The 121,173-nt window shown below is 38.0% G+C and overlaps 4 protein-coding genes and 2 long non-coding RNA genes across 9 annotated transcripts; 3 read left to right on the top strand and 3 right to left on the bottom strand.

Annotated features, from left to right (window-relative positions):
* The first annotated feature begins 18,962 nt into the window (after positions 1-18,962).
* On the top strand, positions 18,963-19,850 carry LOC126911450 (uncharacterized). Its single transcript, XR_007705991.1, has 2 exons — positions 18,963-19,263; positions 19,547-19,850. It is a non-coding gene; the product is annotated as an uncharacterized LOC126911450 (long non-coding RNA).
* Positions 19,851-29,212: 9,362 nt separating this feature from the next.
* LOC126911454 (uncharacterized) lies at positions 29,213-29,610 on the bottom strand. Its single transcript, XR_007705994.1, has 2 exons — positions 29,459-29,610; positions 29,213-29,381 (listed from the first exon to the last, which is right to left on the bottom strand). It is a non-coding gene; the product is annotated as an uncharacterized LOC126911454 (long non-coding RNA).
* A 188-nt stretch (positions 29,611-29,798) lies between these two features.
* Positions 29,799-53,208, top strand: LOC118276856 (protein patched). Its single transcript, XM_035595439.2, has 16 exons — positions 29,799-30,175; positions 35,774-35,966; positions 45,311-45,456; positions 45,812-46,023; positions 46,113-46,320; positions 47,386-47,655; positions 47,814-47,954; positions 48,069-48,198; positions 48,327-48,574; positions 48,703-48,894; positions 49,009-49,152; positions 49,240-50,121; positions 50,205-50,387; positions 50,472-50,714; positions 50,832-51,167; positions 51,277-53,208. The coding sequence occupies exons 1-16, from the start codon at positions 30,023-30,025 to the stop codon at positions 51,589-51,591; spliced, it is 3,996 nt and encodes a 1,331-aa protein (XP_035451332.1). The 5' UTR covers positions 29,799-30,022; the 3' UTR covers positions 51,592-53,208.
* A 431-nt stretch (positions 53,209-53,639) lies between these two features.
* On the top strand, positions 53,640-110,799 carry LOC118276863 (voltage-dependent calcium channel subunit alpha-2/delta-3). 4 transcript variants are annotated; one of them, XM_035595461.2, is made up of 26 exons: positions 53,640-54,618; positions 72,323-72,404; positions 80,021-80,131; positions 91,618-91,846; positions 93,501-93,632; positions 93,999-94,276; positions 101,265-101,378; positions 101,505-101,700; positions 102,002-102,138; positions 102,327-102,407; positions 102,497-102,577; positions 102,670-102,744; positions 102,861-102,875; positions 102,985-103,095; positions 103,466-103,679; positions 103,814-103,859; positions 103,944-104,116; positions 104,426-104,516; positions 105,039-105,071; positions 105,717-105,830; positions 105,933-106,200; positions 106,274-106,525; positions 106,625-106,739; positions 106,836-107,142; positions 107,374-107,557; positions 107,647-110,799. In XM_035595461.2, exons 1-26 carry the CDS (start codon positions 54,512-54,514, stop codon positions 107,743-107,745), a joined length of 3,645 nt encoding a protein of 1,214 aa, XP_035451354.2. In that variant the 5' UTR covers positions 53,640-54,511; the 3' UTR covers positions 107,746-110,799. The 4 variants fall into 4 exon arrangements, with proteins under 4 accessions (XP_035451354.2, XP_035451346.2, XP_035451363.2 ...); XM_035595453.2 differs by having other exon boundaries at positions 53,643-54,618; positions 105,933-106,203; XM_035595470.2 differs by lacking the exon at positions 105,039-105,071 and having other exon boundaries at positions 53,644-54,618; positions 105,933-106,203.
* On the bottom strand, positions 61,282-66,507 carry LOC126911518 (uncharacterized). Its single transcript, XM_050699046.1, has 2 exons — positions 65,304-66,507; positions 61,282-62,589 (listed from the first exon to the last, which is right to left on the bottom strand). Exons 1-2 carry the CDS (start codon positions 65,641-65,643, stop codon positions 62,582-62,584), a joined length of 348 nt encoding a protein of 115 aa, XP_050555003.1. The 5' UTR covers positions 65,644-66,507; the 3' UTR covers positions 61,282-62,581.
* Positions 110,800-111,120: 321 nt separating the features above from the next.
* LOC126911517 (exosome RNA helicase MTR4) lies at positions 111,121-120,373 on the bottom strand. The gene is made up of 18 exons (XM_050699044.1): positions 120,167-120,373; positions 119,954-120,079; positions 119,604-119,846; positions 119,124-119,298; positions 118,881-118,992; positions 118,400-118,602; positions 117,828-118,068; positions 117,559-117,749; positions 117,327-117,428; positions 117,064-117,237; positions 116,705-116,807; positions 116,262-116,434; positions 113,598-113,786; positions 113,246-113,487; positions 112,814-113,050; positions 112,287-112,449; positions 111,883-112,045; positions 111,121-111,335 (listed from the first exon to the last, which is right to left on the bottom strand). The coding sequence occupies exons 1-18, from the start codon at positions 120,262-120,264 to the stop codon at positions 111,178-111,180; spliced, it is 3,093 nt and encodes a 1,030-aa protein (XP_050555001.1). The 5' UTR covers positions 120,265-120,373; the 3' UTR covers positions 111,121-111,177.
* Positions 120,374-121,173: the final 800 nt, after the last annotated feature.

Genomic DNA, 121,173 nt, shown 5'->3' with positions numbered 1-121,173 from the left:
CACAGAATGTTTAATAAATTACACATCTAATAAGTAACCGTGAACTTGGCGTCGGCCCATCAATAACGCGCATTAATATTGGCTTAGGTGCATTCATCGGGACCAATATGGCCGTACTCGCCGCCATTACCGTTTTGACAGTTGCAATCAATCAGAGCTGATGAATGAGGTTCGCGAGAGCCGTGTGCGGTAGCCGAACACACAAAAACTATAAACTACATTCATGTTTTGATTTCGAAACTGTATTTAGACATGCTATTTGGCCGTATAAGTCCCGAGTATTTCCCCTTATAAGCGTTAACAATCTCGATCGAAAGCGTGGGTTGAGAGATAATCAGATAATAGACGGGAAGTTGATATGTCTGCATACTTATTTTTCAATTTGCCACAAAAGCTGCTTAAGGGTCTTTGATTTTTATTGTAATGAGGAGCAACAGTTTCTATATTGGCTATGTATGGTGCTTAAAGTCAAGATAGTCAGAGTATTGTGTTGTGTTATATTGTATATTAATCCTCACACAATATTTCCTGATGAGTACCAGGAATGTATACTTCGTAGAATTCAGCCCTAATGTGTCTATGTCTGCATCAGTCTTTGTCATGCAGTTGTTGAAGATGAAGGATTGAGCTGACAGTCGGTGGCGTGAGTCACCTCGGGCCACCGCGCTCGGTTCATTCTCTGCCAATGAAAAGATTAAACGACTGTCCGTATCATATCTTTGGGCTCGCTGTCATTGCAGCGGTAAGTCCCCTCTTTGAGGAGTGGCTAGAGAGGCGCCACGGCGTCCTCACCTACCGCCTGACGCAGGTGCTTACCGGACATGGAAGCTTCGGTAGGTTCCTGTTTCTGATTGGGCGGGAGGAAACGCCCGGGTGTCATCACTGCGAAGACCGCCCGGAGGACACGGTGGAACATACGCTTGCGGTCTGCCCTGCGTGGGCTGAGCACCGCCGTATCCTCAGGGATGTGGTCGGCGACGGCGCCCTCTCGCGTCCGGCACTGATACAAGCCATGGTGCGGAGCGAGGGGGACTGGGATGCCGTCTCCTCCTTCTGCGAAGCAGTCATGCTAGCTAAGGAGGAGGCGGGGCGCGTGAGAGAAAGAACCTCTTCACGCCATATATTACTCAATAGTCTGAATACTTTGTGCAATCACTTATGTAATCACGTACCTATGTATCATATCTTAATTATATCTCTGTTTAACTGACTACTTTGTTAATGATGCAAGTAATTAGGCTGAGAAGGCTGACGTTAACATACATCAATTTAGCAGAGTGCCAACACAAGAAAGCCTCCAATAAGCATGAGGCCGCAACCAAAGCTCTTCAACACAATGTGACACTCGGCAGGCAGGTCACGCGTCTCAGTCCGTGCCGATTGTCGCACGAATTCGACGGCCGCCCATTTAATTTGCAACATTGTTCACCAAACTGCAGCCATGGAAAGTTACGAAGTGTTTCGGTAGCTGAATAAAAATCAAAACATTTTTGACTTGCAAATTAATACACTTTTAGTGTAAATGGTGTCGCTTTTGTTCCTTTGTTTGGCTTTGTAGGAATGATGTTTTGTTTCTTAGCTGTGTATAGGTTGCAAGTATTTACTAATATACTTCTCACTTAGGTAGTTATCCAATAGCATTTGAAATACGTAATTTCATACACATTTTCACCTCGAGCTTTGTAAATTAACAGATGAAAAAAGTTTGCTTCATCACTTATCTACCGACAGTCAAGGAGTCAAGGACTTAATTAGCCTATATTTATAAACTTATTACGTAACTTAGTAAAGATAAGTAATTTATTAATAAACAATAATTTAAAAGTAGTTAGGAATATTGCAAGGTCCATACCTAAATACATATTTTAAGCTATTAGCTTATTTTAAAATTATCATTTTAAGCTTGAGCTAGTAATTGATCCGGTGCCCCTGTTTATCCGTGACCGGTACAGGAGTCGTAAAAGCTGGTACACCGGTGCCCTCTATAAATGAGACAAAATGCAAGTGTGTAACTTTGTAAAAATATAATATTATTTACCTTTGCGATACACTTAATCGTTTTGTTTGTTAAAAGTGACCTATCAACCTATTGTATGTGTCACTTAGATTGGTACATTGTTAACAAACATTGGGAAATCCAAATGGATAAAAGAAACATTCGCAATTATTATTAGTACGATGATTTTAACCTAATCGTGCACAAATCTTTATTTTTATACATCCATACAATAGCTACGGCACGTTTGGTAACTGTGCCGACCTAGGTCTTAGTAATCTCTTTATATATCTATCTACCTAGTAACTACTATTATTGTAATAAATAGGTAATTAAAGTGTGTCGTGAACAAAAATTACTCAAAATTGGGAAGAAAACAGCAATTTTTTAACGAAAAATATTTGTTAGTTTGTTTGTTACACACGCTAATCTCTGGGACCATTGGAGGGATTTGATTGAAATCTTTGTTTATTGTAGGTATAGGTAATAAACCTGGACAACATGTAAAATATAATTTGTTTGGAAACAAAGAAATATCTGCCTAAAGTCGCAATTCCACGCAGACGTAGTAGCGGGCAGAAGCTATAGTAAATGATAAAAGTGTTTGTTTCTTTTGTCAATTTATGTTTTTCCACTTTTGCTAAAGATATATAAGTGAGTAACGCACTGCAAATCCAGACCATTTCAGTTTTTTTTTTAAGAAGAAGTATTAATCTGTATGAATCTTGAAGTTTAAGATGGATCGCGATGAAGGACCTCTGTGGACGCCCTCTGCCCTATTTGGGGGACATGGGACTTTAAGTCAAGTAAGTCATTAAAGTTTTTATATAAAAAAACAAATAGTAACCAAGAATTGTATTGTGAATCTGATTGAAAAAGCGTAACCTATGGAGTTTCTTGCTTGTTCTTCTCCATAGGAATCTACACTTTGGAACGAGCTTCACTAGAAGACTGACCGACAGACATTTCTAATATTATTATATTTGCTTTGACGTTCAAAAGTGCCTTCGTGGTCTATTTGAAATTAATAATTTTGACTTTGACTAAGTGACGTCACAATTCCACAAAGTATTTCAAGCAAATCCTGTAACAATCAAAAATATGAGACGACTTAATGCCATTGTGAATGTTGTTCAGTGAAATAATAGCGTCAAGTGTCGTACAAAAGGTGACAGAAGCACAATACAACTTGGGTGGTCGCGACTCTGTGCCAACTGATACACTTCTCGGAAGGTCAGGCTGAGTACCCCTCGGTACCCCGAAGCCTCAGTTGAAACCTCATAAACCTCTAGACTAGAGCCTATAATTACATATGCGGAACTGGACTACAGACGAGAAAACCTTCGCAAGCAACCCTAATGATTGTTGGGTTCATTCGAGGAAATATTTATTGATCTCTATTATAACTACTAATTCGTTTAGTGAGATTTAATGCCATTATAACAAATTACTAGTCAGATTGGTTTTGCTTGCTTGACCTTAACGCTGTACCTACATGATGTTCCTATAATAAATAAATAAATACTTAATAATAAAATCCTATGTATATCCTCCATGAATTTGTTTTCTATTTCATATCACTTTGACATACGGCCGAAACTAATAACCGTGCTCAATCCAAAATCTTTGGATTGTAATCGAATTGTGACATTATTTTTATGAATTTTCTTTCAAAACTTAGATCGATCCATAGATATAGATTGAAATCGGTTGTTAAATTCAGCCGTAAATTGAATGTTCGGTTAGAAAGTTATTCTTATCTATGAAAAGAATTGTTTTTCTTCATTAAGTATTGCAGTAGATACAGGTTTATAGCTGGGGAACTGTCCAAAGATAACAATATCTCATTCAAGTTAATATGCAGGTATTTGAATGTAAGCACCGCCTACATATATGTAACATATCGTAAAACAAAACGTTAATTTTATTATCACCTGGGCGTTTCTGTTTATGGAAAATAATTAAAAGCTTCAAAGGCGGCTTTTGTTTACTACGAACTAATTTTATAAATAAGCAATTTGTGTGGGCAAGGTTCATAAAATGTAAAGCAGTGTCAATTGATTTCATATCTTTACGTACATTTTGCAATACCTACTGCTTCAAATAGGTCTAAATGCCGTTTATTGGGAAATTATCCAACGCTTGACAAACATTAAATTTATTTTAATGGCAATTCTGCCGGTAATAAAGTAGCTGGTAGACATAAAATTAAATCTAAATTGTAATCTTATACGATTTCGTCACGGCTTGTTGGTTGTTCGCACCGGTCCGTAATGGCGGCGGAGATATGGCTTGGTAAATGTTCCGAGGTGACATATTATCTAGGCGCACCGGTGCACTAGATTCGATGTGACGCGAGATAAATCCCAACTCGCTATCTATTTCAATTTCATTGGAGCGCGCGATATCGTACAAATCTCGGCCTTATTCTGTCCGCCTGCCAGTGCTCGCGGCCCGCCGCGCGCCAACGCGGACCACCCAAGACGATTCACAACCACTCCTAAACATAGCGTCTGTCTATCTATCTGTTTATACTAACCGATACCAACAGATACAAGAATAACGAAATCCGAGATGAATGTCAGCTCATTCGTTTTATTATCGCCCTATGCATACAGTCATATCTTCAGCTCGCGAAGCGTTCCAAATGAGGTTCAGGCGTTGTGGTCTCTGCACATTGCTACGAATCAAACGATTATAAAACCTGATAATCACATCATTATATCCATTTCTGAGATCGATAAAAATAACGTGTCACCATAAATAAGACCTGTATAAATCTAAAGACAATTAATTATTATGAGGTCGTAAGAACTTAATTTACCCGAATAATAAAATGAGGTATGTTCTTCGAGTCGTGCTTTAGCGGCAGATAATTTAAGTATAGGTTATATGCATATAAAACGAGCTTTTGTACATTTGAGTGTGGTTGTTATACGTAAACTGTTTTATTTTTTGCGGGGTGTATAGCGACCGTCATATTTCACGATGTCTGGTCAAAGGGGATCGCGGTCGCGTTCTCGTGTTATACGGTCAAACCTGTGGAATTTTTGATTGAGAGCACAGTCGAATGAAAATGTTGAAATAAATTGTTTTATTAATTTCTTAGCGTCCATAATAAATTGGAATGAATGTTGAATTATTGTTTGAAAACTCCCTGCATCAGGGTATACTATGTGTGCAGTTGAATTATAATTTTGCTGTTGTAGTAATAGTATTTATTTCTGATTCATTAGTAAGTAAAGAGTCCTACGTAGCGAATTTTATTAAAATATACCTCCACAATGCCCTGCCGAGGTACCAGTGTCTCTCGTTAAATACCTTGGGGCACATTTCTCTTATCGCAAGCACAATGTCAGGTGACACGTCGTACCGTCAACAAAAACCCTCTTTGCTATGTAGTGGGGACATTTTAGTTTTTTGTATTTGTAATATTTTAGTTCAACTTAGATTTCTTAAAACTTTTACCTATAGCCAATATGGAAGTTTACCTTAATATGATTAAATTAATTCCCATGTGTATCAATATGTGTAGTTTTCGATTCGTGTAGATTTTTTATTAAATTTAACAATCTCTTCCTATATCCGTAAGTTGCAGTTTACATACCCCACCTACTGCTTCCCAAGTTTGACTGGCAGTATGTGTACTAAACGTAGACTCGCTATTCAGAGTTGTCGCACCTGTCTGTACTCTCTTGCTCAACACTACTCGTAATATCCGTCTTACTCAGGCTCGTTCATAAACAACAGTGTTAACATTAATGCTTTTATTTGACTATATCACTCACATTCATGCGAAGCCTTCGTAAATCGTCGTGGGTGGTATCTCGCTCTTGTTTTCTCACAAAAACAAAAGAAAAAAATATGAAATCCCCAAAGGAAATTAGTCCCTCTAAAACATGGTTTGGACATGTGTTACTTTTTTCGCTTTAAACACGTCTCTTGGTAAGATTTATGTTTGGTTCTTCTCCGACATAAAGTTGTGGTCAAGTAAACGTAAAACCTTAGAAGGATTAATTTAAAATAGAATGGAACTAAGTCTACCCACTCGATCTCTCCGTGATCTTCACTATTGTGTTTTTATTGCATTCGGTTTGTTTGATTTCAAAATCCTCGCTGGAGTATTTGCTGTTGGATTTTGTTGTATTTTATATAATGATAAGGATTGTGAGCGTTGTGTAGGTTGCGCAGGTAGAGCGTAGTACAGGTAGCACAAACAGCTACTGTGCTCCGTCCTGAGTACACAGACACGGCTTACTCACACAATACCGCGGGGTAGGTTAACAACGAGATGGGGAAAAAATAAACGTGCTTACTGCTCAGTGCTCACCCACCCTTAACGTAATACGAAGTTGCGTGTCGCACTCTCACTAATTATAATGCAGATGTTAGTACACGGTGCAGGTTGTTAACACGCTGTTTGTACTTAATGATATCGTTCGTAATTAAACAGATTGTTTACTTATTTAAAGGGCGACGACAGTGCGACACTGACATGCGACCACTATAATGAGGTAACCGTTTAATTAAAACGTTTATGTCCGCAGGTGTCCAGCGACTAAGTGTAACGATTACACAAAAGCTTTATTATATTTTTTTATCTTTCGCCAACAAAGCCGCTTATTGCTCGTAGTTTTTTTAAGAAGTACTCAAGTCAGCTCAAGTATCCTATTGTGGTCGTTATCTATGGGCACATCATCGCGTAACAATGCTAAAGTGTTGGCCAATTGGTGTGACACCGTCGCCGTGTTGTTGTTTATCCGGTGGCAGTGGAGGTAACAAGCGGCCGCTAACCGGGCCTGCAAACACGCCGGTCACCCGGCCGGCGGCTCTGTGCTAATAGTTCCTTAGCCCTTGTTGACACAGGAGCAGACTTCTCACAACTAACGATTACTGCTTACCGAACTACGCGACACAAAAAATGATGCGAAATATTTGTGTCGCCCCAATGCTAAATAGAAGTGTAGAATAATACCAAAAGTTACGGGTGAGAAGCTAAACTATGGGGTTTTCATTTTTCAATTAAATAAGCAGCAACGGAAATCGCATACGGAATTGTGCTTCAGATTTCCATTTTTTTAGACTCTTGTAGATTCGTGAACGCAATTTACATAAAATAATTAAATTACGGTACGAAAAGAGCAAATTCTGCTTGTCATCTGCCCCGGTGCCGGGCGAAGACAGCGCGACGGATTAATGTAAATAATCGCGTTGTGATCGCTCGCCACCGGCGCGTCGCGTCGCTGACTGGACTTGCACAGGAAGCACGGTTATCCTCGAGACCTGCTGTAAAATGTGCGTTTCCATTACAACCATATTTTCCATTAAATTTATTGTATGGTTGATATCTGCCTAAAGAAGCTTTACCTGTAGGGGATTTTCAGGCAGCATTCATACCTACTATTTTTTCATTGCTGTATGGATTTTTATGTCATACATGTATAAATACATGTACATAACGTTCGTAGTTTTTCAAGCAATGAAAACAGATCGACTGTTTTGAAAACATCGCTAGATATTTTCTAGTAACAGTATACATATTTTTATTTCAGTTAAACTTACAGTTTCAATATAAAGTTGTACATTTGTATCAATGAAGCATCGTGACTCGAGGCAGTGGACACAGTGACGAGATGTAGCGTAGATTGAGGAGTGAATTATCGATGTTGCGCTCCAAGCTAAGTTTGTTCAGCATCCGAATGCCACCTTGACTAAAGCAAAGAAAAAATATGAAAAAAGTCATCTGGGAACGGACGACATCCTGCCCTTTCATTAACTTTCAGTTTTTCTCAGAGCTGACCTGCGCCGCCACAATTATCCATTAATGATTGATTATGCTGTTTACTTTCCATTTTTGTGATGTCACTGTTTGGTTTATCGTGGGATAGTTTGTACAAAGTTTCAAGTTTTTGTCACTATTTAAACATCTTTTTCCTTTTAGGATCATAATCGAGTGAGCTGTACGTCGCCCTACCCACGGCAATTTACAGCCCATTGTATCTTTGCCTTCTGCTAATTGAGTCATTCTACACTAGGAATGGCATTGTTTGCAAAACTTGACCATAAGTTAGCCGCAAACTATTCGACGTGGGTGGTCTTCTTTAAATATGATCTGGCCGTTGCGCTTACTTCATGATTATGTTCTTGTATTTATTAATGGTCGGGTAACTTTCAGACTATTGTAGATATGTTATTGTAGGTGACAGACCGTAACAAATTAAAAAATGAAGTTTAGTAATTAAGTTTAGCATAAAGAAATATTTAAATACATTTTGTGGTTGCGTGAATTTCCAGTTAGTATGAAATTAGAATCTGAAGCTCTTCGAGACGTATTATAATAAGCCTATTATAGTAGGCGAAGCTTAATTATGTGGCAACTTTTTGTCCTGCCATTCTCTCACGGCTCAGAGACGTATTAATAGACAAACGCTTACAGGATGCGTGACGAAAACTGCATGTATGATGCACGTCGCTAGTGTTGAGGGCTGAAGGGTATGCCGCGCCGAACAAATTGATTACAGCGCGCTGAGTGACAGCCGACCACCCACGATGCTGATGCAACTACATTGTGTGCTGCGACCAGCTACAGCTATTGTGAACACCGCTAGCAACAATTTGCGACTATTCAAATGTCAGCCATTGAGCATATTAACGATAATTTGGTTTACAATCTTATTAAGTATAGCCCGATCAAAAAAGACATTAGCCCTTGCATATTTTCGCATGAGGCTGAAAAGTGACATAAACGTTAGGGATGTATCATGATAATGATCACTGAAAAGTCGCCATCTATCTAAACAGGGCAAAAAATATGCATAGTTAAAGTTTGAAAAAATAAATCATTTAGATGTTTTATAGTATTTATTTTATCTAAATCTAGACTAGGTGTATACTAGGTGTATAAATTGTAGATTTGTATAGAGAGCATTCAACACAAGAATAGTTCAATAGTTACTCTCCAATTCCATGTGTTTATCGTGAATACTACGTTTTAACAGCTTTTCGTAATTGAACTGATACAATTTCATAATTCCTACTACGAAATTGTTCGCACCTCTCTGCATGAAAATCTAGTGCACTCTCGTGACGGTGACGATACACCATCCAATAATGTTCACGGAACAGCGCGTAGCATTTTGTAGCTGTCCCTCTTAATAAATATGGATAGCTCCAATTTTTGGTGTTTCTAGGACTATTCTATCCTATGTACTATGAATTTTTCAAAAAATCACGCAGTTATTGTCCGACTCTAGAATCTACGTTGGGATCCCTCGCTCGGATTTCACTTGCAGTTTTAAGTAGCGAAGCAGATTATCTATGCCTATATCTATTTCAATCAGTAAAAAAACAAAACGTCTCGGTTAGGTACTTCAGTATAAATATTGATTCTGTACCATTATTCTGTTTAACCTCAAGATCAAAGACACCCAGACTATTGACCTGATACTGCTGCTAGTAATTGTCTAGGCCCCCTAAGGAAACCTAATAGCAATAGTTAACCTATATTCAAAAATGGAAAGTTTATGTAAATATTTATTATCTCTAGGATCATAGAATAAACATGAAGGCTAAGCAGAGGTGGGCGGACGCTCACGTACCCCACTATCCTTTCCTGCTATTAGACTCCTTAATTGCTCTCAAATTGGTCATGTTACTCTCTTTTATGGCAATGCGGTCAAACATAATTGTTTTTACGTGTGCCTGTTTTTTAACTCGGTATTAGTTTTGTAATCTGACGTAGGTGGTCTGTCATTAGCGCGGCACGATTCGTCTACGGCATTTTAATAGTCAAATCGCTAATTAATTGTTTAGAAACGATTTCAATGTTCTTTCCGCGGCAACTCTGTTGACATACAATAAACATAGATATTTATGAAGTATTTATATTTTACTGTTAATTTATTCAAGACTCGCGTATTACAATGTTCGCAGTGTTGCCATAATAGTATATTCTTATCGGAATGTATCCGCTGTATTCATGGGAGTTCCTCGCATAAGCTAGATCTGTATCGGGAGCATGCCAATATGTTATATGTAATAATGTTGATTATTTATTAGCATACAGATGATAAATTTTGATAATTAATTCTACAGAAAGCTTTAGATTTATGTGCAGATTCTTAGCTGTAAATGGACATAATATTTTGCTAATGTTTGTTTTGACTTATGAATGTGTTAAACTAATTTTGTGTTACGGCTATGTTTTATGATGCTGTGAAAAGGCAATGTACCCTATTCAAATTTAATGAAATCGGGTATACCAACTGCAGAACTGTACGTATGTATGGCGTGCCCCGCTTATTACCTTTAATGAAGCTTGACGAAAGAACCAATATGAGTGAAGGCACGGAGCTCACACAGCGGCTGGACGACATTTAGCCCGCGATTTGGTACGAGTTTAAACTCACACGTAGCGGTATTTCCTTTGTTCCGCTGTCGTGCTGGGAGGCTACTGGCCAATAAAACAGACCGTTGCGAACAATGGCCACATAAAAATTGGGAGTACCGAACAAATGACGTACGAGTATGACGAAGTGATTCGTAGGTGAAGACTTTTACACGTCGAGCGTTGAGCTGTAACACTTGACTCGTACTTATCACTGATTTAACGTGAACTTCGGAGAATTGTTTCTAAGGTGAGGCTTTTGTATCAGAGGCAGTTCGTTTTAGACCTAATTTTGGTCACCTTCAAAAGGTGCCTAGATTTTTAGGGAGAAAGACTAGCGCCTGTGGGATTTTTACTTCAATAACACCACTTATCCTCATCCATATATGTACTTAAAATGATAATTGGCGCAGGGTCCTATTATGGACCTATTTCAAAACCCTCACGGTGCAACGCCAGTTACGCCACAACCCTAACAACAACAACGATACGATTGTTTGATTGATTTTCGTTTGTTTATCGTTAGCCCTAATTCTGATTTACCGCTATCTTGTGGTCTATAATGTAATATACTCGTACAATTGTAAGTCAGCTGGAATTTTAGTGGGATCTGGAGAATCTACTGCATGTGAATTATAGGTAATCCTAGAAACTTATCCTTCTCTAGTAGTTTTATGTCTAGCAATGTTAACTGAAGAGTTAAGAAAGGTACTGATATGATCATAAAAGGCTCCATCACCGAGATCTCTTCCCATCGTCTTTCCTTGCACAGTGGTTTAAGGGGTATTTTATTCTGTCGGTCGGGACTCTAAGTTATAGGGAATACGGAAAAAAGGCCTTTACTTAGCAGTTGGCACTTATAGGCTGATGATGTGATGTGAAGCGAAGCACGGTTGCTAGTAGGTATTGTTCTGAAATCTTAGGAATGAAATAAAGTTGTAATGTAGTGTAATGCTCTAAGTCAAGTTTTGATTCATCGTGAGCAAGTGTAAGAAGCTTCTTTGGTGAAATAGCAAAAATCATTCTATGCAGTTTTGTGATAAAAACTCGATCTTTCTCGGTGTATCGAGTTTCCAATATATTTCAATGATTGACCGATATTACCGTTTACATTTTAAATTGAACCCTTTTACGGGCAGTTGTATCATTAGAGCAAACGAGTTCTAGTTACAACTAGGCGCTGGTACTCACAATTTACGCAGAGGCCGCCACCGGCCTGTTTAACTGCCTATTCTAGGGCTCGATTACGTTTACGATTGAATATTAAGTTATAAATCAAGGCGCTCGCGCATGCGCCAACAGCCGTCAACTTTTTGCACCGATTGCCTTTAATTTAGCGGTATGATAAGATAGTGTAAGGTTACCATCTTTGTAATATTTTGGTTTTAATTTTTGTCTACATTTACTAACTATAATTATGCCTATACATGGATATAAATAACTCAGCAAGTTTAGTACGTCTACAACATTGATACTGATAATCCAGTAGATGTCGGTGGTCTACTGAGTTTTATTGTTAGTTTACACACAAATCCGACAAATCTTCGATTTGAAATGCGATACGAAACTTGAATGTTTGTGTGATTTGGAGATGGCTTACGGTCCTTAAACGGGTTCAGACTCTTCAATGTCTCTGAATAGAAAATGTATTCGTAGAATGTAAACGGATTAGAAAATTAGCGTGTTTGGATCAGCTCGGAGCGTCGTAAAGTGGGTAGTTTGCGTCCTCCTACGCGGGCGATGCAGCGGGACGCGCGGCCGTGGGCTCGGCGGCGCGGGCGCGTGTCACTCGCCGCGATTCCTGCAATAATCTCCCCGAGCGATTGCTCTATCCGGTGACGGAGTAAAGTATCGCTAGTTGATTATTGTGTTTATTTGCGCGTCAGGAGCGTGTGTTGGTGCGGCGCGCGTGTGTGTGATGCGTGCGCGCGGTAGTGGCCCACCCAGCGCGCGGCCACACAGCGAGCCCACCCACGTGGCAGGGGCGCCGCACTCGCGGCCCGCGCCCCGCATGCTCGCCATCTACTACCACACTCCCCTTACGGCATGCTGGCTACCGAACCACGACCATCGATCTGAATCTTTGATTGACATGTGACTGTCTCCGAAGGATCGCCCCGACAGAACGATCGGTAGCAGCTACTGTTACACTAGTCGATACGCATCGGGAACATACAGCTTTTAAATAGAAAAAAGGTTTATTATGCGTGATTCTTCACGACACTGTATTATTAATTGTCATTTTTCTCCATCAATTTTATTCTCATACCTTAAACGTATCGATCAAAAGCACATGATCCAAGTTCAAAGCAAAGGTCAAAACAAAAAGTCAAGTGGCGTACGTAGGTACACGATTGTTGTTAATGTCAAATACATAATATTAACAGATAACAACAGCACGACGGCTTTTAACATGGAGTTAATATTAATGTGTAAAATAAATAAAGAAGTTAGTATAAGATTTGTTGTGGTATTGCTCTTGAATTTTAAAATCATTATAATTAAAAGAATTATACAATTAGTCAAAAATTGTCATGGAAAAATATATTAAAACAAATGTACAATTTGCTGTTATGAATGCGACCACGGTTGTGTAACACCTGACGCGCCGCGAGTCGCGCGTGCTCAGGCCGCTGCCGAATTTCGCGATCATTTCGTCGCCTGCGCAGTCCAAGTACATGTTCTAACTCTAATTCAGAAACCGTTAGCGATTTATAAACTGATACACGTCTCTGATAATTCTCACAGAACATGAAACTGTTACATAATTTAATGAGAAATATTCGTCGCGCTAGTTTCCATTAAATTACTGTGAATAAATATTATTCGCAGTAATTTAGTTCGTTTTATGAGATTTTTTATTGATATTATATTTTTACACTATCTGAATTTATTAGGTGCAATTAATTTGCTATAATAATAAAATGTGGCTGTACCGTAATATCTCAGAAATATTATTTTGATTAAGTGAAATATTTTATAGTTTACATTATTTAATCACAGCTTTCGCACTCGCCTAAGTAACGAGCAAAGGCAACGATCCCGATTATGTCGGGTCAATGTTACTTGGAGTACCTAAGTACCTAATCGATTGACAATTACTTATCCCAAAAAGTAATGTTTATTGCAAATCAATATGAGGCATATCTTTACCATAAGAAGTACGCATTACCAAACAAATGTTATCATCAAAGGAGGAAACTAACGAGATAAAATCAGATAAAAAAGACAATTCCATTATGGAGCACACAATAAAGGCGAATTACAAGCTGACAAATTGCAGGAATCGTCCGTAAACGTGCGATTCTTTGGCGGCGTGCGGTCAAACAGTCAATATTTATTGTTACCATTACGTGGGCTGCGGCAGCGCCGGTTTCTGCTTCACACCTTCCTAGAACTTGCTCATTAACTACTGAAGTCTTCATGTATTGAAGACTCGCGATTGAGAGACCACCACCATGTCGTGAGTCACGGACTTACAATTTATTTCTAACCTTAAATCTTTAATTGGTTTGACCGTAGTACGTCTGTAGCCGCGTAGCACTATCCCGTAGAACAGATATTGATGTTGGAAAGTGAACCTTGTGACTCACACTCTCATATATTACGGTAATGATGTTGTGTTAGCTTTATACGTAGGCAGGTATGTACTTATAGTCAGCTAGTACAGTGATCACTATGGCTGGTAGACTTTAAATGTTACTGACTTACCAACGATTGTTCGTTGATGTCTTTTTGTTCACAGTTTTTGTTAGGGCTATAAAATCGCAATTAAGTGTACCTTCTACGGTTTTCTGTTACTAATAGTAGTAATCTAGTCCTTACATTATTCAATTTTGTTTATCCTGTCGATGTAGTCATCATGACAAATGGATACAATACACACGCTAGTCACGCTACCAAGCGAAATTTCTACTTCGCAAGCGAACGTTTTCCTCGTATTCCCAGAACGGTTCGCGCATTAATAACTGGCTAAATATCGCAGAAACAAACATCCTTAACCATTCTAGGAAGTGATCATTGCTGATGATGATGTCTCTTCCTTAATGACAGGTTGCATATGGCCCGGCGATAATAACATTGTTATTGGGCGATATTTTAGTAAGCTCATCAGTTCAGGTAGATCGGCTGTACGCCGGTAATAGGGTCTGTCGCCAAGTAATCGCCGTGTCCGTAGATAAACAGTATTTTGTTGTTGCGGACACTTACGTCAAAGAGTAAGCTGTAGAAAAGACAACTAGACAAGGAGTTTTACGTTTTTATGTTAGTTATTCTCAAAACTAATAACTTTTTTTTACTTATTATTGATTCAGATTTTACACGTAAAAAGTTAAAACTGAAAATAATATTTTTAATTATCTAGTACAACAAACACTATAAAGTTGGGAGCAAATATGGAGAGTTAGTAAGTATTTTAAATGATAGATCAATTAAATCACCTCTCTTCAGCTTGACGAATGTGTGCGTAAAATGGGCCGAGCGATAAAATGTTGCAGAGACCCTTCAAAATGAGCGTATTAGACAAGTTAATAGCAGGAAAGTGGCCCTCACATCTGTGATGAGTTTATAGCTAAATCTATGTAACGTATCGAAGGCTGTGTGTCGTTTAATGTAGCCGCCAGCTACCGAGAAGCGATCGTCCTAGCGGCGAGCGGGCCGGGGCGTGCCCAATCGCTGAGCCATCAATCTGCGCCACCCTGTAGAGACATTAGCTCGACAGACATTTTCGTTGTGCGATTAGTCAGGAATCCGTTTCCGCTCGTTTTTTACCTATCTTCCTTCACATTTTTCACCTTCCCGTTGTCGCTTTGTTCTTTGTATAATTTTTGTCATTTTTTTTTCAGTCTATAAATAATATAGGGCTCTATCATGCTCCAGGATCTTGCAAATTGGTAGGGATTTAAATGTTCATATTTATCTGATTTCATCGTGTTATAAATGTAGTCAGTGGCACAGTGATGTAATGTTTATATTAAAGTTTTCACTGGAATAACAAAATTAAAGTTATTGTCAAAATCGCAATGCAATTCCTCGCGTAATAAAATCACACTACAAGGAAAGCTTATAATTACGAAACCTGCGGCTCCAGGCTCTATAATTATTGGCAATAGAAACTTTTACTAGTAATAAACTTTTATGTAGTTATGCATTTATGCTCAGAAAGATGGAGGTTTGACATACAAGTTACAGTATTTTTATAGCTGTTGTAACAAAATATTGCTTGTAAAGTTATAAGACATAATGCTGAAAACTTTAAGAGCGTCCGCTCGTGCGCATTTAAATTTCCAAGCACAAAGTGAGTTAATAAACTCAGTTGTTGTTCCGTCGAAGTACAAAATTAAGTCATTATACGGAACGACAAGTATTATTTAATTAATGCGTGGTTGGTACAAAACAATGGCTCGATTGTTCCACTGAGCGCTCTGTCAGAGAGACACGTCGCCGCGCGCCGCGCGCCCACTGCGCCAGTGCGCCCACCGCCGCTCCGCACGACAAAATTGTGCATTAGACACGGATGAACTCGAACGATTACATAATAACATTCAACTCTAATGTTTATTTTTATTTTTAATCCGTAATCATTGAAATCAAATTAATTATAATTACATAGGAAGATAAGTTTTATTTAAGAGTCTTGTGTTTACAAAACTTGTGTGTATTGATCTCATAAAGTTTGAATGGTAAAAGATGAGATAACGTTCAAAATGAGATAAGTTTGAGTACGTCTGCCAGTCTGTGGCAGTACTTTGTGTTAGTCAACAGCGACATGGTGATGTGGTAAATTGATTGAAGTTGAACATTAATATAATTTAGAAGAGATGGGTGCTGGAGCACTGTGTAGCGTTACAGGCGGGGACGCGTCGCGTCTCTATGGCAACGGGTTGTTCCGCCATCTTGCCCGGCTTTTTGTGCCGACGACCACCCAACACGAAGTCGCTACATTATTTTATTGTACAATAAACAAATTTATTGCTCCACATGGCTATTTATGTTTTTATTTATAAGGGTTTTTGTTAACAGCCGAAAGAGATGTTAGTAATCTTTCGTGGGTAATTGCGTTTTCAAGTTGTAAAGGTTACGGTTGTATGTTTACTACCTGCCCAACAAACATTATGGCTGCAAATAGAGCTTACTTTAGAACCTAAAGTGTTATGAAGGTAGAATAGTAGCTGCAATTATAGATTCAGGCGCCAAAAGAGTGTTAGTAATAAAATATAACGCTTATAGTAACAAAGCAGGTTTATAAGAGCAATATATGGAGGTTAAACGCGTAGAGCAGCGATTATTATCCCTACAATACAGACCAAAGCTTCTGTGTTATAGCTTTGAGCGAATTTTACGACTATAAGATCTATATAAGAAATTAACATTTACTATTAACTTCTAAAGTTCTAAGCAAGCTACCACAAACTCTTTCGGAGCGCTGATAGTTGCACAAAAGGAGCATTTAACGCTACTAGCTCTACAATGGTGTTCATTAAATCTTTTACAACACCAAACTCCTAAAGTGATACAAAACTCCCTTGTATGATTTAGGGCTGAATAGTAGCGATATTTCTCCCTATTATAGAACTTGTAGTGTCAAATATAGCTTCTATATTACTTAAGGTTGAATTATTGAGTTCGTTACCACTTTAGTACCTCTAATTGGTCACGTGACGAACGTAAAATGGCGTCGCAACATAGTTCCTCTCAAAAGCGTTTTAAAACTTGGAAAATTCAAAGTAGAACCGGTGGAAATAGACGGAAAATTTTGAAAGATTATCGTAATATTTTAAACTACAACGTTGCAAATGCAAACTTATCGCCAGATAACCTGAATGAGAATGGAAGTGTCACTACACGCGGTCAAGTGGGGAACTTACTTGAAGATGAAGGTTCCGCATGTAATGGAAGTGATATCGCAACTGCAAGTTTTGATGTTTCTGAAGAGGACCGATGTTATTACTCATTGAGTAGTGATGATGAGGATGATCCGAGTGAATATATTAAGAATCTTCATTTTAGTGAAAAATTGAGGGCATGGTCCATTGAGAAAAATATTACACAAACTGCTATGAAAGATTTGCTGTTAATCTTAAATGACAGATTTGGCATGATTCTACCAAAAGATCCTCGAACTCTTTTACAAACACCAAAAAATATTTTAATAAAATATTTTATGGTATATATGTATTCAAATCACAAATCTTTTTAATTTGGCAAATCAAACGATAAAAAACAATTTAGCACTCGTTCAGCTATGAGATACGTGTACTAGTCATCCGTAGGCTAGGTAGGGTTTTTGGAAAATAACTACGGATCCCCAAATTCATGCGGCCACCATTTTTAGATACCTAATGAAGTTAAGTAAAAACCGTAAAACGTACGAAACGAAAACTTAATACAATGAAGATATTTATTTTTCTAGCGTTCTAATACCAGGGTCCCGACACAAGTCAATAGGCAAAGTTTTGTTACATATTTAGTAAAAAAATGTTTTTCTCCATGTGAAGCAAAACATTTTATTAGATAAATACACAACAAAGAGTGGGCGCTTCAATTATTTGCCAATAATATATACACATATTCACAGTAAACTTACCTTCGCAATGAAAATTCCGCTTCAGCTTCCACTAACAACGATTTAAAATAATACACCCAACTCCGCCATTTATTTTCGTAAACACAAAATGTGTTATGGTTGTTTGATAAATCTTCATTCATTTAACATATTGCAACGTTATAAAATAAAACATACCGCATTAGCCGGCTATGAAAAAAAGTAAATTAGACGCTAAAATTTCTTATTGTAGATCTATACTGCAACTCAAGGTGTTACAATTTACCTTATTGCCACCCTCTAACCGCTCAAACAGTAAGTAAGGTACATCATAGATCTACTATGCCACTTACGGAGTTTATATTCATACATTTGCTCCCTTTATAGCGCTCAAAGCAGCATGTAGCTCTACCATACCGCTTGAGGAGTCACTAGTCACTTAAATACTACTCTTACAGCGCTTTAAGTCTCAGTTAGCGCTACTGAACCTCCACAATTGCTCTACTATAGCTCTTAAATTCATTCTGTAACTCTACTATATCGCCACTGTGGAACCTAAGGCTATAAGAACTTGTGCCCAATCCAGGGGTATAATAGAGTTATAGCTCGCTATAACTCCTATGTGATAGCACTTATTGATGACCTTAGGATCTGTTTAGCTCCTTTATATAGCTGTTATAACTCTTATATTAGCGCTTAATGTTAGTTGGGTGTGACCCTAGACAGCAGTAATGACATATCTTTCGCTTTAAATGTAAGGTAGACTAAGTAATACAATGTAAAAAGTACTTACTTTTATGATTACTGTAATAGAACCTGAATTTTTTTAATCCAGCTCTTCGTCTAGTTAGTCGCTTTCGTACTTCAAAACTAAGAAAATCGAATTAAAATAAAATACGAAAATTAACGTGAAGAAAACAAAATTAAATTAATTCCTAAATAGATTAAGTAATATTACCATCGGAGGCTATAAAAGAATAAATAGTAATCTATAAAAGAAATGCTTACGATTGTATAATTAGATTACAAAAAAATAAACCGACTTCACTAAAAAAGTTAAAAATAACTTTAATTTCGGAAGTCGGTGTTTCTCGGTATTATTTGTTTGTTACACCGACTTCCGAAATTAAAGTTATTTTTAACTTTTTTAGTGAAGTCGGTTTATTTTTTTGTAAAAAGTATTTTATTTCACACTTTTTAGTCGGTTAAAATTCTCCGTCTCAATAACTACTTTATTTATTTGTATTGTCACTTAATTAACTTTATTGTGATTTCTATGTGAGTATGAAGTTCCATTGGCCATTTCTGGTCTTCTTCATCAGTTCCACCTCTTCAAAGGTTAATTTTTGACTGTAAATGCTTCAATTCTAGATAAATATACCAAAATCACTATATAGTTCCCTATAATATTTGAGGAGTTCCCTCGATTTCTCTAAGATTCCATCATCAGATCCTAACTTGGTGACAATGGGACCACCTCAGAACTATCTACTTTCGAACAAAAAAAGAATTTTGAAAATCCGTCGACAATTGACGGAGTATAACTTTATTGTGATTTCTTGTGAGTATGAAGTTCCATTGGCCATTTCTGGTCTTCTTCATCAGTTCCACCTCTTCAAAGGTTACTTTTTGACTGTAAATGCTTCAATTCTAGATGAATATACCAAAATCACTATATAGTTCCCTATAATATTTGAGGAGTTCCCTCGATTTCTCTAAGATCCCATCATCAGATCCTAACTTGGTGACAATGGGACCACCTCAGAACTATCTACTTTCGAACAAAAAAAGAATTTTGAAAATCCGTCGACAATTGACGGAGTATTCGATGAACAAACATACAAAAAAAAAAAAAAAAAAAAAAAAAACATACAAACAGCCGAACATAGTACCTCCTCCTTTTTGTGAAGTCGGTAAAAAACAAAGCGCATCTTTTAATTCCAAGGCAAAAAGTCTTATTCCCCTTTTGGTATTTGCCGCAATTGAGTATCTTATATAAAAACTATCTTCGGCGTACAAAACCTGCGCATGAGTGACGGTTGTCAGTCGGCGGAGAATGAGTGACAGCTATCTGGAAACCGTCCAGCATTATCAAACTGTTAAAGTGGATGCCCTTTCATGCCTCGTGTTTATGAATACTAACTTAGTCAGGTATTGTTTTGGACTCACATACGTGCCGACTCTTGCGCATTGATGACTTATGAATTATTTTATGAGAAGTTTACTGTAAATGTCTTCTATATTATAAAACTGACATGACAACCAAGACGTAGCGACAAATTCAATTGAGGGAATTAGTACATCCCAAAAATAAGAATAATTATTGGTAGACAATTTTAGTTTTTAAAGCAGTAATAACTAATAATTGATAATGTTGAAAATATACTCTGTCCAAATATCCCAATTATGGAGAAAAAATAATAGTGCTTCCAGTAAGTATAGTGCAAGACTTCTTTTATATTTAAGGGGTCGACGTTAAGACTGTGCAAAAGAAGACATAGAAAAAATGTTCACTAGTTGTACCTGGCACTTCACATTCACAAAAAGCATTGAGAATAAATAAATTCATTAATCCGAGAAATAATATCATCAACAGCCTATTCATGGACACTGCTGACCAAAGCATCTTCTCGCATGGGGAAAGTTTTGAGCATTAATCACCACGTTTGCTCAATGCGGGTTGGCGATAACAGCCCAGGTTTCCTCACGATGTTTTTCTTCACAGTTTGTCAGTGGTGTTTAAATAATCTTAAAATGTACAGATAACTCGGAAAAAGTCACATGAGTACCTACTTGCCGTGTTGGTAGGTTTCGAACCCGCGCTCTCATGCATGAGGAGCGGGCGTCTTAACCTCCAGGCCACCATGACGTCTCCACCGAGGAGGAGTTTGTGAAATAATATAGTCAAAAATAATTCAATAAAGTCCCTTCCAGTTTAGAATTCTCCTATAACTTGATAATATTGGCAACACATAGCAAACTTGAAGAAACATAAAAAAATAATAAAACGAAGACGCCAGTAACCTTTTAATTGTCATTTTAATTAACTGGCGCGTAAACAATAATGGCTAGAACTGGATCGCAGCCTGTATTATTTTATTTGTTTATACTTCACTTCATTTCTTGATAGTACCGCCGTAAGCTGTGCACGGGTATTGATTAAAATAATTTAACTATCAGCGAGTACACGTTAAGGCATTACAAACATGTATTAAGTATTAATTAAGTTGGTAACAAAAAATAGATTCTGTATCATTAATGGAAAATATCAGTCGCGCTTGCATTATGGATGCCTGCGCCACTGTGCCTACGCTACCGGTGGTTATTGCCAGGACACGTTTAGTAAGAATTTATACGATGAACTTTGTTAAAATAAATATCTAGAACAGTTACCTTTTTCTTAAAGTTATTGAATCTATATATTTAATAAATAAGGAATAAAAATATTGGTTGCCAGTGACTGTGGATATTAACAATACTGCATAAATTCCGACACTAGTTTATATCTACTTTATAGGCAAAATAAATAAGTAATATAACCTTCAATACATTCATTTGTCGTAGATACTTCGTAATTATCATGTCCTGGTCCAGACCAAATACAATAAATCGGTCATGAATGAATGTACTATAACTCAATTGAGTATCACGTGTGTGACAGATGAATAGATAACTACGCCAAGTATAGTAAACAATAAAGTATCGTCGTAGGACAATCCTCGGCTATAAATTTACCACAAACGCTACAATGAGATCGCAATATCAGATAAGCGGTGGTCGGTTGTCAAGCGAGTGCTTACGGATCATATGGTGGCCCGTTTTCCTTTTACTTACGCGGAATATTAATTGGCTGATTCACATTTCAGGTGACGATAGAATCAGAATCGAATGAGTCTGCATGTCCTGAATAAATGTAGAATGTTGGTGCCCCTACATTGGAGCAAAGTGGCAGATGTAGTGAATTATAAGGACATTTAGATGCATGTCCATAGGCCGGCCAGCATAGAGACGTCAGGGGACCACCCACGGTGCACCTCGCTACTCGCTACTCCGTGATACTTGGAGGGACTTATCGTACCATACTAAAGAGATATTATTAAAATAACACTTTGAAGCGCTTTGTTATGATTTGTTTGGATTGTAGCACTGATACGATGTTCTCGGTGATGAAACGACAGATATTTTACTTCGTAATCAGTAATTTCAATGAAAGGAATAAAATGAACAAGCATACTGTCCGTGTAATGTATACGACGAGGTTCCTCGGAACATTAAAAACTTGCACAGGAATTGCAAGTCAATAATGTGAAAAGAATTCCTGGATTCTCAACAATACAACGTACTCATATTAAATGCAATTTTATTTATTTCTTGTAATAAATGAAATACGAGCTTAAAACGTATTGGTAAACGCATTGGTTGTACCTAATTAATCAAACAGTGAGAGAGATATCACATTGACTTATTATGCGAAGGAAACAAATTATGATCGCGCAACTGTTATAATTTATTTGGAGTTCAATTAACTGACTTTGTTATTTATTTAAAGTGAGTAAGTAAGTATAAACTCGAAATATTTCATTGAGTAAATTAATAGTCTTACTTTAAAGTACATCACCTAGGTGTTCCATTTTTTATGACGAGTAAGTGACGGAACATTGCCGTTTCGTGCACAGTTGTCTTTGTTTCTAACCAAGATGCAAGCAATTGTCACTTGTAGACCGACACTTGATTTTGTTCTTAGGTTTCATACATTCGTCAATTGAACCGTCTCGTGGATATTAGGCTTTAGGAGTATTAATAAACTGTACCTAAGTTAAAGGCACATCTTTGTATATCTGTTTGGGGAATATAAACGTGATGTTTATGTCATTTGCATATATTATTATGTGATCAAGGTTTGATTGAATGACGTGACGTAAGTCGCAACGCTACCTGGAACTGAATTTTATGTATTGTTTATGAGCTGATAACATCAAAGTGATGCGTTGTGACTGTTGACTGTTGACACCACTATCTGCTAGTACTTCCCTTTCCTTTGTCGACTTTTACGACTTGTCCGGCATGATAAGCAGGTGACTCTGTTTTTAATGTTCTCCACAGAATTTAAGTACTTATAACTGTTGTTTGTTTATCTAAAGGTTTCGATTTAATTATCATATATTACACGTATCTTCCTACTTTAAAATATGTATAGACATGTCGTGTAATTTTTGTCCACATTATACGATATACTGATATGTAAAGTTAGATTCAAAAGTTATCTATGAACGTGTCATTGTGATATCTCGCTGATTTTGTTTTGTCTACGGGGTAATCGCAGACATAATATGCATAATTCGTGTTGTACAATTCTGCGTTATGTCTATGTGTGAAAAACTTATACCATATATTGTTAACATGAGATCTCGTATAATGTTTGCGAAAAACATTTTTCTTTTTTGTAAATGTCAGTAGTTTGTCGCGATGCGAATGTGACATGTTAATTGATTTTATTTTTAATCGAATAGCGACTTACTACGTCGTCTACGACACGCGACCCACTTTACGTAGCTACTACTCGCTACGTAGTGAATTAGAAAATATGCATGTTTGTCTAATTGCAGGCTACGGCCGCCGTAGCACTGCGTAGCATGGCGCGTCCGTTATGCGGCGCGCGGCGTCTGTGGCGATAGTAAGTCAAAGCAACGTGCAGGTAAAACAACAAATTGTTTAATTCAGTGTATCGTGCGTCTAAGTCGGCAATTTATCCAATTAGGCGTCCGCTGGACCACCCACCGCGCTCCACTATTAAACATAAATTATAAATAATTTGGTAAAGTTTATTTTGGCTCCAGTCCTCACTGATTGCTGCGGTTAGGAAGCTAGTGGATGAAATGTGTTCCACTCCGCAGGATATATTTGTGTTTGGTTTATCTTAAGTTGGGTTTTATGGCTTTGGAGCGCTGCAGTCGTATTCCAAAGAGAAGTTACATAATTATACTGCGTGTCTATTAAAAACTAAGTTTACACACACTTTGCGTGCGCAGTCGTTGTACATAATTATGGCGTTATTATAGAATTAAATTAGTTCAATTCATTTAAACTAGTAATTACCATAGTAAGCATCATAATCACAATAAGCCCAAAGAAATGACGTGTTTATTGTGCGAAGTAACATTATAGTTAAGAACAAAACGTTTATTAATTTGTTGCCTGAAATCAAATACTTTAACCCGTAAACGTTAATTTAGTTAATGATAGAGAAAACGATACTGTGTGGCGCCGCGCTACAGTCGCAAGCAAGGAGCTTTATAGTAGGCACGTAAATTAACTGGCACTCGGTTCTAAATCAAACAATTTATAGCAGCAACTACTACATTATTTAACGAGGGGCCGGCGTGACATGTTTTTATCAAGATGTCGGTGCGAAGCGCGAGGTGCGAAACCGAAGAGCGTGCAATTAAAATACTCCAAGTGGTTGATTTACGTCGGACGCGCACGCGCATACTCCAACCGTCTCCGTCTCCCGAGAACTAATGTACGTATCAACTGCAAACATACACGTTTTATTGTTCACCCATTCATAATGGCGTAAACACATTTTACGATTCACCCGGACGTGAGTTTGTAAACGGCAACAATGTATCACGGACTGATTCATTATTGGATTCCTCTCGTATGTTATTGTTTCTATGGGCTGTGGCAGAACAAACCCATCGAGCTTGATTTACTAAAGTTTACAATTAAATAGCTGTAACTGTGTACAAAAATTGTAGGCAAATTCTACTAAAACCAAAACCTTCTGAGCTGGGTTACTGGCGAAAGTTACTTTAACTAGTACTACAAATGACGTATTGTACGTACCCGCAATACCTATAACAAAGAGAGCCAACTGTTCTTTGAAATGAAACCCCGCATTTTAAATCCAAGTGTAAATTCATCAAACGAAAGTTGCATGAATAAACGTGATTACAATTTTTAAAGTGATGCTATTTTAAATGCCGTTCGCTGTCAAATAACTCAGGCTATGTGTCATTCTGTCCTTGATCTGTCTAATAGAGAGTGCGTGCAGAATTACTGTATTTCTGAATCTAAATTCATCTTGTGACACGTTTCTCAGTTTACGAGGACTATAAAATGGTATGGCGACATGGGCGTCAGGCGTGCACACTCACAACATGTCAATGAGTCGCCGGTAATCCCACTTGGCACAGTCAAAAACTATCTGGAAGCGCCCAGCCAACGATAATCATTTAACCACAGCCTGCCTTACACGGTCCTTCAAATAAATAAAGGTAATGCGTATTTAATTGGCCCAAGGATGTCCGACGCCATATCTAGTCGTGTTTAACTCTGTGTATGCAACGATTGGCTAAAATTCAGGCATTGGACGTTGCAGCGCGAGGCCATAAATTTGTCAATGTCACGCCTGTCGGCAGCACGACTACTACTAATTTTTATTAAACAACGTGATCACTGACTGGAATGCCAAAAGGTAATCACGAATGCGAGTTAGATGCATATCGCCTACGCCATTTTAAAGGAATAAGTACATGGTACATCCTTTGCTGTAATGATTATTATCTACGTATTGTATTGTATTATGTATTTGGAACTTGGACTGTCACAGTGTCAATAGTCTTTGATTTTGATTCCAAAAGCCAATACCTATTTATTAATTATGTAAATATAGTTTTAGTACCCAGAACGTTTAGTCAGAAACTTGTAAAGCTCTAGTGTTCTTCCATACTCGGGATATTAGTATAGATATAATATTATTGAAAAGTAAATGGTATTTCTATTATCTAACAATATTCCCAAGGTCTGATCTCATAATTGAAACGTTTTGCAGGATGGTCTCAATCCCGTACCTCACGCGAGATTCTTAGAAGATGTATAAGAGAGACACCCCGCTGTGTCTTCGCCCGAAGTGTCAAAATGTCCAACTATAGCCACCCTTAAGAGACCAAATAACAAGAATGCTTTCAAACTGTAAGCTTTTGTAAAGTAACCTTTAAGGGCGAGGAAATAAGACATATTCTATTATAGTTTAGTGATATTCGTGAAATGGTGTAGTATATTTGCGGTCCCTAATATCGCGAGATCGATCTATCAGTTGCATTCACATTATGGGTGGAATGGATTCAATAGGAACGTTTACACCTCCACGGTTTCTGGGAAGGCTGTACACTCCGTGAAATCGAGTTGTCGTCAGGTGTGGCTTGAGATGTTAATCCGATCGACTTTATATTACCTGTATAGTGCACTAAAGTTTTATTGTTGTTACTAGCTTTTGCCCGCGACTTCGTTCGCGTGGAATAGTGACTTCCGGAAAATTTTTGGTTTTAACCACATAGTTCCCGATCTCGCGGGATCTCTTCAAAAATGAGATGTGGAAGATATTCCAGGGAACTCTTCAAAAATCAACATAATGAGCTCTGCGTTTGAATTTAATAGATGTATACTCACTTAGGGCATTGAAAAAATATTTTAAAAACGGACTTAAACTAACTTAAAACTAAAGAAAGCTACGAATTACGAATTTATAACAATTAATAAAGAAACTATATTACAACCTATCCTCTATGCTATAATAACCAAGCTTAAACTAAATAATTTAAAAGAAACGACTTAAATCTAATCTAATTAAAAAAAAAATTAGACTTACAATTTTATTAAAAAAACTAACTACAGTAGTTAACTACTAATAATCGATATCAAACTAAACCTACGTTAAATAGTTTAACCAAAAAACCAGGAAAACCCAACAAATAAACTTATTAATTGACAAATACAACGAAACCAATTTAGAATATACGAAACAGCAGGACCACTACAGACAAATAATCATACGACTGATAATACACTTTTTCTACGATAGTACCGAAGCGCTCGGCCGATACCCAACCAAATGAATGTAACGAAACCATAGCGCGATCTATTTCGATCCCAACGCCATCTATCGAGGATGTCCATCTAGAAAGAGACTAGATATTATTTTTTTCATACCTTTTTACTATTTATTTACTTTTTTTCGATGAATTAAAACAATAACATGAACCGAAGTCGTGTAACGATCGACATAGAATTATCTATACTCCGTTAGAGCATTTTCTTTGTACTAAATGTTTTATTATATTGATATTATTTTTTTCATACCTTTTTACTATTTATTTACTTTTTTAATAAATTAAAACAATAACATGAACCGAAGTCGTGTAACGATCGACATAGAATTATTTATAAATAATTTATTTCTTATTTTTATTTTTTGATTTTTGAAATAAAAATATATCTATGTCCTTTCTAAGGTTCTAAACTATATCTGTACCAAATTTCAACTTCAAATCCGTCAAATAGTTGCGGAGATTAATGGTATAAGCATAGAATGTTCGACGTGATTCTTTAATTTGACATAACTTTTTTATTTATGAACCGATTGACATGAAACAAACACTAAATGTAAATTTAAGCATCCCACAATATATTCGTGAAAACCGCATCCAACTCGGATCAGCCGTTTCTGAGATTAGCGCGCACAGACGAACAGACAAACAGACAAACAGACAAACAGACAAACAGACAAACAGACAAACAGACAAACAGACAAAAAAAAGTTAATTACATTTTTGGGTTCGACATCGACATAACAATAACCCCTGCTATTTTTTTTATTTTTATTTTCAATGTACAGACAGAGTTTTCTACGATTTTATTATATGTATAGATAGATTAGATCTTATCTATCAGTGAGATATCTTTTATCCAAGCTCGTTAAAACCCTCTTGATACGCCTACATAGATGTGGTTGACATTAATATTTTAAGGTATTTTCATAATTGTGAAATACTGTGGAACCGTAACTAAATATCTGGCAACTGTAACTATTTCGTATGCTATTTATAGATGTTTATGGTTAATTGAGTTCATTAAAATCTTAGATAATGTCAATAATAAAGAATGGAATACACGAAGGCGCTCCCTGACCGGGAATTTTTTACTTGTAATGTCACTTAGATTTGGGTATTACCTAGCTCATATCATTAGTGATATAATTTAACTAATATCATACCGCAATATTCAAAATGAAATTAAATTTACAGCGCTAGAACGAGTATTCTTTCTATGGAAGCTCCCTGATGCTCCCTCACTCTCCGTGACAGGATAAGAAATACATTTATTAAAAATCCCTTTTTTGAGATCAAGCTCGCAACTATTGATAAAGATGACCAAATTCAGTCCGTTGCAATTTTTATGATTGTTTGGTTAATTAAGTAAAGATGAGTTACCAGCCAAATCTGGTTTCAGGCCTAGTTTGACGTTTGGCTTAGGCTAAACTAGTCCAAGTTGACGGAGCCTCGCTGAACTGGGCCCTATACCCCTAGGGTTTAAAGTAACCTAAAAAATGGCATGATGGTGAAACCATTCTAACCTATACTCCTATCATGTCGCGATCTATCGTCTAAAATGGACTAGAAAATGGGTTTGGTCGGTAACAAATGCACCAAAAAAGCTTTTTATTGACATCATAATCTGACTGGTTCTGCTTTCAGACGCACTTAACTTTGTCATAACGATAACCATTTTTTATTATAAGTATTATTTTATTATACCGATTGTTCAATCTTGATCATTATAGCTTAATATGCAACTGTAATGCTCACTAATGAAATGCTTGAGGTTTAGCTCGCTTACGTATATCTTTTTTTAAGATTTCAAGCACACGATATGGGTAATGTCGTAGCATACTAATACAGCCTTTATTTGGCAATGCCCCGATGTGGATTATATTCATGTCGCGTTTTCCAAAAACATGGTAGTTGAGGAGCCAGTAGCCAGCCTGCTCAATAGGCTCGGAGCACCGGCAACCTGTCACATCTGTCATTCCAACAGACTGAACTGACACCACTGGTTATGGATTATCGTGCCGATTATGACTGATGTACGATGTTATCTTTGATGGTCGAGATTGTATGCAAAATACTTTGTAGTTATGTATGAAATAAGCACTGTTGTTACCTTTTTTTCAGAATGTATCTGAAATGTAGTTGTGAATGTTAACATTCGTGGTGATTGCGCAACGATGTGACAATCAGTGATCAGTTACAACAGTGTCTAGTGTCGAGTGCATGGGGACAGGGCGGCAATCAGTCAGTGCGGCCGCTAAATAAATTCATTAGTTAAATCACCGCCGGCGGCGTTTTGTGTCGGTAACATCAAAGGGCCAGCCCGCCGCCCTGCCGGGGGCGCGCTCGTCCAACTTTTTACTCAGAAAACTCTGTAAACAAAATGATATGGTGCGTCCGAATGTTTGATCCGCCTTTATTATCTGTGTACAGAGAGAATGTTTAGCTAGCAAACGTACTCTCTTTGTGGTCATTGTGGGGATGTAATAACTTTTGTGAGTGCGGGTAAACAACGCTTTGAAGTGGCCCTAAGTTCCTGGATCCCTCCTGATCTCGATATCTCAGCGTCTGTAAATAAAACATTGGTCAAATTTGGTCAACTCAATTCGTAGTCCGTACCAACTTATTAATTGCGCTTTACAAACCTTAATTAGTTGGTTATTTCATTAAGAGATTTTCATTTCCACCAGCGTGGTATTAAATTATTATAGTACCGCCGATATCAGTAATGATAGTGTATTCGTTGTGATCCGGTGGCATTCGTAGCAGCTTCATTCAATGCTTTTATTTTGCCGCTCAGCTTCCCTCTTCCTCTCAATTGTGTGAGCAAGACAAAAATAACATGTGTGTGGTCCTCCGGCGAGGGGGCTCGGCCGTTTCCGCCGGGCTTCGGGCGCCTTCGGTCCCAAGACGGCAACTTAATGGCTCGAATCATAATGGCGGCTCCACAAACATGCAGTGTACGCACACGAAGTTCGAATCAGTATTGCCCGAGTCGCGCTGCCGTCGACACGCAAACGCGCTGTAACTTTTGTAATGAAACTCGGTCTCGTTCCGTGTTTCGTACGTTAAAGTGATTGATAGAAGTGACGAATTACTGGTGTAAAAGTGTGTGGTTATGTGGCGGCGAGTGATATGACAGCGTGCGCCGCCAGACGGACCCCGGCCGTCTTCATGAGGATACTGGTGACAAGCCTGGCCCCGAGATCATGGTGGCTCCCGATTCCGAGGCTCCTGCGAATCCTCGGATAGCGGCCGCCGCGCACGAGAGCCCCTCCGCAGCCGAGGCGCGCCACAGCGCCGACCTGTACATTCGCACCAGCTGGGTGGACGCAGCCTTAGCACTCTCCGAACTTGAAAAGGTGCAGTGTTCACTAGATACACAACAGTTCACTGTTAAGTTTCAATTGTCATATTGCACGTGTGATTGTTTTTCTGCGAATGCCAATCGCGGTTGAGGAACGCGGCAGCGCAAAGCGGTGGCGCCGACTAGTGGTAACTGTGCGTACTATCAAGGCCGCGCGTATTTCATAATGAAAAACATCTAGGCTACCTACTTGTTGATACGACAACATTACTGAACTTTGATGGAATACGACAGAAATCACATAATACAACGGGCTAATTAATACGTACGACGCTCATTGTACTCAATTTTGTTTTGGACAAACCTGTTGCTGAAAAAGGAGTTTTTTTAACGAAAAAAGTTATTAATTTTTTTTTAAGTCTATTCAAATGAAAGCTTTTATGACAATCGGTTTAAGTTGTAGAAATTACAATAGTAGAGTCCCGCAGGCTCGACTTGTACGTATAATATAGTACAGTGGCGGACGGGTTCGAGGAAGGTAGCGCTTTCCTAGAAGGCCGCACGCACGGTGGTCCGCACCCCTACCAGAGCCATTCGCGAAACTTCCACCTCGAAATGTCCCATAATACCGTTGCTAAAAGTACAAGCTTATTAAAACGTCACAGTATTTATTTACATAACAGTTTTTTATAGTTAGTTCATAAATCACCATTACTTTCATACCGTATTGACAACAGTCGACCATAATATCATAAAACAGTAACCTTACTATGGTCTACAATAGCTATGGTAAGCATCTACAAAATCCATAAAAACAACTGTAATCTGTAAGGTTAATGTAACATACCTTCACAGAATGTGTAGTTACTTATAATGTAGGAACTTGGTCGGTCGTATGCAAGATGAAGCAATTAAGGCACAGTGGGAGCGAGGCGTGCGGGGGCCTGCGCACGCGCAGCGCATCGGCGCCGATAGAGACATCAACGCGGCCCGCACGCCTCGACCCGCGCGCACACTAACAAAACATATACAGCCTTTTTATCAATATCATTATATCTTTTGTAGAATGAATCATGCAAGTGGCCGGAAACTTTACTAATTCGTAATAGACATAAATGGTTCTGCAAATTATCGAATTTCAGATATATAATTACCATAAATAAATTGATGCGATTAATAATTACAAAATGATAAAATTACAATTTAAAATGTTTAAAATATTAGGTTCTAAACAGTCACTAAAACTTCTCTCAAATTATGAACAAACGTTTAAATTACATAACTGCTTCCTCAATATAAAAATAAAAGAATGCTATTCTACGAAGTTTTATGTCTGACAAGACCGCACAGAGCTCGCCTCGTGGAATTGAGACATCTTGTGGTTTCCGATCTTACATCTCTTTCCGTCCCAGCAAAAGGGCAGTTTCTTTCCTTTTCGTTAAGGTTTATATTCCATCTCTTTTCCACTAGTTTTTCCCACATATCGTCTGTCTTCGTCCAAACATTGCGTTCGCCGTCGGCCGGCAGCTGCGTTGGAGACCTATAAATGATTGTATATCCACAATTTTTAAAGGTGTGTTTTTGGGTGGACTGCTTATTATATGTATTGAGATAAAACATGACTTTAAGTTTTCTTAAGGCCCTAAAGGCTTGCAAATTTTTCCTGGGACATCATAAAACACAAACTTACGTCTAGCCATGAAAATCAGAGAAATTATTGTCTGCTAGACTGTGAAATGCATCTGGTGGCGGCAATTTTGGTATCAGATTACGGTATGCACTGGCTGGGCGCCGCAACACGTGGCCTGTACACATCGTTGAACATTCAGCAATTTTCCTCATCACTGACCCTTGCCTCCGTCTCAGTAGCTACACAACACCAGCTGTTTTTTCCCCGTGCTTAGTATCCACCCAAAGAACAATTGAAAATCTCATAAAATTAGCACTAATTAAACAACCATATGTAGAAAGTAATATTGAGATAATATACCCATGTCAAAACCTGTAATTTACCTAAATGCATTTTCTTAACAAATGTGATCGTATAAACATCAATTAAATTAAGTCCGATCCATGTTATTATTTCATGTTATTTTTCTGCAAATAAATAAATAACTATCTTTACTTGAAACACAATACCAGAATTGACGAGATCAGTCTTAGATTTGGAAAACATAGTAAAAAAGTCAATCACGGATTTCTATCATTCCATCCGTCCTATGGCCCTTGTTTATTACAATGTGGTCAGTCGAAGTCTGCTCATTATTTTTAGAATGAACTCAGAAATTCGTCGGCTGCATCCAGATGTCGTGTATCTCCCGATCTCAACTATTAACCTAGTGCTTTATTGATAATATCGGTATCACATGGCGGTAGGAACCGGTTACGTTGTCCACCTAACTTGGCAACTTTCTCGATGTTATTGAATGCTTTCCGCTCCGGTTTGACATTGACTAAACAAATCTCTCTACTATTGGTTTGCAAATAGACCGCAAAGTGTCAGTTGCTTGTCAAAAAAATATTTTACCACATCACTTACTTTAACTTTACTAGGATAACCCTCTTCCAATCGAAATAAAAGAGTTATCCGTTACTTTGAAATGTATGATTTTATCGATCAAAAATCGTCGTACAATTCTATATTTTTCGGCATTTCACCAGAAATACTTGTGCATTACATACAACCATTCCGACCATTGCAACTGTATTCCTGGAGCCGGTCTCTGCATGCAGGTGATCGTTACTGTGGAACAGGAAATGAGTTTCAACGTTGTCTCCGAAGAATTGCCACACTCACAGCTGGTGCTCAGATTATGTATGTTCGATACTTTTCCGTTAACGACTCGAATATCTCATGAGATTTATACGAGCAGATGATAAATCTTATTAATTTGAACTTTGTTTATCGTTTGTAGAAAAAATGCTGCCAATACAGAACATTAAATGCTGTTTTGCAGTTTACCTCAAAATACTTGATCAGGTGGCGTTTTTATTTGCATAATATGTCTGTGTTCGGTTTACTGATGTATTATTCAGATCGTTATGTGAACTAAAACAAAATCTATTTCCTAGTATAGCAAAAGGCGTCTTTGATGTCCTAGTGTCATATATGTGTGTAGAATTACGTAAAGAATTTAAAATGTCATTGACATTCAATGGCATTGGCAAGTGGCGCGCCGCCGCCGGTGGCCGACTGGCCAATTGGCCAAACGTGATGTCCTTGGCGAGGGCCATTCGTATCTTTAATCATACATACATGCATGCTACAAAGTAGGCTGGAAGCGATAAAACATGTCATTAAATTTCTTTGTATGCCATAAACTGCCTGTTTTTGTGCAAGTCATTTTTATAAAGCGCAGATCCATCTTGTCTCTGATACTCACTTATGGTCAGATCAGATTGGTACTTACTTGCTTGAATTATTATTTAGTATTCGAAATTGATAAATACTAACTTAGAAAACTTGCTTAACAAATCATTTATTTTGATTGCAAATTATTATTACCTATTTATTTTTCCACCAATTACCGTAGTAAATTATACAATGTAAATAAGCGTAGTTCTAATTATGTTGATCAATAGTTTGAAACACAAGATGCATGTATTGTATGGAATGATGTTGGAGGTACACCCACGTCCCATTATATGCAGATATAGGGAGCAGCCTGATCACTGCATGTCGATGGTGCAGTCGTACAGCTCACAGGATGTCACGGACCGCGCCAATCATACCACTCACTTCTCTCTTGTTGCTACGTTCAACTGATAAACTCCGACATGACAGATTTGAGTGATGCATCGCCCTCGTCCTCGCAACTGAGAAATATTGCCCATTCCATTTCTATACTTTTTGTATACATTTTAAGAGAATCGTTACTTTATAATGAAATTCATAATCTAGAATCGACATTAATTTATTTACGTTGACTGTTTGTGTGTGGCCTATATGGTAAACATGACAATAACAAAAAATACTATAGAGACTCACATAATGCAGTAATTAAATTGAGACAATAATTACACCGCGTTTGATCTTTGATAATAAATAAAGTCTGGCGGCGTACTTAGTTACCAGCGTGTTATCTATCGTTCGGTATTCATAACTAAAATTATCTCCGAACGTATACCTACAAGATGATAAAGAGAACAGTTGTTTATGAAGTGGATTTATTAATAGCTGCGCAAGTAGTATAAAGAGATCATGTTTGAGCTGATCATTACCAGGCTCGATCGTGAGAACATGTGGATCTCCACTGGGTCAATGTCTTATCTGCAGGAAGCTCGTTCGCCGGCGCCAGCGTCGCGGATTATACGTATACTAGATAATCCCGTAACACTTGCGTCAGCAGTTTACGTACAGAGCGATGACGTACCGTAGCGTTCTGTAGGTCTGATACTGGAGCAATTATCCCTACACCGGTGTCCTACGAGTTAATCACGATAGTCGTTATGCACATGTGTGCCAAATTTGGTGCATGAATGAAGCTGAGTACTGAGTGGTGGTGGTGTTGCGGCGTGGTGGCGTGTTGCGTACGCTCCACGTGGGTCGCGCGGCGCGGCCGGGGCGCTCGGGGCAGGCGGGCGGCGCGGGCGCATTCCGACTGTGACGTCACGCCCACCCAGAGCGCCCGACATTCACCTCGTCCGTTCGCCCGCACCGTACCCGGACCGTTCTACGACTCTCCACTGTATCTGCCATTATTGCTGCTACGATTTATTTATTTACGCTCGGAACTTAAACAACACAATTTCGTAGGATAATATCGAACAGTTGAGTGAACTCGGCCCACCAACTGTATTAAATCATGATGACTGCCCATAAGCGCCCAAACAGATGTTGAAAGCACTAATATAATATTTTGTTGGTAAAGTTTATACTATTTTTGAGGTGTATTTTGCTCTCTTTTGTTTTTGTCGATACAATATGCTTTCACCTTGCTCACTCACCTGCTTTTGAAAAACACGTTTTGTGTACAAAACAATAAGGAACAAACAAATAGAAAACAATTCTATACATTTGGTTTAATAGTTTTGTTTATGTCCAAAATGCCTGTAGGTAAATATGTTATATTGAACAATTTATTCGGGCGTGCAATTTTTGCCCTATAAAGCAGGAAATTAAAATCATACAAAAGTAGGTTAAATTAAACACAAACCAGCTAATTATTTTCACATTACTGTTCTTCGACTTATCGAAATGACCATTACTAAAGGGCAAACGTACCCTTGATCGCTTAATCGCTTCGTTCAACACGAGACGTCGATTGAGTTATTATTATGCAATTAGTAAGCGCTTCATAAGATTCGGAGTGTGTCGGCTGTTCTCGAGGTGGCTCCGACTGCGGCCGAGTGCGGCGCCACCGCTGCGGGCCCCGGCTCCGGCCGACCAGCCCGCTCTCATTAATCACAATCAACTAAGAAATTATTTCGACGTTCAAAAACTTCCAAGTTATTATGTGTACCGCCAAAGCGATCTCATAATCTGTGTTTATTGATATAAGATCGAAAGTATAATAAACAGACTCGTCAATGGTGACAGCGTGCATGGTGACTACTGTTCGTTCTATACTGATCGTTATTTGGCATTTTTGGTTCAGAAAAACAACACGATGAACAATTAGAAGGTTATGTAACGTATTTGTTTATGTTGCAGGGTAACATCGAGGGTGGGCGCACGTCGCTGTGGATCCGAGCGTGGCTCCAGGAACAGCTGTTCATATTAGGCTGTTTTCTGCAAGGTGACGCGGGCAAAGTTCTATTTGTCGCGATACTCGTGCTCTCCACGTTCTGCGTCGGTTTGAAATCTGCGCAGATACACTCGAGAGTCGACCAACTCTGGGTTCAAGGTACGTTAAATTGTACTTCACTGTGTATCTTTCATCTTTATTAGCCGTGTACGTTGGAAGGGTGAATGCATCACGATAGAGACTTTGTAGCACATTGTGCATCTTGTGGAATACCAAAGCAGGGTGACAGCCGCGTCTGTGGAGCCGCTTCCGTCTGTCGGGACGTGCGCAGCATGCCGGCCGCGACTACACAGCGCGCCGCTGTCTGTAAGCGCCCTTATAAGTATTGTAAACTTGAATATAAATTCGTCAATCAACAATCTGAATGGGCATTTGCGTCCGGTACGCCACTCAATTTAGTCTAATTGTATTTCAATGTCTTCGTACTGTATGTAATAATATTATTTACATACAGATTTGAATGGTAAACGTTTCGAATAAACTCATTAAAGAACCAAACCACCATATTGTTCAATTGACTTTGTCACAAACAATACTAATGACGTAACATGAATGAATGCGACATTAACGGAATTAACTTAAAATATTATTGCTACGACGGTCGTAGCAAACTGATCTCTGTTGAGTTGAGAGCAATCATAGTACTGAACAGTATATGCAGGTAAACAAAGATTATAGCCTTAATAAAAATTATAATGAAGTGAAGTTAACTTAAGTTTTAAATTAAGTACATTAAACATTTACGTAAAATGATAATTCGTAGCAACTGTAGCAAATCTCGTAGCAAATAGCACTCACTCTCAACTCAATTAATAAGCACATAGATGTTATGTTTTTTCAATATTACATCTTAAAGTAGATATTTTTCAACTAGCAACAGATATGAGCTGCTAGATAAACTATGAGTTTACATTAACTAGAAACTCGTAACGCGTAGCGGCGTAGCAGTTCAGTTTGACAAATATTTTTAATGGAATTGTAAAATTAACAACAGAATATACTTAAGTATTTGACTCTTCAGACAGAAATTGGTAATGAATATGAGTGCTATTACTTTAAGGCAACATTAGTACGCGGCCGGCGTGCGGTCATTGCACGTACACCGTCTGATTTATATTCATTGATGTGAATTATTAATTTACTTCAAAATGTTTTATTGATGTGAGCAACGCCGGGTTGAAAGTAGTTTATCATTTTCCGGGTCTCATTGAGGATCTAACTAAACACTATCACTAAAATTAGAACTTAAGACGCGATATTTGCCATGTTTATTAATGTCTATGAAACTCATACATGGTTTTTTCATAATTAACATAATTTCATAGTTCTATTGTTAGTGTTAGTCACCAGTTTATAAACTTACTATCACTAAAATGTAATACATACTGTATTTGCTCATCTATCTAGGACTATTATCGTAGACTCTGTCACGCATGGGATAAGTCAGTATTTAAATAAAAACATATAAAAGTCACTGTCCCTCGTCGTCTATGAATGAAGACAACATAAATGCACTTAGCAAGTTAATAAGAAATCAACCTGTAAAGTAAATTGTTATCAAGGCGCGTATAATCTTCACAAATAAGGTTGTTTTATCGTTCCTTATCAGCAGTTAAAAGTTTTCAAAAGCGTTCGATATAATTATACGTAAAAATAAACGGAATCAAGTCTTATAGTTGAAATCGATACCAATTAATTGGTAATTTTATGGTTTTATCATGTCGCTGTAAAATATCGCGTCGCGTTTATATTGCTGCTCATATCGAAATTTATTTTTTAATTTGTTTTGCTTTATTATAGGTATTAAATCTGTTTATCTTTTAATAAAGCCTTTCTTAAGTTGATACTAACTATTTGGTTATTTACGATTAGATGTTTATTTAATGTATGCAACGAAATTTCAATTTTCTATTTACTTCCTAGTAAATGAGTATACGTTTATGTAATCTTTGTGAAAGCATTGTCCAGAAATACACAATACAGGTCGGGACATAAAAGCGAGCCATAAAAATGCTATGTTTAAAGATGCACGTACATTTACTTGTGATCCCGGAACAGCCGCAAGACGTGAGCTCCGCGCATGCGCCGGCGAACACCAAGTATCTCTTACGGACACATCCCACCATTAAACTTTACTATTTATTATCGACCAGCATTTGCTTTTAACTTCTTTGATGTAACGTCAAGCTCGTTAATCCATTTAATTGATATAGCGCAGGACACCAGTCATGCACTGTCGCCGGTTCAAGCTTAATGCATGTACCCGTGGTATTTACTTTGATTTATTTCACACAAAACGACTACAAGCGTCTTACAAATTAAATAACGTATACATAATTAAGGAAACGACTTTAACATTAATGGATATTGCTTAATTCCAGGTTATATTTATTTTACCGGTTAATTTATTAAATCACTACCGATTTTATGTACACAAAAATATTTTATGAATGCAACGCGAATAAATTAAAAGTTTATGATAACACTCGTAAATATTTCCCTCTTTATTAAGAAACATAAATTGCCGACATTTATGTATCAGAAGGGGTGTAAGAACCATTATATTAATAATACTTGGTAACAGTAACACCAGAATAAAAGAAGTTTTATCAGCGAACGTTACGAAAAGAAGGTTTTTAAAACAAACAAAAGTCTAGGAAACGTTCTTCAAACGAAAAAGGATACAAAGCACTGAATAACCGAACCTTTTTTGTTATTTCGACCCTTACAGCGTTGGGTGGTCCTGGGCTTATGAATGTAAGAAATGGTACAAGTTAATCGATATCTTTTTCTCGCTCTAAACGTTTGTTTTAATTGGCTTATGATGTAATTCACGAGGATGGAAGGAAGCGCATGAGTGCAACTTCCGCGCTTGCAACATCCCGGGATAGGTGTAGCCACTTAATCACGAAGATAAATACAAGTAGGTACTCTGCGGGGACGTTCACAAATCCGGCAATTTTTTAATCCTGCAGACTGCAGATCTAAAGAGGTTTAAATAAGTACAAAAAGTCTTATAATCTCGCACCCTTCCTACATCAGAACGTTATCTAGAAAATGTTGCAAAAGGACGCATGAAACAAAAAAGAAACGAAAGATTTTATTAAAGCACCTGCTCCAACACCGGCTCGACAGCAGAACACAGATAAGAAAACTTTATTCGCGATAATGGTGTCCCCAAAGGTTTTCAGGGCAGACTACAAATCACAACAGCAATATGTATATAAGACGTTTTTGGAATAAAACGATTGAAATGTCAGTTGATATAAAGTCGTCAGCTACTGTCTAAACAATACAAACACATTGAAAGGTAACAGCCAGACGTTATCGCGGAACAAAGCCGGCACAGTTAAACAATGCCGAAGGTCCCGAGTCGCCTAACAACTTAATTAGGTGGCCCGCGGCCGCCCGTAAATATCCCTACGTAAAATTACGACCAATAAAACTAAAAAAATATATAACATTTCTATTGACTCACAAAAAACGAGGGATCTGATTGTCCGACTCGCTTTTGTGTGAAGACGCCTTGCTGCGCGCCATACTCGCCCACTGAGCCTCGGCCCCTCATAGCCAGAAATTTTCCCTGATTTCTATTGAAGATGGGATGTGGTCGAGTTCTATGTAAACTGGTGTTTATTTGTGCAGCGAAGAGAACCATTATAGTACCTATTATTTGCGGAACTTGAAAGGACTTACGGTACCCATTCTCTATGTTAGACAATTGGAGACCGGGTTACCTGCACGGTAATTAAATTTTCAAGTGCACGTACATATCTCAACAATATGATTACTTTTGATGAGGATAAAAATAAATTGAAGCGACAAACCTTCCTGTTTAACTTTATTATAATGTAAAGTATACAATGTTGTACAATGCTGACGCCGTAATGTTTATCCACGCGCCTTGGAACATGTAGTAACGTACAACAACATTACTCTCGACCTACTTACTTAAGCTTGAGTAAACTCACAAGTGTATGCCAATATACAGAGATATAATAAGGTTGTACAGTCGGCCTTAGCTAAAGTAGGCTGCAAATCCGTTCGGTGTGAGCTCGTAGATGCAGTTAGGTAGTTAAGTATCTAAGTCTGGTTCGAATGTCAAATGAGATGTGCCACACGTGTTATTTGTAAGTGATACATAGTACAGGCCGGTATAATCTGTCAGTTGATTACACACCGCTCCGCCCGCCCGCCGCCGCCGTGGTCGCGCTCAAATCTCGCTTGGTACTCGCACTCACTATGGACTTCTAAATGCGACTAGTTTTTGTCCAAAAACCGGCCTCAAGCTCGATCGTTTTAGCGACCATGACCGAAATGTTACAGATTTCTCTTATTCGAACTTTCCGTTTAATACATACAACTTTAAGAAATGCTAAACTACGTATTCGTCTATTCGCGTATAGAAAACAATTTAGGAGAGCCTGGTATGTAAATATTTTTATATGACACTTGATGTGTCAATTAGAGGTTGGGAGAGCGTGCGCTAACAAAGTCGCGTCATGGCTGTACGATCGCTCGCGCCGCGCCGGCCGCAAAGGACGCGGTTTGTTTATTCCGCCATCCATCTGTTGTCTACGCTATGGCTAATTTGCATAGAGGGGGTGGTGGGGGTGCGCGGGCGCGGGCCGGACCACACGGGCTCGCACGGCGGCGCGCGGGTGGCCACAACCACATGCGCGAGCGCACGTACCGCCGCACTCCCCTCGGCCTCGGATCCTCCGCGACGTCATTCATTGCGATTGTCCGCGCTGATCGTCCGCTACCACATCGAGTAGAAATGTTGTCATTATCGACGCACACGCATTGCGAATGCAATAAAAGGTTTGAATTTCGCATTGATTATTGTAAGCGTACATTGACAGATTTAGGTACCATTCAAGCGGTCATTACGCATTGTGTTGTCAGAAGCGCTGATTATTACATTGACTTATGCAACGACTATGTGTCGATAAGCGCAAGTGTAGCTAAACTATATAAAAGAGACCGCCCTGCTGGGCGCTGGCCGCGATAACTCGCGATACGGTACGGTGAGTGTGAGAGCGGTGCTCTGGCAGACACGCGTGATAACCTCGCGTGACCTTGCGATGTTTCCGTACTTACAACCCGCCCGCCCTTATGGCGTAGTACATTTCTCTTGGAAGACAAAATTCTCTAAAATCAAAGTAACCAAGTCATTAAATTAAAGTAAAAATCTTTAAGTTTTAAATCCGAGATGTCAACTCTTACTAATTTTTATTTGGTCAGTTTAGTTTTGCCACAATACCTTATGGCTACGAATCTCGACACTGATACTTAATCCACACTGACGCGATCCAACACAAGCTTGGCTTGGTGCAGCGTCGTAAATCGCGCCCACGGCCTGGTAGGTGTTAAAATAGAGGCGCCCTGTGCGGCCGGCGGCCCAATGATCCACCGGCCCAGCCCGTGCGGCCCGCCGCGCCAGTACGCCACCACGCTCGATTCCATTCCACTTGCTTTATGATAATCCCTAATATCCGGCACGAGTGGGGCTATGTTTAGCCTGAATGATTACGAAACGAACGCCCGCGCCCTTCACTTGGAGCGACACTTCCAATGTTGATTTTTCTACGTCGCGTCGATAGTTTTAACTGACGCTTACATTTTATGTGGGTTTGTTGGCTAACTTGAGCTCGCAGGAGCTTTATGATAACTTAAGTCTTGAAATATCATACAATATGGCTTTGCGTGAAACAACATTCCAAGTTATTGTTCTTAAGGAACGCTAAAATGTTCAATGTGGAAGAAATAATGCGACATACTACATAAATAGATGTTTGAATGATGTGTTGTCGCTGTGGAATTAAGTGATTCGTTGAATTTGTACAAATAAATATGAACTAGCACAATATTGTGTACATTAACACGCAACCATTAGCGTTGTGTCACGAACTTTAAACATTTCTCAAATTCCTTTTACCTGGGACTTCATTTCACGCAGTTTATTTTGGAACCAAAAAAGTTTATTCTTTGCCTTCCCTCTTGAAACCCGAAAAGATACTTCTTATTGAAATGTTAAAATTTAAAGTGTGTTTGTACATAGCTTTTTAGGTTAAACGCTACTTAATCTTGTAAATACAAAAATATTGTATTTGTATTGATTTGTGTAAATCGAAGTGGAAATTATTAAAATCAATCAAGAGCAAAACTTTGTACATCCTACTTACTCTTCCTTGGACGTATTGACAATAAACCGTCACAATTTTATATTCATAAAGTAAAGTTTATACAAAAGTATTTTGTATCGTAAGGATTAATAGTGGCCCACGTGCAACATGACTGAATATTATTTTCTAATACGATTCTCAATTTTAATATTATTGGGGAATGCAATCTCTCCCTAAATATAACAAAATACCATAAATGAATACATATCAGTAGTGTAGTTGGTCCGTACGAGTGTAGCACCACTTACATTTGATACACACAGTTATAAGCAACGGTGCGAAGTGCACAAAAAGTCTCGGCACGTCTCGTCAGATTTTTTGTTCCTACTCGTTTTGTAATTTTTAATGCTTATTACTTAATCTCATTTACATACAAAGTGTTCTGCGAAATGTTGATGACATTAGCATTAGCACAATATCTGGTGGTGAACAAATGAGTGGCGACTGGCAGCTGTGAGGTGGTCGCGGGACGTTCACATTACTGGCATTGTTTCACTTGCCGAGAATACCCAGTACTTCAATATCTTTATGGAGCATCAGCATAAAGTCGGTTATTTGAGATCTTGACTTGATAACATACACGAAGTACTTAGGTACGTAGTGATTCAGAAATCAAGAATCGAATAATAATCGTATTTCTGGCTTGTTATGTACAAGTTATGTTAAAGAACCGCTGGCTGCTAGGTACCTAGTATAGGTATGTAGTATTGTCATGAATAGGTAAACAGCTGTACGTCAGGTATGGTATGTGGCCACGCAACCTGGCAAGTGTTAATCGTTCGATTTTCTGCTCATTAAAGCTAACAACCGTGTAATTGGTACAGCGCCCCTACTACTAGCGACCACTAGAAATAAATCATTAGTTGGTATTATGCAAATACCAGTATTGTTTATTTGTATAGCGCTCGGTCATTGTTGTGCGCGCGCTTTCTGTGCACTACATTGACCGGTCACGCTATAAATTAGCGACGAAAATAAAATAGCATTCCGAACGCGGAGTGAGGCGAGGGCGTTAACTGCCACTGTTTCACTGTTTCACTGCTCCGCGGAACACATGTGTGAGAATAGTTTCCAATGTGGAACCGACGGGTTTCAAGTGTCTAAAGTCACGAAGCGGCAACTGGCCACTTTGAAAGAAAGTTTTTTCTTTGAACATTCGAAAACTTTCAAGTTACGTATAATACTTTTCGAAGTGATTTAAAAACTTCAACTACACTTATATTTTCACCAAACCTACAACGATTATATTTTTGGCTTTAATAACAATGTTTTGAGCCAAGCCTTGTGTTGTGTAATCTCTAAATGCAGACAGAGTGTGTGTGCGCAAATACGCATGAGTATCCTGCTGTTTTCATTATAATTTTATCTGAATTCATCGTGGAACCGACGGGTTTCAAGTGTCTAAAGTCACGAATCTTCAGCGGCAACTGGCCACTTTGAAAGAAAGTTTTTATTTGGAATACATATAGAGTTTAGTGTCTTTGAACATTCGAAAACTTTCAAGTTACGTATAATACTTTTCGAAGTGATTTAAAAACTTCAACTACACTTAATACTTTTCACCAAACCTACAAGTGGGCGATTATATTACCGGAAAAGAAAAAGAGGAAGACTTTGGCTTTAATAACAATGTTTTGAGCCAAGCCTTGTGTTGTGTAATCTCTAAATGCAGACAGAGTGTGTGTGCGCAAATACGCATGAGTATCCTGCTGTTTTCATTATAATTTTATCTGAATTCATCGCCAAATTTAATCTGAGTAGTATATAAATACACTTTACTTGTATCTACATAATGTATATGTCTTCACAAGATAATTTAAGGCTAAGCGAACCTGTCAAACCTTTTTTTATTCTAACACGTCGTGCACCTAATTCGGCACAAAAAATGTTACAAACCGGCTTATAAATCAGCGGGACGGGTGTTAATTGGAACGAATTCTCTCGCCGATCCGCTGACAACATGCGAAATGACTCCGGCTTTAGATCGGACAATCACGAATCTATTTAAATTTACATTGAATAAGCCATAACGAACACCTTTGTTTTAATTTATTGGACAACTGCAATTAGTATTTATATGATTATCATAAATACCATTAACTTCGGCCATACTTCATATCACTTGTTAACTTGTTATATTAAATTAAATTTCGTTACAGTCAATGTGCTAGATAACATGACATGAAGCAAATACAAAGGTAGACAGGAGACGGCCATTGCTCCTTTTCTTAAAATAAAAACCAATTCGAAAAGTAATATCAACACGTCAAAACCACAATTAACTAGTTGTTGAAGTGTTCAACATCTGCTTTAATTAAAAAAAAATGTTCACTATTTCTAATTAAAAGGTGTCAGGCGACGATGGTGACAGTTGGAATAAGGGGTGTCGGATAGGAACGCGGTAAATCACTGGTTGTGTGTGTTAAGTATCGCCTCGACGCCTGGCTCCGTCTGTTGCACAAATGTGTTGACTACAAGCTATGAAGCCGCCTAGATGGGGCGCCCAGGCTATATTTGGATGTTTTGACACACGGTTTCGTCTATCCCCCATTAAATAAAAAGACGCTGCTATCGTTTCCAGGTCCAATAAATCTAATTAAATTGTGTAATTGCTACTGTCCCGTTTGATTATTGACATTGTCTTGCATATTTGCAGTACAGAACTCGTAATAAATCTCGGTTGAAGGCATAACTGGGGATTTTAGCATCACCCTTTGTTCAGCTTTACAGAAACACCAATACAATTTTTATCACAAACGTATTAAAATAGAAATTTCAACAATATTTGTTTTTTGCTACGTAAACACCCGTCAAGTGTTTGGCAAATACCTAATATTGTGATATAACATGTAAATGACCTTGAAGTACTTCGTTATCTTGACTAGTTACCAAGGCGGGGTACGACTAAATTAAGTGATTGCAATAAGTGCTGCATTAATCATAAGATTTATTTTAATTATCGTAAATGAGAGCAGCACGCGATAAACAAACATACTCTACAAGTCAATGTAAACTTAATTGCTTCTTCATCGATACATAAAACGTTTTTGCTGGACTCACAAATTGCACGTTAATTTGACATTGATGTTAATATTGGCCACCACAGAAGAACGCTGTAGTTTTAATTGGATGTCGATAAAACATGCACTACTAGCTACTTCATTATATTATTATAAGACAAAGTATCAAAGAATTGATATCTAATATTATTTCATTTGTTCATTTGCTTATAAGTTTTGTTTGTTTTGTTCACAGAGGGTGGTCGGTTAGAAGCCGAATTAAAATATACCGCAAAGGCACTTGGAGAAGCTGACTCCTCAACACACCAGCTCATCATTCAAACTGCTAAAGATCCTGACGTATCGTTATTGCACGCAGGCGCGTTGCTCGAACACCTAAAGGTAACTGGCAACATATTAATATGAACTAGAAAGCTACAAACCACACTACCAACTATAGATATTGTATAACAGTTATGCCACAAAACTTTCGAAGCAAAGGCTACAGGTCTCTTTAAGCTTCGATTCGTGCTAACACACGTTTCACATAAATTATGGTGGATGAAAATTGCTTGACGTATGAGCAGACGTAAGTTTTACGACAGATAGATGATAATTAGTGTATAAAAACACTACAGGAACGGCCAAGTGTCGCCGAGTCAAGACCCTAAGAGCGATACGTCTCCTAATTTTAATTCAGAAATATTTGTTACAAATTTAGGGTCAATTATTTATTGAGGTCCTTGTATTTCTTCAGGTGGTCCAGGCAGCAACTCGCGTCAAGGTGCATATGTACGATATAGAGTGGAGGCTAAAGGACCTGTGCTATAGCCCCAGCATACCAGACTTCGAAGCTTACCACATAGAGAAGATCATCGACAATATCATTCCATGCGCGATCATTACGCCGCTCGACTGTTTCTGGGAGGGATCCAAGTTATTAGGACCTGATTATCCCATTTTTGTACCGTAAGTAATCTCTTTCTTCATTTTAATAAAACTGGCATATTCATGCACACCATCTTTGGAGGTAAATTAATAATTAATTTTGCCCGCAGTGGACTACAAAACAAATTACAATGGACTCAATTACATCCACAAGAGGTTCTAGAAGAAGTAAGGAAGCTGAGGTTCCAGTTTCCGTTCAGCACGATGGAAGCTTACATGAAGAGGGCAGGTATCACCTCCGCCTACATGAAGAAGCCGTGCCTCGACCCCACCGATGCCCACTGTCCAGACACGGCACCCAACAAGAAGTCAGGCAATGTGAGTATTCGCTAACGTTTATAATTTATGATGGCCACAGCTTCAGGTAGTATTAATCCCCTTTGTGTGCACGTTAGTTGTTGTGTATGAATCATTAGTTACGGCTCCGTGAGAGACGCATTAGGGGCCATTACGACAACTCCCGGACCTTTTATGAAGACTTCAATTTACGACAGTTTTACTGGCACATAAATAAAGCATGTAGGATCATGACAAATAAAATATCTTTATCGAGACGCACACGTAAACTTTAAATACTTTCCATAATAATAAAATATTTTTGGAAACGGTAATAAGGCAGGATGAAAGCGGTCGCCGCCGGGCAGATGGTGCGACTACCTGCCGCCGCAGCTCCGCCCTGCGTGAAAGTTACGTTACCTACTATGTGATAACATCATCACCAAATATACGTTTTGCAACTTAACATTTACAAACTACTCATCAATTTTGTTTTGACACTTTGTATTTTTTCATATTTTTCCACGAAACATAAATCAAAAGGAACGTTTCAATCGTGGCTGGTTATTTAAGTGAACAAATTGTTTTCAACCAACATTACATTCGTGGCGGGTACTCAATTGCATTGGTTTAGTTTTTGTGAGTTCGCTGAGTGTCTGTCGCCACCCACGTTCGGCGAAGGGTCGGACGCAGATCGGGCGCGCATTGTTTGGTGCGCCCGCGCAGCCGGACCGCCGCATTATACGGGCGCATTGTATGCGCTTCAATGGGCTTCGTTTGCCGCAGCTATCGCGCGTCACAATGACACTATTATATCAATAATGCTCACCATCCGATGGAGGCAAGCACTTCCACGGAAAGCCCATAATTTTTAAAGTTTACTTTTCATTATAGTTGTCAACGTTAATGACATTCCAGGAATGTGTTTGTTTCATTTGTTACAAGTATAAAAATAAATACCATGCAATGTTTGCAAACAACAGTCATGAATTTATGCTCGTTTCTTTGAAAAGGTCCCAAACTCCCAACTGACTGACTCTGACTCTTAGCATACTTATATACTAAACTGACTCACACAATTTCTATAACAAATCGTTTATGATGCAGATTCCAGACGTAGCGGCGGAACTGTCCCACGGGTGCTACGGTTTCGCAGCAGCATACATGCAGTGGCCGGAGCAGCTGATAGTAGGTGGAGCCACCAGGAACTCCACGTCAGCGCTGAGGAGTGCGAAAGCGTTACAAACGGTGGTGCAACTGATGGGCGAGCGAGAGATGTACGAGTACTGGGCAGACAACTACAAGGTGCACCATGTTGGATGGACGCAAGAGAAGGCCGCTGCAGTGTTAGACTCGTGGCAGAGGAAGTTTGCTGCTGTAAGTTTCAATACATGCATCAAATAATATTTCTTAAATAGCGCGACATATTCATCAGATCTGAATGCACTTTAAAGAAGTTTACTTTAAATGGTTCGAGGTGAAAATATGTACAACGGTTCCCAGAATTGTTATATTTATGTTGCGTTCGCTTGCAGGAGGTGCGAAGGATGACAGTGACAGAGTCGGTGTCGCCGTCGTACAGTTTCTACCCATTCTCTACGTCAACACTTAACGACATACTCGGCAAATTCTCCGAACTGTCGTTAAAAAATATTATGTTAGGATACATGTTCATGGTAAGGAATTTTTTACATTAAGTATTTTGCACTTTCCACTCTATTGTTTTTTTATTTTATTTCTTGTGTTTGTTTTGTAGACGCTATTTTGAGTTTGTTTTTTGTTTATTTCAGTTAATTTATGTAGCAGTAACACTAATGCAGTGGCGTGACCCAGTCCGCTCGCAGGCCGGTGTGGGTATAGCAGGGGTGCTACTGCTTTCAATTACTGTCGCAGCCGGGTTAGGCTTTTGTGCTTTATTAGGTGATTATTTTATTATTATTTTATTTTTGATTACTATAACTATTCTTAGTTCTTCACCACGCACTTTTTAAATGGTTATTTATTTATTTTGATATAATTTTTCTCACGTAATACTGTACGTTCCGCAGGCATACCTTTCAATGCAACAAGTACGCAGATAGTACCGTTCCTGGCGCTAGGGTTGGGCGTGCAGGACATGTTCCTTCTCACTCACACGTACGTGGAGCAAGCGGGAGACGTGCCGCGCGAGGAACGGACTGGCCTGGTGCTCAAGAAGAGTGGCCTCAGCGTGCTGCTGGCCTCGCTCTGCAACGTCATGGCCTTCCTAGCTGCGGCCTTACTACCAATTCCTGCCCTGCGTAGTTTTTGTTTACAAGTAAGTTTACAGGACTTTCTTCATATACCTACATAAAAAATGTCTGACTGAATTTACATAACGTTCAAAGATTTAGGTTATAATTTTGTTAGCCAGTGATTTTTATAATAACGTTTCTTGTTTCTCAGGCGGCCATCCTTCTCCTCTTCAACGTTGGCTCAATGTTACTGGTGTTCCCCGCTATGATCTCTCTGGACCTTCGGCGGAGATCAGCAGCTAGGGCTGACCTATTGTGCTGCCTGACTCCTGAGAGCCCCGTGCCCAAGCGTCCGAGAAAGATCGCTGATCGGTCCAGGAGTAAGAGTGGAAAGACTGAAAAGGTATGTAGTAACTTTCAATCCTCAAAATTTGAAGTTATTGTATTATAGAACTAAAATTGGTTCCTCAGCAAACTGTAGATTATGCAACTTCAATAAATGAAATATTTTTCACAGACTGCTTGGAAAGATACCACGAAACAACCGTTGGATCCCGAGGATCTAGGTGACCAATCGAAAGTGACGTGCTGCTTGAGTCTGTCGCTTACCAAGTGGGCGAAGAACCAATACGCACCATTTATCATGCGACCTTCTATTAAGGTAAGATTCTTCACAACCACCAGCTATTATATACACGAACAAAATATACCTCTTCACACAGAAGCTATAAAATTTACTCTTTTCCAGGTCACATCTATGCTAGCGTTGATTGCAGTAATATTGGCAAGTGTATGGGGAGCTACGAAAGTCAAAGACGGTCTAGACCTTACAGACATTGTGCCAGAGAATACGGACGAACATGAATTCCTTTACCGACAGGAAAAATATTTCGGCTTCTACAGCATGTACGCAGTCACTCAAGGAGACTTCGAATATCCCACCAACCAGAAACTACTTTACGAATACCATGATCAGTTCGTTAGGATACCCAATATAATCAAGAACGACAATGGCGGCCTTACGAAATTCTGGCTGAGCCTTTTCAGAGACTGGCTACTGGATTTACAAGCAGCTTATGACAAGGAAGTTGAAAGTGGATGCATAACACAGGAGTACTGGTGTAAAAACGCAAGCGACGAGGGCATATTGGCGTACAAACTGATGGTGCAGACTGGACATGTGGACAATCCCATCGACAAATCTCTAATTACGACTGACACGAAAAACGGTCATAGATTGGTAGATAAGGACGGTATAATTAATCCAAAAGCATTCTATAATTACCTATCAGCGTGGGCTACGAATGATGCTCTTGCATATGGTGCTTCACAAGGAAACTTGAAGCCACAGCCCAAGAGATGGACACATTCGTCGGGAGACACAGAGCTCAAGATACCGAAGTCATCGCCCCTTATCTACACGCAGCTACCGTTCTACTTATCAGGTTTGACTGACACAGAGAGCATAAAAAACCTGATAATGTCTGTACGGGATCTGTGTTTAAAGTTCGAAGCGAAGGGATTGTCCAATTTCCCGTCTGGTATTCCTTTCCTATTTTGGGAGCAGTATTTGTATTTGAGAACATCACTGCTCCTGGCCCTCGCTTGTGCTTTAGCTGCTGTTTTTGTGGTAAGTTTTCATATTCTAATAATGGAATATATTGAAATTTAATTTATTACGGCCTTGATTGTAACTCTATTTGTTTTATTCAGGCTGTAATGGTACTCCTGCTGAACTTCTGGGCAGCAGTGCTGGTTACGTTGGCTCTAGCGACGTTGGTGCTGCAGTTGTTGGGCGTGATGGCACTTCTGGGATTCAAATTGTCTGCAGTGCCAGCTGTTCTACTAGTCCTTGCTATAGGCAGGGGCGTCCACTTTACTGTTCATTTGTGTTTGGTGAGTAGATTAAATAATATTTCTTCACCATTGCTTATTGTTACTTACTTATAAGTGAAGCTAATCAACTTATTTAACTTACAGGCCTTCGTAACTTCAATTGGTTGCAAGCGACGACGAGCATCTTTAGCTCTTGAGTCAGTGTTAGCTCCAGTAGTACATGGCACGATAGCTGCAGCTCTTGCAGCTTCCATGCTGGCCACCAGTGAGTTTGGATTTGTGGCGAGACTGTTCTTAAGACTTCTGCTAGCGCTGGTACTACTCGGCTTGATAGACGGATTGCTATTCTTCCCAATCGTGCTAGCTATTTTGGGACCAAATGCTGAGGTAAGTCGAATCGAATTCTTAGTAACTGAATACCCATCTGACAACAATACTGTAACGTTTATATCATTTTCATTCACAAACATAAAATCAAATATTAAATTTTATTTTTTTCTTCAGGTTCGGCCACTAGAATACCCCGAAAGACTATCAACTCCATCACCGAAGAGCTCCCCAGTGCATCCTCGTAAATCTAGTTCGAATTCTGGAGGTAGCGATAAGGGAAGCCGAGGAGGAAAGTCTGCGCCGAGACCATCGGCTCCTTCACTAACGACCATTACTGAGGAACCACCCAGCTGGCACTCCTCCGCTCCCTCTGTACAGTCCTCCATGCAGTCCATCGTCGTACAACCCGAAGTGGTTGTAGAAACTACTACTTACAATGGCAGTGACTCAGCCTCAGGACGATCGACGCCGACTTCGAAGACTCCTCATTCGGGCGCTATCACTACTAAGGTTGGTTTTAATATTCATTTCTATGTGGTGAATACATTTTCCTTCAAGATATTTTTCAACAGAATAGTTTTTGGAAATCATTGCTAACTATTTTCCAATTTTGTTACAGGTAACTGCGACAGCAAATATAAAAGTCGAAGTAGTGACACCGAGCGACAGGAAATCAAGAAGATCGTATCACTACTACGACCGACGCAGGGACCGCGACGACGACAGGGAGAGAGATAGAGACAGAGAAAGAGACCGGGATCGGGATCGAGATCGGGATAGAGATAGAGATCGAGAGCGAGATCGAGACAGGGATAGAGATAGGTCGAGAGAACGAGATCGCAGGGATCGATTTAGAGACGAACGAGACCACCGAGCTTCACCTAGAGAAAACGGCCGCGACTCCGGCCACGAAAGTGACTCATCACGACATTGAAGACACGCGCGTGCCCGCTGTGTGTCCTGTACAAAGAGCCACATCGTGTCAACACGCTGTGAAGATATATTTGCTTGAATGCAACTAATTATATACTGTATTTAATGATCTGATCGATGAATCTGACATCTTTACCTGAGTTTATCTCTTATAAGCTGAGCAATCGTACGTAAAACATGTTTTAAGGTTGGCAATACCGCTTATAATCAGTACCTTAAGACAGTATTACGAGAGTTGTATTTTTAAGTTAACTCTTTATATGGATATAGTGGAGGCTATATTGTAATTCGGTACATGATGGAAGTGCTAATATCTAACGTCCAGGTTGTGTGCAGCTATTCGTAAATAGTGTGCGTGCAGGACGGTACTGAAATCATTCCATAGCACGGCACTGACGTCACTGTACTGGGGCCCAGTACAGGCACGCTCCAGTGTTGCCAGCTAGTGAATTCTTTACTGTATAAAAACCAAATATCATTTGTAGACGTCATATCTATTACATTTGTTTGTGTGTTCCTATTTTAAAGACATTTCCATTTGTCTCCAAACTCTTTATTACGTTTATACTTCTAAAGACTGTGGTCAAATATTATTAATTTATAATAATTATTATTTATTTGTATGTCTATAATTATTCTGTCACCAGGAAAATCTGTGGGAAATCTCAGATGAATTGTACAAATTATTTAGGTAGTTGTAACTATAGGCTAGACGGCTATTTATGAGATTACTTAGTTATGTGTTATACCTACACTGTATTGTTGTGATCTTTAGGTAAACTTAGTAACTGTGAAGACTGCATTTAAAGATCAAAACACAGTATTGTGTGAATATAGGGAGGCGAGGCGTCGGCCGCGGCCCGAGCGCCGACACCCACACTGACCTCACGTTATGATCGGCGAGTTACGTTGTAACGATTTGTGCAAAGTACTTAGTAGCATATATTAATTTATACGTACCTATATAACTTAATGATATTCTGTAAATATAGTCGTAGCAGTAGCAAGTAACTGTGCTCGTAGCAAGCGCCCCCGTGCGGCAGCTGTGTACATCTGTATCATTTATTTTTATACAATTTTAACTGACATATTGTCGAAAAACTGTAGGTTGTAGCTGAGATGAAAACGTTTATTAACTTTGTAGGTTTTTAAAAAATTAACAAATTAAATTCGGGGACATATTATTATTTTGACAGTGTTCATTAATTATCATGTAGCATTTATTTACACTGACAATTTAGCTTGCGTTTGCAATGTTTTAAAATTCCAAGTTCTTGAGTCATATTTTTATATCAAATTAAAAAAAAGTGTGAAATGTACGGTCAACCGCACATTACTGGTAACATTTTGGTACCAAAAGTGCCTTATTGTAACTGTACGAATAAAGTCTAATAAATATCTACCAACGATGTGTGTTTGACTGTACATGAAATAGAAAAGTACAATTTTTGTATTAGGAAGCGTCCTAAAATAATTAATTTACAATAAATAAAACATGGGAATTGTTTAAAATATTTGTTCTTCATTTTGCCACTCTGTGACGATAATAAAACTGTTATAGTTAAAAACAAGGTTAATGTCGACTGTAATGAAAAAATAAAAATACTTTTAAACTGTACTCGTATGTAATTTATTTCACCTCCTTATCTAATCTGCGAACCCTTGACATTATATAGCTAGTGCAGATACCCTCCGGGTACAGTCCAACAACACAAGGATTTGTGAGTTGGCTTCACTTTTTGTTCCCATGATATACTAAATATACGATATACTACATATCTTAACTTGACTTTACTGTAATTACTGTGTAAAACCTAATGTTACTAAGGTACAACTAAACTTAATTTTTCATTCGGTAATGATTGATAACTTCACAAACTTATTTTTTTAATACTGAAAGAGGTCAGTTAATAGCTTTGTATGTGTACAAACATATTATTGAAATCAAGTAGAAACTTAAATGATCGTTTCTAATCTAAAGGTATACTTAGAACAAAAACAAATATCAACAAAAGTTTTACAAATTCCTACAAAAAGTAAAGTAATATCCGAATACAACTAAATTAAAGCAGAAGTGAAATTCCGCAGTTCATAATTTTCGTAAACTCCCATTAAGTTATCATTAAATTTTATTCGTTCGCGTCATCTTCTTTCAAAGAAAATCCGCAAAATTCGTTAGGTGTAACGAAAGCAATCCTCAGAGCGTACAGTGATCCGCTTAGCTGAAATTATAATAGTGGGAGGGTAAAATTTTGGCGGTAGCAACGCTTGCGACATTCCTTAGAAAGCGGGAGCGCGGGAATCAATAAAGGATTTCCTGGCGACTTGCCCACGCATGTGCGTGGCGGCCGGTGTCGCGGCCGGCATACCCTCGCACCACCAGCGCTCCCCTAGCCACCAGCCAGCCGAGCCACTCCGTGCTGCATTCTGTCATCAGCTCGCGTCTAATGACCTTCAGCCCAAGCGGCCACGGCGCATACTACGCGACTGTCGTGCTGCTGGACCGAATGTTTTCGAGGAGCGTGCAGCTAGGAGACGTTCGCACCGGTCGCTGACCATCAACCCTATGTATGAGCAAATAAATCTCAGTAATAAGTAGTAGGCCGCTGCGTTATTGGGCGTATGATTCGCGCGCAGCGTCAGTGCGGGCACAGGGTTGCGGGGTGGGTTGCGCGGGGCAGGTGCGCGGGGGTCGCGGCGCGCGACTTGGCGCGCGACACGCTTGTCCTCGCCTGCGGCCCGCCCGCACGACACCGGCCCGGTCCCTAACCTGACTGACACTACCACTCGATGACTCATGAACATACGTACAGCCCTGTGTGACACTGTCAGGAGAGTTTAGTGCGAACGGTGTGTAGCTCCATGTAAGAGCGATCAGTGCTGTGTCGGTTGTCGTGTGCCCTTGTCATGTGGGGAGTGCGATGGCGCTGATGGACAGCATGTGTCCGCGGAGGCCGCTGGGCCTGCTCGTCGCGCTGCTCGCGGCCGCTGCGCTCGCCAACCAGCTCGAGGACATCCCGCACAATGAGTAAGTACTCCGCCTTATATATCCCTATCCCAGGGCCTTTATACTACAGATTACATCAGCACAATTCGCATGTACGTCCGTTAATGTGTAACATTGACTTGCTGTAATATGTAGTATAAGATAACGATTTATCTTTATTATTGTTTCTTGTCTGCATATACAGGCAAAAACCACATAAAGGAATGACCGGTCAAGTAAACAAAACGATTAAAGAATCATGTCATTAATTGTTGCAATACCTAGCACCTACCAGCTTAGCCCACTGAGAATGTGAATTCATATTATTACTATTTTATATTACTATTTCGAAACTGAAATGTTACACAATCGATACCAATTATGTATCATAGTTTGCCAATTCTTTTTATGTTTAATGGCATGTAAATCTTAAATTAAGGTAACACTATTCACGTAAATTACCTTAATCTAGGATTAAATAAGCTTAATAAGTTTAAGATTGAATGTTTGTAACTTTCTTGTCATTGTTCCAAAATTAATTTGCGTTAGTAACAGCCACATAGATAGATATAAGTAAAATGAGAGTAACTACGTAGTATTGAGAAGCCTTTTCATCGTAAAACGAGGCCCACGCGTTACATGTATCGTAATAGTATGAAATGAAGCGTAAAGCTGATTACTTTCGGCGACGGGTAGCTTGAACACTCACCCACTACATCATTTAATTCCTTGATATAAGGCAACAAGTCTATATCATCATGTAGGGGACAGATATTATAATTAACACACCTGTATCTTCTCCTTAAGGTTTGTCACATCGAACAGGTTGTTATAAACTAAAATCAAGATTTTTCTAATTTCGCAAATACTATTGAGAAAGGTCTAAATCGAGACTTGAATAGGAGCTGCTGGATTCAGAATTCCCGCCAGTGTCGACTGATCTAGCGGAGTTTAGATAAGCTAGCTAATTACCTTACCGGTCTTACCTAATATTCAGCCAAGAATTCTTTTTATTTTACTCGATTTTCTACTGGATAACCAATTCGGACACTTAGCTATAAGTTTATTGTAATTACTAGAACCCAAATTATCTGCATCATGAAAATCCCAAAGTACTCATATGCAAACATGTATCATAAAAAAATTGTCGTGTCAACCTCATACATGATCGAATCCTCCTTGATTTACTATTAAGAATCTCAACATACTGTATGATTTGGGATTCAAACCTAGTACTTACTAGACTAACTGAGTAAGTGAAGATGTAACACCAGATCTTAATAACAATAATGTACTTCACATCCAAGACCACCGCGCCAGAAATATAAGATCTACTTCGTCTGACCTGGAAATCGACCCCAAAACTACACGCCCACCAGTCACACTTGTAACTACACGGTCAGCGAGAAAATCAAATATGATTTACAACGACAGAATATAATATTCATGGAAAACGTTGAGAATTATATGTAACCAGAGTTTCCTACTTTCCCGTACATTAATCTTATTATTTGCACCTGTTGCGATATTCCACCATTTTTTTCCTGTTTACGGTGAAATTTTTATGGAGGACGGAGTACGCCAGGTCGTTGTCGTATGACATAACTTACCAGGTTATTGGTGACAACAGTTTATGACGCCACCCCTTCTCTTTTTGTTGCAAAATGGAACCAACTGCCTGCTGCGATGATCGGCAGTAGCATACTTCTGTAATTAATTGATTGCTATTTAAATGATTTTGGATTGAAATCGTATATTAATATTAATACTAACAGACTATATTACTCGAAGAATAAGGATGAGATGCTCATATTAAATGTTTCACTTTAGGTAAGTTATTAAGTTTCTAAGGAAACTGGCGCCCAACATGGGACTGCCAGTATAAGTAGACTTTCTTAAGTATGTTCTAATTATTTTCATTCACTTTACCTACACTTATGGGATAAGTGATATGTTGTATAATACATGTTCACATAGTAGAAACAAAACTACGATAATATTACTAAAATCTGTAAAAACATTTGGAATATTAGAAATCCAACCACGAGTTCACACCACATATCCAGTGGTGCGGACGACCTATCAAGTTACCGGGACTCCGGCTAGAAGCAGGGGTAGGAACGGGGTAGTCAGTAAGAGTCTGACACTCCCTCTTGCCTATAAGGGGAATTCAAAAATAAAAATAAAAATAGAAAGAACACCTATTTGCTATTGTTATTGCGTCCTCTCATCCGATTGCTTGACAATCACAAGATAGTACTAAAATAAAGTTTAAAGAATTGCCTGTATATATGGCATGGCAACAGTGTCCCCCATACCACCACTACATGACAACAAGTTATAGTAATAAGATACGCCTCCTTCCACCTCTTATTCTCGAGGTAACAACCACGTTGCTACGTAAGATTAGATTTAAATTTTCATATTTTGATATTAAAATTCCGCGTTTTGTTTAAAGTATTTAATATTTACTTTTATTGAGATCACGAGACACAAAAAAGAGTTGGTCAAAATCTCCGCGCTTTGCAGGCTGGTTGGAGATTGCATTTTAAAAGAGCAGACCACGGTTTGCATGCCATCCCATCCTTGTGAAATCTGTACTTACTTGCTTTGTAGTATGTCTGGGGTATGCCGCCTTAATATCAATCCTCAGAGGATGGGAACAATATCCTTCAAAGTCTAGAGGCTTTGCAAAATTATTGGTAACTAGCCATTCGTTTTGCAATTAATACGCTTTTAACCATATGCCTCCGTCATCAGGAGAAATGGACGTATTTTTTATGGAATAGGAGGCAAACCTGATCGTAAGCGATCAGCATACATATCTAATAAGTCTACCATGAATTGCAAAGTTTCATGATGACACAACAATTATAAGTAAATAAAGTAAATTAGATTCGCTTAGACTTTATTACATACATTTGTTACGGGTCGGCCAAATAAAACATGTTAAAAGATTTGTGTGAACCAATATGGATTCATAATTATTTTTAATCGATTAATTGCGGAGTTAAAGGTTTGGAAGTCACAATTATGGAAGCAATCTATAGATTTTTCAATATTACATGTTGTGCAATTATATTCTATCAACTTCTGTCATCACCATTATACGCCACTTTCGACGCCACAATAATCATTCCATATTACACAGAAACTAATCGTAAAATAACTATCAATCGTTGACATCTCGATGTCGGAATGGTTACAATCTACTGACTACCAGCTACAAAGGTAGTGTCAGGAAGTGTCAGATGAAACCCCATGCATTCTAAATATTATCGAGTTCGAAAATTATCATTATCATTGACTAAAGTATCTTACCAAACTATTAGGCTATTATTTCTTAAAAGAATGCGTAGTTGAATTTCTCGATGGTTGGCAACGCACTCATGATGCATATGCGTCCAGTATTGCGGGCTACGGTAACCGTTTACCATCAATTGGGCCATGATCTATTACCATAAGCAATGTGGCTACAGTATGAAATGAAAATAAACTGCAAGTATTCGTACAACTCTGCCGACCACTCTTATGAAATTACAACATTAATGTTATATGTGTCTATCAATCGTTTCCACAACTTACGTTCTACCAACAAAACTCATTAATTTACCATTGAAAAACAATTATGTTTTGCAATAGGTAATTAGTACGATCCCCGTAAATAACAGTATTTAAACTAGGCCGTGTGAGAAGCCCGGTGTGTGTCACTTTACGTAAATGTTTTCAGTTCGTTTCAGTTAAAATAAACTTTAATTATTATTTAAACGTACAATTATAATTTAGACCTAAAAACCGAATTAGTGTTGACTGTTTCAGTATGAATAGAATTTTCTGTTCAATAGTTAATTGATAAAACATTTTACCTATAAACTAAAAGTGATTTTATCATTTGTGTAATTTTGGTTTTCAATAAATACTCTGAATAATTGCGGCGCGCACGCCAACTGTAGCTCCGTGGATATCATACCAAACATAACTATACACTTTAGCTACAAGTTATTAATATAATTATTTCAGCCACGTATGTACCGTATCTATCGTGTGTATTATGTAAACGGTAAATAGACTTGTGCTTTTTGGTAAAATATAATCATAAATACTTTAATTATAAAATCTACATACATTTTGCTTCATGGATGAGACTCACGGTCAACGATTTCGTTTCGTCCTCTAAACCTGCTACTAATCTACTTTATACCTTTATAACGGAAAACAACACTAATAAAAACTCACAGGCAGACCAATTTATGCCAATTTAAATCAATTAAAAATGATTCAGACCAATTCAGTTAAACTTGTTTCAATTTTCATGAAGGACTTCGTCAGGTAGAACAGAAAACAAACAATTTCAATAAAAGTTACGAAGCGAGCGGTCATGTATGGATATCCTGCAGGAGAGCCCGCGATGCAGTGGTATGTAGGGCAGGACGTGGCTCGCACCGTTAAGCAGCTTATTGACAGGCAATTACAGAAAGATATTCCACAGAGCCCGCGTCCGCTGTCGCATCCGCTCCCGCGCCCGCTGCGACTACTTAGATGAATTTCTGTAATGACATTTCGTTGTCACATCGAGCGCCGCGATTTGCTAAACGAAAAAGTTCACAAGTGACAGTTGAAAGTTCCGAGATGGATCAATTCGTGATAAATGGTGGCAGAGGGCGGGCGCTACCCTCCGGCCACTCATACAATGAAGCGGTTGTAAAAACTTTGAATTATTAACGAGGATTTCCGGTTAAAGTAATTACGAATCCGAGCCACTGATTAAATGTATTACGTTGTTTCATTAATGTTTGTTACGACGCGACGTGTGCGTCTTTTTACGTAAGGGGTCGTTGAAATTTTATCATTTTGCCTTGTCCTTTCTACTAATTTGATTTTCTGAACTACTTCTTACTATTATCACATTCGCATCTAAATAGTTACAGTATCTATCCATTCAATATTCAGTTTATTTTAACAATAAAGGGTTATTCAAAATTTACTCGTTTGAAACGGGCCTGCAGTGTTCTATAGAACTATCTATGAATATTAAACTAATGAAATTGTGTCAACTAACAAATATTGAATTGAAAAATGAATTTCAAGGACATAGCTACGCTATAACGTAAAATCGTTTGTAATCTATTTTCGTTTCAAATAATGAAGTCAATTTGTACTCATCATTATACAAATGAGAATTCGTTTGCAGGTGTGAACGAATGTGGGTTCCATTCAATTTCCCACACGTTGGAGGGGAGAAAATCTTTTTATATTAGGAGTGCAAATGTAGGTAAAGCTTAAACGAAATCAAAAAAATAGCAAGCTAAGGCCCACAACCGCGATCTCGCCGAGCAAACATTCTAGCTGCGTACCAGTCTGCATTTTAATTTGTATTAAACTTAGTTCAATTATACATTAGCTGTTAGTTCTGAATATTGTATGAATTAGGTTGGTTAATGCCTCTTCGATATTTACGCTAATGCTTTGATGTTTAGCTTTGACGATAGACTTTGGCAACCTTAGTTGTCCTTTACAATAGCTTTTTTCTCCAGCTATAACTATCATATAGAAATTTATTACCATGTAGAAAATCATTGATACTATTTCCATTATACAATGAAACAAACAAGCAAACTCTATTTTTTTAGTGTACGTGACTAAAAAATTAGAGTTATACACAAGATCATTACTAAAAAATATATATTTTCAATTCCTTCTCACTTACAATAAGTACGAGAAGAAAGGACGGCTCCATAGCAACACCTTATATACTTACACATAGGTAGTACATATTATTTCCCTTAGAATCAAAGATAACTATAATAGTTCGTAGAGCTCAAAGCGAACGTTGTTGCTTCTACGTTATTATAATCTTACAGTGTAGACACGCCTCGGGCGATATTAAATTAACTTGTGCCGTTTTCTTCGGAGATTTTGCCCTTACCGATCTGGTAACACAGATGTGTTTCTCAAGATAACCGGGCCTGATATTATATTTTGTACTTTTTGGATATTGTCCATATTTTTAGTGCACATAATGTACAAGCTGATGTAAAATTAGAAATGTTCAGCATCATGTATCAAAGTCAAACTCAATATAATTGTCTTTGTTCTAAAATTCTCAGATACTTAGCGATGACTACTAACAAACGTTTAAGTAATCTAGCCTTCAGAAAACTTTGAATGCAAAAATCTGTCAACATTAGTGATTGAAATATTCATCCATTATTTGAAAGTAAGCAACTCCGTCTTGACCAGTACATGGTGAGTAAGCAACACGTGGGCGGCTGCAATATTCGCACGGCTGCAGCACCGGCCCGGAGCTCAGTAAACAATAGCTTTATATGAGATATGCTCGTAACTCGTAGTTCAGCGAATCGCGATGTAAGCATTGATGCGGCCTTTGGTGAGATATTTGAACGTACCGTTTGGCTTTGCCGTCAAGGTGTCAAGGGTGAGTGCGTGGGCCGTTTCCAGCGTAATGGTTTACTACCCGCTGTGTAGGTTGTGGTTTACACAATTTACGCTCGTGATTCTATCATTGCTGTAACGTGATGTAGCCTTGCTATAATATATAGGATGATGATTTTAGTTCAAAGCTTTATTTCATATACATTAAACATAGTGTCTACACTACTGTGTGTGTTTGTTAAGCTATATTCACAAAATGGTGGATCCATTTAATAAAATATTTATTAATTTGTAGGATAATTTTATTGCTCAACTAATGAGAAAAAGACTAGTTGATATAAGAATCAACAATGATCATGCAACGAATATGTATATTAAAATAATTATAATGCCTACTATAACAGTCGAATAGTCTGAATAGAATAGTCAGATCTAAACTAAACAGTTTCAAAAGTATTGATATATAATATAATATGTATCAAGAGTTCTCACAACTTATAAGATTATATAATGTGAGCTGAAATAAAATTCAAGAGCATTAAAGGGATAGATATTCCGTATGAGTGAATCGTTTGTAGTTTACGCGTTTTTACTTTTTAAATATGTTCTTCACGCTAGAATAAGTAGGACATGGGTACTCAGACGGCTCTTACGAATATGAGTTTCATCCACAAATATCTAAACAAGCGTCTATCATGTCCATCGGCCAAACAAATATTTGTTCTATGCGAAGATATTTGTCGAAGGGTTCAAATATGGCAATTTTTCTTGGGCTTTTTTTTATAGTAAATGCACGATATACGAGTATGTGTAATTGGTATATGTTTATTTTACAAAAACCGACTACACGGTTGTCGCGGTGGCTGGACAACTGGCTGCCATGCAATGTGTAAGCAGTTCGATTCCCGTACATAGAAACTCTTTGCCACATTGTATTTTGCAAGTGAAATTGTATTGTTATAAACGCACCCAGGCTACAGCTGAAAAACCTCGTGTGAAGTAACGTTTAAAAAAAAACTTACTATTAATTATAAATTATAAAATAAACTATAACAAATTGCTGCGTCACCGCCGTGGTCAGAAAGAGAAGTGCGCAGCTTTTCGCGCAGCGACGCCGGCAAGCCGTCTTAGAAAAAATGCGTTGTGCGCATCTTGGTGCGCAGCGACGCCGGCAACCCGCCGCGATACAAATTGGTAACTGCGCAGCTTTGGTGCGCAGCCGGCGAGTCCAGCGCCCCCAGCCGGCGGCAGGCGGCAACGATGTCTTGTATAGACATGCTCCCCGGGTTGAAGGGTACTTCAAAGAGGAAGTGGGTAGATGTTGTTGAAGCCGCGCCGAATCGTCCCTCTCTTCGTCTTCAGCTCCGCGACTCTCGTGACGCCGTCGCTGCCAGGGTACACCTTCGCGACGCGCCCCAGCGACCAACAGAGCGGCGGCAGCGCCTTATCCTTAATCAGGACAAGCGATCCCAACGCTATATCGCCATTCGTGGAAGCAGGCCATTTTGTTTTCTGCTGTAAGCTGGAGATGTATTCAATATTAAATCTCTTCCAAAAGTGTTGTTTGATACATTCCACACGTTGATAGCGTTCCAGACGACTGATGCTGGCATCAGTGACCTGCGGATTTGGAACAGACATTAGCGAGCGTCCAATAAGGAAGTGAGAGGGAGTGAGGGCAGAGAAATCGAGAGGATTAGTGGAAAGAGGAGTAAGGGGCCTTGAATTCAAAATTGCCTCTATTTGAGTTAGGCATGTAGCCATTTCCTCGTAAGTGAAATGAGTAAGCTGCAAAAGTCGCTTTAAATGGTGCTTAGCTGAACGAACCGCAGCTTCAGCGAGACCGTTAAAGTGCGGCGAATACGCCGGTGCAAACCTGAACTCTATTCCTTCCTGAGCGATTTCGAATGCAACGTCAGAACCCTGCAAAAATGCATATAATTCATTACACGCTCCGACAAAGTTTGTGCCGTTGTCGGACAAGATAGTACGTGGCCTACCGCGACGAGAGACAAAACGGTTTAAGGCAGCCTTGTAAGCCTCTTTAGAAAGGTCCGTGACAAGTTCGAGGTGCACAGCTTTTGAAGCCATGCATACAAAAATGCACAGGTAGGACTTGATTAGTTTTGATCCCCGACCTTTCCGGTCAGATATCAAAATAGGTCCGTAGTCGACACTACTATTGAAAAAGGGAAATTTTAAGTTGCTTCTGGTGTTGGCTTGCGGGCCTGACCACAAAAGGGCAGAAGCGCTGATAAGATCAGCCTTCAGGCCACGAGAGATAAGAACCGCCGGATTGTCCATAGACGGCAAGTATCTCCACCCACCACCAGAGCTAATTCCTTGAATCTTATTGAAACGATTTCGAAAGAAAAGCTTTAGTTGCTGTGGAAGTGTAGACAACCATCCTAGCATTATTTTAGAGTCACACCAATATCGAACTCGGTGTGCTGGCAAGAACGTGAGAGAGTCTTTGACTTTCATGCAGAACCTGGATCTCAACAGAGTCCCGCACAGTTGTAATCGGGGAATTGTCATTGGAATTGACATAAAATCTAAGTACGTAGATTTGAATTTATGATCGAGTTCAAATCTTTTTTCTAAAGATAGAAAACGGCGTTTAGCGTTACCGTATGAATCTCCTAGTGCAGAAGGATCAGACTTTAAAGGTATTGTAACCACAAAACGACCGTCGTCCTTACGCTTTGTGTTATTATAAAAGCTTTCTTCGCATGCCCGTTCTTCTAAAGAAAGGGAATGCTTTTCAGGAACTGAATCCAGTTCCCAAAATATTGATAGATCTGTGCTGGGTTTGGTTTTTGCAAGGTTACACACATGTGACGAACGTGCGTGACTACCCGTGCCTGAAACTAGCCAGCCCAGTTTGCTTTCACATAGCGTTGGTTGATTCTTACCTAGCTTTATGTGATTACCTAAAATTACGCTCCAAAAAACGTCTACACCAACTAATATATCTATAGCTGAGGGAATGTTGAACGATGGATCCGCCAACTGTAGGCCTCTAGGTATAGTTATGTCTTTTAAATTGATTGGAGATGATGGCAAAACATTTGTGATTTCTGGTAAAATTAAACAATCAATATTTACCGAATAGTCACCATTAATGGATTCGATTGTGAGGTTGCAGCTTTGCGCGCTAGTGCTAGTTTGGTTGCCTACACCAGTTATCGTGGACCTCGTGTCATCTTTAGACAAACGCAGCTTGTTACATAATTTGTCTGTGATGAAGTTGGCTGTGCTCCCATTATCCAGCAGAATACGGGCCTCACACCGCTCACCACTGCCACTCACCGCTGTCACCATTGCTGTGGAAAGTAAAACAAACGAGCGAGTACATGGTTCTATGTTAGCCGCAGAGTTAGCAGAAAGAGCAATACTTTCTGACGTACTGGGCATTGGATTTTGTATGGGAGCGGGTTCTGTTCTTTCCATGTGCAATAGAGTGTTATGCTTAGCTGAACAGTACTTACAACGCGTCATTCTACACCTTTTTTCATCGTGACCCAATCTTAAACAATTAGTACATACTTTGAGGTCATTGGCCTTTTGTTTACGTTCCTCTATTGTCAATTTTTTGAAAGAGTCGCACATGTAGAGTAAATGATCACGGGAACACATTGGGCATGTAATTTTATTTCTATTTATATTAGTATTATTTTTATTTATATTAGTATTGTTATTTTTATTTGAACCGTGTGAAACTATCGCATAACTTTTTTGTTTATTATTGTTGTTTATATGTTTATTATTATCTTCTAATGTTTCCAAAAGATCAGCTTTATTATTTATAAATGTAGTAAACTGAGCGAGTGTAGGTTTACCTGATAAAGTATTACGATACTCTTCCCAATATCTACTAGTGGTTGAATCTAATTTCACTGACATCATATATATAATGATAGTATCCCAATGCTCTGTGGGTTCGTTTAGGCTTTTGAGTGCCCGAATGTTTTTACTGGTAGTATCTATAAGACGTCGCAAGACAACGCTCGATTCACTAGTGACTGGTGCAACTTCAAACAAAGCCTGGAGGTGTTTGTCAATGAGAAGACGACTGTTGTCGTACCTCTCACACAGCAGATCCCATGCTAACTTATAGTGATCTGCTTTAAAATCAATATTTTTGATTACTTCGGCTGCCTTGCCCTTTAACGAAGCTCGTAAGTAATGAAACTTGTTTATATTATCTATGCAACTACTGTCATGAATTAAGGAAATAAAGGTGTCCCTATACTCGAGCCAATTCTGATAACTGCCATCAAAGTGTGGTAAATCAATTCTAGGTAACCTTACAAAATTGGTTTTAGTCCCACCTAACACTGTTGCCTCGGAACCTGTGGAATCGCGATGCTGAGATTTGCCATCCGACCCGGGCAGCAAACTCCGCGCCAAGGCTACCAGCGAGTAGTACTGCTGCTCAAACTGGTCTCTCGTCGCGTATGCCTCGTCCGGTTTGTCCGAAGAAACTTCAATCTCCGTCTGTAATTCATCAAATTCGGTGTATAAGGCGTTAAATTTGTCGAAGCGGGTTTCCAATTCGATTATTTGCAAGTTTGAAAGATTGTCACAGCTCTTAAGCACATTCAAATAAGCACTAAAGGTCGTTAGCTTGGCCTTCATTGAACTGCGTCTTTTTACTAACTTGTCGGCCATTATGGTGTTAAAAGAAATCACTTAGTAGAAAATTTAGCTATCAGAAAATAAATAACGATTAATACAATATGTCACTGTATTATAACGCAATGCACTAAGCAATAGAAGCAGGAATAAACATGCACTTAAATTCGTTACTTGTAAATAACTCGACGCAAATAATCACGCTTTGTGCTCATGCAACATAACAAACACTGTATTTCAAGCGAATACGAGTGAAAATAGCTAGTTAACCTAATCAATAGGGCAATGAATAGGAACTATTAAAAGGAAAAACAGCGTTATACTTATAACGTGTATAGAAAGGAGGACTGGAACAACGGTTATCAAGGAATAATTGGAACGAGCTCACTAATATCCGAATCCGTTATCCGCAAAGTCCTGAATGCGACTTCAAATCTTCAACCGTAGGCGACGATGACACTGCTATTTTCTCACGCTGCAGATTGCGACGCGGGAATCCACCGACGTCTCGCATGCGTGGATGTTTCTTAACACACAAAAATCTTCTCGCTGTGTTGCAGTTGTTCTTGCGAAGGACCAAAATGTTAATGTATTCTTCGATAGCGTCGAATAAAACTCGAAATAAGTGTAGAGCAAATAAAAATATTGTGTATTAATTATAAATTATAAAATAAACTATAACAAATTGCTGCGTCACCGCCGTGGTCAGAAAGAGAAGTGCGCAGCTTTTCGCGCAGCGACGCCGGCAAGCCGTCTTAGAAAAAATGCGTTGTGCGCATCTTGGTGCGCAGCGACGCCGGCAACCCGCCGCGATACAAATTGGTAACTGCGCAGCTTTGGTGCGCAGCCGGCGAGTCCAGCGCCCCCAGCCGGCGGCAGGCGGCAACGATGTCTTGTATAGACAGTACTGATTTATCTGGACTTAAGAGCATTATTATAACTGGCACTACCACGTTTTAAAATGATTGCTAGATTCTAGTGTCACATTTAACTTACACGTTAAAAAGATGATGACGATGCTCTGCATTACTACTCCCAAACGAGTTTTGTGAGGATCTGTCAAATCAATCCTTTGTTTCTGGAATTCATTTAATGCCAACAATTAAATAACATTAACTAGATTAGAAATACGTAACCGTGTGCCATGTCTGTAGTATTAAGATAATCGACTTGTGTTTGCTGTAGATATAAAACGATCATAAAAGCGTCGCCCGCGGCTAGTTCCCGAGATTGATCACAAAACTTTGACTAGACATAACGTAATTATATAGCCGGGTTCAGAGCTCTTAAGGATAATATAAATGAAAGTTCCATTAAAACTTGTCCAGTAGTTTAAAACATTGCTAAGGAAAAACTCGCAAATGTTGTAGCTTTCAGTTCACTCGCACAAAGTGCTTCGGTCTCGTGCTTTTATTGCAGATCCTGCAAAATTCCTTTGAGTAGGAATTTATAACTTCGTTATGCTTGAGACTGTATTACTTATTTTAGTTATGGAAATATATTAGATTGCATATTTACAGGCGAAAGTATGTGAATATATATCATATTTATACTTGGGAACAAAGAAACGGAGTCACTAGCGTTTTTTCTTTTTCATTTCTTGAGAAATATATTCTTATACAAGTATTTTATTAATTGCTAACGTATGTCGTATGAAAGGTAATTTAATTACTTTTTAAATGAGAGTATTTTGTTGTAAAACGAATATTTTTTTACATTTATAGTGTTAAAAAAAATTTTTTCCTTGAAAATATCGCGTCTGGCTCCGTTTCTCTACTCCCAAATGTATTAATGAATAGATCAATTTAAGAATGCAACCAATTACTTCATACACATATATGTAAAAGGTAAATATCAAACCTAGTGCAGCCACTATGTATGCTTCAGATATCAATAGCACTTGTTAGAATTTTTGAATAAAATATATGCAAATTCGAAAGACTTTGAAGACTTATCAAAGATTACTTTATATTATACTTATTATATCGGCGCGCAGCCATAAGACGAATTAGTTCCAAAACTTAAAGAGAAGTCGTCGCGAATCAGTTCGCCACTAGCAATAAACTCGACTGTCGTCAGCAAACCCACAACACCGCAAAGATACGTCTATAATACCAATAACTTGTTTCCAACAACGTGAAACATAAATCGATTAAATAATTTCCACGAGTCATTGATCATAGAAGAAAACCATTGAATATACGATAGTAGGAATTGATTAATATACTAAACTGCCAGCAATATAATATAGCACCGTTTTCCTCGAAATATAACTAATCTAACCTTTAATTGCACTATTAAACCCTAGCTAATTACAATAGTAACTCAATTAACTGTTTCGTAGAAGCGTAGACAATTTGCCCAAGCGGCGTAGGCCCGTAGCGCCACGCCGTAGCATCTCGCGTAACGTTGAATGCTACGCTGCTACGCTGACGGTGCACTATGTACTTAGTGCGACATTTAATGCGGGTAACTAGATCGAGTTATTTTTCAGCTACAGTTAATTAGGTTTGTCTGTATAGTCACGTACTATATTATATTTTTTTAAACCACACTGGTGTTTTTGTATAAAAATACTCTTTTATAATATTTTTATTCATGACACAGAAACTTTTATATCAAACATACGAAAGCATGCCAGGTCTGTTAAAATGTCTAAAATAATTTTGCTAAATTATTAAAATGAAAGCTAGCTATTTCACATGACTGTAGTTAATTCGCAGTATAAATTAATTTAAAGTGTTTATCTGGTGGATACCAGCTTATCAATGATTGACCGACACCACGTGCGGTATAAACATTTTAGTGAAATGTACTGACTGATAATGCTCTCATCTACATTAAAGTAACGAGTATAAAGCGTATTGCTGCGTGGATATGAGATGTGGTTTCAGTTTATACTGAACATTAACTCTGAAAGCAGATTAAAAAGAAGCAATTAAGGGAAGCATAATTGAGTCATAAATGAAACGTCAATTAAATTGGTTTTTATTGTGGTTTGTGTGTCGCGGGTGGCGTACAAACAGGCAAATGAAACTAGTTATGATCTGTTTCCACAACGTAAATATTTGCAGAGCGGCACGCGGCGCGGGGCACATGTCAAAGGCGCCGGCTCCGGTATTGATCTAGAGCGGGACGGAGGGGGGGCGAGGGCGCGGGGGCACGGCGCGCGGGGGCGAGGCGCCGGCCGCGTACTACGGAGGCTGCCTTACGTAAGGGCGCAGCGCGTCTGACACCCTGTCTGCCAGCACTCACCGACGCTGATTAATAAAACAACCGCTATCGACTCGCTGCACCCGAGATATCATCGGCTGCTATCTCTAATTAATTTACTTTGACACCCGAAATCTCGGTTCCTAATTCATATCGATCGCTTAAATAATCGAAGAGATTTAAATGTTCATAACAATACCTTCATAATATTTCACGCAATGTTAGAGCTGGGAGTTTTCTTTGACCGCTCTTTCTTTTCCACAAACATCTTTTCTTGTTTTATCATAATAATTTAAAGGTCCTCGGGGCGATCAACCCTAATTAAACAGCAATCATAAATAAATTAGATAAGTAATTTAACAGGTCGCTTTGATGTTGCCATTTCAATTTTCCCTCATTTCACTAAGTCTGAGTATTTTAAACAGAAATTTGTCATACGCACAGGAATGATATTAAATTCAGGTAAAACGTAAATCGGTTTACTCCCCCCTCCTACCCCGGCCGGCGAAACCCTATGCTCAGCGCCAGGGTTAAACCGATTACAGTAACAAGATATTTTAAGCGGATCACTGCAGTGTTAAGACCCTTTTCTTCGTTTTTTCAATCTAATCACATAGTTTATCAAAAAATACAAGGACAAACCATATTCTCTTGTACCCTTACTGAACCTATACCTATGAAGCTAACCACATAATTACTATCTTCATGAAATGATGAAAGTCATTACACAGTTTTTAAATGAAGGCCCGAGCAGTCTTAAAGAGTGATTTGTTGAGGATACTGTAAGCTTCCCCGTCTTCCCCGCCCCATCTAAGTAACGGCCGGAGATGCTGCCGGCTGCGAGCCGCGCACCTGCCGGCTACCGAAACGTACGTTTTAAATAATTCTAAATTCCGAACCGGTGCCGGTGACGGCCGAACTTGGGCGAACAATGCCCGCGAAACATTCCCTGATTGCTAATGAGGACATTGTGGAACAACTTGAATTAAACGAAACGGAATAAGAAAATAAGAACGAAGTTTTGCCCAAAAATTCGCTCAACCGTTCTCATCTTTTACATTTCCTTTATTATTACTTATGTTATCAGTGAGATCTTTTCAAAAACGCAGGGACGTGATATGGTCAAAAGAGAAATGAATAAAAGAACTCGAAGGGTACGGCGAAAACATTGCAAATGACTTCGAAGACGTTTTGATAAAGTACACAAAAAAATCACTCCATTAGCTATCTTACGGGGGAAGTCAAACCCCTATTATTTTCTTCTCAGTTACTTTTTCCATATCAGTGATAAAGAAGCGGAGAGATAAAGAACATATTCAAGGTTCAAAAACCCTAAGTGTACTTACTAGGCGAAATGGTGTGATATCTTCTAAAGTCAGCTCTCCACGTCGAGACTGCGCATTATAACTTGTTACAAAATATTAAACGACTCCAAGTTATTCTAATCTCAAAAGACTCGTATCCAAGGGTAACATAATGTCTAGACAGCGTCTCCTCATACATTTCGGTGCAGTACACTTTCTATCGATTTCTCATCACACAACTGCTGAGGATAGGGATAATCCCGCATAGATAGACTGGTTTAAGCTCCTCTAAATGGTAAAGGACGGGAAAAGGAGTTTTATTATGTATAAAAATTGGAATTTCCTCCACGTAGATTGGAATTTTTAAGTCAGCTCTTAACATTTTAATACGAAAATATTTAAGGAGCTTTAGCGTTAAATAACTTTGAGGTAGCGTTTTCATATTTGGAATAGTTCAGGAGTTACATACCTCCTCACGATTACTTTAGTAATTAGTATTATTATAGTGTGCGCACAACTTACTATTTTTTATAGTGAGTGTAGTTTATAATGGATTCCTTGCATATTTTTGTTTCCCACGAAGTTACGGGAAATTGTTTGCCCCTAAATACTTTACTTAATGATTATTAAATAAGCCTGGGTAAACATAAATTAGAACGCATGAAGTACGTAAGAATAAAATGAAAATTCGAGGTGGTTTATTTTCTTTTAACCTATTCTTTAATATACTAAGGTTCTAACTACTCGCAATTACCATCATAGTTTCATACACTAGCAGAAGAATTAAAACTCCTTCAAGACACGGAAGAGTTTTAATTTATTTAACCTTGACCACCGTACAGCTGTAATAAAATGAAAGTTCAATTTAATCTTCAAAGACCAATCCAACAATATATTGATATAAAAATTTGATTCCATATATTTTATGCAATTTATTAACGGTGTCAGGTTCCATACGAGGGTTAAATCAATAGGTTGACTCATTCACTCGGTCGCTGATTCACCTTTCGTCGTACTGGTGTGTAATACATCAATTAGTCAAATGGAAACACAATTGTAAACAATATCCGATTCAAATGAACCTAACCTGCAATAAAAAAAAGAACATTTCTGTGATCCAATTCGTATTTGACAGATCAGATGTCGGACGAGCGGCATTTAAAAATAAAAGTTGAATTTCACAAAGTTCAATGGACGGACGTGCAAAGTCAACTGTTTCTGTCTACCTTACAGTTTTAAATTAATTATAGTTTTTACGTATGAGCATTTCAATTGTATGCTTTTCATGTTTCCTTAATCTGTAAACCTCACTTTGTAAGTGGTTACGTAATTACTAACGCCGTTAAAGGCTTAGTCTTTATGATCAACATGGGTATAATGAAGCCTACTAACAAAAACATTAATCTGAATTCCTTGAACTTTCAAACTTACTCGGTATTATACATAATTTGTATTGTTATACCTAGAAACGGCTTCGACTCGTCAGTAACCACCTTATTTGGGTTACAAATAAAATGTGTAGTAGTAGTAGATTTATTTTATCTACATATTTGGAAGAACAGTTTCTAGAAGGTCTCGGTGGTCGGGTTCGGTTCCCAGAAGTACTCGGCTTTTTCCGGTTTTTCGAAAATTTCTCAGTAGCATGGATGCTAGCATAGTTTCCTGTATATGGCAATAGGCTCAACCTGTATTATATGGAACTTATAACACAAATGGGAAAAAGTGGATGTACATTGTACAGTGGCATTATGTGTAAAAATTCCATTCCATTCCCTTCAAGGGTAAAAAGACATGATACGATACGAGTTTCTAGAATATAAATAAGTTACAAATCTTAATTAATTCGTATTGTGCGTATTAATTTCGAGTCACAATGCGACGCCCGCGTCTGAAACATTCACCAAATTGGTATCATCCTTAACAATGGCTATACATTCGTAGGTTGTTGCGAAAAATACATAAATTGTACGAGTGAGCTCGCACCGAATAAGGGGTGCTTGACGAAGTGGAAAAAAATGCTTAACCTGTTTCCCCGATCACATTTACTTCCCCTTCACAGACTTATGATGAATGTTTAATTTTTTACAAGAACCTCGCAGCTTTATATCCACCGTTTTGTTCGCTTTCTTCTATTAATCTTATTCTTAGAATACAGATATACTGTAAGCTTTCATTAAAAATTTTCATTTTGTTCACAGAGTCAAAAACTGGGCGCTAAAATTCGGCGTCGACTTATGGGAATTCGGCAGGCATTTTACAAAAATGAATCAAATTCAAAATGTGAGTAGTTACCATTTTATATATTATCATCGTACATTGCATTCATCTAATATGCATGTATCACATATAAGTTTTTAAATTGACATTGTCACTAACAATATCATTAGAACTTGAGACGGGATTCTCTTTGAAATTAATAAACATAGTAAATATCCCGTCTCAAGTTTTAATAACATGTATCAGATGTCAGATGTACTTAAAGCTTTAAGTACATTATCAATTTAATAATTATTCTACAACAAACGTTACGTTACGTAAATCTACACAGAAAGGCTTTTGTTTCAATAAATGTTTGCTAACCACGAGCATGCATCAACCTCGGCATTCGTGTAAAAGCCGCGAGTGAAAATCAGACAAAAAACAAAAAAAAGTTTCCATTTCCTGAAAGTCGTGCGTGGAAGGTACGTGTGATGTTTCTCTCTTGAAGGCGGTGAGAGAGCGTGTAGCAAGCAAGCCGGATCGCCGGTCCGACGCGTACGTACAAAAACTACGAGTCCGCTCCGTGGCGCCCCCTGGCGGTGCGAGCGCCCCCAACGCCCCCTAGAGCCCCCACATCCCGCGACCCAGTTACGTGTCCGACCAGAGATAGGGATACAGCTACTGTTACTAAAGCATGGTATTAGTCACTTATCGATGCATCTTGATCGTTTAATGGTTTCAATTAGTTGCCATTTGTGATCTTTATTATGTGGGGACTTTTCCGATTCTTTGTGATTTGTCACTAGAAAGGAAACTTTAAGTGATAAGTTGTCGAATTATATCTATTCTTTGGAAGAAACTGATTTTTATAATTGTATTTGTTATGTTCTATGAGTGTCCACTGAAGCACAAAACATAATCAACACGTATTGGAAAAACAATATTTTACATTACCATAATGCTCCTAACTCATACCAACCACAAGTTCATTAGCAAACTCGTAGTACTCGAGCTTCTCACTCTACTACTTTTGAGATTGAGAACATAATTGAGAAAAAAATGAGGTAAGTACATGATTACTTAACTTGTCTGTAATATTATTTATTTAGTCTAGACACCAGTCGGGTTAGGGAACGACTTTTATTACACTACCCATGTATATAATATTCAGATATTATGAGCGTGATCCCACGCTGATATAACCGTATATTTCAAGGAAATTCAATTTCCTTTAGCTTTTTGAATGATGGCAAAGTTTAGTTTGCTCGCTTGTTTAATGATGTGTGTCAAATTCTGTTATCTTGTAAATTGTACTTTTGATGGGTACTTATACTTAACTCAATATGTTAATTCATTTATGAATGTATATTGAAATTAGGGAGGAATGTTATATGTAGATTGCTTATTTAATCTAAGCATAATTTAACTAGATTACGAGATACATCTAGTTTAAACCTGCTTTATTCGGTTTAACGTCTTGACTGGCGAAAGCAATAAAAATAGATTATACCTCGCGTAGTTCTATCTTCTAGCACACCAAGGGTTTGTCTAAAAGAGTTTACAAATAAATGTCTAAAAAATTATGAAAAAGACGAAAGCTAAAGAAAATGTTCCGCAAGTAACAGATGATTACGTATCGTGTCGGTCGTTGTTATAAAACACAAAGCAATCTAAATTCTGTGTACATCGCGGTTGTCCAAGTAATAATATGATGTTTCGCGGGAAACTTGGACACCGCAACTTATTCAATATTAGCGGGCAGCCCCCACAGCTCGCTATCACTTCAATAAATCATTTATATTATTAACTTTCGTATTTATTTATTAGCTTCTCTATTGTTGTTGTTTACTCCTACATGCCTCCGCTTCTATCTAATACAGTTTCTTTATTAATGTTTGATTTTACTGATAATAAAACCTTTTAGTTGCTTAGTAACTGAAACTTTATACACATACGTATGTATGTAAATGAAAGGCAAGGTTTCCTTTGAAGACAAAACATCAAACGACAATGTTGTGGGAAGACAATTCGACTCGATAGCAAAAAACAACATGGCTGTGACTCGCTCGAGTCGCACGTTTATTTCTTCAGTTGTATCAGTTATTTACCTTGCCCCACATCTCACAAAGGAGGCGAGCGACCTAAACCCACTACTCCGTGAAGGTCCAGGCCTTCACTATTCACTCTACAATCAAATTAGGTTAAACTATGAGCGGCCGCCAGAGTGCGCCACTGGCAACCGCCGCGCCGGTTCCGGCCCGGAGAGCGACACTCTCGCTTCAAAAGATTACAAGTGGACAATTGAAATTAGCAGAGTTTGTTAAGCTTCGTCTCTTAATTTTATTAAGATAATTACAGTTAGGGTTTAATTAGGGGTAATCTTAATTTATTGTAGCGTGGTACAACTAATGGACATTGTTTCGGTTGAGTCGAGGGTACGTGTCCGCCAAGTAAATGATAAGGGATATTCGGTGTGCGGTGAAGTTTACAGCAACAAACTTTACAGTTTTAGTTATGTCAGGATAGTGAATCATTTTTCTTGTTTAAAAAAAGAGCTCCTTAAACGATTGACAAAAAAAAATAAAAAAAAACTGTTAGGACAAAAATACAGAAATCAAAAACGCATTCGAAGTTGCAATAATCCGTTTCAAAATGAAGTTTTCCTGTGAAATGAATCTCCAGCACGCTCAATCTCGACATTCTAACGAGAATATGAAATTCCAAGACGCTCGGTTCACATCGCTCTTGCCTTTCGAAAACTTAAATTTCATTGGTGATACATTTTTAATTAATCGCTGCTACGTATTAAAAGTTTGGCATTTTGGCAAGTCGTCGCAATTAAAATTTAATTGGCGAGGACGACACTTTGTCCCCTGAGGTGAGTTACCTGCGTAATACATTTTAACGACGGGTTCATTGAATAGGGCCGTGATAAACTGCATGGAAACATCGTTCTTTTAAACGTTGCTCCAAGCCAATCAGAGAGGATTTTACGAGACATCATTTAGAAAAATTAAGTAAGCGCTCAATTTAAATGAAAAAATGCTTTAAAGTTTACAAAATATGAGTGATCGTTAGCATATTAAGTAGACGGGCGACGTGCAACAGATGTATATCTTGTACAGTCTCGAAAAGCCAAAGTCATACAAGAGTAAAGTGCGTAGTAGCTCGGCAGCGTTTGTTCTCCCCGGGCCATTGTGCTCCACAATAATAGCAACGAACACCTTTCATTCTTTTTAAAACTTCTGCCAAAGAAGAAAAGCGCCCATCCTAGCGTTACATATCGGCATTCACCTTTTTGGCCGTATTCTAACTTTTAGAGGAAAAATAACAAAACTTAATGTTTCTTTCCGTCGACAAATGGGCTTATAACTTTTTATAGTTCAACGTTTTATTTAATAGAGTTACATCGTTAAACAGGTTGATATAATATATAAACTGTGTGATCATTTACTGTATATAGTAACACTGTGATATTCTAAAATATGAATAAAATCATGACCCAAATAAATTACTCTACTTTAAAGAATTCGTTGTACTTCTAAAAAATAACTGTGTACATTTTAATTAACGTTTAGCAATTTACGTCGTTTTCTTTTTCAAAATTATATTCTTTAATTACTCAGTAATTTTCTCATGGAAAATTAATTAAAACATTTTTTAGATTTTCTAAATGTTTCATTAAAATTAAATTATCACACATATTTATCGAGTTTTATTAATTGTGAAATACGTAGATTCATAAACGAGCTTAAGAAGAGACTTTGATTACCTAAGGATTACCTATAGGAGATATTATGAATCAGAATCTTAATCTTTATCAACATAGGATTATCATAAGAGAATATAATTAATAGACATTGCAAGGCCAAGTCCAAGTACATCCAAATATAAAATCAGTCAACGTACAGGGTGTGAACGGTTTCGATTGCAGCTCGTCGGCGACCACCGCCATTATTTATTTCCATTCTATGTACATATATGGAGCTGTTGAGAGGCGCGCCCACCTAATATATTTCCCATCGGTTCGTGTTTTGGAATTCGCTTAGGATTGTATAGCACACAACGCGATCCTGCCCTTTTCACTACATATTTTTTGTTGGCAAATGGAGTTCCCTTGTGTAGTACATACAAATGCGGCCGGGCAGAGTAGAAAGTCCTGTCCAGCGCGCAAGAAACGTTGGAACGACGGCCCTCGACCATGACGCCGCACTTTTTACTGCTATTATTTAACATACTTGATTATTCAACTGTCCCACATTCGCATACCTACTACAGTACAGCAGTTTAAAAATATGTCTTATTTCAAAGCATTTTAGGTTGATATTAATGATAAATATTTACAGTTTAATACCTATAACGTTTTGTCTGCATCGACATTTATCTAGTTTAGGTTCAATATTAACGACAAATTCTTTAGGTAAATACAAGTAAAATTTGGATAAGTTATTAATTACAATATCAATTAAATTAAGATTGGAGTATTAAACCTAATCAGAATTAGGTTTTTACATAGTATAGGTATAGCTGCTACACACAACAAAGTATAAGGCTCCTAATTCGGCGTTCAATAATACTCTAATACTGGTCTTCCAGCCGTAGTCGCAAATGGGGTAGATTTCCTATCTACAGTGTGTACTATACATACACACATACATATATACGCATGTGACACACTCTTTGAAACCATACAATAGAGCGTTTTTGAACTTTTGTTCGAGAATTCTGGGAATCAACGTTTTGGTATCATGCTCAAATTCAATATAACTTGCTTAAATACCTACCGTGTAGTATTTACAGTACGTACATTGTAAATAATATGCAGAAACTAGACAAATAATAACTTAAACTTAGAGAATTACAAGTCTCGTGTACACTAGACACTGGGAATATAATCGACAACATTATGTTCTAGACTCGGATGCCATTTAAGAAAGAAAAAAAGACTTATGTATGAAATTACTTCTTTATTTTTATATTTCCATAATTTGATTTATACGTAAGCAAATTACTAGGCCGCTTCGATAATCAGCTAAGTACAAACGGAATGTTGTCAACAGCCTACTTTTACAGACTTAGCTCCTTAATGACTTAAAATAGTTGAATACATAGGATTAATCATAGGTTCGCGAGGGTGGTGTTGACACACAAAGCCGATTAAATTAACTGCCTTAATTGAATTTAGGTTCCTTGTTAGCCAATGTGTCCGGGTCCCCCGGGCCGGGGAGTACGGCCGTTATGCAACCACGCGCCGCAGTGATGCCTGCCCGCCGCCCGGCGCCCGCCCGACCGACCTACCGATTAAATTACGAATTAAATACAACACTACCTAATAAATTGGCTATTTTGATGATGTTCGACGAGTTTCGGGTTTATTAGTTACTCAGTGATTTAGGATGTTCTAAGTTTATAAACGTGGTACATATTTGTACTATGCGTTTTGTTTAGAAAAAGACCTGAAGTTGAGTATAATGTATTTATGCATAATATAATACAACTTACATCTTAACGTCCTTTGCACACATAATTGTTAATTTGGAGCTGGTTTTATTATTAACAAAATAATGCATTTTAGAAAATAGGGTCATGTTCTAAAGGAGGTTTGATAAAATAAAGGAATAAATAAATGCTGGTCGTTTACATCTAATCGTAATGACGAATTGCCATTTAATGAAAAAAAAACTTTTTTTTAAGTATTAACTGCCAGTCTCAGTTCGGTAATATGTAATATTTATTTAACACAAAAAATATTAAGAAACGTATTTTTTATTTTAATTTATACAGAATGATAAAAAATACCACAAATTATTGTTATTTTCTACAACTGAAAGTATAATTTAAACTCAAACTTTCGTAAAGTATCTAAATAAAAACTGGCCATCAAGACACGTGTCAGAAACAAAAACGAAAAGTAAGTCGTTATTTGACAAGTGACATTAAATTGGCGGGAATCTGGAATATTTGGTTTTGTTTACATAATTAATTTTATACAGCGCTTATTTTGGACGGAAGCTCTGATATTATTAAATTACTTCCATTAAAATAATAAACGACGGGGGACGATTAACAGCCCCCGTTCATACATAATGCTGGTCTGCGGGTTAGGGCCCAAGGGTCAGTAATTTCTCCCTCCCCATGAGGCGCTCTAAACTCACGTAAGCACATTTTTTGTTTATTAACACTTACATTTTTTAGCAAGAAACTTGATGTTTAATAAACTTATACCATTATTTGTTAACATTTAGTGGAAGGCTTCACTATGATATTTATATAAATAAATTATACTCACATTGTCATGCATTGATCTTTCTTTTGTAATTTTATAGCATTTAGAAGTATTTCTGATATGTCCAATACTATTAGACAGCCCTATTTGTCCAATAATAAACTTCGTGTACAGGGCGGGATCAAATCAAATATCCGTCGACCGCGACCTTTCCTCGGCCACTCGACTCCAACTAGCTGGCCACTCTATTTGTGAAATTAATATCGTTTTCCTTGATAAACTTGGAATGGACATAGTGATAGAACTAAAGGAAAGGTTTGTTTTAATCATGAACTTAAAAAATAAGCCATAAGATTTTCCCGCCAAATGTCATACATTTAAGCAAGGATTTAACTTATCTATTTCCCCTATTATAAAGCTCAAGTAGGCTATCGATTAAATGGGATCTCCGGGTGTCGTTGAAGACAATGTAATATGAAGGGGAGTGTCGTGGGCAGCGGACGGACGTCTCTATGGCGCGCCGCCATTTCCCATCCGCCGCCGATGGTACCCTTAAAACGAACTTTATTGACTGAGCGGCAGCTGCTTTCCCGTAAAACGTATTACCGGCTGTCTATAAGCTGCATTGCTTTTTATTTCCTCGCTCGTCCTTAATCTAAGAGATGTTCGGAGTTAACTGTGTTATTGCAGGCTCCGTTTCCTCGACAGATAAGCGGCGGTTTGTTGAAGCGGTCGGTGGAAACGTTAATAAAAAATATTATAAGCAGTGACGCATCTCGTTAGATTTGATAGTACAACAAAGGCGACATCGGGCACATCCAAAATTCAATAACAAGGCAGCACGAAGCGAGCGCCTCTGCCGAATAACAATAATTTGGCAGCCAGCATCCGCCAAATTCCGGATGTGTTCGTTCCATTTTTAAATTTGACAGGTCTCGGGCGAGTCGCGCGCGGTTCGTCCCGCGCACCGCCGCCGCCATGTTGGGAACCAATAACTCAACGCGTAATGTAGCGCGAATGCGACACGATTGTTGTCATTTTCACAAATTATGCGAACGCTACATGCCTGCCAATGTTTATCTGTGCTCGTGAAAGCATTAAATTACGCGTGCTCTACGCAGATATTACTTGCACTAGTCTATTTGCTGTGAACTATTGTTATGCTTCATATGTATTTGCTGATGGGAGATAATTTGGGTGCAGCTCATGATATCTCTACTAGCCTGGCCACACAGCTGCCAACATGAACTTTAATACGTTGCACGTTGTTCAAATTACACTTCCACATTATTAATGTAGACATGACGAACAATGATGGTCAAAGTGTAAAGTAAATGGCGCTTAAAACGAATTAATGTGTACGTTGATTATTAATTCATCAACCCATTTAGCTGTAAGTTCTTGAAATGATTTATGATTAGTTAATTTCGTGTAAAATATCATGTCACAATAATTGATTGTGTATTCCCAGAAATACCATGAGTACAACGTGGACGTTGTGCGGAAGGATGGCCTGCTGCTGGTGCGCGAGCTCGCCGCTGAGGTCAAGAACCACATGGACTTCAAAATAAATGCAGTTATGGTGAGTGATATATTTCTTACTTCTTATTTAAAATATATTACAGCAAACGAAAATACGTTCTCACTAATTAAATTTACTTGTGAAAATGTGCAAAAATTTCAGAATAAGAAATTATTGACCGAAGTGACTTTTAGATCATATTTTGCTGAACTTATTAGCTAAATCTTATTATAAAACATGGTGACAAACAAATGCAATCAAACTGTATTGAACCATTAATATTAACAACCATTTTCAGTGCTCTTTCGTTATCCCGTAGACACAACTAAAAACACGAATGAGACTATGAGTATGTACCACCGTGTACGTTATTAAAAGACATTTTTTATTTAAGTTATACTTGTCAATTGTGAATGCCTTAAGTACATTTTAAAATGGCTATAAAATATAAGGTACCCGTACAAATGGCGAGCCTTAGATAAGCTTCTCATTTGTATTTTGTCATGTCCCATTGTTTACACTCCCTAAAGGCAGTTTTTTATCTGTCAGAAAAACCGAAAATAATTTCTCATTGTGACATTTTGGCTCAACAGATCTAAGATTATGTTCAATTAATTTGAACATTCAAAGTTTTGCGTGAGTGAAGCACTCACCCCATCTTAATCCAGTCTTTTAAAGCATAGTAATTATGTTATAAATAGGAAAAGGTCTTCAGTACAATATACCGATTTTTTATACTTTTAATCCTAAGTATAATTCACTTCTGGATAAAGTGACAACAATCCGACAAAAATAGAATTATCATGACATCAATGTATTGGAGCCTTGTAGACTACACCATACTTCTGCATAGTTTAAATTCCTATATTTGTTCTGGTAGACAAGAAACACTTTAATAGTATCCCATTTTAAAGATTCACATAACCCCTACTAGATACTAGAAGCCTATACCTTCGTAGATTAAACGTAATTGAATTTAATTAGCAGAGAGTTAAGTTTACTTAAGCCGAGAGCATTGTATAGAGAGGATGAGTGGATGGTATGGGGACGTGGCGCGCTGTATAGATACACACAGTGCACTGTCGACGTACCGCCACGCGCCACTGTTCGCGAATCTAGTGCACAATACAGAAATCCTTTCAAAGTGAATTGTTGTGCGAGTCGAGATCGAGCTATGCTCACATTCACTCATATATACCTAAAAATACAATAGACTATGTTAATAGATGTTATATAATTGTATCAAGAATATCTTTATTAGAGAAAATAAAACAATATAATATAACTATGTTTAATAAATTGAGTAACAAAAGCAATAAAACCGCAGAGTTTCAGTTCGATATAAACTCAATAGGAATGTGTTAACGATGAAGCGGGCGAGTTGAGAATTGAAAGTAAGGATATTGGGGCGACAGCGAGCGTGCCGTCTTCCACATTAACATATTCAGCAATGGTCGATGTCGAAGTTGTGCGGCGCTGTGCTGTCGCCGCCGCGCCGTGTCGAGCCGCGCCGCTAGCCTCGCCCGCGGACACTCGTCTTCGCGATTTGCCGCTCCCGCTAATATTGGAATTCTTTTGAATCTCAACTAGTCCTCTCTCTGCTTTTACCCCGAGCAACTTTCAGTCGAATGCTAAGTTGACAATTTCGAGGGAATAAATCTCCCCGCAAGCTCTTTCTATTCACTGTGCAGCATTACATATTATAAGTCTGAGAGGGCTCTTTGAACAAAGTTTTGCATAAAACCATGTCTCGTCTCTCTGGTGTTTGATTGCGAACACGGAATGACACGCGACAAGTATTTAGGTACCCATGTCATCTTTTCACTTAGACAAAGTTTGTTAAGCACTTACGTTTTACATGTAATAATTCAGGCCGTGAGAAGTTACGCAAAGTTTTATGAAGGAGCGATGTTTGGAGTGTGAAAGCCAAGTTGAGCATCAGCCGCGGCGACGTAATTATTCGATCCGTGCCACCTCCCGAATGTCATTTGTGGTTTTTGTCGGTACTCCGACGTTCTCCTTTCCGTAAAAGTTCGTTTTTGTCGAATCGTCCCCCACCATCTCTAATGAAGGCCTACAGGATTCAATTAACCAGAGGGATTGGAATGTTTTGTGATTTGTACCCAGTACGGAATTCTATCAACGCGCTTCAATTCAATGCCTAGCAGTATTCGTGCAAATTAAATCGCTCAAAACTCAAAGAAATTGCTACGTCGTCGTCGCCGACAATTCACCTTAACTGTGATGGAACTATACTATTACAAGTTTAAAGAGTTATAAAATCACGAAGAAATAGATTTCGGGACACTACTTTTTATAGTATTAAAAAATAAACTACATTGCTCGTAAATATATCAGCTTTATATACGTAAGAGATGGTAAGTACTTGTGTGCCACGTACAAAGAGTAGTGTAGACGAGCTGGGCGCGACATGGCTAGCGCGTCTCAGTGCTTAAAGCCGCGGCAGAGATCTGTCGATCCTCTACGAGATCGCTGAATGCACTCGTCTATTCCTCCATTTCTGTGTTTGTCTTCTGACTATGCACTTTCAGTTTGACGTATTGTTCAATGAACCCGAACCTAGTGTTTAACATTGAGTTTCTGAACTCGTGAACTCGCACCATTTCTTTTGAGTTAAGTGTTCAGGCAATTATTTGGGATTTTCTTCTTACGCACACATTTAATATAATTAGATTACAACATTACAATGTCACATTTTACAACCTTTGGTTATAATAAGTTGAGCGTCTCACCCTCACACAAATTCCTCTCTATTTTTACCCAAACTATTTACAAGCACTTACCTACCTTCGCCATATCAAAGCATCTGATTCCTTTAAAGTTGAAGCATAGTTGAAATTCCTCTATGTACATAAAGTTTAGCAACATTTCAGTGAAATTACCCGAGTGTCTGAGGCGGGAAGGCGCATCGATTGAGCAATAAATCATAATAATATAATAGGTATAATGTAAACAGTGGCCGCGGGTGATGCCCACCCTCTAACCTCTGTCGCCCGGCCCCGCTTGCCACCATGCTTTATTTAAACACACAAAAATATACAATGGAACAGGTTACATTGAAAGTTTGGGAGCGATATCAAATATTAGCTCAAGGCATGCACACATATTTATTTTATTCATACGTAAAATATTTAAGAAAAAGTAGAACGACTCATGTGTGGGTGTGTGTATACTAATGTATAATGGCTACACCGTATCATAGTATAGGTACACCGTAATTACCAGAAACTGATATACTATTTTTTTATATTGATATGGAATAAGTAATTTAAAACAATCTACCTCTACGTTATATAAGTTATTAATCCTGTTTACTAATATTAGAAAAAACCATTTACTAGTATGATGTAAAATAGATAAATGTTTTATAATTACATACAGTACAGCTATGTACATGTAATCGTGTGCTCGTCATAATTTAGGTGGAGCCGTGAGCCAGTAGTTGCATAAAGCTACGGCCTAGTTTCAAATGCGCTAATTGCCTCTATACTGCACCCACTACTATTTAATTATTCTATGTACTCGTAAATGTTTTACGCAAAAACGCTTATTTACAGAGTGTACGGTAAATACGACAGACAGATGTAGCACATTGCAATTCTTGGTAGTATTTTTTGATTCTGAGTATAAGAGGATCTTAAACAATTAAAGATCGCAAAAAAACATTTTTTTCGTAAACTAAGACAAAAAAGAAACAAAATATACCAAAAAAACTAAGTTAGCAAAAAAACATTGCACACACAAAAAAATCAAGAACACTTCGAATACATAATAAAAGTATCATTAGAAATGATTGTGCACGGTTTCATAAGAACCAATTAAATTGAAATTCCAGCCGTCTAGCCCATTACTTGTAATTGCCCCGATATACCTACACCAGTGCAAACAGCCACAATAAATGCTGCGATTGCCATTTAATAAAACAGAGTTGCTCGCCACTTCATTCCCAGAATTAATGATATGGCCTGCGGTAGGTAAGCATTGCTCGTATAAATAAGTTCGACGGAAACACGACTGAATTAACTGTAACGAATACATGCTATAATATGTATGCTATTACGAGTACTACTGGTTTTGTTGTTTGTGGCCTTTTTCTCATTACAACAGACATTTTTGTACAACGTTTTTATCTGAATAAGTTTAATTAGTATTATGGGATTCCCTGAACCAAATATTCCATTATATCAACAATAAAAAGATTGGTTCCAAGTAAGTGTCACAAATATACAAGGTGTTACGGAAACTTCAGTCCTAGATTATTTTATATTCATACGATCCGGTTTCTAGATTAGATGTTTTAAATACAACCATTTGCTATAACTTTATGTTACCGTATCACGTATACACACCGTTTTGTAACACTTTGTATAACTAAAGTACATAACTATTCAGTTATTGTATAACTTTAACACTAACACATACATATAATTCCACTATAACAGATTCCATAAACATTGTGTTGATAATGTAACGGGTTGCACAGCTTCGTACGTGCATGCCATCATAAACTATGATAAACTCAATAATTCGTATAATGTAACGCCAACAATTCGTCAAGTGTGTACACGCGGCCGCGGCTCCGGGAGGTAGTCGCGTGCTTAATGCAAGTTCCCGACGTCACACGACACAACTATGCGAACCCAGGTGCTGCCTTTAAACACTTGAAATACCTGCTTCGACAACTCTAACCAAATCAATTTTGCATGCACAACAATTTCAAACTACCTCACACTACCTCATTTCCTAGCAAGCGTAGTAAACATCTATTCGTAGCAACAGATTTATTCGTAGCGGTGAGCGTAGCAGCTCGTAGCAACGTAGCGGTCATTCATAAATCTTTTGGGTAGTAGTTCGCATTAAAAGTAAATGACCATGTTTGGAACTAAACACTAAAAGCTTAGTAATGTAGTGGAAAAACTGGTTGGGAACGAAATATATTACTAAGTAGAGTACGTAACACTAATAGCACCACTGTCGCTATACATATTTAAGGAGTCCGGAAAAGTTATTATGAAAATATTTTGTACAATAATTATGTACTTACATCCAGATAACTTAAATGTTATATTGAATTAATAGTATACATGAAACTATTACTTAAGATACATTGTATAGCCTGTTCGTGGAAGCAATCTGCTGAGCGCTTTTATTTTTATTAAATCGTTTGAGAGCTAAAGGGATGGAAGCCACACAGGGGCGCACAATATCCGCTCGCCTTGTAAGGTAATACGTTACGCTTCCCACGCTGAGCTATACAACATGTGTATGCTTACATTCCGGAGCAAGCCTAAGTGCAAGGCGCACCGCCAAATTCCAGCGGCGTGCCGCAGGGCGTAGCGGGGGACACCCGGCGGGGTGCGGGGCGCAGGGCGGAGCACGCACCAAGTAGACCGCTGCACTTGCCCGACCTTAATGCCGCCATCAGCAAATTGCGAAACACCAGCTGTTTGTGACAAGAAATCTCTGACATAATTCACGCCATTGGACCGCAATCGGTGCCGGAAATTGCTATGACAATCATCTCCGATGCGACATTTATGATGACGTCGCTTACAGAACTTGAGGAGTTCTGCAGCCCATTCAAACTTAAAAATGCGAACCATAAAAACACGATCTCAGTATTTATCATGTCATAACCATTTGAAAGCACATTTAAAAATCTTTCCGGACGCTCCATCACTTACATTTAAACACGTCGCGAGCGGAAGGGAATCGAGTAATATCTGTCAGAGCGTGTAGAGGGTTATTAAATACCATCTCGGGGGCTGAGTGCACCGTGACCCATATCCAGTCGCTGCACCGGCCGACTTATACGAGTGGACTTTATTGATTCGCAGTCTTGAGACGGCGCCCCGTCCCGCTCGCACGCTCCCCACGCCAGGATAGAGGGCGGTGATTCCTGTAGCCTACTTACTCAATATTCTAAAGCGCGCTCCCAACGCCTGCACTACTACAAGTGTACGCTGTACTCCGTTGCCACGTCCTGTATCAAACTCAAACTTTGTATACCTAAAATGTAAATCATATCTCCTATTCACACAATGGCTACGAAATAGCAGAAACTTCTTTTAAACTGTGACTTCAGAAAATATTGTTCCCAAAGATTAATGGAAGTAGTGCGCCTTTTACATTGTTGTTCTTTTTCTGTTATGACAAAACGCGAAATGTAACGCTAACGAGTCTTAAAAGAATTAAAGTCATGACTCAATAAGTATAAAAAATACCTTAGTAAAATATTATGAATTTTACTAGAATAGTAAGTGATATGAAGTATTAAGGTTAAGCGTGGGCGCAGGGCCAGCCGGCGCGCGGCGGCGACAGAGGGCGAGGATCAACGACCTGTGACGTTACCTTCGATATAAAACTCAATTTAGCGACCACTGCCTTCTAATAAACGTTACGAAGTAATCATGTTATTGTAAGACGTGCCTCCCGGCCTTTTTATTTTGAACAGTAACCAACTAGTTCATTGAGATCCAACATGCGATCATTTACTTAAATAAATTGCAAATAAGATTAACTTCGTGAAAGCCTATTTGGCTCCGTAATAGTATTATTTTGTAGCTTTATTAAATGCGTGAAATTAAGGAGTAATTTCATAGTTATTCTCGCATGAATTGAGCAATTTATAATTACTTGGAAAATGTAACATAAATGTTCTGTGACATGTATGTTGACGGTTATACGATTACGTCTGAATTTACTAAAAATGTTGATTGTAGGTAATAATTAATTTTTATTGCTCAGAAAAAATTATGAGTATACTATTTTATATATAGTAAATAAATTACTGTTAAACTAATTATTATGTATATATATTATGCGTTGATTCCAAAGATATTTCGCGTTGGCATCAGTTGGTTTTTAACATTGTCAGTTTATGTGGTTTTTATGTCTTAACACGTCACATTGAATCATATTAAGGACCTCTGATTTTTCTTGGCTGAGACATTATTTTGTACATTTTCCGAAGGTAGAAAATACGAAAACCCAATGAACTAAATGAAATTATTTAATCAGAATAAAATTCTTGTAAAAGAGGCAAGCGTTACTTAGCAGACCTTACTCCGGACTTTACCCTCGACCATTAATTTGCTTCTTTTTTATTTTAAATCTACTGTTACGAGACTAAAAATACTGATACCTATCCTTGTTGTCATAACGTGGAGCTTGTGGAGATGGTAACCAATGTAGGAATGGTTTTCTTAATTTCAAACCACTTCTCATTTAATACTTAGTAATAATACAATAAAACGCAGTCACATACATATTGTAAACTAATGTCTCCGTACAATTTGAGAGAGTTTATAACTTGGAACCTATATCTTGTGCGCAACTCTGAAGTGTTTGCACGTGTCGTAATAACAGTTAGGTATTACTTATAGCAACCGCCACGAACTTGATGTACGGGCACTACGCCATCAGACTTGTCGCTGTGATCAAACTTAATGAGATCTAGCTTTTCCGGCGGGCGTTGTACTTTAATATTTTAATGTTGCGTGTCCTTCTAAGTATCCAATTTCGGTAATTTATGTTTTACAATATTATAAAAAAGACACATTCAATTACCGTCCAGTGCCCTAGCTTGTTCATACAAAAAAGTCTTTAATCATTAGAAATAAGGTCTATAATGGAGTAGTTAAGATTTTACACCGGTATCCTATTTGGAAGTTGTGTCGACTATTTAGAAATTAAAGTTAATATAAGATATTATCTTGTAAGAAAACTGAGTACAGATTGTGATACTGATTTCTTAATTTACATAAAAAACCATAGCCAATTTCCTTCAAACAACGTACTAGTTAGACGCTACGGTGCGTCCGTGGTAGCTTTGGATCAGCACCTATGTAGCTGTTAACTAAAAGTTTAAAAAAATGTTTAAACGAAAAATTAAATTACTGTAGAGAGTAATATTTTTTCGTCGTCTGATAAACGAATAAAATCTTACTCAGATATCATTCGAGAACACTTGCTACCTACGATTGAACTAACCATAAAATATTATTATATGTCTTAAACGAATAGGGTAGCGTCATTATTCTTATATTAAAACTAAAATGTCAAAGTACCACTTAACCCCACGTGCGAAAGTAGTAAAAACTGAGTTAAGATTACAGAAATCCATTAATATCAATGAGGTTAACTCGCCCATACCTTACCTAGTCACTATAACTCATTCGGCTAACCGTTTCATCGCTGAATCAGTGTGGAGTTCATGGAAATCGATTTGATACGTTATAACCTTAATGTATATTTGTAGAATTATATTAGTTTCATTTAGTTATGTAAAGGTTTGAAACTAATTTAACACAAATCGTTAAATTTAGGTTCTTAGGTACTAGCTTTTTCTTTATCTAGTCCGAGAATTAAAGTCACTATTTTGTAATTTGCTCAGCAGCATAGCAACGTTCAGTCAACCCCTAAAACCTCGTTATGTACATATATACATATGTATGTGTGCAGCATCGGTGTGGACAGTGTAATCGGATTATTTATGTGTGCGAGACTGACGACCGCAGCACGATCATGGCTGCGGACTTATTGCATTATGTCACCGCTTGGGGACGCCCTGGTCTGACGCTTTCCTCACGTTTTCGTGTAAACACGACACCAATCCACTAGAAATTAGATGCTACACTTCAACTGGCAGAACTATTCAATTGTAAATTGCTAGCTTTTCGAAAACGATTTCGTACGCAGCACAAATAGTTTATTCCAATTTTTAACATTCCTGTAGACATCTAGGGGAATCCTCACTCAATGCTCCCTTACACTCCTCAAGGAACAAACAAGCTAAGTTTCAGCTTCTTAAGTCCAGTAGTTTCGGCTGTGCATTGTCTGACAGTTAGTCACTCAGTAATGGAGAACTCTTGATTGTAGTCTATTTATTTCTTATATAAATACTTAATTGTAATTCATGTACACTGTAGTTATTAACTTGGGGCCTCATTCACGAACACAACAGCCAATATTGAGACGCCGGCCGGCACAGTTGGTGGTAGAGCGAAGCATGTCTTCAGTTTATCGCAGAATAACTTTAGGATGCAATATCTAATGTATGAAAAACATACTTGTAGCGATGTCCTCTCAAGCGCTGCATAAAGTTCACTAACCTCATCTAAAAATATGACGCTTTTACCAAACAATGGCAACTCTTTCATACAAACTTGTTTCATAACAATTTTGCATGTTTTGTTATTGGAAAATATTGTACTCAACTTGAGATACCAATACTCCTTGCGTTTGTATTTAAGTAAGCAAAGAATTCGTTGAACGAGTACCTAGGCTTGAGCTGGCACAAAATGTTTCATATACATATTTGTCATGTGGTAGTTATTCGAAGGCGTCGGTGTATACCGACACATTGAGCGCCAACGAGACGGAATCATAGTGAATACGTTGAGTTTATCTCAGACGTTTATCTTCGCTTTATTCGTCTCAACCCCTCATCTTTACCGGTTGCCACAAATGAGTGTTGCGTATCGACACTGCCTCTGTGTGTCCTTTTTGAAACGTGGATACTATACTTGCCGCGTTCTTGTAAATGTCGCCTTGAATATTGGAATAGCAGCAATATGTACTGTGTATCTATAATCTATGTATGAACTCATTGCATACGCTGTAGTTGTTAACCAGAGAACACAATTTGCATTCCTCGCAGTTAATTAACTCTGTCACCGCTACAACAACTAAGTAGAACCAGCAATAGTAAGTAACGTAGCAATTATTAAAATATAACAGCACAACATTTGCAAAGACTCCATTTGTCTGCAGAAGAAGCTCACAAACAGAATAGTTCGCATAATAAGTTGGGAATAGGACTCGGCAGTAGTGAGCCGAAAGCGGCGGAACTTAGCTCAACAATAAAGTTGAAAAATCGAGGGGATTGCTGCGCTGCGGGCGTCGCACGGAGAAAAAACGACGCCAACATTTCGCACTTAATGAAACTGTAGCTGAAACAAAATAAAGGAATGTATTTACGGCCGGCACTAAGCATTGTTCCAAGAATACTCCACTTACAGAGCCCGCTCCTAATGGCCGAGATAAAATATTTGAGGTGTCTTATAATTATTTAATTGCTGCCTTTCTCTATTAGCCACCGGGACAATTTACGACTGCGATCGACGTCAACACACTGTAATTTAGCTCACACTGATTAGATACTGGTTAGATACTGTTTATTTACTAGTAAAATATTCAATATTTATGTATCGCACTTAGATTAAAATATTTTCTCTTTATTATCAAAGGATTAATTTTAATAAAAATCCTTTTGCGTGGAGCGAGGGGTGTCGGACGCTGCAAGTGCGGTGTAGTGGTGTAGGAGGCGGGCTCAGCTCAGTGCAAGTTTTAATTACTTCGCCCCCACTTCGCGAGCTTGTTCCTAGGATGGGGCTATTTCGTCTCACAACTAAAAACTCCCATTTATAAACTGTTTTCTGTACATTTTTTAAACTTCTGAATACGTAATAAGACCTAGTAAAAACATTTTTAGAGGCTTCTACTTATTCAGTTTATTTTAAACCATTCGGATTGAATTAGGAATGATAAAGTTCACATGATTCAAAAATTACTTAGCGTATATTTTCAACTAACTTGTTAGTTTCTATGCAGTAGGTGTGCCTTAATGGCTAGATGTTAAAACATCGAAACTTAACAATCGACGTGGGGCAACACTAGTGTCGTAGAGGCAAACAGTTCTGGGTCGTTTAGATCACGCAACCCCTATCATTATTATCAAACAGTCGGAGGTCAAAAGATTGCCAAACGTCGGGGAACGGCCTAACTTATCTCCCGGCATCTTTCTTTTACAATATTATCCGACATTTTACGTCTAAATTGGTTAATTAAATGTTTGGCTCTAGGTAATCTTTGAACACAAAGTCATCTGGTTTGTTTTAGATTAAGGCGGAGTCCTATTTAGCTGGTTAATCCTATTTTTTCTAATACTCTGCCAGACAAAGCGTAATCAAATGAAATGAAGGGAAAAGGATGTAAACGAAGCAACTTTATTTTTAAGGTTATGAATTTTATGAATAATATTAAACCTTGCTATGATATTAAAATGAAACAAATCAAGCGAAAAGCTAGCTGAATGGTTATAATAACCTGCGGCAGAGGAAATAACACGTCCTGTCTTCAATAAAGGAAGAGAAAGGTGTGGTGGGGAGAGGAGCTGATTATTTTTGATCGTTCGCTAATGCCTGCCTGTGGGACAAAGGCAGCTATCGATCAGCCCAATTCCACGCCGGCTAATTGCCGACAATTGTCTACCGCTTTTATCCGGCCACTCTTTGTGCTGGCGAGCCGCGGTTCGCTCCATGACTTGACTTTTCCAACCCTTGTAAATCATACCCAAAGGGAAATGTTGACACAAATACTAACTTTTATTTTGAACTGAAGAACTTTTCATATTCTTATTATTTCAGTAACATAATTGACCACTCGCAGGATGTTTCCTGCATCAACAACGGTAAATTAAACATGTTGTAATCCATGAAACCTAATAATATTGTTTGTTACAGCGCATAATGGACAGTGCCGAGGCAGCTGCTTTATCAGCAGGCAATGCGGCCAGCGATGGGGCTCCAGGGTCATACTATGATGCTCGCTGGCTGAACGTGCACGCAGACGACGGGACCCTGGCAGCGCGAGCACGCCGGCTCACGCTCACCCCGAGCAGACACTTCGACCACATCGCCGTCAACACCAGCTACAGCGCTGTGCTCATGCCACCCTACATCAATACTGAGGGTACGTACACGAGTTAAAGAAACAAAATTATTATTTCAAACAAGGAAGGCCCCGTACAAAATGTATACTTAACAGTTTATTGCATGACATAAAGTTGTATGTTCATAAAATGGACTACTAGACCGTACCGGGATGGACAACGACACTATCGGCCAATAATATAGAATTAAAGAATTATGTAACAGTAAACTAAAACGTGAAATGAAATATAATTGGTTCGAAGGTGAGACATTAATTAAATACGTAATAACTCGTTTATTACATAAACATAAAGAAAACAAATTGCTTAAAAATAAATATGTATAAGGAAGATTTGTGAAAAATCAATCAACGGATTTCAACATTTCTTTAGAAAGTAATTATAACTGCTGAACGATATTCTGCGACACATTGAATTAGAGCAACGAAAATGTTGAATTCAATTTTATGTTTTACGCAGAATGATAATACGTAAGCGAAAAATACAAGTTCTCTCCATCCCTAAATAATGTGCGCTAATATATTGTTGACACACGGGAGGCTCGGGCCGGGCGGGGCGGGCCCAGGGCTCCGGGTAGCCGCCGCCGATGATTAATGGACAGATTGACGTATTCCTCACTATTTAGTAGCGCTCACTCGAACAAACGTTATTTCAAATCTATGATGAATTATTGTTGACAAAATTACAATTCCCTCGTACTTTTATGTAAAGAATTTTCCCGGTGCTATGTTGGGAAGTTATTAGATTCGATCGATTCTAAAGTTTAATAATTATACTTCTTGCTTGGCTTGACGAGTTTATTGAGCACAAAATCAATGGATAACGTTTATCTTAACTTACCTCTAGCAAACGCTATTTACATTGAAAGAACTGACAGCAAGATACAGTGTATGTGAGCAGACATAAATATGCAAATGTGTACTACCCACCCACAATATCCTTCACGCTTCCAAAAGCCGCAAAATATCGTTTGGTAGCCCGTATTTAATTTAAAGGGCGTAATTACATAGGCCCTGATGCGTTTATTTAACAAACCCATAGTACACAGGCGAACCATTAATTTTTCCGGCCGGCGGTCCAGGAGAAAGCAATCACGGCTGCCCAATGAACCAAGTTTGCCAATTAGACTTCTTTTAATGGGTAGTTAAAGAAAATCTCCCTAATTGGTGGACAGAGTGCCAACAGTGTCGCGATTATCCTCTATTGTATAACGGAAACTTCTGCATTCATACATTATTCATAAGTTTAACTGCACGTAAAATAATTTACATATAATAAACTGAATTTAAACTTGCTCGTGATCGCGGCCAAGTTATAAACCGGTTTATCTATTTTTAAAAATAGTTCTTTAGTACAATGCCGAGAAACATTACTGTAGTAAACTTTACTGTCCTCACAAAAACTGGACAAAATCACCAGCTACAAATAAGAATTATATACATGCGAAAGTTTATGAAAATGTTGTGTATATATAAATAATGTTTTATATCTCTGCTGAACTTTGGAAGACAACCAGATTTAAGATAAATTGTTTAGATTTCTGTTTCTTTTAGTAATAAACCTCAGCATAATTCTCTAATTAAACATTCCCGGAAAAGTGGTCCGCAATAATAACGTAGCTGTAAATTATTGTCCAAGTTGGAGACAAGTTAAAACTTGGCCCTGTTGTCGCAGATGGTGAGGTTCAGAACCAGATCGCGTGGTCGGAGCACTTGGACCCCCTGTTCGTGAATAACTACGAGATTGATCCGACGCTCTCGTGGCAGTACTACGCCTCTTCCACTGGATTCATGAGACGATACCCAGGTATGTACAGCCTATGTACTCAATACTTTTATTTAAAGTAATATAATTGTACGTAAACATTATTTATAGTAAAAATACTCTTATCAAAGTTTGAAACCACTTGCTACGAATGCTACGAAGTTTTCGTAGTATGCTACGAGCGGTACGTAAATGTTTGCGTAGACGAAACACAAACATTTACATTTACTTGTCTTCCAGTGATTTTTAAGTGAAAAATATACAAAGTTAATTTACTTGTTTTCGTTATTTAATTGATTCCAAATATCAAATAGATTGAATGTTGGTACAGTACATGGAACAATTCTTTGAACGGATTCTTTGACTGGACGTGATGTGCTAATTTTCTTACTTATGTTTTTGTCGTAGCCATGTCCTGGCCTCCCGAAGATGGTTACTCGCACCACGCAAGAGACTTCTACGACTTCAGGTCTTCAAATTGGTTTGTGGAAGCAGCAACATCTCCCAAAGACCTCGTGATCTTGCTTGATGACTCCGATGACCTGAGTTCGTCTTACTGGCGGTTGGCCAAGTCCACCGTCTCCGCTCTGCTGGACACTTTAGGACCAAACGATTTCGTCAACATCTATCGATACAGTGACACGATATCCGAACTACACTCCTGTTATACGAAGATTTTGGCTCAGGTAAGCACAATTTTACTCAATATTTTTTTCACATTCAACCATTTTATCTCTTAGTTTGGGCGAGATATTCTTGAAGAGCGTAAAGAGCGGATCCTTTACGCTCAGATTGAAAACACATTTATCATAGGATATTCCTCGAAAATCAAATCTTATTTTAATATTAAAAGTATCCTAGTTTTTGATCTGAGCTCCGATTCATCTTCAAGTTGGCAAGCTTCGCTGAAATCGGTTTTAAAATTCTAACGATTTAAGTTATTAAGAAACGTGGGTAAAATATTGAAATATATTTTACGTGGAAAGTTTCGCCAAATGATAATATTTGAGACTCAAATAATGGGTGAAAGATGCGTACCATGATACATATTATATTAATAACGGTCGTGTTATAAGCTTAACATTGAGTTCAAAGCGGTCGGGCTCGAAGCCACGACCTTTCGATCCAAAGTTCACGCCCTGAACGATGGACTATTGGCTTTTTATTAACGTTAGTTTCGATATTATTGAATGTCAGTGGTTCTAAGTGGCTTATAACTTTGCGAACATTTCTTTCTATCGTATTTATAAGTGCGTCTGTCCGTCGAGATTTAGTGTTTAGTTATTACATTTTCTCTACGCGATATCTATGTCTATTCTATACATAAAATAAAACCGTAGAAGTTTTAATTCTGTGCATTGAAAATATAAAAAAAATATAGTACAGGGTGTTACTAGAAGAATGTAAATCCAAGATGGCCATTATTCAAAACTTTTAACATTTCCTCATGGATGGGTGTCGATCTGTAAGAATGAGTCTCGTTGATAAAACATTATTTTTTTTTATGTTTGTAATTTAAAAGTTTGTGGATCTAAAAAAAAACATTAATTTACCAATCCAACTGTTTACTTCTTACCTAATAATTATCAAAATCTAAGTAAAGATATTTTTTTATATTTAAACCATAATTTATGAAAAAAACTGCGTTTAAAAAAATCCAACTACATGAAAACCAAAAACTAAATTAAAAAGTTAAAACTAAAAAGCATAAACTGACTATTATAAGTACCAACTAATAGGTTATAATTCGGTGAAGTCGGTGGATTCGAGATACTCGTATTCTACAATTTTCAATAACTGCTGTAATTAGCAGTAGTGTGCGGTAGCATTAAATAGTTCGGCCTACACGATTGACGTAAACCAATCATTAATTTATATTGAGTTTACCGTGACTAGTGGGTAGATGATAATTGTGAGTGGGTGGTTGGATCATCAATATTTATTTATTTACAAGCTATTAGGATTCAATGACTTGTGCCCCAATTTGGAGTAGGCGTTTAATCTACAGTTATACCTCTACGTGGGTGTAAACTCATTATCAAGGAATGTTGCATAGCTTTGCATATCATCATTTGATTGCATTTCATTAATTCGTTTCATATTTTCGGGATAAAATTTAATAAAAAAATTCTAAAACTACTGAATCTCAGTATTCTTCTTACAAACCTAAAGGGAACCGAAAATGCGGTTGTTTCTGGAACTGTAATTCCAAATTTTGCGATAAATACTATGATAACCGACAGAATCGATCCGAAGATTAAATTCTGGAGCTCATACTGAGCAGTAGTGCCTGTGAGTACGTACTCACCGAGTCTAATATTCATTAGTGTCGAAACTGTCGAAAATTATAGCATAAATATAGTTTACAAGTACCACTTAGGCAGCGTTTTATAAAACGTGTCTAATAGTTTCCAACGCGTTATTATCTAAGCGCTAACAACAATCAAGAGCAATTACACTACATAAGTTTAATTAAAACGAGGGTAGCTGGTACAGGTGGGCGGAACAAACTGTTTAATGTCAGTACTGATTTAAACATGACGTAAATTCCACTCGGAATTGCCTTTCTACACTTTTGGGGCTTTTAATATCGGTTTATGCGTGTCAATTACTGGTGGGGAACATTGTCCACGATCTCGTATTACTGCGCGATGTAGGTCACGCCAAGATAACACCACGTGAAGCATTATCCACCAACAATTGGACGAAAAAAACGAACACGGAAATATGCCAGCGGTATCGAGATGAAATTAAACGAACGCGGTCGCGAGCACTCTTCTGTTATTAATTAATGTGATTTTTGTACCGTCCCTATGTATATGATTGGAAAATAGCAACTTTATAAGAGCCATTACGATTTTGAAGTCAGGTACCAAACGCAACTGTAGGTACTTATTATACGTTGGACTAAATGAACACATATTTTCCTTTAGAAAACTAGAACAGTACCTATCTAACAGTTATGGAAAATCCTTTCAATTCCCGGTAAATGAATTTTAAAACTAAGAACATTTTATGAGAGGTGATCACAATTGACCATTCTAAAGCGGGCTTCTCGTTTAATCTTCAAAACAATGAAGATACATATCAGCATGTTAGACGGGAGGGAATTGTGGATTCTAATAAGATCTAGTTAATTAAAGACCAACCAGCCAGTCCTGCACAATTCTAGGGCCACAATGCCTTTAGCGTATACCTACCTAATTACATATATATGAAGCAATTTCAATTAAGGTACATAACCGCATACCATCCTCCGAGGAACCGAGGATACATGACCGGTGAACCCTAATGAATTTGTCGTTCTATACATACATGTAAGTACGTACCTACGTAACCTACGTTTTGTTTGATCAGAACTTAAGTACACATGATTTTCGCAGAACAGAAATAAAGGTTTTTATTGGGAACAATTTCAAGGAACGAATTTTATTTTGATTAAACGACACAAAATGTTCACGTTAGAAAGACCGAAGTAAATATCGTGTCGTTCATATTATTTTCTTGAGAGAGACATCGAAATTCCTTTTATATTTCTCGTCTTAAGTTGTCGTCTAGTATAATTCATTATCAAAAAATCATAAGAAAGTTGTCATCCGCTGAAATGCTGTGCTAGTTTACGCTACGCGCTAAGAAAATGTCTGAAGACCTTTGCGTTTAAATTACAATATTAATGAGAAGAAAACCAACTTGGCAAAATAAGCCAGTAGACTAGAAAACAATTTTGTTGTATATACCTTTGTAACTTTAACAATGACCGGTCGTGGTTGCAATAATTAAAACCAAAGGTATTTCATATAGCAACGGCCGCTACAGCTAGCCGCAACCGCTACCGTGGGCTAAGTTGTGGCCGTGATAATATTATATACAGTCATATAGCATACCTACTTGGAATAGAGAGCCGATGTACCTATACATGTACAATATTACCATCAATTACTCTAAATGTCTAAAATTGACAGTATATGTACACATTTCATTAATTTCAGCTTACCAGCTGTCCAACTGTTGACCTTCACGAAAAAGCCAACCAAAATTTCTGAGCAATAAAATACTTAATAATATTTCATATAGGAATCCGGCAATATCGACAATGAATTTTATTAATATCCTTGAACCAAAATGCCATTACTTGACCAAAGGAGATGGCTAAATGACTGACCCAGGCATAATAACAAGAATACGAATTTCACGCTAACCCGTATCATTTAAATATTCACTTATGAATTATTTTGTGTTTAACTAATTCTTATAACTTGGTGAACAAAAATTAACAAAAATAAGTTTCATAATTGATTTTTTTCTGTTGTGGTTTGACATGACAACACGGAAGTAAGTACTGCAAGCTATTATTAGGACATTAGTTTCCCCGAAAATCAATTCGAAATAATTAAACGAACATCAATTTTTAATAACGGTAATATAATGACTTTTTTCTGAAACCAAATAATTGTAAATGTTTTGATCGACACAAAATATATATTTTGTATAAGATTGCACAATCTTACTATATATTTTGTGTCTGTCCTTGGTTACTTTGTGTTCATTATCTAGTATAAGCAGAACTGTTTACCTATCTACCTCATATATAAATAACTTTCGGCTTAGGTACCTCAAAACGCCTTGGAAAAGTTCAGAGCAATGTTATATTTTGAAGTTTTTGTAACGTTGTTTGACGTAGGAGCGCTACTTTATTTTCAGGATTGCGCAGATATGCCAAGTTTCTGGACCTTCTTAACTACAAAATATCAATCTTTAATTATGCGGCTTTATTTATTGCTAGGTACCATATTTATTCAATATTTATTTGTACGGGTTACGACGTCCATACTTTGGTTTAGCCATGTCCTTTTAATTAATGAATATATTAGATGAGCTTTTTACGAAGCAAATTACAACGCAAAATTGGATTTAATAGTTTGATGAAGCAGCTAATTTCTGACGAACGTGTTCAACCCCAGACGTCGATAACGACCTAGTTTTATATGTTTCGGCCACATGGAAAGTATTTCGACACCAGTACTTCCTAAAACCACCTGTACACAAGAATGTAAATGATGGCAGCAAATGCAAGTATCGCGTGTTGAGGCGGCTCGCGGCGCGCGACGCGGCGGTAATTCGGCACCGATACCCATCTGTCATCGTGTGTACGCACATTAATGGATTCAATAAAGTCGACTTTAATGCGACACCATTAACATTAGGTATGAGATTATTATAGATTTATGCAGACAAACGCCACGATCAAGTAATAATTAATGTACACGTAAAGCAACGTTTAGATTCATTTAATTTCTCAAAATTAACTCAACCACAATTTGTAGATAAGTAATTAAATAATACTAACATTATGCTTACAAAGATTATAATTAAACCAGTTCAAGTTGTAATTACTGTAGTTTCACACCACGCGTAATTAAATGAAAGAACTTTGTTAACACTATTATTTACGAGCGTCGAGGCGTGGTGTTAAACAAATAAAGCAGGTGATCTTTATAAACACCTCCATAGGGAAACATTAGGGGTTTGTACACAACCACTTCATTATCACAACGGTGTCACGCGACCTACCATCAGGACATTCATCAATCGCTCGACTCACGCACTACCCACGTTAGGCCTGCCCAGTGGTCACACGACATGCGTTAAGTGTCGGACAACATTTAAATACATATTTATGAATGTCCCCAGCTTTCGAATATCATTTCCGATCGCACGATCAACGGTCGGGTTTCAAAGATTATATTTTTTATTTCAGTGACATATTGTCAAAAAGTTTAACATTGACTGTGCCTCAATTTAAATCGTAAAATAACAACAACTAAGATCCTACTCAATAGTTCAGGCTGAGGTATGCATAAATATGTAAAATTCACAGGCCGATACATTCGAAGCCGGCTGTCGGTTCCTGTCTTTCGCTGTCAAAACTCTTGAGATAAGGCATCCTCACATTTGCTGGGATGTTTGCAGAGAACTATGTATATTACAACAAGAATATCATCTTAGCTGCTCACTTTATTCAGTTCATAAGTCTCGGTGAAGTTTAGTGATAAAATCGACGATACAAAGAGTAGAGTGGCGCGTAGCTGTGGCAGGTGGAGGGTGCGGCCGCGCCCTTATCGCGCGAGCTTGCAACTTTGCTGCGATACTTGCACACTTTCTCCAACATCGGGTCGAGCCAAGTCACAAGATCGATCGATGACTAGATAATACTTCAGCTCCACTCCAACTACATACTACACATTTATTCTCAACAAGCAACAATGATAAAAGAACTTTAAAATTATATTCTGTTTCATTAAAGAAGACTGTCTGTCAAAATGAAACCATCATCATAACGACAAATCAAATACTTAGACACGAGTCAATACTTCAAGATGTAGATTGTTCCTACTTGAAATCGTCTAAAAGGGCTGGTTCGCTCTTGAGCCGGCAACTTGGCTAATATACGATCCAACAATTACCTTCATGGCGAACGTTCTCCACTTTATGTCGTCCCGGGCAAAATGAAACTTTGTATATTTAAGAGTAACACGCGCAATGTTTCATTAGTATATTCGTATGTTTGTTCACATTAACGACTCTGCAAACGTTGAATTTGTTATCTTATAACTTATTTGCTGTTTGCAAGCAATATTGGTTAAGTTATTTGAGACATTAAATACGGATTTCTGATCTGTTTTCACATGGGATTACATGGCTGAACCAATATAAAACGGTTTCATTTCCAAAATATAAAAGTACGTGCGTGTTTTCGTATGAACGTAGCTAATATAATTGTTACGTTTCCTTAGTAATTAAGTTACAAGTTGAATGAGTAATTACGTGCGGCTTATTATAGTGTCGGCACAGTTGGTCAGAGCGACTTCCTTGTTCTGCATTATACTTGAAGATAACTAAGCAATAAACGCTAAACATGGTGCTAGTAGTTGGAACTCATAACAATGGGCCTTCGCAGCAACTTTCAAGGTTGTTCGCCTGCAAGCAGCTGCAGCCTTCGTGCGCGGTTAGACACAACTTTAACTGGTTGCTACTTGAACACATAACTTGGCTAGTTTTATTAAACAATACGAGCCAAGGTGAGACCTTGTAGATTCTTTTGAAGATAGTAACAAAGTTGCATCATCTACCTGCTTTGATTTTCTACCACAAAACCTTCGAAGTTTTTGATATAATTTCAAACATTATCTTTGCTTGAAATATCCAACACGGTCCTTTCTTCTACATATACATACATACAATTATTACTTAAATTGCGGACTAATAATTGATTTTGGCCGATTCTTAATCTTAATAGGATCAGCGAATGGACACAATGACAATGTTATAAATATTCATATTTCAAATATGTACGTTTTACTTCCTTTTGATGCCAGCTGAGTATGAACAAATAAAATTACAGGATTTTTCCCTACGTCTTCAAGACGCTTTATGGGTTTATGGATGAAGCAATGTAGTAAAGTGAACTTATTGAGTTACATCAGAATAAATACTGTCTCATTGATTTCCTCTCATAAGTATGAACCAATACAGTACTCATAATATTTTTGCAAAGGTTCCATTACATATACATAACATTATGAAATAAAAACGATATAACATTAGTTAATAAAATGGGAGTCTCTTATGCAAGTTTGATAGGTATTATAGCTAATGATACATTTTCTGTTTCAGGCTCTTCCAGAGACTATAAGGGAGCTGAAAACAGCACTATGGAACGCCGAGCTATCGGGAGGTGTGGCCAATCTGACTGGCGCTCTTACAACTGGCTTTGAGATTTTGCATCGGGTAAGATACACATTAAAACTCAATTAAATAAAGATTATTAAAGTTGAACGTAATTATTATAAAATAAACTAATTCGGTGTTTCTTCTCGTATTGAAATTGTACATGTATATTGTATATTTCAACAGTATAACCGGACGGGTCTTGGATGTCAATGCAACCAAGCAATAGCCGTGATCGGCGCGGGAGGTGGCGCTGCCGGCGTAAAAGGAGTGTTCCGCACGTGGAACTGGCCGCACATGCCCGTGCGCATCTTCACGTACCGCGTCGGGGGAGACGCCGCCGCTGGACATAGTATGAAGGACATGGCTTGCACTAATAAAGGTAAAACTTAATTTACTGCTATTATGTACACACATATTATGTGTCTTTATGACTTAGAAAACACAAAAACGAATATGCTATATATGATCATGATGTCTGATATATATTGTACCTATCGAAGTATAAAATAAACACACTTTTTCGCGTATTAATATGAATATTTCATGTGATTCATACGAGAAAACGATGTCATTGAATAAGAGCCTCGATGTAATTTGAAACTAGTAGAATTTTTCTCGTAATTGTAAATAGTAAAACAAAACTTGAATTATTATCCTAATACTTTGATATATTGTGTTAGGTTTCTACGTGACAATAAACGAGCACTCTGAGATTAAATCGAAAGTGTTGCACTTCGTGGAGGTGTTGGCTCGGCCGCTTGTCATGTACCAGACCATGCATCCTGTGCACTGGAGCCCCGCGTACGTCGGCGGAAGGGTAAGCATAATACCTAATTATCTGTGAATTATAGCTAGTGCTCATTCAACCAACTCAACATTAATTGGGGAATTAGAATTTTATGTCTTTTAAATTACGGTTCCAATTTATTAAAACTGTTTACTTATATAGATTTGGGAAAGTATTTTCATATTGACATATTAAGTTTGTATTTTTTATGTTTACAGAGCAGTAGTTTAGCTGACGATGGCATGGGCCAGCTGATGTCTTCCGTCACCGTACCCATCTTCGATAGGAGAAACCACACGGTACTACTTTACAGTTTTACTTAAATATTGTATTGACTAGATGAATATTGTGAACGGCATATTTAATTGAAAAATGGTTTTCTTTACAGCAAAGAGAAGCTAATTTACTCGGTGTGGTTGGAACCGATGTCCCTATCGATCAAATAAAGAAGCTCGTGCCACCATACAAGGTAAACTAACCCTTAATCCATTCTACATAAGCACGCATATTATGTTCTTATATTTTGTATGTTCTTGTAATACATGACCTATCTATTTACAGTTGGGTGTGAACGGTTACTCGTTCATGGTGGATAACAACGGGCATGTACTGTATCATCCTGATTTAAGACCATTGGTATGTAACCTTCATTTTTGTGTGAACTTTAGCTTATGTAGCATCAATTAATGTCCGTTACATAGGTATAATAGAGGCCATTGAAATACAACTAATCACCAAATACTTTGTTACAGCATACGAACGAGGAAGTAAGTACAGAAAAACGATACGACAAACGGAATAGGTTAAGGTGTTATGTATTTAAGTAGTTAAGAGGAAGGCTAGTGCTGTACTAAACATGGCTACTATACTCCACAGTACACTGAGACGCTGCGTCCTCTGTACTCGAGTGTGGACCTCACCGACGTGGAACTACTGGTCGACTCCGACGAGAACTCTAGGGTCAACCTCACCTCGCTGCTGCTCGATGTAAGGATGTTACTGTTATAGTTTAGTTGTACTTGATTAAAGACTAAGCTACTCAATTACAAAGTTCTACTCCTGTGTCATATTTTTACTATTATGTATAATACCAAAGTCAATAGTATCTACTCATAACTTTGATTGCACTGGCGCAGTGTCTAGATGCACATGGCACTGCTACGTTATAACGATACGTCTCTTGTGAGTCCGCGGCCCGCACGGAAGATTACTTTATGTGAACTTTAAAAATAGTTAATGGCTGGTTGGATATGACAAAATGATAGATACCTATAATTAAATATTGCATTGGACATCAATAAAAAAACTATAATCTTTACAATATTTCAATAAAACGAATCACTATTTACTCTTTTAGCTCCGCCACGACATGATAGAACAGCGTGAAGGTGAGACAGAGATCGCAGTGAAGGTGCAATATGACAACATGCGCCGCGTCGCCACCAGGCGGCAGAGGTACTTCTACAGCCCGGTAGATGGCACTCCGTTCTCACTGGCCGCGGTGTTGCCAGACGGATACGGCATGTATGAGCTGCAGGCGGAGCAAGAGGTCAAACATAGTCCTATTAACGGTAAGTGACTCTTCTATAGTGAAAAATAAATTGAACGTGTTCTGTGAGACAATTGCTTAGTAGAAAAAAATAATGGGAAGGAATGTAACATCCCGTTTTTCGGCTCATTCTAATTTCTTCCAAAATGTTTGCAGTCACGGAATACTTCAAAGGTGAAAACTGGAAAGTTCATCCTGATTGGTAAGATTACCGTACGACACATACATAAACATTCATCCTTGCAACATTGTTAGAGGAAATTAACCTGTATTTCCTGGTACATAGGGTGTATTGTGAATACGCGTCGACATCGGACCAGACGTTTAACTCTGCGGAGGAACAACTGGTGCACTTCCTGTCGCGCGCGGGGCGGCCGGGCTGGAAGTGGATGTCGCTGCGGCCGCGCGCGCTCACGCTGCACAACGCGCACAAGAAGCAGGATAGGGACTCTTATTATTGTATGTATTTTGGCATTTCTACATAGTAATACATAATACTTAAAAAATCTTATAAATTAAAAAAGGAGTCTACTCTCTTTTACGTAATTACTAAAATCTGTGCATAGGTACTGCATGATATCTATAATTTGGTTAATTTATCTCAATGTCTAGTAAAAAAGTCCTTCGTATAAAATCCCAACGAATGATAGAGATTTTTGCTAAAAGTTACCTCAGTGTATTTTTTACTTCAGGTCATTTTCAGACGTGACCATTTACATTAAGGTGGAAAGTCCTTTACAAGAAATAATACGTATATCTTTATTTCAGGCGACAAAACTTTAGTGCAATCATTAATTAGGGATGCAATGGTAATCAAAGAATTGGACGCTCACACTGGACATGCCAGCCATCACTCACAGTAAGTACATTTCATATTGAAGCATGTTTTGATGCAATACAAAACTATAGCAATTTCTTAATACTCTGCAAACACCTTTTGTTTTTGCATTTAAAATCAAAATAAAAAATAGAAGGCAGTACGAGGCGTTAGATTATATTATTTCGTAATGTACTAAAAATAGGCGATATAGTATACTAAAATTGATACACTGATTTATTGCCCAATTACGACCTTACGTAAATGTAGGCAATACGAAGCAAAAATGTAGATTCGGTACTACTTATTACATACTATCCGAAAAATTTGAACTCAAACCTTTATGGAAAAACAAAATATAATGTACATTAATCATGTAACCGTATCTACAAAGATATCTACGTCGGATCCTCGTACCGCCATTAGCTCACCTTGGAAAGACCAATCAAATATAAGGCAATATGCATGAACATTTATCAGTTTAGCACCAGAACAATATAACTTCAGCACTTTTATGTTATTTTATGTGGATGACTAATTTGTTTGTGTTTGTCACACAAATAGCCCGATAGCGACTTTAATGGCACTCCTTACAAGGTAACGTAACTCTTGAGATTGGTTCAACTACCAGTAGAACTTTGTTATAGTCATAACTAACTGCTAACGACACGTATTGGCTACTGGAGTGGATTGGGTATAAAGAACACTGGAAGAGTTTTATTTGTGCAAATAAGAACGCACGGATACACGTTTTTTTTTTATTTTGTTTTGCACTTTGTCTAACAGGGTATGAAACTATGAACTAATATCCTATGGGTATAATTTACTAAACGTGTTATGTTACGAGAAGACGACTTATGTTAGAGTTATTCCTAGAGAGTCTCTTTTGTCTCTTAGGGTAAAAGCATTGTTTTCCTGTTATTTATTTAATTATCTAGCTTCCGAGGATCAGGTACGGTATGCAGGTGTTTTATATTGAGTCAATATTGATATTTTTGTAGAACCCTTGTTTGGATTAGCAATAACAGTTTTTGAAGATTTCAATACAAGACTTATGGAAGTTGCTCAATTAAAGCCAGTTTATTAGGAGGCTCTGTTTAAAAGGATTTCAAAAATATAGGTATCCGACATCGGATGTTCTTTCCCCACTTCACATTCCAATTGAAAACAAATGCAAATGATACACAGTTCCCAAACAAAACCAAATCAATATGAAATGCTCACCTCTTCACGTCTTTACAGGCAAGGACGGTTCCATAAGTTCGTGGTGACGCTGTCGTTCATCGCAACACGTAGCGGTCTGCTCCGATGGACCGAGAACGTCAACACCTCCAGGAGCACCGACTCGTCAGAACCGTAAGTAAAACAAACGAGACTAAAATATAGGTCAATTTTACATAATCAAAAATTTATCTAATTCTTTAGAGTTTTGCCTTTAATTAGAGATTTACCTTACAGTCACTTCAGTGAGAGATACTCTCGAGCATACGACTCTGAATGGTATCGTCGCGCGGTAGAGCACCACGCCATCGAACCCGAGAGCTTCGTGTTCTCGGTGCCCTTCCGTGATGGCTCGGAAGCTGAGGAGCTGAGCGGCCGTCCCCCGCTGGTGCTGGCCACGCACGCCGTGTTCGTGGAGTCCCGCGGCCATCGTGCACCCGCCGCCGTCGTCGGCCTGCACTTCCAACTAGACTCTCTGGCCAAACACTTCTTGAACGTGACTTCAGCAGTAAGTCATATACAAAACGACAACACGCTATTTAAACTATCTGCTAACCTCTTACTTCTTTCTTCAACAGTGCACAGCTGGCACTTCCTGCAAGAAGACTTGCGCGGGCGACGAGTTGGACTGTTATATCTTGGACGACAACGGCTTCATAATTTTATCAGAGGACGTCTCTCAAACTGGCCGGTTCTTCGGACAAGTCGATGGGACTATTATGGATTCACTAGTACAGGACCGAATATACAAAAAAGTCGTTGTGCACGATCATCAAGGCAGATGTCCAGATTCCAGGAACTCGTTTAGTGGTGACGGTCATAAAGTTTCGGTGAGTACATGTTAGGAAATACATCATACGAAGAATTTACATTTATCATTATCCAATGTTTTTGATTAAATAATACGTATTTTTACTATTACATCTTAGCCTCTGAAACCGTTGTCCTGGCTCGGCGGATACCTCACCAGTCTGCTTGCCGTGTGGTTCCCGCTGTGGGAGCCAGTGCGTGCAAGAGCTAGGCCATACGCTGAAGAAGAAGTTGGTAAGTAGAACATCCACAAAACGCACGTGATATCAAGCATTCTCCGTATCACAAAAAAAAACTGTTCAACTGTGAAAATTCATTGTTTATTTTCAGATTACGAGGACTACGAGACCGAGGACATGGAGAATGATGATGACTTGGACAGGGACCGCGGTACTTATGAGATCATAATCGACGGGTTGGGTGAAAGTTCCCGCGACAGTGGGCGGTCCCACCCGGGCCCCCCTCCCCCCTCGAGCGGTGTCCCCCCTCCCCCGCCACCCCGTGAGGCGGCACGATCGGCCGCCGTGCGACCCTGTGACACAAGCGCCGAGCTCTTCACGCTGCAATCCTCACGACTTAACACCGCACAACCACTCAAGGGCAAACTTACTAACTGCCACAACTCCGGCTGCGAGAGGTAATAGATAGTTTTTAATAATTCACAGAATGTTTTTAGAACTTATTCAGCAGTTAGCACATAGCCCCTTTTCATTCGGAGAACATAGTTGAATGTCCTGGTCTCGCAGACATCCAGATTGTTATCCACATATCAAAAATTTTTGTTAGTGAACAAATCAACCATAGTGTGTTATAGCGTCTCTCTAAAATACGTGGTGATATTTGAAATCAAAGTAAACTTTGTGTGCAGGCCGTTCAGCGTGCAGAAGATCCCGCACAGCAACCTGATCCTGCTGGTGGTGGACACGCTGTGCCCGTGCGGCGCCAAGCGGCTGGACGTGCGCGCGCGCGAGGCGCCGGCCCGCGCGCCCTGCCGCCGCCTCGCCGCGCACCACCGCCGCCGCCCCGCGCACTGCGGCTCCTACCATCCCGAGGTAAGCTCATCGGCTCCAGCTCTACACTTGCTACTAGCAATCCACGTATTGTAAACATTAAACACATAATGAAACTCGTAAATGTCCAGGAAATCGAGATCCAATCGTGTGGTCGCGGCGGTCGATTGATCCCTGCGGTGTGGGCGGTGCTATCTCCGCTCCTGCTGCGGCAGGTGCTGAGCACGTGACTGCGCGTGCGCACTTAATGTTCTACCAACGTGCGGGCCCAGCGCTCGGAACGCCGGCGAGTCGTGAAACTTTCTGTACCCCACTCAGTTTCAGTAAACCGGTCGATTGTTTCAATGTTATCTCTTAGTTTCACGACATCTCCAGGGAAACTACATCCGACAATGGCGTTCATGTATTCTTGCGAGTTTGCGAGTGATGTGAGTGGAGTGGAGTGGAGTACGGTCTGTATGTATGCGGTGTATGTCTGCCTCTCCTCAGCCGCTCCAGCCGCCGAGTGGCCGGCGGTGACGTGTGGGCCGATGTAATTGTGCCACCGTGCGACTCACCGCCGGGTACCCGGTACCCGGTTCCCGCACTCGGTAGCCGGAGCGTTTAACGAGGGGCTTACAGTTTTGATCAATTTTACCGACTGAAGTTTTGGTCCGACCAAGTGAACTTTTGATCTTGTTTTGAGACAGGATTATAGTCGAGTTAGGGTACGATTATTGAAATATTTTCTCCTCTCTGTTAAGTTGTCACTTTCATATTGTAACTGATGCGGACGCATACGGTAATAGGTAGGTAACGAATATCTTGTTAAATTTAAATTGAAGATTATCACAAACTTGGAGATCTTATAAATTATAGCTAATGTTAATAGGTATTGAAAGATAATTAATGTAAAATATTAATATCGTTTAACAGTTTTAGAAAAATTTACCTATGTTGAGACCTAATTCGATTTTATTTCTTGATATCTGTCATTCAATTTTATCGCAAACTTATTGAATAGTTGCATAGGGGTTGATGTAAATAAGAAATTATTTGTTTGTAGAGAAATTTCTTTGCTGAATTTATGTGTGCCTGTGTAATGTAACAGTCGTTGTGTCGTCGAGCAGGCGTCGCAGCGCTAACACGCACTGCCATACAGGGGAACAAACCTAATAATATAATCAAATAGCTTGTTGTCGCTCGCGTCGGTCGCGTCGCTCGCTCGCGTCGGTCGCGCGCATTGAGGCGTGTCCCCGGGCGCCGCGACGCCTGTCTCTCTGACGACTTTCCATTTTAGTCGTTAGTGATTTTCTCGCCTAATCTTCGAGTAATGTCGTAAAGAAACTGTAAACAGTTTCGTATTTTTATTGTAAATATTTTACTAACTTAAATGGCCTATTACAATTTTAAGAAAGTGTGTTGCTATAATTATAGGTCGTTCAAATTCGACTTCTGCTGTCGTAAATGTTAACATCGTCATATCGATCTGTATCAATAATTGTTTGCATATCATAATGTTCTCTTTCGATTGTTTCAAGTTAAAGAAAAGGCCTCTGAACATCGGATAAGTACTGACACTCTACAATCATACGTAAATTTCAAATTTCGGAGTATAAGAGAATAAGCGTATTTACCTATTAACTTGTTTGTACCTAACCTAAATGTGAATGTTACATAGGAGTAATGATCAAATCCACATACTTACATTTAACATTAAATAGTTTTATATATCATACCTATTTATTGAATAGTCATTAATGTACACGAGTATACGGCTTGCTATTGTCCGTTATAAGTATTCCAATTTTTGAAGCAGTGTAAAACCCCGTACCGTTATTCCTAATGAATATACATAGCCAGAGTTAGAGATTGAGTGCCAAACCACTATTATACAATAATGTGACACAAGCCGTTGGCGAGTGACGTGTCTGCCCGCGTAGCTGTGAGTGCGGAGGACAATAGCAAGCTACACATTCTATACAACGTGCCCTCATTGCAGCAAGCTCGCGGTGCGTACTTCGCGTATTGTAATGTTAAGTGGAAAGAGAACTGAGCGGGGTTAGACGTAGAATAGCCTTTTGTGGGCCTTGTATATGCAGTGTTACCGACATTTATATGGTGCAGTAGTTAGTTACACAATATACATAGATATTACAATTACATATATCTTCCGTACAATAGAGAAATATTAGATTTGAAGCAATAATAAAGTTAACTCGGTGTATATTCCCAGAAGAGCGCCGACGAGATTACTGCAGTGAGTGCGCGCGTACCATACAAGTTAACATAGTCATATCGTACACAGCATACTCACTAATATACTACAGATAATTAACGTTGATTGAAGGCGCTTTTGAGAAATTGTACATTTTGTATAAATAATACAGTAAGGAGTCGATTTAATGGCGTAGAGATTGTTTAAGCTGGTGAGTGGCGAACGACTGGTAATGTATTGAAAGTGCTTCTAGTAAGCGTCGAGTCTTCCATAGCAGTCGAACGCGGGGGCGAGTGTTTATTGTTACGTCTAAGTATTAAACGATAATAATAGCGTATACTTATCATAGCATAGGCGGAGCTCGCGTCTTGTACCACGTGCAGATATTTTTACTTGCACTTCGCGGGATTTAGTTCTATGTAACTATAGACACAAAACAAATACCTCGTTTAGTTACTCAGAATGTAATAGTTAGACAGAGTTAGCATTTATTTCGCGTTTAGTTCTTGGACATATCAATTCAGGCACCAAATGAGACTATAGAGTAAGCAATTTTTAAATGTTTTCTTGTATTACAGTATTGATATCGATTATTTTAATAAGGTCTTTATCAATGTTTTGTAGAGTCGCGGGACTGGCGCGCAACGTATTGATCCCACATTGACAGGGTCCTCGTTAAAATAGTTGTGCGGTGGCGCCATACGTGCGAGCGAACAGTGATATGATCATATCTAAACTTGCCACCTTCACTAACCCTGTATCTTACATTTTTATATAAATCCTAAATTACTCGTTTTATCTGATAGACCTGTCAATTTCGTTCTAATGCTTTTTAGAACTATTACCAAAATTCGATAAATTCTGGATAAAATTATATAACTATTTGATTGGAAAGCAAATGTTGACGTCACTGTTTATGATATTTTCTTTGAATTAGTTAAAAGTTGTATCATTCTTCACGGCAATCTGTGTGAAAATGGTTCTCTAGCGTAATTCTAGTAAAATACTGTTCTTTTTGTTACTTGCCAGTTCATTGCTATAGATATACAGTAATTACAACAATAAAGTTCTCTTATAACATTGTGAATGTGTCACTTTTCTTTCTATATACCTACCCAATATTTATAAGTTAATATTTAGAATATTTATTAAAGAAATCATTCTACATCAGCCTGTGCGGTTCATACTTTACAGGTAAGTACAGACACCTAGGTGTGGATTATGTCTTTAATTTTTCTTATAAGTCTTTTCGCAGCAGTGTAGCAGTAATTTATTTAAAACCTCAAGGTAGGTATCATTTGTTTTGATGGGTAAGTAATCAATGAACTGTGGTGCCTTTTACCCACCTCACAAAGAACAATATAAATAAAATAATAGATTAAATACTGCCTTAAATAAAACTCGGTACTATAATATAATTATGATACGCTTATATTAGACACTAATAACAGTGGTACATACAGAGTTACATGTATAAACTGGCTGCGAAGACAATGTCTCTCTTCAGCAGTTTGATGGCTTCGCTGAACTTGTTCTCCAGGTCTGTGTTGCCGATGTTCTTGGCGGCCTGGCACAGCTGTCGGAGCACCTCCTCCAGACGACGCATACATCTGATTATGGAACCTGCCAAATATACAAAACTTGAGCATTTTCTTCTACTAACAAATAACAAGTAATAGCTTGTGAATGGGCAATGTTGACATATTAGTTGGTTTGAGAACTGTATTATCTGAAATTGTATTTTCAAGAAAGAAACATACATTTTAGCCTTGACAAGACAAAATTAGAATTGCAACTTACTGTAGTCAACAAAAGAATGCACACGAAATAATTAGGTTATATTTAGCTATTAGATGCAAGCACACAGTTACACAAAAAAATGCAGTCTTTTTGCATCAAATGAGTAATTGGAAGCAATCAATTATGTCTGAACAATACTGTCATTGGATATTGCGCGATGCAATGGCGACGACGCAAGGTCAGTTTCATAAGATATAGATAACCCAGAAAGGAAACATGTACATACCAACGTACACGTAAATAAATAAAATATGATTATTTTCTAATGGCGACACACATGGGGTGTCGTGCATTTCGTCGATATGTGACATGTTATCAAAAAAATATAGACTAGTATTTGATACTTGCTACATAAGTAATGTCTTCTTACCTTCAAAGACGTCAGTCATTTTGCAGATCTGTAAGAAGGAAGCTCCCTTGGCCCAGGTAAGCACCACGTCCATCAGCGTACACTTGAACTTGCCCACGTATTCGTCCTCGTCAATCTCCATCTTAGCGTCCTGCGATACCTTGGCTATTCTACGAGCGTATTCCTGAAATTATTATCGTGTCATTTTTATATGTACATCGTCGAATCACTTCCACTTCATCCTTTGATCACTGATTGTTCAGTTAAGTAACAAAGTGTCTATTTTCAAATGAGCGGACAAAATAAAGTACTCTTCTATTTATTTGATAAGTAAGAAGCATAACAGTATACACAAGATGACGTTATACATTTATAAGATAGATCAATATCTGTATGTAATATATATGATGTACATATTATCTCACTTGTAACTGGCGCAGCACGCCCCGCAGTTCCTCCCCGGTGGCGGAGGCTTGCGAGGAGTTCTCGTCGCACACGAAGCAACTGACGAGCGCCGCGCTCTGCTCCGACGTCAGGCCGTTGAACACTCCGTTGAATATCAACTCCGTTAAGAGCAGCTCATCAGCGCTAACAGTCACAACAAATGTATATTCATATTAATACGTGGACATTTCAGAATAATTATAACTAACGTATGAGTTTATATCGGAGCTGCGGACAACGTAACAGGTTAACGGGGCTCAAAGCAGGAGAAGGAAAGGGGTGATTTTTAGACAGTAAGAGTCTGACACTCCCTCTCGCTTCACCCAAGACGAGAGAAGAGGTTGGATGATTTTCGCCCCGCAAAAAAGCTTTATATATGTGATTGAATACTTTACGAAACTTTGAAAACTATCGATAAAAACATCATTATGTCTCTGACGACAAAGAAGAACTAGAACTATTTAAAAAAGGATTCAAGATTACTAGAAACAAAATTAGGTTTTCTCACCTGCTCAATTCACAAGCGATACGTCCTTTCAGTTCTATGACATCGGCGGCCGTGCAGTATCCCATTCGTCGCAACACTCGCTTCCTCTTCTTGAGCTCGTCCATCTGCAGTATACTCTTGGCTGTCTTCAGCTCGGCCTTGGCCAATGTGAGTTCCTCATGAAGTTCCTGCTTCCTTTCATACGCGGCTGTGAGCGCGCCGCGACTCTTGTCATTGTGCAGTGGATGTGCATACAGTCTGCATCAAATGTAATATTAAGACAACTCCTTCTTTCGAAGTATGTTTTAAAATAAGCTAAGTTTGACTCAGGCCCTAAGGTTCTATTACGATTCATGTACCAAGAATATATAAAATATTATAATCTGAACGTGAAATTCAAAAATAAATCTTCCTAGTATTGAATTAAGAATCAAAATAAAAAAAAACTCTTACCTTTCTTCCAAATTCTTTATTCTATCAACACATTCCTTGAATACTGGCTCAGTGATTTTCATATCCTTTATGGGGTTCAATAATGGTGGTCCTTCGGGGAAACGTTTTTTCACTTCACCAATTGTTTTTAGGACAGATTTTCTATTGTCTTTCGGTCTTAAGTCTTTTGGATAGTACACTCTTAGAGAACTGATTTGATAGATGAGCGTGTGCAGTACTGGAACTACTTCTACGTCGCCGGCCTGTGAGAAATACAAATATTTTCAGTAACACAATAATTGGTAAGAAAAATAATTGAGTGGACATGGTCTCCCATATATTATTTATTGTTCCTTTTGGAGTTAATCCTTACCTCGCCAGGTGGACATGGCACTCTGCTGTCTGTATCATCTTCAGAAGTCTTCTTGACATGCAATAAAATGTCCACCAGTATCACAGCTTCCGACGTCAAAGGATTCTCCTCTCCTCTCTTGCCTTTGCTCGTATTATGTCTAAAGTTTACTATAATGCCCCAATCATACTCATGTTTTTCTGTTTTTACCTGTGGAGGGGCCAAAATACTTTATTTTAACCGACTTCAAAAAAAGGAGGAGGTTCTCAATTCGACCGTTTTTTTTTTTTTTTTTTATGTATGTTAATCGATATCTCCGGCAATTATAGACCGATTTGAGAAATTCTTTTTGTGTTTGAAAGAGTACGATGTCAGTGTGGTCCCATATAAAATTTTTTAAAGTCTGACCATGAATGTGGAAGATAATCCAGGGAACTCCTCAAAAATGAACAGAATGTGCTCTGCGTTTGAGTTTAAGTGATGTACATTAGCTTATCTTTTTGAGTAACCATAAAATTCAGGACAGATAGTAGCATATCTGGTATAGAATGATGGGTAGCTTGATGTGCTGTCTGATTTACATGTGTATGTAGGTACCTAATCTGTTTGTGTTTGACAAATGCATATCTCTGGCAGTTATAGTTCGATTTGAGAAATTCTTTTTGTGTTTGAAAGAGTACGATGGCAGTGTGGTCCCATATAATTGTTTTTAAAGTTTGACCATAAATGTGGAAGGTAATCCAGGGAACTCCTTAAAAATGAGCAGACTGAGCTCTGCGTTTACGTTGAAGTGATGCATACTAGCTTATCTTTCTCAGTAGCCATAAAATTCAGGACAGATAGTAGCATATCTGGTATAGAATGATGGGTAGCTTGATGTGCTGTCTGAGTTACATGACTTGTATACCTATGTGGGTATCTAATCTGTTTGTGTGTTTGACAACTGACTATGTATGTAGCTTATGAGCAGGTTACTGTTAGCTGTCGGCTCAGCAGATCATAAGTAAGAGTATCAGGTTAATATACATTTGAAAATAATGTACTTATGCGTCAATATGGATAGATATTAATATTATTCATTTAAACGGCGCTGTCTCATATGAGCAGCGCGTTTAATAGGTCGCCCCATACTCAAATAAGTTATTCACTAAAAATCAAGAAATAAAAAACAATTTTAACAAAAAAAAAACCGACTTCAAAAAATAAATATTCCAAAACAAATTAATATACACTAAAAAGTAAAAGAAATAATTGCGTATTTTTCAACAACTTAATAGATCAACTTTACTAACTCATCACACACATTATAATGTAAGTAGGTACAATTATTGTTATTTTTGGAGTCGGTGTCAGCCTAGGAAACGCCAACAACTAGCACGGCACGGGCACGGCACGGGCGGAGTGGTGGTTGAGTACCTACTTACAACTGGTGTGAAACTGTAATGATTTGTTGTGATAATAGGTAAATAACAAACCTATCTTAGTTGGCTGACACCGACTCCAGAAATAACAATAATTGTACCTACTTACATTATAATGTGTGTGATGAGTTAGTAAAGTTAGTTGATCTATTAAGTTGTTGAAAAATACGCAATTATTTCTTTTACTTTTTAGTGTATATTAATTTGTTTTGGAATATTTATTTTTTGAAGTTGGTTTTTTTTTTGTTAATTGTACACTTAAATTCTGTGGTATCAACAACGCTATACAATGTGATAGGGGCGGGACTTCTAACCTGTTAAGGCTGAGTACTACATCTAATTTTATCGACAAAAAAAATAATATGGGTGGTTGAACCCCTAATTGAAAATATTGAAAAATAGTCATTTTTTCAGTAAAAATAATTCACAAATGATTTTTTTTCTCACCAAAACATTATCAAACATATGAAAAAAGTAATGAATTAGTTAGCCAAGGTTATTAGCTACCGTTTGACGTTTTTTTTTTGTTATATACAACCTTTGATATCAAAAAAAGTAAAAAAAATATTAAAATAGCCATAATTTTTAGGGGGAGGGGATTCGACCCCTTCGACCCCCGACTTTTGTCGATAAAATTAGATGTAGAACTCAGCCTTAACGGGTTAGAAGTCTCGCCCCTATCACATTGTATATAGATACATAGGGTAGGTACGCTACATACGGTTTAATCATTATTAAAAGTACCTACATACACTTGATAATTGTTTTTACTAATGGAGTGTCTTAGTAAGTGATAAGGTATTTTGTCAATAAATATGTAGTTAAACATTTTATCAGAATATGCACGAAGTGACATCACTAAAACCTGCTAATTAATGTCATGGCCCACGCGCCCACGTACAACGCGCGGCCTTCAGTAATATAAACATATCTAAAATTTAAATATTTGTAAAGCGTTCATCTTTAATCAAATTGTCTGGCTTCAATTTTGTCATTCTAATTCATTGGCAATCTACAAAACTTTGAAATACTTAAGTTATGAAAATCACCATCATACTTGATTTATTTTGTATCAAGTATCATCTGAGGTAGGTCCATAATAAAAATAAGGAAACGAAAATTGTACAATTAAATATTAAATAACATACACAAATGTCATTAAAACATACACCTTAGTCATAACGTTTTTACATTAAATTACAACAAGCAAAGTTAGGTCCTAAAGTATATTCAGCAATAGACCTAGAACATCACTGAGTCTTACCTTAACAAGTCGTCCTGGTTGTAAAAAAGGTTTCAAGTATTCTGGCTTGGTGATAAAGGACCTGAACTGTGCACCCAACAGGTCTAGCTGGGACCTGATGTTGCAGTACGAGGCTATCGAATGCTCCTCCGCGATGGTGAGAGCATTGTACTCCTTCTGTTTTGATTTCACTTCTATTGGACAATGAAGTGAGTACATATTAGTATCATATATATCCAACAATAGAAGAACATTAAACTTACTAATTGTATTTTATTACTCTCTACAGTCTAACAATTTATATTGAAGTTGTAATAAAAAAATTGAAATAAGACAGGACAAATTGAATACTACTCTACTGCATGGGATCTCATATTACATCCATAACTTTAGTTGGGAAATAAAAACAGGTGATGTTAAGAATTAGCACAAAACATATTAGTTATTCAAACAAAATAACTTACTGTCAATTAGATCAGGAATTGCAGCCTGATTTTGAAACTGGAAGAAACTCCTTTCTAACATATACTCCGGATTAATTTCTTCTACTCTCAACAAGTTTAGCACCTAATGGAAAATATATTTGTTTTAGAAAGTATACTTACATTTTAGTCACAGTTTGTTCAAATCAATGTATAGAAAATATTCAGACTACTTTAGATTACAATGGAAGTTAACATATTTGTTACTTCATCACGCGAAATAGCTGAATACATGGGGATGGAATTAAGCCCAGGAATAGATTAGTAAAATAAAATGTAATGTTTATGAAAACACATCTCCAAATGAACTTGTAGCCAATATAAAACTAATAATAACTTACCATATTATAAGTGAGATGGAAGGCGGAGTTGATGGGATCGGCTTTGCCCTGCACCATGCCTTTAACGACAGCGGGCGTGACCTTCTCATCAATCATCAGGATCACAATACCCTTGTCGTCGAGACCTCGCCGACCTGCACGTCCCGACATCTGGATGTACTCGCCTGATGATATCTAATTATCATAAAAACTGTTAATTCCACCAGTAATGAGTATTTACTGAGATTTTTAAAAGATATAAAATCCTTATTGCAATTACTTACAAATCTAAAGTCTTTTCCGTCAAACTTCTGGCAGCTGGTAAACACGACAGTTCTGGCAGGCATGTTTAGGCCCATGGCAAATGTCTCAGTCGCGAATAGTGCCTGTATCAACAACAAACAATATTAGATATTGATTTTAATATCTTCACTATGTTCATCTATCAAAACACTTAACATAGAAAATACAATTTCATATTATCTCCGCGAAAACCAAAAAGGTTCTTCTCCTCACCTTAATAAGTCCTAATCCGAACAGAATTTCAATAGTTTCTTTGAGTATAGGCAGGAGACCACCGTGATGTATGCCAATACCGCGCCGCAGTAAAGGAATTACATTCTCCACCTGAGGTAGTTTGCGATCCTCCTCAGACAGTACGTCCATAGCATTGTTGAATACTTCGTCCACAAGCTTCTTTTCCTCAACTGAAGACAACAAAAAAAAACGTTATTAAAACATGTCTTAATGAGTTTTTAGGCATGTTCATAAGGAACTCTACTCACTTGTATTAAAGTCCAATTTGGCCATCTGCATGGCATATGCTTCACAATCTTTTTTACTGAAACTGAATATGATAACAGGTGCGAAGTTCCTTTCCATGATCATCTTAACGATGTTAAATATATTAGTTTGGTTGGCGCCGCGTGGGCCACCGCGACGGCCACGTTGGTCGCCCTTGGCTGCGTCACCCGCGTTGCTCAAAACTGCCATAGCAGTGTTAAAGTTGTCCTCTTTAAATATACCCTAAAAACAATGATGTTCAATTAATCATTTATATATATTAGTGTTAGGATATGAAAATAAAATTTTTATTAAATCCATCCTAGATGAAGAGAAAAGTTAAGCATATCTTTATTGGGAAATAAAAGGAAGCTTCTTAAACAATAAAGATTTAAATTATTATACCACATGCAATTGGTATAAAGAACATAGAATATATTATATCAAATCGAGGCGTCATTAATTTTAAATTCCAACATTACATACATCAACCAGATAGACATACATTTTTCTAAAAATTATGTCTACAGACATAATTGACTAGAAATATACAAGTCATTAGGTCCTGTCTTACCTTTTCATCCACCACAAGATGTATACCATCCCCACCAGCAGGGAATATGTAGTGTTGTAATGGAGTGGGTCGGAACTCGGTGTACACCACATGACAAGGTTGGGAGTGCAGCCGACACACCCACTCCGCAAACTGACGGGCATTAGGTATTGTAGCCGACAGAAACACATAGTGTACATTATCAGGCAGCAAAATCAATGTTTCTGTTAACAATTTAAAAGAATTAAAGTTTAAACAGTGAACTCATAATTGAGTCAAGAGTTCAATAAATAAATAAGAGTTTGCAAACAACTGTTTTATTTCAGTATCTCATACAATAAATATGGATTACTAAAATTGGTAATACTGAGCTTCTTTGAATAGATTTTAAGATCTATCAACTAAAATAGCTACACAAGAATGTAAATAATATATTATCTATGCCTTCTGATATGTACAATTGTACATCATATTCTATAAAAGAATGAAAACATTTACCAACCTTCCCAGACAACACCTCTCTCTTTATCCCTCATGTAATGAATTTCATCAAATATAACCCATCCCACTTCTCGCATGATTTCAGAACCTCTATACAACATATTTCTTAAAATCTGTGAAATAAGTGAAGGGAATAAGTTAATATAAAAAAACATACCAGTCGAATTTAGAACCTCCTCATTTTGGGAAGTTGGTTAAACATACAAATAAATTTTAAAAAGCAATTTTAAAAACTTTGTCTTACCTCAGTAGTCATGATTAAACATGAAGCTGAAGGGTTTATGGTCACATCACCAGTTATAAGACCTACATCATGAAACTCTTCAGAAAACTCCCTATACTTCTGGTTAGACAGAGCCTTGATAGGAGTAGTGTATATCACTCTTTGCTTATTCTTCAAAGATAGAGCTATGGCATACCTACAAAGAATATCAATGTTATTATGAATAATACATGCACTTGTTTTTTTTTCATTGGCTGTATTTACAAAAAACAAAACAACAAATTTTGGTTCACATAAAAAATATTGTACTCTGTATACATCGAACTGGTGTCACATCGCAAAGCATCAAACAGTTCATATTATGTTTAATATGAACTATTGTCTTGTTTATAAGCTGTTGCTTATAAGCAAGACAAATTATATTGCATACAATTGTGTAATTACAAGTTTGATTAATAATTATATTATATTTGAAAGTAAAAAGAAAGTCAAGTAACTTACTCAGCCACCACAGTTTTTCCAGCAGAAGTGTGAGCAGAAACCAATACAGATTGTAAGTTGTCTATGCATAGTATGGCCTCCTTCTGAAATGGATCCAGTATGAAACTATACTGCTTTGCCGGCTCTCCTGTGATTGGCATAAGCGGGGCATACTCATGGTTTGGTGGTATTGCCACCTCGTGTGTACAACCCTCATGAGTTTCTAGTGTATGTATTACAATACGGGCATTCAAGAGATCTAAACTGAAATAATAACAAGAATTTCAGACTAATATTGCAATTTAAACAACGGAGATTCATAATTAGAATTTCGCGAAGACAATATTACAAGATTATTAGCATTAACTTACTTTATATCACTAGTCAATTCTGCATCATCTTCGTCGGCTTTTTGTTTCTTAGTACTTTGTTCAATAACCTCTACTTCATCGTGCAACCTTTTCAAAGAAGTAGATTCTGTCGGTTTTTCAGCTTCCCTGTAAATTAAATACTTTTACTATGTGCTTTCAAATAAGAAAAGCTTGATACGTGCGGTCAGCATTAAACAAGTGAGGTTAACTCACGGTTCACTTTTTTCTTTCTTAACATCAGGAAGTTGAACCGTAGCTTCGTCCGCTGCGGACTCATCAAAACAATCAAATAAACTATTCACGTCTGCCATTTTACATTAAAATTGTCAACTTCCAACCATTTAATTTATCCTAACCTCCAGCAAATCACACAACAAACACATTCACAATATTACACATTGACGTACCCAAGTATTAATTCTGACAGTTCTGGGTTTCTGACATTGACAGCGAGTTCCTTTATTTTAAAACTAGCTGGTGCCCGCGAACTCCGTTTCGCCAAGAGATGTTAATGCGCCAACAGAAGATAAAAAACTATTATAATAGAGTCATTTCCGTATGTTTTTAAAGTGAAGGTGTTGCATGCCAGTTAAATAACCACTTCTCATATATGTTGATCAGGACACTTTGTACTTCCACCATACCGAACGTCGAAATACATCGCAATAAGCCTAAAGAATTTCTTTATACACCACATTTGATGTTCTACCTGTAGGAGCCAATACAAACAAATTATCGGAGCTAGTGACACGCGAGAAAGCCACATAAAGCTGTCCGTGTGAAAAACAGCTCGTCCTAAGATCGACACCAGCGGCTCGAAGTGTCTGACCTTGTGACTTGTTAATGGTCATCGCAAAACATGGAGTAACGGGAAACTGCACGCGCTTAAATTGAAATGGGAAATGATTTGGGATTAGCGGTATGCGTGGTATAAATACTACTTCACCAGATCCACAACCCGTGAGAATTTCGGCTTCTATGATATTACTTCGAAGTGCAATTACTTTTAGCCGAGTTCCATTGCACAGCTTAGGGGTGTTAAATTACGAAGCAACATTATGGGAATGCCTACTTTTAAAGTAATATTATGTGCGGGGAGTCCAGGTGCAGCGAGAGAGTTTAAAAATTCAACCGGGTAATTTGTAACATCCATTTGATCTACCACTGTATTTATAGACCGGTATACAACTTGGTCTCCTTCAATTCGCTCTAGAATAATT

Source organism: Spodoptera frugiperda, chromosome 15 (genome assembly GCF_023101765.2).
Source record: "Spodoptera frugiperda isolate SF20-4 chromosome 15, AGI-APGP_CSIRO_Sfru_2.0, whole genome shotgun sequence".
Lineage (NCBI taxonomy): Eukaryota > Metazoa > Arthropoda > Insecta > Lepidoptera > Noctuidae > Spodoptera > Spodoptera frugiperda.
The sequence above is the reverse complement of the archived record's forward strand: the minus strand, read 5'-3'. Positions and strand labels throughout refer to the sequence as shown.

Coding starts and splice junctions, on each gene's coding strand:
- LOC118276856 (XM_035595439.2), top strand. CDS start 30,023: ATGGTGGCTCCCGATTCCGAGGCTCCTGCGAATCCTCGGATAGCGGCC. Junction 35,967..45,310: donor CGACCAACTCTGGGTTCAAG/GTACGTTAAATT, acceptor TTTTGTTCACAG/AGGGTGGTCGGTTAGAAGCC. Junction 45,457..45,811: donor CGTTGCTCGAACACCTAAAG/GTAACTGGCAAC, acceptor GTATTTCTTCAG/GTGGTCCAGGCAGCAACTCG.
- LOC118276863 (XM_035595453.2), top strand. CDS start 54,512: ATGGCGCTGATGGACAGCATGTGTCCGCGGAGGCCGCTGGGCCTGCTC. Junction 104,517..105,038: donor CATGCCAGCCATCACTCACA/GTAAGTACATTT, acceptor TCACACAAATAG/CCCGATAGCGACTTTAATGG. Junction 106,204..106,273: donor TCTTGAACGTGACTTCAGCA/GTAAGTCATATA, acceptor TTTCTTCAACAG/TGCACAGCTGGCACTTCCTG.
- LOC126911518 (XM_050699046.1), bottom strand. CDS start 65,643: ATGGCCGACAAGTTAGTAAAAAGACGCAGTTCAATGAAGGCCAAGCTA.
- LOC126911517 (XM_050699044.1), bottom strand. CDS start 120,264: ATGGCAGACGTGAATAGTTTATTTGATTGTTTTGATGAGTCCGCAGCG. Junction 118,993..119,123: donor GTTTAATCATGACTACTGAG/GTAAGACAAAGT, acceptor CTTATTTCACAG/ATTTTAAGAAATATGTTGTA. Junction 113,787..116,261: donor AACCAGGACGACTTGTTAAG/GTAAGACTCAGT, acceptor GCCCCTCCACAG/GTAAAAACAGAAAAACATGA.